General features: G+C 38.1%; 1 protein-coding gene across 1 annotated transcript; it reads left to right on the forward strand.

Moving 5' to 3' along the window:
• Positions 1-68,584: 68,584 nt before the first annotated feature.
• RNF17 (ring finger protein 17) lies at positions 68,585-121,562 on the forward strand. Its single transcript, XM_085309115.1, has 36 exons — positions 68,585-68,664; positions 69,389-69,480; positions 70,236-70,300; positions 71,439-71,494; positions 72,967-73,066; positions 75,422-75,502; positions 77,077-77,177; positions 78,016-78,187; positions 79,969-80,045; positions 81,854-81,928; positions 83,435-83,727; positions 86,849-86,926; positions 89,695-89,856; positions 91,095-91,284; positions 91,691-91,862; positions 93,153-93,343; positions 94,445-94,583; positions 94,990-95,143; positions 96,461-96,576; positions 97,964-98,084; positions 98,813-98,930; positions 100,616-100,837; positions 101,744-101,894; positions 106,010-106,128; positions 106,883-106,973; positions 107,821-107,936; positions 108,259-108,569; positions 109,746-109,909; positions 110,794-110,913; positions 112,011-112,091; positions 112,907-113,032; positions 117,632-117,742; positions 119,485-119,641; positions 120,042-120,177; positions 120,892-121,081; positions 121,464-121,562. Exons 1-36 carry the CDS (start codon positions 68,585-68,587, stop codon positions 121,560-121,562), a joined length of 4,827 nt encoding a protein of 1,608 aa, XP_085165241.1.
• The last annotated feature ends 334 nt before the right edge of the window (positions 121,563-121,896 follow it).

Below are 121,896 nucleotides of genomic sequence, written 5' to 3' on the forward strand. Positions count from 1 at the left end.
CAGTGTTTCTGAATTATCTGTGAAAGAAACACAGCAATAATGAAAACAGTCATACCTTAAAATGGTGCACAGCCCTTCCCCTTTTTTCTCATCCAGAGCATGACACTGTTTCATTACAACATCAGCAGGAAACCGTTCCATTTATAGGCAAAAATCAGATGCTTCAAAATAATATAAAATTAATTTAATATTTTATATTATATACAGTAAGATATGTTTAGATTTTCCAGAGTTCAAATTCAGAACAAAGACAAATACCRAAGTGACAAAATGTCTTGGAGTAGGGAATAGGCTGTATTTTGACCAGCTCTATTTATGGCATTGAAGTTTTTTTGTAAGCTTGGGCTGTAGTTCATACAGCTAGGATCATCACCACACAAACACGGAAAGAAAAATGGAGGCTGAATAGCAAATATTAATTATTTGGAATCATAATTACACTGGAACAGCATGCCAAGGCAACTTATGGAAGATCTTTCTCTTGAAACACTGAAAATGGTTGGAGAATGCACTTACAAAACTCTGCTGCAGACAAGAAGATGATCTGATAGATTAATTCATCACAGCTGAACATTTCCATCTCTCCTATCCATCCTTCTCAGCGGAAATCAGATGCTGAGAATTATCGGGAAGACTGAATTTGATCTAAGTGCTGCAGAGCCTTCTGGAGCGATACAATTTTAACTTTCAAAACTGCTTAACCCAATTCAAGAAATTTYCCAAACCTGAACGTTGCCTTTCATCTTTCAGAGGAAACGATTTTGAGCACAGTATGAGCAATATTTTCAGCTCTGAGGTTTGAACTTACTGCAGTAATTGGAAATGTGAAGCTTTTTAAAGTGAGTTGAAGCGTGCTGCTTGACACCGTGCTCTCTGCAGCGTGTTTCCACATATGCTCTTCCAGACACACAAAGCCCRTGCCAAACCCTCCAGTCCCGCCGTGCACTGCAAATGTAGCACGTGCACTGAAAGGAAAGACATAGCTGCTGTTCTGGATTTGTGGTTTACACCAACATTCTCTTAAGCAGTTGTTTACCTCCATCCAAGTAGCAAAGTTATTTGATACATGTAAARTATTTTCACAATGGAATATAAGGATGATTGTTCATTTTTTGGTTCCATCCAGGTTGTATTTTTCCAGTTTCCATGGAGAAAACCATGTGATTTCAATAGAAAATTTCTTGCTAAAGTTAAAATATATTCCACCCTGATTTTCCAGTAATTCAGTATGGTTGTATTGTGTTGCAAAAAAATTAAAACTTGATTCTCTGAAAATAGGAAAGCATTAGAGATGCCAAATCACTTAGTTGTTTGTGGTTGGCTAGAGCCAACCCTTTCCTGCAAGTTAGGTTCTGGCCACTGGTTTCCACAACTTTGTTACCTCCTTGCTGGATTACRATATAATTGTGGTAAAATTAACAATATTGTTAATAAATTATGTTAAATAAACAATAATTTGGATGTGAAACTTTCAGGACTTGGAAGACTTCACTTAGTACAAGCAGTTTCTTGTCTGAGGTACCTTCATGCACGCTAACTCCTACAAACAAATCCAACTGTCCTCACYCTACCACCCTGCCCTTCCAAGGCTCCCCTCCAACAGTAAACGTGAATTCAAGATCCCAGGCCAATTTCTAAAGCACATTGCAACCTACAACTACTTCAGAATGAAGTCTCTGGCTGACACCTCATTTCCATGGCACAACGAACATTACTATAGCAATAATTTAAAATTCTCTGTACAGGAAAGAGAATTTTCTTGAAAGATGGCACTAAACTCTGAAATGCATTTGCATTGGAGCTAAGGGCATCCCGAGCCTCACTGCCTGCTGCTCCAAAGCCAGAGCACATTCCGCTGATCCTGTCTCCTCTAATACAAGGAAAAAGCACAACATATGCATATTTACATTATCTTCTTAAATATTCAAAATTAAATCATCAAAGAAAAAAACAAAATTGAAAGGAGAGCAAAAGCATATTACGCACTATTCATGTGGAAGAATTCACTGCTAGGATGTAAAAGCTGGCAAGAACTTCAGAACAGAAGGAAACAGAAAAGCTGATATTGTCTGGGGAATTTCAATATTAAATCACTGTAGTTCTCCAACTCAGATTGTCCCTACGGATACCTACAATGTCCTTATTTTCACTTTCTACCATAAATTGTGGGGTACTAGTTACAACAGGAACACTCTGTCTCAAAAGTAAACTTATTAAAGAAACAAATAATTGTTTTTCTTACTATGCCTTGCCAGTCTCCGTGACAATGGGATGAGCTTTAATGTTACTTTTACAAAACACCTACATTTTTGAAATCCGAGTGCTTTTAAAATACAAATGCACCTGCATTAAGAATAGGTTCTTTATTTATGTAGAGGAAGGTTTTCAGTCTAGCTGCCTGGTAAACCCTGGATTTTAGAAGAGGGAAGGCTTGCAGATGCGGTTCCTACCTATGCTACATGTCCTTTCATACAGAGCAGGTAAGATGCATACCAGCTGAGATATTTGCTTACACAACTATACCYCCAAAGAAATCACACGACTGAAAATTTTTCTCAGTGGGGGCTACTGTAAGAAGCCTGTGATCGTGGACAGCTCAGTGGTGTTCCTGACATTTTTCACTAGCAGCTAAGAATAGGACATCTAAAGGCATTTCCCTCAGTTCCTCGTTTGGGAAAGCAGGGAGGTGATGACAGTGATCTAGAAAGCTCCAAGAAGTTGCTTTCAGCTCTCTTTCAGTTGGACTCAGACACAGCGTGGGCTATAGTAAAGGAAAGGTAGTGAAAAGCCCAGTATTTACAGCAGAGGATAAGAAAATATAAAATGATCTGCTAAGATTGCCAAATAAATAAACAAACTGGACTGCAAAGCAGAGCGATGCAAATGGGACCCTGGACAGAGACTCCGGAGATGTGAATTTCTCTCTGGGACAATTTGAGGACTTTACAAGTGTCACTTCACTTCCTTGTGTATTGGACCTCTTCTGTGTAAATGGATATATGTGACCGCTGCTGTAACACAAAATGATATAACTAGACATTAGTAGATTTTTACTCGTGCACAGCAAACGTGATTTAATCTTTACTGCTTTCTTAAGACAGTACTGGTGGTTGCTGCAGGACTAACCATGAAAGCAAGTAAAAGTAATTTTGAAATTCATTGAAATTCAGAATTCTAAATTCTGACCTGTCTACTGAAATTTCTAAAATTTCAAAATAGCTAAGTGGCCGTGTAATGTCCTACTCTCACAAAGTGGCTCTCCTCACTTTGTCATCCACCACTTTTTCTTCTCCTGGTACAAGATGAGACAGATATCTGACTGGCTCTTGCAGGAAGAGCTCCAGCAGGAAAATGTGAGCTATGGGGCAAGAAGGAGTCAGAAAAACAGGGAAAGAAATAAGGAAGCAACTACAGAGGCATGATATGAGGAACATGGTTCAGGGAAGTCAAATTATGAGAAGCCAACTGAAAACGGAAACTAGGAGTACAGCAGGGGAATATTGAGAAATTCAGTCTGGAGGAGGCAGTCCTTCAAAGATTCAAAGCCACCATAGTCTACCAAAGAAAACAAACTTTCCTCCAATAAGCAGCCCTACTGATTTCAATGGGATTAGGAAAGCAGGTATAGCTATAGGCCCTGAGCTCTCCTTGAATTATTTATTATCGCAAATACTCTGTGAGGAACAAACTGTGCCATCTCATAGTGCTGCTCCATAAAGATCAAAGTCTTTAGAAAGAATCCACCTACARGACTGCGGATTTCGGAAAGTCTAACCCAATTACCACTCCACGTGCTACATCAAAGCCTGCTTTGTCAAACTGGGTGAAAAGAACAGGCAGGATTTTTTTGTCTGGCAACAGCCAATATGGGAAGCTGAAATATGAAGACTAACTATAACTTTTTTTTTAACAATTACCAGCACGTTTTTTTCACCAACTTGTGTGTTTTGAAGAGTGGACACCAGGGAACATATTGAAACCATGCAATATACTGGAAAGTACCATACACATAAGGATTAGGAGCAGAAAATACCCTTTGAGCAAAGATAAAGCTGAAGCAGTTCAGGAGGTAAAATCACAGCCTTATACCTTGAGATAGCCAAGCCAAGCAGAAGGAAAGTAGTAACAGTAATGGGTATGAAAACAAGCACAATTTTTAACTATACCAAATGAAGTATGGTGTGTGCAGGCTTGGAAAACTTACTCATGTACAGATAAGAGAGTCTCATTCAAAACCTCTTAATAACAGGAAGTCTAGCTTCAGATCTTGAGGCCCTTCTAAAGTGCTTATCAGTTGTTGACTATAAAGCCCATGGAAATCACTGGTCACCTATCTATTGATCTGAACGGAGTCTATATCAGTAATAAAGTATACTCACACTTGCCTCCACAATGCTGTTTTTCCTGATGTCAATGACATCTGCCTTTTGCTAGCAACACGTCCCACCCAGACCTATGCTCTGCAAACTAGCCGTACACCTAGACCTTCTCTTAATGAAGCAATTGCCTTTACTATGGAAATTAATTAGGAGAGGCTAATTCTGAAGCTCTCTGACTTGACGAGCCAACAAAAACTGCAAACTGACTTCTCTCCACAGGAGTTTCAGAGAGAGTTAATTAATCAATTCTAATTTTAAAAAGTCCTTTTTCTCAGAAAGAAGGGTAGGGGCTGAGAATTTACTTTTTTGATCATAGACTGGCTTTGTTAGTTAACATCTCAGGCAAAATCTCATCTTGCATAGCAGTGAAGACACAGTCTCGAACTCTAGYAAAGGCCAGACTGTGCTGATGTAGCTAGTCACAGTGTTGGGAGAAGCCCAATTTTATCATGTGCCAAAGTACAACCTGTCACTTCTTCAGTGCATGCACAGAAATTACTATGCTTCAAATATCTTGGTAGAGTTAAAGCAGCAAAACTCCCTCCTAGTACAAGTCAGTGACATCAGTGTAATTTCCATGTCAGGCACCTGCACTATAAACAAAACCAAAAAAATAGATACAATTAGGTGGGAAGGATTAAGCCCTCCAAAAAGACAAGGGGCACTCTGGATGAGATTTATCTCTGCAAAGACAAATCTCCTTCTGCAGAGGAGTAACATCCACCTGAGCCAGTAGGTCCTTCGGTGGCCAAGGGCCCAAACAAGGCACTTTTAAGATTTGATTCCTCTAATCCATTTCAGATTTAAGGTGGAAAAGACTTTGGCCTGAATATACCTATTTTCTCTGTTGACTACAAATGGAGACAAGATAACTAGAGCAGACCCAAGCATCTACAGAGGAATATTGTGTCTGGTCAGATAAAATCCACCATTTGTGTCAAAAAGCAGCACTACCTGTCTCTATAGATCTGATGGATCAGAAGCAAATAATCTTCATTTAGAAACTCATATTCTAATATATAAAGCATATATGAAGGGTCAGTAGCTGTTATCTGCAACACACCAGCTCTGTAAAAGCCTATTATAATTCACATAGGAGGAATAAAACTGTTCTGATAGTGCCTTTGGTTTGAGCGACATGTGCTCAATCTTTTTTGTTGTCAGTGTGAAGTGATACTTAAGATTTCTAAAAATATATCTGTCAGGTTCCTAATTCATGGAAAAACGTGGAGGAATTCTATATTAGACTCCATCTTGACACAGAAAAGAAAGCTGGTTATACGAGAGAATGCTCCAATCTGAGCAGCTGCTTCAGAAAAAAAAGTGCTTGTGGATTCATTACGGTTGCTACAGCAAATGTCTTGACCACTAAACTTGGCGCGTTGAAAGGGCTAGATTCACAAAGCCAAAAATTGTTACCAGCTACATCAGTTATGGAAAAGAATTTAAGCAGAAACACACGAACGATCGTTGAGAGGTGTTTAGGGCAATTTATTCGGTGCCCAGCAGGCCACAGTGCTGTAATTAACAGTAAGGCACAGCCGGTCAGCCCTCAGCCTGGCTCCGAGAAAGCGAAAGCAGGGATGACGGTAGCAATGCAAGTAAGTGTATCCAAATTTGAAGCTGGAAGTTTTAGAAAACAGAAACAAGAAAGTAAAGCCACAAAGACCACTCCATGAACTTCCGACTTATGAATAATCTGCTGGGGTTTAAGTATCTCAGGAATAACACAAACTTTAACAATAAACAAAATTCCTGTGCTATATATAAACATAAATCTTGGGCAATTATGAAGAATAAGCAAAGGTGTTCAATAAAATTTCTACTCTTCTCTGGGAAAAATATGAAAGAATGAATTTATATCGAATGATGGCAAAATACATTCATTTCAAGAACAACGAGGGATAATGTCAGTCAGTAGTTATTAAATTTAATCATTTATTTAAGCATATCTGCTCCACTCAGAAGTTTGAAGGATCAAGCCCAGGAATTTTCTGGATCATTCATGTGCAGTTTTTTGATTCAGTCTTCAAAAAAAATGTGGTCATCAAATGGCCTAGGGTCATTTAAAAGGTCTTGACATTCAGAGAAGTAGTGTTGTACTAATATGACCAGTATACTTACAAGCTTGTCAGTTTGATATTCATCCCCAGAAAAATAAAAAAGCATGTGACCTATAAGCAGTTAATATAGAATGACAGAAGTTAATGAAGTCTGTGAAATTTAATGTAGATTACTAGAAATCAGATTTGGTGAAACAGTTGAATGAAATTTTTTCATAGGATTATATATTTAAATGATAAAAAGAATAATGTTGATGCAATAACAGAAGATCTCTGTAAGCAAGTTGACTTAGAACCACATGACATTTTAAAGAAAATATAATCACACAAAATCAACATAGCATGTATCACGTGGACTAAAACTAGCCAAACTGGTAGGAGTATAATCTCTCAATTTACCAAGGAAGACATTTCAGATAGATTTGATCATAATCATTACACTCTAGGTGACCCTGCTGAGCAGGGAGGTTGGACTAGATGATCTCCAGAGGTCCCTTCCAACCTTACTGATTCTATGATTCTATAATTTTTAAAATTCTCCAGAAATTTCTTATTGAGTTTCTTTGACAGTTTCTTCTTTTTTTTTCATTATGCTGAAAAAAATACATATGTAATGAGATCCAGTGGCTGGAAGTTGAAGCTAAATGCATGGCCAGTTAAATATCAGAACAGTTCCCTGGGGGCTACAGTGGAGTCGTCATCTATACGTATTTTAAAATTGAGATTGATTGTTTCTCTAAAAATTGTGCTCTAGGTCAGACATAACTAAGTCAGCAAAATCCTGACTTGTGTTACGGAAAAGTCAGACTAGAGAATGTCCCCTTCTGTTTCTTAAATATACAGAAATACAGGTAAGGGAAGAATCATCAAAATCAAAATGAATTTTGGTTTTGGCTTGTATGGGGACAAGATCAAGCAACTGACAGTGTATCTGCCCTGACCTCCAAGTTTGCAGCAAGTCGAGACACATATATGCATTTTCATACAAATAGAGAATTAAAGAGGTACAAATTAAGGTAGTGTCAGTAGGGCACATCCTCACTTATGAGGCACGTAAAAGAGAGCAACCCTGAAAAGTCTCATAAATGCATGAAGAGAAGTAAGTCACTTCTACAGACTTGTGCAGAAAGGTTTCAAGCTGACAAGGCTGAACTGGAGGACGAGACTGTGCCCTACATAAAAGCTACTCATTCTTTAAGTTTAGCCTAAGTGAGCTCTTTGAAATGTGCAAGTTTAGCACTAAACAGAAGTCCATTAAATTCTCATTTTATTAAAAAAAYCTCAAAAATGTTTCATATTACAATGGGCTGCATTTTATTGTGCAAGTGAGTAGACACGCCATATCCTGAATGCACCTTGGACTAAATTTTGTGTGACTGATGACAGCCTCCTTCACTGCCGTCAGAGTTGTGCATATGGAACAAAGCATAGGGTTTTGGTCGTTGATGAGGAATGAAATAGTTCTTTAAGTTAATAGAGAAACAATTTTGTGAGCACTGCTTGAAGTTCAGGAAGGGGGTCTATCTTTCCTTTCAGRTAGATAGTATAAAGTAAGACTGAATTTCTATTAGTTGTGGAATTACTCCGGTGTAAGACAGTGGAAGAGAACTGAGACCAAATGTGAGGAGACAGAACTAGTCTATTTTAGTGAAGCAATTATGTAAAAAGCAAATGAAATCTAAGAAAAAATTTATAATAATTATTATTTGCAAGGCACTGTGCTAACACTAACATCAGTTCTTATAGTTAGAGATTATCTTTAATGGCATTCTCCTCTAGTAAGGGAATCCTAACCATAATGGAATTTTTATCTKCTTCACAGCCTTTACGTGAGCAGAGAATATTAACTACAAACAAATAACTAGGCTGCATTTCTTCTGCATGTCCATTTTATGTCATTATTGAACCTTACTTAGCCTGGAGAAAATGCTTCAAATAAAAATCTCTTTCCATTTTTGAAAGGTATTTTGTTAAGGACGTTACTATAGCAAAAACATAGTTGGGAAAGACTTTAGGGTTCTTATTTATGTTTAAATTTAGGAAGAACACGCAGAGGTGAACATAGTAACCATATAGTAATGCATAAATACTGATTTTCCACTGTATTTATAGAGTAGATAATAATCACAGAATAGCAGAATAGTTGACTTTAGAGGAGACCTCTGAAGATTGCCTAGTCCAACTCCCCATGCAAAGCAAGCTAAACCACAGCACATTGCTCAGGGCCACATCCAAGGTGAGTTTTGAATATCTCCAGGGATAGAGACTCCATAGCCTCTCTGAGGAGTCAAATTTCTACGAAAGTAGAAATTGAATCCAAATATTCTAAAATCCAATCCATCCACAGCATTAAAGCTACACGTAAAAAAGCTCGGTTTGAACAACTTTTCTTCAGAATTTATCAGTGGAAAATTTATCATTTCCAAGCATGGAAATGAAAACATCCCCAGAGATGGCTAGATTTGAGTCCTGTTTCAGTGGGAACCAGCTAGAAATCTCTTTACTTTTTCACCAGCTCACCCTTCTTGCTTCGAGAGCAGTCTCTGATTTAGGAACCTAGGAAGCTGGGGCCCATGGCTCCACTGCAGCCTACTATAAGCAGCGTTTTGAAGCAGAAGCTCTCCTGAATCAATCCAGCTGATACATCTGTCATTATCTTTTGTGGAAAACTAAAGAAAAAATAATTCCAGTTAAAATCAGAGACCTRTCTTACAACGGGATGGTTCACCTTATGATGGTGCCCATCTGTCCCCACTGAGAACAGAGAAAAGCTTGATAACTAGCTTACACTATGTCATAACTCTCAGATGGCTAGATGACAGCTGGGATGAACCCAACAGTATATGTGAAATACAGGACTGTATTCTCCTCATAATGGATGCAAGCAATTTATATAATTATGACCTGGAATTTCATGCACATATCAGTTGGGAAACAGCCTACAAAATCCTTAAAATGACAGATTAAAAATATAAAGAGAGGAGGAATAGACTTCATTGTTTCCTCATGTCCATTTAAAGCAATTAAAAGGAATGTTTTGATCTCTTCTCTTTTGATTAACCATTCTGCAATTTGGGAGAGAATATTTCCCAGATCAAGGATGATACAGGAAAACTACCTTGAATGAATGCAGCATAAGCTTCATAGAAGCAGTTAAAGCATAATTTTTCATTAAAGTTTAATAAGTTACTGTAATTAAAGATGATAGGTTTTTCCATAGCATTTTGCTCATATATGGTATGGAAGTCTCATCTTGAGGAAAGAAATTAAATATCAGTTCCCCAAAGCTCCACTTCTAACTGCTGCTCTCCATCTCATACAACAAGCTTGTCTTGTCCTAGTCTCTGGATATTGTCAGCAGAAACCAAACCTGTCACTACAAGATCGTGATAAATTCCTGTCTATCGTACCATGGCTTTGGGAATTATCACTGAATATAGGAGATATTAACGTGTGTGCTTTGAACAACAGAGTGCTAGTGATAATTTTACAGTAGCTATGAATTAAAACTCTTTAATACCTCCTTCAACTGACCAGTATTATTGTTTTCCATGGCAATTTGGCTATGGGATTTCAATGCTCCTCTTCACATTTGTTGAAAGGAGTTCTTKCTCAGGCTCTGCCATCAGTCTACTCTTAAAATAAAAATATGGGTAACCACAAAGCAAAAATGGCCAACAGCAAGAGATCTGTCACCTCACGTTCAGTTATTGTCAYGATGTGCACAATTTTCAAGAGTATCTAACCGTTAAATGTCAAATCCTAGGCCTTTATAAACCTTTCAGGAAAAATTAGCTAATATGTTCATAAATCACTTTTGAAAACCTGAGCTTTTGATTTGTTTTTTTTTTTAACCTGCTATAATACTAATTTTTATGGGGAAAAAAAAACATTGGTATGGTCCCATGGGTTTCAAGTAATGAGTCTGAGGCAACAGAAGCAGCGAGGATGCACAGAAGGATTTGTCAATTCACAAGATCGTATTGTGTCCAGTCAGCAGTTATAGGGTTTGTGTAATACAAGGGTTGTCCAGGACCGGGAGTAACACCGGTCCTCTAAAATCGAACTAATACACTCTGAGAGGTAAAGCCTCTGGGAATAAGTGTATTCCCAGCTACAGTGTTTACCCTGATAGGGTACCCTGATAGCAGCTGAGAGGAGCTCTGCATCTCCTCCTCATCTGAATGAGATAGCTCAGCTTTCAGCCCAAGGAATACCTAAAGTGAAAGAAAAATTAATTATGAATGTCCTCAGAAACCAGCGTAGCTGAAGCCAGAATTTTTCACTGCCRTAAATGGAACTAAAATAACAACGTCCTTGCCAGCAGGCATGCAAAAAAGTGTCAGCTGGGATCTGGGTAGGAGAACGGTTAGGATGTGGAGAGCAGTAYGGTGCGTGGATGGGAAAAGCATATTGAAAGATGTACAGGATCCGACAGCCTAGCCTGAGCCGAGCCTCTGTGCACCCTACCCAGGGTTGTGTGGGTGTCAAAAGCCACTAACAGGAATAAGAAACAAACTGTAATTCTGCCTTGCTGAGATGCAGCAGAAAGGAAGGTCCAGAGGAGCAGGGAAGAACCGAATCCAGGTTCCCCAGAGCTGCCATAGTGCCCGGTCTCCAGCCACATCCCCAAGACACAGCGTGTGCTGCAGACTGAACCTGCGCAAGGTAACAAAGCATCAGCAAGGAGAAATTCCTGGGAAGTGCTGGATGTTGTTTAGGACTGTATTCAAACAGAGAGTCATAGGGYACCTAGAAGAGACTAAAAGATGAAAATACTTCATTTTAAACACTCAGGCTAATTTTTAAATGTGTAGGTTGCTATGTGTGCTATTTGTCTGTCCTGTGAACATAGACTGACATAGTGGAGTGAATTAGTCCAATTTAATTCATTATCTGACACTTCAGAGAAAACTGAATGATAAAATACTCTTCCATGCRCATAAAGGAGCAGTCTTCCTACACTCTGTGATGGGTCTATGCTTTGAAGTAAAAAGATTACTAACAATTTGTTTAAAATTATTCTATCTAACTTGTTTGTGGATGTCCTTATTTTCCATATTATTCTTGCCTGAGTAATTTCTTGGCTCTAAAAAACATTTACAGAAATAAACAAAACATATTTTATTTTAAACTGTAATCTATATTTTCSCTTTAACTTTGATTGAAAGCCAGCATGTTTGCCCTCCCTGGTGACAAAGAAAACTCACTGAAAGGAAATTAAAATATGAATGAGGGCTACTCAGGTTTTCTTCTGGGAATCAGAAATAACTGCTTTGTTCTTCTAACAGTTGCAGTTTACGCTCTGGAAAAATCTACTGTTAATCTTCTAATAATATATAAAATGCTATCAAACTGTGTAGCATCTCATCAGCATGTTTTTCTAGTTTGTTTTAAGTGACTAGTGGTTTGAATGCCCCATTTTGAAGGTATCTTGCTTAAGGTCTCTTAAAGATATGTCCTTTCCAGAAAGTGATGAACCCTCTCTTTGCAAATTCAGTCCTGTATTTGCCAGCCACCGACAACAGAGACCCAAAATCACCAACAACTCATAAAAACTAAGTAAAAGTTACAGCTACAGGTCCAATGAGACAAAGCAAGAAAGTCCGTGGAAGTCCAGGGAATTGTTTGCAGTCCGGCTTGCAGCAGCGGAGGAGCACCTCTGAAGGCCTTGAAGTGATCCATGTAAAAATCAGTTTCTGACGCTGTACCCCAATAAATTACACGTGACCTTTACTTGCCATCAAACCCAGATCTGAAAAGTAATCTTTAAAATGAGAACCGTTCAGCCCAATCCGGCACCCAGGGTTGGGTGGAAAGGAGCAGTTGATGCACTGTGCTCGCCAGGAATGCCTGCGCAGAGCCAGGCTCTTCTGAACCAGCTTCAGAAGAAGGCTGAAGGCTTGATTCATACCTTATTTAAATAAATAGTAATTCCACTTATGCCTTCAGGTTCTATCTCAGGATATTTAGCAAACGGCTTTTAGCTATTAGCTGGACTTCTAGCTAAATCATTTACCTAACAGAGTTTCTGCATGCTGAACCCTCCTGCAACCCGAGCTCCATTTTGCAGACACTGGTCTTGCTGGGTATCATCTACATATAATAGAAATGGAAATAATTTTCAGACTGTTTTGAATAAACTGGCCTGCCACTAGAAATACAGCATCCCGTTTGCCCTTGTCAGACCTCTTTATCCCATATTAATAGATCAGCTGTTGATACCATCGACAGCTTTATTATTACTAAGTGACAGCATGGATCAGAAAATCAAGAGAAAGTGCAGCAAGAATATGAAAAGGTTGAAAGCAACAGAGGCAACATCAGTGTTGCCATGGTAAAAACCAGCATCGAGTGAGGCCGGCAGGACCGTGGTTGCGACAGACGGTGCTCAGGCGGTTTCTTTGTCCCTGATAATTGTAATAACGCCTCGGGAAGAGGCAGAGAAGACCCAGTGGAGCGTTGTCACTGCAAGTTCAAGCAAGTACCACACCAGCAGCTTATCTGGAAAAGTCAAAGCTGATGAGGAAGAAACGCTCGAACCCTCCCTGAGCAGCACGGACAGCCACTTAGCAATTTTTCTCGAGGGCTGCCTTGCATTGATGGTCACACATTTTGGCAGTGGCTCTGATAATCCCCTGAAGAACCTTTTAGCACTAGTCAATTCGTGACCCATTCATGGAGCACATTCGTGGAGAGTGTGCCGTTAATCACATCAAAAAGAAGCACTCCTGGAGTTCACGAGGCTGTGCCGCGTTCCTCCAAAGGTAACTCCTCCTGCGGCTGTGCCTCGTGTACGGCCTCCCCGTGTCTGCTCAGCTGCTGCTGCGTCGCAGGTAGCCACATTGAGAAAAGAAAGCAAGTCAAAAGCAACTTGTTTTCCAGCTTTCCAGGCCTCTTAATTTTAATTACTTCTGAAAGTGTTTCCTGCTTCAGAAAACAGATATGTTGGAAAGTAAAAGAAATAGCTGGTTTAATATAGGTGGGAAATTATACTYAGATAAAAATTCATACCATTTTTCATTCCATATAATTATTTATATCTTTTATTTTCAACTTTTGTCTATTTTTGGTTTCCTTCTCTACGAGGTGTTTCTTTTTGTTGAAGGCCATAGCGTAGTCATCCATCTGCAATGACCTCAATAGCTAAACAAGGGGGAAGGATTATAAAAGCAGATAAATCTTCTTATGCTTGTGGCTGAGTCTCTCTGTACCCAGCAGTGTGGCAGAACAACAACCTTCGTGTGACCAAAGCCACAGTCAAAGTGTCTCTCTTTGAAGAATTGAGTRTAACAGTCCAGTGAAAGTACTTGGCTCTAACACAATAACATAATCTTTAAATGAACTCCTTTGGGATAAATATGTATCAGTATTTTATGTATTCTAATTATAAYTTTTAAAAGATGGAACTTTTACCAGAACAACTGTATCAGCTCACCAGCAGAAACTGCATTACCAGCTGTCCATTACGCTGAGAAGTCAMAGAGGCAAACCCGGCCAAGCCGGCGGTACGTTCACAGCAACGTGCTAGTTTAAATCCACTGCAAGGCACCATCCGGACTGCAATACTAGAGGGTTACTGTGCTTGTTTTTCCTAACTTTAGTCTTCAATGCCTTTTTCCTGCTAKTATGGTCACCTTGGTGTGTCCTGAGAAACCACGATGCTGCCTTTTTCCACCAGGTGCTCCAAGTTGCACATCCATCCCATGCCAGACACGGGGAGAGAGGCACCAGCACAGAAAGCTCTGGTCTAGCACGCACTGTGAGGCTTCCTGACCTGTCTCCTTTTGCCCTGGTTCTCTGTTTGCTGAACTCTAGCACTTGATTTCACCCAACACTTCATGTGATCACTTAAAAATAAATAAAAAAAGAAGTAGCTAGATGTCTTGTTCTAATAGAAAGCTCAATATTCTGTATTGCTCCAGCAATCAAGATGGTTGTGACAACAGAAAATGTATTTAATCCATTTCAGGCACAGATGAGTATACATTTACCTAAAGCACATGCTATACAACATTTGTCACTTTCCCTTGTGCTATGATTTCCATCTCTATCAGATGTCCCCTAAAGCCACATTATATTTGTCATGCAACAAACATGATGGACATTTTCCAGATTGTTTCACTTAAGGTACAAAATGTCTGAGTCTGAGAAAACCAGTATGCTGGGCTATTTGTGCTCTGTCCAATTTTAGAAGAATTTTAGAGACCAGTTACAGAGCYATCCTGTTCAAGGGATGGTCTTCCGAGAGACCTGCTGATTTTTTTCAAATATTTTTCAAGTTTTCATTTCTAAAACAAATACCATTTCTTTAGAAAGGATGATCTGAGCTGTAACAAGCATCCTGGGGAAACACARCAATATCAAAAATAGCAGAATCAGGACACAACAGTATTTTCAAAACATAACTGCTGCAAATTAAATTTTCATTATTTTTATTATTTGCTGGTTTTAACAATTAAATGTGATCTAACACTGCTGGTTTGGTCACAACTGAAAAAGAAAGTAAAAGAAGTCATATACAATGAAAATCCATGGAAAAACATGATTTCTAAATCCACTCCTGTGAATGATGAAAAACCCATGGCTGATTCTGCAGCCTTTTAGGTTCACCTGTACTGCACTTGGTAACAATCTCACTTACAATCCCAGAAGAAGGGCCATGTCTGGCCACAGTGACATTGCAGGAAGCTCAAGGCCACTGCAGTGCCCGTCTGTCCTGCTCCTTTTGCCCATTGGCAGGCTCTCTCTCCTGTCTATCCCACCCCGTTCCCACTGCCTGCCTCGCTYCGCGTGAAGGCTACCACAGCCTCCATCCCCTGCTTCCCAGGGCTATGAAGTGCAGCTGACAAGTCCTGAGACCAAGAAATTCTCCATAGAGTCTGCCCAGACTCCCAGGGTGGGACAAGGTGGCATGGATATTTTTAGCTTGAAGAGGCATTTGGATTTGCAACACTGGGGGAAGCATGGTAAAATAGCCTCTTACACCTGAACGTCATGGAGCAGAATGGGCCACAGCTCAACCTCTTCCATCAGCCAGCAATTTCATAACAGGCAGATGGGATAGTGATAGGAGCTTTTTCCTAGGGCTGGCAGTCACTGGCTGTGAYGGAAGAAAGCTACCTGCAGTGCTCCTGGAGAGGATCTTATTCCCTCCCACAACAACAGCTCATCTTCTCAGCCATCCCTATATCCACAAGGATGGCCATGCCCTCTGGATCTCAGTAACCCCGTGTCCTCCAGGTTGAATGGGAGACACTTGGAGAACGCACATTACCCCTGACCCTGCAAGCCGCTGTCAGCGGCCAGGAATGGTCCGTGAATGCTGTGACTGGTGTTTCATTAACTCTGCCCTCTTCAAGTAGGGACACAGCTGGCAGCATTTCCCTCTGACGGARAGTGTTGGTGTACTCATTGGCACCATGGCCTACAGATCTTGCAGGGATTACGTAGTCACTTAACCCTCAGCAAACACCACTGGCTTATGGGAAATGCCTTTGCTGAGCTGAGCAATGTGTAGCAGGACCCCAGGAGAGGGCCAAACATGCACCAGCGTCCACATCATCATCTCAACAGCATAGCACAGAAACTTGTATAGTCTGTACAAGGTCTCAGTAGAGCCCCCCAAAGAAAGTAGAAACAGCAGGGCATGATCTTCTGTGTGCAGCACCACAGATGATAGATCTGGTATCTGGGATGGAATAGCAATCCCGTACAACCTCTCCACTGGTAAATTAAGCATATGTTGGGCTACCTTCTGGCACTAAAGCCAGAACTAAGCTAAGCTAAGCTAAGCTAATTAATCCAGAACTAAGCCAGAACTAAGATAAGAACTAAGCCTGAACACTTCAAAATGGGCTGGATGTATCCAAACTATTTGACAGACATGATCCCTCATTTGTGTTGGCTCCTGAATGGGGGKGAACAAGTGCACCAGGGATTGCTCCAACCACTTAGCTTTATAAACAATTAAGTTCCAGCACCCAGAAATGTTCCCTATCCTATTTCATTTACAACTACCTTGAATAAGAGATCCAGGTGTGCTCCCACAGTGGAGAACTGACATCCCTTCAACTGCTTACTGTGAAGATTACTTAATATATGTGTTCTTTCCTCCTTCTGACCCTAGCTAGTTAAACAGTGTCATGGAGAAGTAAATATTGCAGAGTATGGTCTCCAGTAAACTGGCTTTGTGCAGTCTGGCTGAAAGGCGTGGGATCAAAGTTCAGAGCTATCCTGGATCAACTGGATCATAAGGGCTGTTATCTAACACACATGCAGACATTCACCTTTAAGCACCTGAAGCTGAAGCTTCACCTAACCCCAGGGGTCACATAAATTAGGCACTTGACTAGAAGTCTATCCCATAGCAGACTGCTGGCTGTAAAGCTGTTTAGCTATGACATCAAATTTTCCTCACAGAGTTTGGTGGCAGGTACATTGCTGCAAGAGATACACATCTTGTCCTCTGCTCCAAAGCTCTGCTCTTCAGCTTTTCTGTGTCTGTGACTGGCTTAGGTCCTGAAGGAGGAGATTTTGGTCATGGTGGCCATGAACGTGTTTTGTCCCACAGAAAGTATGAACAGCTTCAGGACTGCTCTAATTCATAATTTGCTTCCTTTGCCTGGCACAGAGCCTACGAGAAAATATGTTAGGATAGAGATTTTAAGCCTATTTTTGGCTTCCATTTCAGAATACATAGCTATAGGTACATTTCCATCTTTTACTTCTTTCCTCCAGTGCTAGACCCAAGTTCTTAAGAGTATAGATGTTCAACTAGTACTACACTTAGATTACAACAGTTTGTTGTAATTCATTCTCAYTATTACTCTTTTCTTAATACTACAAATATCAGACCAAAATATGTTCTGTCTTAAGGCAATGCTTCTTCATTGGTGCTAAATGAAATTACATGTAGGAAAATGAGGCAGACATTCATTGGTCAGCTGTCTCTATAACCTGTCCTCATATGAAAGTTTCTACCTATCTACARTATTTTTGGAGGGTGTAGTTCAGTAAATTTCCCATAAGAGTCCCATGTAATGTGTATCTATAACAACTCAGAACAGGTCCTAAAGTGCACATCCRTCACACCTTCTTTGTAAATCCAATTCCAGTTCTGCAAGGCTATCAGGCACTTAAATGAGGCACTTTATATATATACTATTGCATAGTCATTAATCTATGTAGGGACCACAAAGAGTTCTGAACCTTAGAAAGAAAGAAGTAAACTTTTACATCAGTAGAAATTTCACGTCCTCACTTGCAATGACATTTATAGGAGCATCACATGAAAATGCACTTACAGTAGTACAAATAAGTAGCTCAGTGCATTTCCTCCAGATTCTTTTTTGCATTCCTTGTATGTTTTGCATCCTAATGAATGAGGATCTTATTTTTATTATGTTCATAGCTTGATTCCATGGAGGAAGATCTGGCTTTTGGATGCCACAACAAACCTTGAGAGTTATTTGGATTCAAATCCTTTCCCTCACAAGTATTTCTTAATCTTAGATGCTAGAAAGACTTTTCACCTGCTTGCTACCATGTTGCTATCAGAACTTCCCAGCTTTGAAAATACCCCTTGGGGTTAGGTGGTTGGAGGCATCACATACTGAACACTTAACAGAATCAGCTAAATATAACTCCAGTATTTGATGAAGTATTAGCAAATCACAAACCCACAGAGGGATAAAATGTTMTTTTCTATCTGAAATGCAGAGAAAACCTATCATTGCAAAGCCATTTCAAACAGTGGACCTTATATTCCTAACAACCATGAATATTAGCAATAACATTTTACAGAAACTTAGAATTATGATGAATACAGTACAGGCTGGAGGGTGAACTGCTGGAAAGTAGCTCTGCAGAGAAGGACCTAGGMGTCCTGGTGGACAACAAGTTGACCATGAGCCAGCAACGTGCCCTTGTGCCCAGGAAGGCCAATGGTATCCTGGGGTGCATTAGGACTGTTGCTAGCAGATCGAGGAAGGTGATCCTGCCCCTCTACTCAGCCCTGGTGACACCTCATCTGGAGTGCTATATCCAGTGCTGGGCTCCACAGCACAAGAGCTACTAAAATGAGTCCAGTGAAGGGCTACTAAGATCATTAAGCGACTGGAGCATCTCTCGTACAAGGGAAGGCTGAGAGAACTGGGCCTGCTCAGCCTGGAGAAGAGAAGAGTGAGGGGGGATAGTGTATAATTATCTGAAGGGAGGGTGTAAAGAGGATGGGGCCAGACTCTTCTCATTGGTGCCCAGTGGTAGGACGAGAGGCAACGAGCACAAACTGAAACACMAGAGGCTCCATTTGAACATAAGGGAAAAGTTCTTTACTGTGAGGGTGAMAGAGCGGGTTGCCCAGAGAGGTTGTGGAGTCTCCATTCTTGGAGATACTCAAAAGCCATCTGGACACAATCCTGGGCAACATGCTCTAGGTAACTCTGCTTGATCAGGGGTGTTGGACAAGGTGATCCCCAGAGGGCTCTTCCAGCAGCAGTCATTCTGTGATTCTGTGAATATATGGGATCATACTGGATCTACACTGAGACTAGACAAAAGACAAAACACATTGGGCTGAGACAGGTTTAGGCTGTTCAACCATAAATTTTGATTTAAGGGTTGCTGTAAAAACATAAGGTGCTCTTAATCCCAYGGAAAACCAAAGCAGGATCTTCTCAATTACATCCTCAAGAAATTCCCAGCTTTCCGAAAAAAATACTSCTGGGCCCATCAATGAAAAAACAGGCTGAGAAAAAGCACATACATRAGCTGAAGAGGAAAGGCTTCTGCTGCTGTATTTTGGAGGAGGGAAAGTCTGGCTTCCTACCCCTCCCTCAGGGGCAGCACCCAAATCTGAGTGTTGTGCAAGCACCACTATATYGTTTCTGCTAGAAAGCCAGCTTGCAAAGTCTAGTGTCCTTAGTCAAAATGAAGGGGGTTTACTCAGCTCCTAACTAATGCTAGGACACAGGAAAATTATCTCAATAAGCTAGTAATGTCACAGCTTTTTTGGTTATCACATAGGATTTGAAAAAAGAATAATCAACACCAAATTGTCCATTTAAAGAAAGGGTTTGATTACCTAAATATTTTATTGTCCCTTTTTCTGAAACCCTGTTGTGTGCTAATTTTTGCAAAAGCACTTGTTACTGAACTGGTTCAACTATTACATTAAGCTCCCTCTACCAGAACAAGTGAAAAATAATATGAAGGTCAGTATAATTATGTTCATTTATCTTATTTCCATCACAATGCAACAAGCATTGTGGATAGGGARGAAACAACTGATATCTTTATCTCATGACTTTCAGAAAGCCTCTTCCAGTCTGTCATGGCTTTCCCATAAGCAACCAAGGCTCTACATGAAATTTGCTGCATAAAGATTACCAGGGAGCAGTTAYGTACATTTCGTTTTCAACACTGAGAACATTTGAAGTGAAGTTGCACATGAATCCCTCAGTGTCTAGTTCTTTTTGGTATTTCAATAATGATTTGGATATTCTGGAAGAGAATGTGCCTATTAAATCTACAGGGTCATGCAGAACTAGGAGGCATTACTCATGTTTGAGAACAGGATTAGGATTCAAAATGACAGTGACAAGCTGGCAGAAAAGCTGGAAAATGAGAATTCAGGTCAAGATAGACGAGTTCAGGGTACTATACTTGAATCAGAATAATCAACCACACAAATATAGGAGGAGAAGCAGCTACCTGAACGGCAGTTAAATCTGAGGTCAAGGTGCAGGTCAGTGAAAAAAAATCATGCTTCTGTGGAAAAGATAAAAATCTTACTAGCAAGTCTAAGAAAGGGGTGTATCTTGAAAATCATGATAACTGTACCTTCAGCATTTCGGCTGAAGTAGGACTAATTCAGGCTATGCTGCCGCTGGACATCACTTGCTTCCAGCTTCCTTTGTGGTTGTGGTCAAGTGGAGACACAAATGCCAGTTCACAGCTTAATTTCTTTTTCTTTCAGCAAATAAAAGCCATTCTTCTTTTCTCCCTTAACTCTCTATTTACCCCCTCTGTATTAGACATGCCGCTACCACATCATCTGGTTCCTATATTGGAGGATTATGAGACTGCTGGAAGCAGGAGACAGCTAGAGGCAACCGACTGGCCGAGCAGCACACAGATGTCAAGCCACTAAGGAAGAAGAGTTGTTGGAAACGTCAGAGATTTCTCTACCCTGGGACAGACGAAAGACTAGGTTCCTAGAAGCTAGTCTCTCAGAAACCCTCTCAAGCTCTGACCCAAAAATTCACAATGTTCAAGAGAAAGCAAGCCAGCAACTTGTACAAGCCAGTTGTCAGACTGAGTAATGACTCAATTCAAAATAATTAGTGCCAAACACATAYAGCAGAAGCTCATCCTGGAGAAAAGCAAAGGCCCGTAAACCTAGGAAAAAAGAATTCCAGACAGTTTTTGTAATGACATGTACTCACCAATATCAGAAGGGAGGGAAAGCAGGCCTTACTCAGGACATTGCTTCTTTTAGTGTTTAACAGGCTAATTCAAAATAGGTGGATTTTCTTTGCACTCTTTGACCACTGATCTCACAGATTTCAAAACTTTAACACTTCCACACAGGCGCCTTATCGTTGGCTAGGACTCCTTCCTTAGCCTCCTGTTCAGTCCATGGGGGACACCGGCCAGCTCCCTCTCATTCTTTCTGTATGGCGTGAGCAACAACTCCATTCCTCCCAGGGTGCTGATGGTGCTAATCCTCAACTCCTACAGAGCATTTTCTTCTTGACAAAGACTCCTTATAGCCATAACTAACAGGGGCAGAAGATTGTATCCAGCATCTTAAGCTACCCACCTTATAAACTTTTTRTATGACAAAATGGTAGCTCTGATTTTAACCTTCCCCTTCTGAAACAGTACCTGATCACCCTGAATGTAGTCTCTTTACCTGYTCCCATGCCAGTATCTATTAAGAAAATTATCTGCCTAATGATAAAAAGGTGCTATAAAGCCATAACAATTCAGGCTTAGCTCCTGGGTGTGACTCCAAAGTGTGTCTAAAGGATTTTACTGACTCTGTCCTGGGTGAATTTTCCTCACATACTTTCCAGCAAACTGAAGCCCCTTTTCTGGGTAGTACTGGTCTGGATTAGTGTCTTGTTACAAAAGCAATCATTAGCACATCCGGGCTGCTATTTACACTTGCAATACACTCACAACATATTTTCGTGAGTAGAAGTCCAGGAACTTCCTTCTGCAGAAGCCTCAGCTAAGGTACCACTACCTATTATCCAGAAATGTCACCCCTTAAAAAGTTAGTAGTCTGTCTCCTTCAAGACTGTGCTTCACTCAGTCCAGAAAGACCCAAATCTGGAGCAGTCTGCAAGAGCCCARTGTAGATGTGCTGACCTACCTGTAAGCAGCCAAAGGGCATACAGCCGTATCTCTTCCCTGATCACAAAAGTGTGTACATGGTGGGACCATAAGACAGATATCCCATAACAAATGCCAGGTGCACATCCAGTGAAAAACGACAGTCCACCCTTCACATTGTTAGATTTGCATCTGGACCCACTATACGGCAGGTCACGGCTCCGTTTTGGATGTCCCGTGAATATACTTCCAGGTATAGAGAGGATGCRGCTGAAGGACACCTGGGAAACCAGTAGAAGGCTGCAGCCCACCAGCCATGAGGATAATTCCTCTGGCACGCTGAATGCGGACTGCCCAGGGGCCTCTGCTCGCCTCTTCCCTCCCCTCTCTCACTCTCACCTCCCCTCTCCTTCTCTTTACCTTCCTTCTCCTCTCCTTGATTAACCGACTATACAGTCAATTTCCAAACTGGAAGAATAGCAAATATGGGAATTAGAATCAAAACCAAAAAAAAAATGCTGAAAATGTCAGAAGCAGGTAAATTGCCACAAAAAAATMCTAGTATTTTAATAGAAAAATCTGAAATTAAACTATTCTCTCAAGCTAGACCTTCTCCATATTTCTATCCTAGGTATTTCCAACAGAACTGAACTGAGGGAAACTTATGATACTATTAAACCATGCTTGGGTAACAGGAGATATAATAAATAGCAGACATGGTAGCAGAACCAATAATATTTTTATACTACAGTCTGGAAAAGCTTAATAGTATTTTTTCCATTTTGCAATTTTCCCCATAGCAGCATTAAAGAATGACACACACTCTACCTGTAGGGTTTATGAGAAAGGCACCACATGTTTTCTACATGAGAAGATATTCTCAGTCTTTGCACCATTAAACCAGCACTTTCCTAATGCTATATAGCTTGTTTACCCAGCAAATACGTGTTCTGGACATGGTACTTGCCAAATGCTGGTCACTGGGCTGTTAGTGCCCATTGTTTCCTGCCAAACAAAACTGAAGCATGTGGGTTTTTTAATGGCATTGCACAGGAAGACATGTTACAGCTTTCTATTAAAAAATGTGGAGACCGTATGTGGAATCACAGCTCTTTATTCATGCAGTATCACAATCAACTTGATAACGTTTCAATTTTTCTATTATTACCAGCTGTGGATGCAAAGTAAGCCCAAACGTTATACAATAGCCTTATTTTGTCTAACATTTTCTATGTAAACTGTATCCAAAAAGTTTTACAGAAGTAAATACACAGTTCCAGGGGAAAACAGCAGAGTCTGAGAGGAGTGAAAAAGACCAGCAGAGACTTGGAGCCTAAGGAGGTAAAGAGATGCAGGCGTCCTTGGAGGCAGGCACTAAGAGGATGGCAGTGACAGTGACAAGGGCTGGGGAAGATCCGCTGCCTACAAGTGAGGGAGAAGGTTCACGTAAGCTTAGTAGTAGCATTGAACCTAYGATCCTCCCTTCTATCATGCCAAGTATTTCTTGAAAAGTATTTCACTGGGAAGGAGGATTGCCCTGAAGCTCTCGGCAGATCAAGCTGACTGGACATATTTGAGAATGAGTCTTCAAAAGAAGCAGAGTAAAATAAAAAGGAAACACCCTTTCAAATAATCCATCTAACATAAACTAGTAAAGGCAGATGAACCATAAAGGCATTTTGCAGCAATAAATGAAATTAATTATGCAGCTCTGAACCCAGACTGCATTTTGGAGTCTGCTCCTAACAGCAGGTTCTGTTCTTTGCCGTATGCTTAAACAAATTAGATGAGATAGTAACAGAACAAAGCAGTCTAGATCTACTACGACTGTCATCTTAGAAATGCAKGACAAACTGCTAGTAAATAGGTATTTCAAAAAAGCAGAGCAACACTGAGTTAGACTTATTCAGCTATTATGCAATGTCATGTTACATATCATTTAAGCATAAAAGGAACATTCCTTAGMTAATCTTTATGGTTTTCATAGATGTTGGTACATTAGGCAAAGTACTGATTATCATTAACTCTTACACATTTATATAGAAATTGTTCGTGAAAATCTGTCTTCCTTTTCACACACAAGAAATTAGAGACATCTACAATGGATGTTTCAAYATACCTTGTTTCTGAAATTTAAAAAAAACAAAAGGAAAATTCCTAATTTAGAAGAAGGGATTGATTCAAGCTATTTGTACAYCGAATATAAACCTACTTTCACTGCAGAGCAAATACTCTACAAAGAATCTGCTCATATCTAGTCCAAACAATATGATGTGCTTTGCAGCACTAACATAGATGCTGTAGGGCTTTACCCTTACATAAATTTAGATTTCTGAAACTGAAAATGAATACCTTCTGAGTAATCATATTGTAATTGCTTAAAGCAGATTACTTGATTGGAATGGCATGTTAATATAAGAATCTTGTCATTTAGATTTTGCTCTTAACTATCTTCCCTTTTTCTCTGGATAATCATCATTACAGTAATGACGGTGATAAAGGCCCATATGTTTCTTTGTCTTGCATGCTGCTGATTGAGGGAGCRTGGTGCAAGTTAATGTAAAACGAGCTTCAAAACACACTGTGCCAGATAAAGATGCCTACACAGAATTGTGCTAGTGCAACCGCCACCCCAAAAAGCAGGACACCAGGAGGCTGGAAGGCTGCCAGCTGAAAGGGGGTACGGTTTGTCAGGGATCGCAGAATCAGCAGGGGGGACGGGCTTGGCCATGTTATTCCTTCATCATAACCAGATATTTACATTTATTAAGATGAAAGAGGCTAATGCTGTCTGATGGGGCATTAACGCGCAATGTGCAGRAAGCACACGCTGCAGATGTCCCGACCAGCACGGAACTTGGGTTTTGAAAGCTGGCGGTTCCATGAATGGAGGTCACTCGAGTCTGTAACTCACCTCTTGTCTGAAGGCTTATCTGCCCTAGSTTCGTAACCACAGCTGTAACTGTGTCACTGCGACTCCCTCCGGTAAGCAYGGTCCACACAAGTGCAGAATGACTTGTATAGCAACACTGCAAGTTGCTTTCTTCACAAAGACTTTGCATTAAGACAGTCATCCCAGTGCCTGAACTCTGGATGCAGATGAGTTCCCAGAGTATGAATAATTAGCATACAGTATTGGTGCACAGCTGTGCCTCCTGCAGTGCTCAACATTAATTTCTCATTACCGCAGCAAAGAGCATGGATCGAGAGTTAGGATTACGTGAAGAACGCGTGTCTTATAGCAGGAAGCTTTTGCACTGGTCTTTGCTACCCAAAAAGATAAAGGATGGTTTTGGGCTGTTTTATAGCACTTCTACAGCCACTTTAACAAACAGATATCTTTTTGSTTTTGTTGTCTACCCACAGACAACAGCGTGACCTGTCACACTGCACCACAAGCTGTTCTCCCAGCCTTTTATACATGTATCTATTTATTCTAAATGTTTTTTGTAGGACAGGAGAACACCTACATCCACCTTCCTGCTCTGCTCCTTGTAATGTGAGAAAAMATAAGGTGCTTGACTTTCTCCTTCAACAGCCAATCTTCATGTATAGCCTTGAATGCTGGCTGTTACTTGCATTGTATATAATACTTTTTCCTTTAACAACAGAAATCTAATCTCTGCTGTTCAGTAGAAAAATCCTGTACAGGGTCAGCATTTGTAATATGAGTATATACATGCTTTATGCTAGCTTGTATGTTTAAATWACTACAGGTATTATGTATCTTACTCAGTATGTATGCCCCGCTAACATGGACAAAGTTACCTCGAAAGTAGAAAGACCTTCATTGGATTACCCTCATGTTTATATTTTCCTCACAGAGAAAAATTAAAAATTATGCCCATGGGGGRGAGAGAGAGAAAACAAAGGCAAGGAGAAAGAACCAGCTAACTTCCTAGACTAGCTAAATTTCTTCTGGCATTCCAAATACTTTATTAGGTTCAGCCTGGACATGAGAAAATCACCGATGTACACATTTTCAGAGTAACCACTAGTTTTCATGAACTTCATTCACTTAGAGAGGTACTCAGTTTAAAATAACTTGGCCTTGGTTTCTTCAGTGTGGTGAGTATTCTTATTTCACATCGACCTGAATTTTATGATATGAATGCTTTACCCTTTTAAAACCAGTCTCAGACTGACCACACATCTCCATTTGCAACTGAATGTGTTTTCCTTGATGTGCAGCACATAATCAGATTTTTTTTCCCCAATGTTCAATGAAAGAAAGGTAAGGAACRTTACTGGAGTTCAGAGTACTCGTGGATTTGATTCAGCTCTCAGTTGTTGATCTAAAAGAGATTCTCTCTACCAGAGAGAAATCATGTCATTAATGTGGACATTAATCCTTGACAGCAGAAGGGAAGGACCTTAATTTAAAGCAGGTCCATTGATTGCATTCATAAACAAGAAGGAAGAGGTGAGATTTCTGCACAACCTTTATCCTCCCTCTTCATTTCAGAAAGGAAAATAAAACAATTCTGTTGATCTCAGCTGTACAAGGTTTGTGGGTTGAAGTGCTACACTGTAACCACCCAGCCCATCTCCCTGCCTGAAAAATCTCTATTAATTAGTCATGGTCATGACAGATTTACTTTGATTTTCTCTTTTTCAGTGAAACTGTATATGCCGCCTTGGAAAGGGTCCAACAGCATGCTGAACTGTGCAAGGAATAGCTTTTGGGTGGAGGCTGTACTTCTTGCCAACACCAATTGCCTGTGGAAAGCTTTCTGGCTTACAAAGGCCTGAATGCTCCAAAACTCAAATCAGCTCTTGCTCTTGTCTTAACAGTTGCTTAGTCTACATTTGGACAGGTATGTTAAATGGGATAGGAGATATTATTGGAGGATGGGAGAAGGTCTGCTTATCAAAGCAACCTGAAAGCCTTTTTCAAAGTGTCCTTTCTGAAGGTTACAGATGATAAACCTCTCTTTCTAGCATGACAGGGAAGGCAAGTCCAGCTTCAGCAGAGTTTGCTGTTTTACATCACAGCTGACCTCTCTCCACAGCATACACTCAAAGCACATTTGTTGTTTCTGGAAGAATTATGTCTGACAGGAGAAAAGAGCTGTCTCTTGAAAATTCAGGGTAGCTATTCATCAGAATAGATGTCAGAAGCTTTAATCATGACCACTCAGCCAAAGCCTTCTTTCTGACAAGAAGCATTTTATTTAATGATGCAAATAAAGATGACAGACTTGACTGAAAGTTGTTGTTCAGCTATATACTGTTAATATTTACCTTCATGCACAAATCTAGCCTGCATTTTCAGCACTTTGTGATTCCTATATAATTAAACTTGCAGTGATCTGTATATGAAGGATGTTTTCAATATCAGTTTATTTGAAGGGGTATAAAACCGTATTGGTATTTTGGAGTGATTTGGTGAAAAGCAAAAGTGATTTGGGGAAAAATCCCAAACCCTGGGAGCGGAGAACCCTAGGCTCTCCACTCTTATCCTGTAGTGGGAACAGAAAACTTAGCTTGAGGCAGCATGCCCTTACTCAGCACCGGTACCCCATTCCCATTTCGCTTTATAGAGGAGGTTCCACAAGGCAGGAAATATTCTTCCCATTTCTCACTTAAATTTATTCTTGCAGTAGGATAGAGGAAAGGTACGTAGCTGAAGCAAGCGGGAAGGATCCACAGATCCTTGATAGTGAGATGGGCTGGGGTTTTCCTTTCCCCTGGAGGGAGAGTAAAAAATTCCTCATCTACATGCAAAGGCTACCACAACGCAGAGAGACTGATGTCTCCATCACCTCACCTACATCCAAGATACCCCCTCAAACTACAGTTAACCCTTCTAGTCCCCTGGCTTAACCTCCTGGATTAAATTCCTCCTAGGAAGACACTGGCCTGTTTTCTTCTCTCTGACCCTTTGTAGATCTGACATCTCCCTTATGGCCTCCTGGTGTTTGCCCTTTTCTGCTCCATTCCTGTGGAACCCACTCTGCCATCACTGCAAAACCAAATTACAGCCTCAAGGATCCTCTCTGAGGCCAAAAAAATGGTGCCAGCGTGGCTGAGAGCTTTCAAGACAACTCTAGATCTTGTGCCCAAATTGTCCACATCATTTAAACAGTTCTATTTCTTGTCTAGCATTTACATAACCCTTTCATTTCCTGCCTTCTCACCCTTTCTGCCACCTTCGGTTGAAAGTATAGAGAGTAACAATGCCTGCTTTCTAACGTCAGCTCACTAGGAGGAGAAATGAAACTCTTCTAACCTTTGCTCAGATGAGTTCCCCTCCAGTCCCTCCATCGTACTAACACCCCTTGCCTGTGTCCCTTCCACTCTGACTGACTCTCTGAGCATTCAGGGCCCAAACAGAGCACAGCATCCCAGAGGAGCTCTTGATGATGACATTATATCCATTTGATACATCTTCCCTTGTTCATCATAGACACATATTGGTGTATTTCATGGCCAAAACGTAGTTGTTGCTCATAGCAATCCCATTATCACTACTAATTTCATCCAGTGTTAAATTACGGGTTTTCTTCCTCATCTGGTCTTTGTTAGTGACGAATTCCTATGTTACTGTAGAAGATTTTTTCTATTATTTTCTAATTACATGGCCCTGCACCTTCAACTATTACAGTTTATTTCATGTCTATTACTGCAATTTTGAAGATTACCCTATTCTTGCACTATGATATGTCAAGCTCCCTTTGACTTCAGTGCCTCCCAGCTTACCTTTTCATGAACTCCAGGCTCTCCGGCAGGCCACCCCTGGAGATCCTGCAGATCACGGAGCTCCACATTTTGCACACTGAGGCTATTGCAAATTTGGAGGTGAGAGAAGTTAACAGACCTCTCTCTAGCACTTTTTTATATGGCATTTTCCTATTCTACTTTTAACTTCTATCATCTGTTCCCTTCTATGTTAAGCAACAAAGGTGATATTGCATCGACATGGGCCGTCTGTGTGCTTTAAGGTGTAAGAATAAAAGATGTTCTACTGCTGTCATAGACAATAGTCCARGAGAGTTGTGCTTTATGTATCAGAGCCAAATCATCTTTYGACAGAAATGCATTTAAAGTTTCTGCTACTTCACAGAAGTCTCCTTCAGTTTTGCCCRTTAATATTGTGCAACAACATTTTTAAAAAGCCTTTGGGATAACAGGTCTATTTATTTCAGTCATAATAATAAACACAATAAAAATGTTTTTGCATAGCTTACAGAGATCTCTTTTCTGAAATTACTGAAAGTCCCTTGCTGACATCAGCTCTGAGGAATTCCTGATGCTGGTTAGTTAAATTTACATCATTCACTGTTTAAAGTAGGGGAATTTAKCTAGAATTACACTAATGCAATGGATCAGAAACTTGTTGGATAATTATTTGCAAGCTCAGTACCATATATTTAATCCTAAGAATTGGCATTTGCTAAATCTGTATTTATTTGAATTCTGATTTAACCCTTTATACTTACTTAGAGACATTATTTTTGTAAAGATCAATGAAAAGAAACAATGATATTAGCAATGTTTTACTTTAATGATCTGGAAAGCTTATTTTAAGAGAGATGATTGGGAAGATGRCTGCAGAAGCAGAATGACATCTAAAGTCAGACACAGATGAAAAGTGTTGGAAAGATAGGAGGAAATATTGTAAGAAATTAAATGGAAAACAAGGACTGAATGAGGTATAAAGAATATGAGACAGAGAGAAATTGGAGAAACAGGAGAGAACAGGGCAGTTTCTGTACATCTACTTCAGACACCTCTCTTCAGTGTTACAAAAGCCCAAGGAGTCTCACTCCCTGCAACAGACGTCTAAGCCAGCACCACTGGCACTGAGAGATAGCTGGATGGGACCAGTAACAGTATCTACAGTACCTCTTATTAAAAAGGGGCTTATTTCATAACACATCTATGCAAAGCTTCTTTGCATGAAGGAAAATGAACACGCTGGGGGGAACATTTTGTATAACCCAAAGGCTGCTTCTGTGTGACACGTCAGGGCCGAGCTTCACTTGCACCTGACTTCAGAAGCAAGCTGGYTGACTATCTCAACACACGTGATTTTATTATTTAAGTTCTAGAAATGTGAAGTGATTAATGCAGTCAAAAATGCTTAAAATAYGTTAAAAAGCGTGGAATGCCATATACATGCACTGTGACCCTTATTAAGTTCTTTGGTTTCRTAATGGTGGGGCCTAGATGCAAAAAAGTAAAACCAAATGCTGGCAGAGGTTTTCATAAATGATAGAGAATCAGCATGGAGTGACTGAATGAAAGAGCAAACCAGTATTAAAAAGAAAAGATTTTGCAGAACATTTACTATTAAATGCCATTTTGAAAGGCATCAAACAAAATTGTTTTTCAAAGTGGAAGAATGAAGAATTCTCATTATCTGAATAGAATGTTTAGGAAATAACCTGCTTAACTAATGTAATGTGATGTTACAGTACTTTGGGAGAAAGGATGAGTTTATTTTTTAAATCAGCTTTTAATTCTCTCCAAAGTTCCCAATCCATTTTAACTGAATGCCAGGCGAAATGGGCTAAAAACAACCTTGCTATTTAATAAACTCTCAAGTGCAATGTTCTGTTCCTCAGTATGGAAAGCTGCTACCCAAAAAGGATCCCATAAAAGAAACAATGTCGTCCTCTGCTATGTCATTCTTTGCTGATCTGGTAACAAAAGTATTGAACGCGTCAAAATATGCAGCAGGAATACAGCTAAAAAAGAATGAACTCACTCARTCATGGTATCACAAATCTACTGAAAGATTTAGATGAAAGCTTCCTGAGACAACATCGGCAATAACAGTTAAATATCCATATCCATTCAGGACCTTAGTTCCAGGAACACCAAAATCAAAGTTGTTCATGAAATTAATGTCTGAAATAATTGATTTTGTTACATCAAGAACCATACATTCTCAACAAATGGTGAACTAAATCTAGCTGAGGTACTTGCAGACTTTTCCCCTTTTGAAAAAGTAACTGTCATTTCACTGCCACACATGAAGCAATTCACACAAAACAAAGCACTCAACCAAAACCMGTCAATGAAAACTATTCTTAAAAGTCCTTGTTTTGCAAGCACTGAAAAATCACTAGTTCAAGGTGCTTATGAAAAAAGGGTGTTCATAGTATTCAGAAATGTTGGTGAATAAAAGTGTGGGACAACTTAGTCACAAGCAAATGTGTCAGTACTTTATTCAGAATTTGAGGAGGTAGCATTATTGATAGTCTCCAAAAGCCAGAATTATAAGTAATTGCATTATCAACAGTGGCTCACAGAACTAATATATTTTGCTATTTTTAACCTTCATCTCAAAACATTAAATTCTCTATTTCAAGGTCATGGAAAAAATGTGCAAAGTATGCTTGATTTATAAATGAGCTTAAAGATAAACTATTTTCAAACAAGGTTTAGACTTAAAAAATTAAAATATTTCTTGTTTTTGAAGTCACATTTGAAAAGAGAAGAGTATTTCCATGACACTTGACAGAAATTATGCAACATGGAGATATTAAATAGATTTTACAACCAGTTATTTCATAAGAAGTTTAATCAAGTGGTTTTATTTGAAAAACTAGAAAAAACAATTAAAAAGTTAGAATGATCCAGTTCATCACAAATCCAGCCACAGCTAAATTTAAAGTAATATAAATGCAGAATTTCATTCATATAGCCATAAACATTGTGAAGAAGCAGAAGGTTAATTATTAGTTGTATTCAGTTTGTAAAAATGAGGTTCACTGATGTAAGAGAATAACTAAAAACTCCTCAATGTGAAACAGTAAGTGTAAATATAAGAAAGGAAATCCTAAGAGCTTAGAAATTCTTGAACGGTTATTTCAATGCAATAAAATATTTATCACTGAATAAGTGATTTTTTCTCCAGAAAGTTGTTCTCATTTAAGAATTACATACAATCACAAAACTTACCAAATAAATGAGCGTGATATGTGCAACTCTCAAAGCAGTTGCATTCAAGTCCAGGATTAGGCAGATCTGCAACATCAGATATTGCRTAAGCACCAACATTACCAGCTACTCACACAAGTGTCTCTGCTCATACTTAAGTTTATTTTCTAATAAGATTGTCTTCAGATCCCCCMAAAGTTGCTGTTGCTTGGTAAGGCTTCCTATACAGTAAATGGAGAGGTCAAGGCATATGCAAAGAGGGATTATGAGCAGGTAAAAGTGAGGCATTTACTTTTTGCCATTGATTATATAAGAAGCACAGGCACCTCTCTCCRTAATTTGGCCTTACCAAACAAAGAATGAGATGAGGGCAGAAGTCAGTCATCTGAAATGCTCAAGGCCTTTTAAAATCAGGCCAGAAAATACTCCATGGTGGAGACACTCCCCATCCCTGGTCATACTATAAAGAGTGGAAGTCTTAATCAGCAAGAAGGTGCTTCCTCGCAAGAGGAGAACCTGTGGCTCCTCTGCGTATTGAATGTATGGAATGAAACACGGAGTCCTAAAGAAAATAATATGGATGTACCACATCTTTTGACTAAATACAATGAGCTTGCTTTTGCAAGCATTTTAGTACTTATCTTACTTCCTAAGAAGAYACAGACTAATTCTGAACCATCAAATATCTCTATAAGGCCTCAAGGAAAACTTGAACTTGAATCTTCAGTACAAGCACAATCAGACAAGGCAGGGATTCAAGAGCTACCAAACGTAGATGGGCYTTGTTATTGCAGAAGTTTGGAAGCACTGCTGATAGAACTGCTTGAATATAAAATGTGATATGGGTTTTCTACCTCCCACATCCCCACTCAGGATTATCAGGACTGGCCTGGCCTCTACAAAATGCCTTCTGTTGCAGTAGCCATTGCAAGGGCAGCCTTTCCGTATTCAGGTTTTAGTACTTTCTCAGAGAAACAAGAGGACAATTTGCTCATACTTATATACATGATAAAAGAAAAGGCACATCTCAGAACTAATGAGTTTTGCTACGTCTACTACRAAAGTACATCACAAATAGTGCTGGTGGTAGAACTTCTTCCTTAAAAGGTCACTCTCTCATTCTAGACTTCTGGAATAAAACTGATATAACAGAGTGGAATAGTTGTCCCTCATAAGTTAATATAAACATGAAAAATATTTTTSTTGATGTATCTGAAGCTATTTCATTACTACTGAAGAAAATAAAGGCATTATGTTTTTATTGGACTAATTTCTAGTGGTTTTAAAATTCATGATTTCTCCAAACTAGACATCGYATCCTACAAAGCAAAATATAATTATTTCATAATAACCCATAGCAACCTTAAAGGTAGTTTATTTTTTTAACAGAATTCATAGATGCCACTTTAATTGTAACTTAATGAGCTTAAAGTAAGCACAGTGTAGATATAATCAATATTCCTTGGAGTCGCTCAGAGTCAGTGTTTGGAGAAGACTTTATTTCAGTAGTCATAGCTAAGCAAYACAAACTGTTTCCTATTGAGTGGCAAAACATAAGTAGGGATTCACAATTACAGTCACCATCTCATAACCATGGATACCACAAAGCGTGTCTCTCTTTAAAAGGGAGATCTCTCTCCCCATGAAAGGGAGAGAGCAGAAAAAAAAAGAGCAAACCCTACAGTTGTTTGGCACTCARTGGTGAACCACATAGCATCAGAAGGGTCAATTACTCCAGCAACAGTAAGTGTTTCTGAGAAGCCTTATCTACTACCCATGAAGCTCCCTGTAAAGCCCCAATGGAACTACATATTAATTTTCAGTTCTTCATTTTTCATGGTACAAAGTTCTTCTGACGGTCTGAATTTTGGGGTTGTTATGTTTCCTGAAAGGTACTCTCTAATTGTCTCAAAACAAACTCTTAAACAGCTTAAGACTGAGAAATTCCTGCTATATCTAGTCTTGAATCATTCTACAGTCCCACTTTGGATTTTAAAACAATTCTTTTCTTCCTTTGCTAAAGAAAAGKGTTAAGGAGATGCCAGACTACATGAGGGAAATACAAAACAACAAGATGCAGAAGTGCCCATATTGGAATCTTGGAGGAAGCYTATACCTCTGAATCCAAGAATCAAGTAAGAAAGCTCTACTCTCTACCACTGCCAAAACTTCCTAGTTGGATGTGTCAGACCCCAAGTCCTCTTGGCACCTGCATCTGTGTACATGCTCAAAGCAGCACAGTCTGAGAGCTCAGCATCTTCCTAAAATTCTTTGCAGTCCAGACGTTAGACCCCTCATGCTGCCATTTCCACTTCAGCTTAAACTGAAGCAGATGGCGTTGCAATCAGTGGGCTGATCAGCTGGAGAGCTGCTCTGCAGAGAAGGACCTGGAAGTCCAGGTGGACGACAAGTCAACCGTGAGCCAGCAATGTGCCCTTGTGGCCAAAAAGGCCAATGGTATTCTGGGTGCATTAGGAGGAGTGTTGCTGGCAAGTCAAGGGAGGCGATCCTCCCCCTCTACTCTCTACTCAGCCCTGGGTGCAGCCACACTTGGAGTGCCCGATCCAGTTCAAGGCTTCCAGATACAACACAGACATGGAGGTACTGGAGTGAGTCCAGCAGAGGGCTGCTAAAATGATTAAGGGACTGAGCATCTCTCACATGAAAAAAGGCTGAGAGAGCTGGGACTCTTTAGCCTGGAGAAGAGAAGGCCCAGAGGGGATCTTATCAATATGTATAATTATTTGAAGAGAGGGTGTAAAGAGTGTAGTGAGAACACCTGCAGAAGATCTGGCAAGGAGTCAGTGACTGGCAGAGTAGGTGCAGTAGCAGGGCCAGCATGTGAAAGTACACACTGACCAAATTCCCATCACGGCCAGGCATGCAAATTCTGTTTCATCAACAATGTCTAGCTGCTTCCTGACCAATAGTTTCTCAAAGTTAGCACACCTGAGATAAGGCAATAGTTCTGGTAGATTTAAGGGACAACAAGTAGAGCCCTGCCGCAGCATCCAGTCCATGCATCCAACCCGTGCCTCCAGCAGCCTCCCATTGGTGACCCCTCAGCATGGTTTCCGGGGCTCCCCATGCAGCTTGGAGTGTATATCCCTTATTACATCTATCTTGTTTAACTCCTTATGAATTTTGAGTGCCTCTCTCCCTCCATATCTGACCCTCTCTTGCCCACCTTGCAGTCACACGAGGATAGGGCCGGACCCTTTTCAGTGGTGCCTTAGTGACAGGACAAGAAGCAATAGGCACAAAATGAAACATGGGAAGCTCTGTCTGAACATAAGAAAAGACTTCTTTACTCTGAGGGTGACTGAGCACTGGAGCAGGCTGTCCAGAGAGGTTGTGGAGTCTCCTTCCTTGGAGATATTCAAAGGTCATCTGGACACAATCCTGAGCAACCTGCTCTAGGTGAGCCTGCCTGAGCAGGGTGTTGGACTAGATGATCTCCAGAGGTCCCTTCCAACCTCAACCATTCTGTGATTCTGTGAACTTTGACTTAGGCATGCCAGACCCTGAAAGTGAGGTAACTCTTTCCCCAAGATCTAAGCAAGTCAGGTTCCCTGTCAGTCACTCAAGTTAGGCAAAGTTTTTTATGTACATGTGAAAATGGCAAAGGACCTAGTTTGAACTAGAGCTAGAAAATGTCCATTGCAAAACCCTGTAAAGCCAGTGGAAAGTCACTCAGTGATTTCAATGATATTTGGATCAGATTTTAATTGCAATGCTTACAGCTCTGGAATCCACAGGTGTAAAGAAGCCTTGCACACAAATCCTTAAAAAGGGAAACAGAAAGAGTACACCCTGTGATTTCTCATTCTAGTTACAAATTTTGAAGTTAAGGCAAATAGTCAAAATAAATGTGTGTTTTCACAGCTGTTCATAATGGCTTATAATATATAAAGCTTTACTTATAAGTGATTTTTCTGTTTTAGAACAGCATCATAACTACCACCCCCATGTGCATTTGCTCAGAGAGCCTGCTAAAATAACTTGCCAGGAATGGGAGTGTGATTCCATCTGCTAACAGTAGAATAAAACTGGAACTAGCTTTACCCATTAAAAAAAAAAAAAAAAAAAAAAAAAAAAAAAAAAAAAAAAAAAAAAAAAAAAAAAAAAAAAAAAAAAAAAAAAAAGTCCTCATATTGCCAGCAATTTCTCCTCATCTTCTGTCTTGACGTGACCTATTTTCAGCTTCTGAACTAATTCTTAGGTCATGAATAACAAGATGAGTAATGACTTAGGCAAGAATCATTGAAGTGAGAGAGGAAGGACTAACTGTGCAACCAGGTCTGCCTCCTTATAGCTAGAAGATTGTATTTACATTTTCTTGTTTATATTTTCAGTACATTTTTGTAGCATCTAGGCAAAGAATTGCAAATGTTGCAAGTCTCCATGTTCCTCCTGCTTCCTTTCAGAAGCAATTCCATAACATAACAGTTCTTATTCCATCAAAGCTTTTCTTGATACCATGTAAACATTTAGGATGACCATTCTCATATATATCGCAGCTATTACCTCAAGCAGTTTCATCTATTCTATATTATAGTTCTCTTTCAGAGGAAGGAAAACTCTGGTCCATCTCTCCTTGCTAAAGTCAGTAAGACACTGTGGGTCTGCAGTCACTTCTGCATTTCTAAACAAGATTCCACTGTGGATATACACCATTAGCAAGACCTTTTGTTTTCATAGCTGGAACCTACTAACCTACCGTGAACATCAATGCAACTGTTCTGAGCAGTTCTGATTTAAAAGGGTCTTCTGATTAGTAGAAAATGTAATGGGACTTCTGCTGCATAACGAGAAGACTCAAACAAACTGTACAGCCCAAGGTCACAATCAGATTCCTTGAGAGAAGATATTCCTGTACTTATGATCTAAATAAAGGAAATAAGAAAGGTTTCATTTATGTTTTGGTGAGAGAGAGACTGAGAAGTAAGTGGAAACAAAGCCAGACTCCTGGGAGATGTGGGGAACTATGAACAAGTAACTTTGACATCTATACTGGGGAAATTGGTAACAACTATTCTAAGGAATAGAATTTGCAGGCACATAGATAACAGTGATGTAGTGGGGAAGATTAACACAGCCTTCATGGAGAGGTTGAGTCTTACAAATCTACTGGAACTCAAGAATGGCTCAAAGGTATAGAACAACTTGTACATAAGGAACAGCTAAATTGATAGAAAATTGATAGAAATTTGTTTTTCCTATTCTTGTAACATAATACTTCAAATACAGTAAGCAGCACAACAGGAAYTCTTCCAGTACCAGTAACTCATGAGATATTGATTCTCAGATTTATCACAATTCCTTTTAATCTAGCAAAGTTTTTGTGTACACACAAGCTTGAACAAACAAAATAGTGAAACTTAGGAAGGAAGATGTATGATGGTATTCATCTTTTTGCCCATTCAGGATTGCTCCTGACAGTACATTTTCTCACTGTTTTTCTCTACTGCCTAATTCCCATAAGATGTTTTTCTATGGTTAATATATCTCATGTCATCTCCCAGAGGTTGTGTCACTGCAATTCCCAAACCCTGTGCATGGTAAAGACATCTGCAAGAGATAATAAACAACCACCCTGAAACTAAAATCTTAACTTGGTCATAATTCCCTTTTGAGCAAATGGGAATGGCCCTTCTTGAAAAACAGCCAAAGGCCTATAGCTGCAAGTAGAGGAAAAACTCAAATTGCTTTACAAATAATGAAGCAAAAGCAAGTGTTTTTCAGCATGATGTGTACTAGGCCTAGACTGCAATCTGACCATTAGATCCAAACTATTCCTTTGTAACAGAGAATATTATGTTTTTTCAAGAATAGTCAGGTCATCGCATCACAGACAGCATGATTTCTCCTAAACATAGTTGGACTGTTTCATAATGAACTGTATGATTTTTCTCTCTCTGATCTGTAAAGCAAGTAGTATCATAATTTGACAGGTAGGGATGCTACAAGGAAAGCTTAACCAAAAGATTCAAGAATAGGGCGTGACTAAATACATCTCCCCTTTCCCATCAAATGACTACACGAAAATAAACTCATAAAGATGCATTGTACAGGCTGCCAGGACCCTGCCTATACAAGCAGATGCTCCCATACTGTGTCCTGATGTTTCAGAGAAGCATAAGGAGAGATATAAGCATTGCAAGATGAGCTGCAGAGGTCAGTGCTTTCAGGTGAAGTTAACAGCAATGGACTTTCTCCAGTGAGAAGAGAGTCTGTTGGTAAAGCTGAGTTAAGAAAGCCTTCCAGATTGTATTTTTCCTAAATACTTTATGAAAGGGATTAGTTTGCATGTAAGAAGCACTGAAGAATGAGTGGGTGCTCCACATTTATTAGAGGACATCTGTGAGATGTGGGCTGAAAGTTGCACTGGCAGGAGAACTGGTTTAAATTGTGAAAAACCTGCTAGGGAGAATTTTATTGCTTTTAATGACAGAAAAGCCATGTAGATGCCAGCTGTGAATAATCATCAACTGTTTTTCTTGATTTTATGGTCTTCTCCTGAACGTCTGTGAGGTTGTTAGCTCCCTCACAAGGGCTATCTCGCTGATGGAAGGCTGCACCACTGTCTGAGGCCCCTCAGGATCCTGTAATGAAGACTTCATAGTCAGTCAAAAGCAGACAGAGCACTGCCTGCCAAGCTCTGGGCAGAGGACCATCTACTCAGACAACTCAGCTGATTGAGACAGAGTAACACAAACCAGCACTCTGTAGAGCCAAAACTTCAACTTAAAACAGCAACTCCAAGTCTTCCCTGAGTACTTGGGGTCTGTTCCTGGCTTCTGCCATTGCCCAGCGATTCCTTGTAAGATGCAAGTTGTTAAGCTCTGTCAGCACGGGACCTATGGGTAGCTGACTTTGGAGACAGAAATTCTTTGGGGGGTTGGGGTGTTTTTTCCTCAGATATGCATGTGCACTAGGCACCCCGAGATATCTTCTTAGCTTCCTTCCTCTCAAGAACTCCACAGTACAAGTAATGTGAGTTTCTAAGTGGATGATCTGAAGAATACTTGGACAGGGTAGGGCTTTTTCTCTCCCTTCCTTATGGAAACTCAAGTGTAAATGTAAATGGATCCACAATAGGGCACCTGATGTTTACAGTTGTTAGCAGAGACTGCAGAACATAGACTGACAGTTTTTAAGAAAGTACAAGACAGGGAAAGGGGAAGACAAGAAAGGCTGTGACAAGACCAGATTCCTACATGGTTAAAGTTCAGCTGTGGCTTCTCTGTCTTTTTAGCCCTTTCAGTCAGTGATGAGAATGCCTGCAAGGAGTCTGGCATACCATGCAAGCAACAGAGCGATTTTATCTCCAGCTCTGTTAAGGCAGAATTTATCCACAGAGCCTAAGAAAGTTTCCAGAAAAGTTAGGGTTAAGAAACTATGCAAGCGTTTTGCAGATATCCTATAGGTACACACAAGCTGAAGGGTCGGGATGAGCCTATGTTTTTTCAGATCCAAGTTCAAACATCTCATGATGTTTTCAAGTATACTCGGAGAGCAAGGCAGTATGGATGGTAGTGTCCCATTAGTACAGCCTGGCTCTGCTTCCATGGTCTCATTCTCCAAGCACCCACACTGCCTTGCTTTTTATTTTTCAATAGTTTTATTTCCAAACAAAACAGATGTTCAGCAATCTTACTTCTATCACTATARCCACCTAAAACACAAATCTAAACTAGAGAAATTCAGAGCAGATTCTACACCTGAAATCTCTTGCATAGTTCTTGTGTTCTTTACTTTGGACCTTTTTCCCTATTATAAACTGAATGTCAGCCTTTAGGAGGTTGACAGGTAATACATATTTTTAGTGTGTGCCCATGGCAACATTTATTTCAATAAAACATAATATGTATGCCATACTGCCAACAAATTGGCAGTATCTTCACTAATTCCAAAAACAATAATTATGGCTTTCTACATTGTCAACATAGAGATCACTACCAACATCCCCAGCCTCAGAAAATTACTTAATTCACTCCTGAACTTAACTTCTTTCCAAAAGGAAGTTCTTTCAGGAAACATCTGAGTGACTGTGTAAGCCTTATACTGCTAAGAAGTCACTAAAAAAATCTAGTAAAATAAGAAGTGAAGTGACTATGAGAACAGAGAATTCTCTACCAAGAATCTCAGATTTACATTTCAGGAACAGCATGAAATGTCTTTTAACAAAAGTAGTGTGGCAGAGTTCAGCTTTCTCACACATTTATAGTTGGAAGAAATGATCCATTCAGAGCTTTGCAGATTAATAGTTACAGGCTATTTCAACGATACCATGTGTGATTGTTCACTCAACTCCTTCTCAGGGTTTAAGCCTAACACACGGCTCATGCTAACGCCTGATGTAGCTCCATTAGGCTAAAGCGAGAGCAACATGTACCGCAGATACCGAAAGACAAAAAAAAATGAGATCTGCGATCCTTGTAGTTATCTAAGTAGTTGCTTGTTAACACATGATAAGACTGAAACTCTTTGGAGTTAAGCAAATCTTTGCCCAGTGACAGAAATGCCCAATAGGGTTGGTAGAGACCAAACATCTGAGCTGGAAGATACAAATATGGTGGCTCACCCGAAGAGCCTTTGAAGCAGATCCACCAGTTGCCGGGCTGCTGAGGTTCTCGTGCTTCCCAGTGCAGTTCAGGGGACATCAGCAGCATCGTAATGGAGGAGGAAGGATAAACACTCTCACTGTCAGTTATGTAACTATTTTGCTCGTAAGTGTGCAAATTAACAAGTTATCAAGTTAATGAATCAGTGAACTTGCAAATAAGTATCTAGAGAATTAACAATTTAGCCTAGTCTACAGAGAAGGGATTAAACCCTTGTTTGCCTTCTTGAGTTTTTTTCCTGTGAGCTTGTAAAAGTAAAGTTTGTTTCACACATTACACTGTCCTGTAAACTTGAGAGATCACAACAAATTGTGACATACCAGTGGGATTTCTGATGCCTCTAGTGATGGCTTCGTTTTTATCTAAATGAAGCATAACTGAGTTTGATGATGGCAGGATGCACTTCCTTCATTTGCTGCCTTATTTTTTGGATCCTTCTCAAACCTTGCAAAGCCCAATGCTCCCCTCAAGGTAAATGCTGTCTGAGGAAGATTCTGTTATATACATTACATACAGCACTACCGCTAATGCTTCTAAGTCCAGCCTAAATACATGCTATCTCTCACCTTCCTACAGCAAATCCCACAGTTTACCTTTTCCTGGTAAGCACACCAGCACTGTTCCCCACAGCAGAATGGCTAGCTTGCCATTCTACAGACTGAGTAGATATTCTGCTTCTTGTTGGGAAGATTCAGTACAAATTAGCAAATCATGAGATTTCAGCAAACTTCCATGAAAATTAATTAATTCATGTCCTGTTCTAAGTGGACTTTTTTGCTAGCGAGCTTCAAAAGTGGACCAAACTCTTCAAAATATTCTGTAAGGCATAATCCCTCATCCTCACAGAAAACTGGATGTCCTGCTAAGTATTTCCTAACTGTGCTAGACTTCAGCACTTGTGGTCTCTCAGATGTTAGGTCAGGTAGAAAGGTGTCTAACATCATCTTGAGAAGCCTATTAAGCTCTACTTGGATATTAATGAGGTTGTAGAGGTCTGATGTATAATTCCAGTCCAYGCTTCAAAGATAAATGCGTATGAAGCAGTTCGGTCATCTAGAAGTGATGATTAAAGATATTGACTAATGATATCTTCCTCACATTCATCGTACCAGCCCCATTCCCTGTGCTTTATTAATGAGTGTACCATTGGAAAATCCACTTATTATGCAAAGGTCACAGACTGCATTAGCATTTGCAATAGAGCAGTTTTTCTAGAGGTTGTACAAGTCAGTCACTTGCCAGACAAGTTACCATATAAAGAACCCATAATCTTTCCTGCATTCACTCCTGTCTAGGCTCAGAATGTAGTCTATCAGAAGTAAAGAATTTCGTGAGCATGAAGAGCACTGTGCAATTATCTGTATTGCTCATACCTCTTCCAAAACACCCATTTTCTGTGAAATAGCTTCCTAAAGAGATCTTCTGAAAAGCAGCACTGTTGAGAGTATCTAGCTGCCAGCATTTCTCAGAAAGTTCCTGTATCTTTGTTTTCAGAATACGGTTTCGTGCCTGCCACTAAGTTCTCAAATAAATGTCAGTGCTGTTCCCAAAACAGCAGAAACTCTGCTCTGAAGACAAATGGGGAAGGAAAACACAAGAGCTTTTTCTATAGTTACCCATCTTTACAGTACTCTGAGGTCAAAGGATGCTGACATTCAGATCTTGATAATGAACACGACATTTTCACAGTTACATTATCATCTCCAAATGTCAGAATGGAGTACTCCAGTCACAACACATTACAGCAAAACAATCAGGGCACTCAGAGGGGGTCTGATCTTCCATTCTACCATACCAGTTTTATACCAGTTTGATTTCACTTACCTTAATGGAGTTGTGGRAATCTAAAACAAAAGTAATAAAGCAGAAATTGGCTCCAACAATGATTTCTGAATTACCGTGGGGAACATTTTCTTAAGTAAGATATTTTGCATATTTAACAAACGTAAAAATTAATATATTTTAAGAAGAAATCAACTTACCCTTCTCTAATAGTTCAGACAATAGAATGTCTTGGGCTTTTCTCAGATCTATAGCAAAACTGACACTTTCCCTGGCGTTCAGCACCTCTGTAAATGTCTCTGAAAATTTGAACTAGGCTTACAGAAAGACATTTCCAAAATAGTAAGCAGAAAATGAAAAGAGCAAGAAGAAAAGAAGTTAAACATAAAAATATTGTTTCATGCTCTGCAGCACAATCACTCCAAAAACTCCAATCTTTTTGCTCAAAATACTTGGGAGAAAATATGAAGAAGTTCTGAGAGCACAGACAATTAGGAAAGTTCTACTGGTAAGGTTTTCCTCACAGATGGTCTGTCACAGCACTTTTCTCTTCCCCTTCAAAACATCTTAATGAAGCTGAAACAGTATCTGGAACCTTTCTCTCTTTGTTTGTCTTTGATGCATCAAATTACTAGATTCAGAAATTTGCAGAAGGAATAATAAGCATTTAATTTTTAAATCTCTACTTGAGATTCTCTACCTCAGAAAGCAAAGAAAATAACATGGGTATGGTAGGGTAACCAGCTCAGTATGAACTGGGAGTGATTTAATCCTAGCTGAGAGCAAAAACACAATCTTACAGTACATTAACTGACACTGTGTAGTAGAAGTGATGAAGTGGTAATCATTCTGTACACAGCATTTTGTCAGTTCTCATGTCACATAGTCAGAGGTTCAGAAAACAATTATAAAAATGGCTGAATACCCAGAAAGAGCTCTGTTATTGTCGAATAAAAACCTTGGTCTATGCAGTCTATCTGATGGAAGGTGAACATAGAGTTTGACCAGTCTTTATATACCTACACAGCAGAGAAAGTTCTGTAAGTAGATGGATCATTAAACTAGCAGAGGAAATACATGAGATTCAACAGCTAAAAACTAAAACTGGGGAGTCTGGCTTAAAAATAAGGTAGAAATAGTTAACTGTATTTTAAAACTTGCTTATATATGTGACAGATTTCTGTAATTTACAGTCTTTAAAAGAAGATTAGATGCAGTCCTAAAGGCTCTTAACACTGGCAATTAACAGCTAACACTGCAGCAAGACCACTGATCCAGTTTAGTTTTTGAACACTGCAAAGTCACTAGAGATCTTGCTAACAAGGCGACATGTCACTACTAAGCTTTGCCTGCTTGTACGTATTCAATATAGCTTACCTGTTAAACTGTATTCTTCTTAAATGCTGCCACTCAACCAATCCTTTACCTCTTTAATCTCATGATAATGCATTTTGTTCTAAATTCTCAGTGTATAAGGAATACTTTTAAAATATTAAATATTAAGATTGCAAGAGTAGTGAGAATATAGACAGCAGTCCACTAAGAAAGCTAATACAAGGTATCAAAATATGCACATGAATCTGCTGGTCTTATGGATATAAAATATATGTTAAACTGCTGAAGACAAATTATCTTCTCACTTACTAACTGTAATTTTACATCAATAGCACAGGTGCAGAAAGAATCTGCCTCTAGTGGATCAGGGTTCTGTACAGTCTTGCTCTAGCAGTATTTTGTGAATCTTTGCGCATTGTTTCCTTTTCAAAGAGCAGTTCTTACCTCCAGAATGGCTGAAATAATAGCCTCTGGCACACCCAATGTTTCAAAAACTTCTTCATCTTCATATAGTAAAAAATAAGCTATTCCATTTGGATTTCATTTCTTTATGCTGCTGTGGTTACTACTTAATGTTCCATACTTGACATTGCAAGGATTTATACTAAATCTTCTACTTACTTATTTCTGTTGCTGAACCTTCCTCTTTCTCCCTATATTCATTTTTACCAGGAATTAAAGTTTCACATGAGTTATGTAAGACGGCAAAAGATATTATAAAGAATAAAATACAGGAAATCTCTTGTTAGAACAAGCAAAGTTAATCTAAAATCTTTTGGCAATAATAGTGTTACTCTCTTCATCCAGTACATCCTTGCATGCTTGATATTGTCACAGTATAAAACAATATTTTTCTTTTTCCAGTTTTTTAAATGGAGTATCAATGTTAAATATTATATTTTTTTTAATTTATTTTATGTTTGATTTGATGTACAAGTGAGGGAATATATTTTTTAAAAGTATAAAAACTATCCTTCAGTGACAGTTACCTCCCCTGTAAGGAGCTGTGAATGCTCTAAGCACTGTACCACAGCACACGATGACACAACAGAACTTAAGCCAGATCACAGAGGAAAGGCTGTCAAAGAGGCGATCGTTCAAAAGCCTCTGACTTCTGTTTCTCCAGAGACTTAGCAGGATGCCTTATTTTCACAAGTTTAAAAAAACAATGCTTTTAACAAAAAAAAAAAAGGTGGGTTAATTATCACTGCCGACCCYTCCTACTTTACCCCCCAGTCAGCCTAAAAAGTCTTGTGTTCACTAGGGTCTTGTGCACGTTAGTTTTCTCCACGTATGCAGCACACCCTCCTGAACTGCCAGAACGTAGCGAGCACCTCCTGCGCGAGTTTTAGCAACTCGGATGGCGAGTGCTCACATTTGTCTGACCTGTGCATGCTCTCACCTTCTCCTTCCAGCAGAGCAAGCCAGCTCAGCCCAAGCAGTTCTGCATCTCCCATGCAGAAGGCTGTCACAGTGCAGATGGAGAGGGATGATTTCTGACCTTCTCCATGCAGACACGGTAGAATAGTTACTCCAGTCCTTCTATGTCTCTTCTGCTGGGAAAGATCCATCTGCTTGAACTCCATGACACACAGGAAAGCTGGGCTCCCTGCATACTCTTCACCTTGCTAATTTACAGCTCAGCAGACTCACGAAGGGACGAAGGAAACAGAGAGAAGAGAGGAGGCAATGGTCTGTGGCACTGCAAGGGGCTAGCACCTCTGTGTCTGGTTTTGACTGCTGCGTGTGTACCTCCCTTCCTTGTCAATGCAATGCAGGGGAAGCTTTTGTCAGGAAACATTCCTGATCACAGTTCCTCTGATTTTGCACCTTGTGCTAGCTAAGCCTCTTTCTCCAAAGCTGCCTCTATGGACATTCCAATTTTGTGAGTGAACCGTATCAACATTTAAGCACAGTGTTTGAAAATCACGCTCAGTTTTATTCAGGAATTCCTTTCCCATGTAGACAAGCTCTTCTTCCTCTTTTTTTACCTTTGGCCTCAAAGTGAGTACAATGAACAGATTTAATTGTAATGAGAAGGGAGGAGAAGCAGGTCTGGTGTCCACCTGCAGCCCAACCCACGGCACCAAAAACAGCCAGCTGAGACAATAATGCAGGGAGAGAGAGGGAAACTTATAGTTTCTTATCAAACAAAAGCATCTGAATCGCACAGGACCAGGGAAGCTGAGGTTAAAACTCTGTGACCAAGCCAAACACCAAATGGGTGGATTTAAATTCCACAGCCAGCCATGCACCTTCCACATTATGAAYTGCACTTATCTAGAACCCGAACTTGCTAACTAGACATTACTCTGCCTTGCTCTATTTCATATCTTATTTCTGCTTTTCTAAGTAATTCAAAATTATCTGAAAACCTAATTCACTGAATTAAAAAAAWAAATAAATAAAACAGTACCCAGGAAATATTTGCCTCAAAATGGCTTTTGATAAATGAGATCAGATTTGTATATTTTAAGTAGTCTATTGCTATATTGTTCTGCATTAGGTTAAGAAAAAAGCAAAAAATTAAGTTCATAATAGTAATTCATTTTTAAAAACAATGTGGATGGCATCCAACATAATTCAAGTTAATCTTCAACCAGATTTTTTTCTTTCACACAAAAACAATCTTTACTTCTACTGGATCAGGGCCAGTTACAAAGCTTTGTTATTTTTGGTAGTGACAGCAGTAATCATAGTAGTAAAAAAACAGCTTTAGTAACTTAAATGGCATCTCAGGCATTTTTAAAAGTACAATTTATTTTTTACATTATTGAAAATCACTTATTCATCTTGTATGGTTTAAGGAAAATTTGAATAGTAGCTTTCTGAAATCATAGCTCAAAACACGGCTTATAAAGTCAAAGTATAAAACTCTTTAATATTAGTCTTTGCTTTCTACTGTTTCAAATCACATGGCTATACAGGAAAGCTCTCAAAAGTGCAAGGTTGTATGGTACACTTACGTAGTCATAGATATATACAAAGCTTTCTAGATCTTTTTTTAAGCATTTAGCCTCTCATTGTTGCAGAGAGTCTTACAAACGTGGTGAGTTTATCCAATAGTATCTACCCAAGTACACCAATTCCCTCCTTGCTGGAATATCTGCTTTAAAGCCCCTAAAAGTCATTCTGGAATCAAAACTATCTAATCAAGAACAAATCATATTACTGGCTTCAATGGGGTAGGCATTGGAGTGAAAATAGCTATGTTAGAAGCAGGGAATTGCACCATGGAGCGAAATGTTATAAAAATAAGAGAGAAGACTTTCAAAGTCAGGAAAGGAGCATAAAAATAAGAGAACAAAATACGATAGTGACTTACAGTGGAACAGATTTTCTCCATAAATTATACATGCAACTGGGCATATAACAACCTTGGTGTTTAGTTACATCAGAAAGTCACATTCCCTGTCTGATACCTGTGCAACTGATATGAGTGGAGCTTATAAGAGCTTTGTGTTTGGGGAAAATCACTGCCCTGCTTTTATAGTCCTGGTCCCATGAACTATGTCATACCTAACCAAATTGCACAATTCATTACCGCAAGATGTCAGAGAGATCACATGCATAAATAGGTTCCAAAATGATTAAACAGATGTATGGAGAAAAGATCTACTAATGAAGATCTACTATTAAATAGGACTAATATCTTACCTATTGAGTCCCAGAAGCTATGAGAACAAACCAGGGAAGGAACAATATTTACCTATACTCCTTCTCTATGCATCCATTGTTTACTACTGATTCATAAAATCACAGATTCTTTGAGGTTAGATGGGACCTTTGAAGACTGTCTAGTTCAATCCCCCTACTCAAAGCAGGGTCAAAAACACAACAAGTTGCTCAGGGCCAAGTTTTTGCTCAGAGTTWTGAATATCCCCRAGGATGGAGACTCCACGACATCTCTGAGCAACCTGTTCCAGTGTTTGTTTCCCTTCACAGGAAGAAGTTTTTTCTTATCTTGAAATTGAATTGCTTGTATTCCGATTTGTGGCCACTGCCTCTCGACCTGTCACTGAGCACCACCGAGAACAGTCTGGCTCCATCTTCATTACTCTTTCCCATCAGGTATTTATAAACAGTGATAAAATCCCCCCGAGCCTTCTCTTCACTAGCCTGGACAGCTCTCTGAGTTTCTTCCCTTATGTCAGATGTCAGATTGAATCCCTTAATCACCTCTCTGGCTAGACTTACTACAATATTTCCACGCTTCTCTTGTACTGGGAAGCCCCAAACCAGCCCCAGCACTCCAGATGTGACCTCACCAGGGCTGAATAGTGGGGAAAGATCACCTCCTTCCTCCCAACACTGCCCAGGATGCCATGGGCTACTTGTGCAGCAGAGACACACTGAGGCTCAGGTTCAACTTGTTGTCCATCAGGACCCCCCAGGCCTTTCTCTGCAAAGCTGATTTCCAAATGGTAAGCCCTCAGGCYGTACTGGTGCATGAGGCTATTCCTCCCCAGGCGCAGAACTTGGAATTTCCCTTTGTTGAACTTAATGAGATTCTCCTCTGCCCATTTCTTGAGACATTTGGATTTCCTTTGAATGGCAACACAGCCACCTGGCATATCAACCACTCCTGCCACTTTTGTGTTCCTCCTCAGGGTGCACTTTGCCCCATTGTCAAGGTCATTACTGAAGATGTTAAGCAGCGTGGGCCCCTTGTAAATCCACACTGACTTCTGCCAATCACCTTCTTGTCCTTCACATATTTGGAAATGATTTCTGAGATTATTTACCCCTAATCAGGATGACCTTTCAAAGATCATCGAGAGTGTCCTCACAATGACACCGGTCAATTCCCTCAGCACTCATGGGTGAATCCTATCAGGTCCCATGGACTTGCTATGTCCAGTCTGTTTAAGTGTTTCTTAACTTCATCCTCCTCTAATGAGGAGAAGTATTCCTTGCTGCAGACTTTCCCATGTGTCTGCGGGACCTAGGATTCCTGAAGACAAATTTTGCTAGTAAAGACCAAGGTAAAGAAGGCATTGAGTATTTCAGCCTTTTCCATGTCATACATCAGCAGGTTCCCTGCCCCATTTAGCAACAGGTCCGCATTCTTCCTAGTCTTCCTTTTGCAGCACATACTTCTAGAAGTCCTTTCTTGGTGCCTTTCACTTCCCTCCCCAGATTCAACTTCAAGTGAGTTCCGACTTTTCTAACTTCATCTTTGAATGCTCTAATAGTGTCTCTGTATTCCTCCTGGGTCGCCTCTCCCTGCTTCCATGTCTTTTATGCTTCCTTTTTATATTTCAGTTTAATTAGGAGTTCCTTGTTCATCCATGCAGGCCTCCTGCCACCTTTGCTTGATTTACTGCGCACGGGGATGGATCGTTCTTGACCGTGAAGGAGACAGGGTTTAAGAAATAGCAAACAGGTCTGTCTCCTGGACTATCCGGACCCTATCCGCTGTGGTTCTTCCAAGTACATTCCTAAATAGGCCAAAGTCTGCTATTCTGAAGCTGTAATCCTGCTTTTCACCTTGCTTGCTTCTCTCAGGATCCTGAACCCCAGCACCTCACGCTCCCTGCAGCCAAGGCTGCCTCCAGCCTTCACATCCCTGAGCAGTTCCTCCTYGTTTGTAAGTACAATGCCCAGCAAAGCACATCTCCTCAGTCACTTGTGCCATGCAGTTATCATCAAAGGACTCCATATACATCTAGGATTGCATGTGCCCTTCCAGCAGAAAACAGAATGGTTAAAGTCCCCCATGAGGACTACGACCTGTGAACATGAGAGATCATAGCCCTGCAACTGCACACAGACCTGTAATTCCTCCTGTTTGCTCCCCATGCTGCATGCACTAGCATACAGGCACTTCAGTAAGGTACTCAGTAGTGCTGATTTAGTGGTTTAATTCAATTTTTGGTCTGATCCTGTAAGGCTATTCTTATAAATGTCTGTTTCTGTGAATTTCTGTTAAGATTCGAGATAGTGTAAGTAATTATCATGAAATCATATACAATAGGTAAAGAAGGAACATTATATGGTCATCTTGTCCATCCCCTTATCCTAAGCCAGAATCAAATAGTATTCCTGAGAGATGCTTGTCTAATTTACTCATAAAAGGCCCAGTAGTTTTTAAGTATCAATAGCCTCCCTGCATGCCTATTTATCCTAAAGCTTAGAACACTTTTTCATAGTATTTAACACACATATTCTTTAAGCTAAAGCCCATTACTTTTTTTCCTGCTTCAGTGAACATGGACAGCAGTCTATGCTTGTCTTCTTCCTTTTTGATATCTTTTATACTTCAAGACATTACATCTTACCTGTTATTTATACCTCTGAACAACTCCRCTTCCTTCATTCTTCTTTTCATTGGCCATGTTTTCCTGTACCCTGATCAGTCTGGCTGCTTTCCTTGGGACCTTCTCTAACCAGTCCAACTTTTTCCTGAGACGCTTACCTAAAATTTGCATAATTGAGAGGTGGGGCCTGCCCAACAGAGAAAGCACACCAAGCATCTTTCAGATGACACTTGCCTTGTTCAAAATAACCCATTATTATGGACTCGTATTTAGTTTGTGACTTCTAAAGTGAGTATGTAACTTCTAAATCCTTTCATAGGACATGTACAAGCCCATTTATACCATATCTGTATTGACAGATAGATGAATGTATGCTGGCTTTGACAGTTACACATCCTTCTGGARGACATCCATGAAACAATGTCTACTGGGAGATCGTGCGAGAAACAATCTTGGGATAAAATCTTCCCTCTTGACAGCATTTGAAAAAGCCTGCCACTACACAGAACAGGTGGGATAGCAGTCACAGAGGAGACATGGCAAAGGCAGGGAAGGCTGTGTTACTTCTATAAAGCAAAAGCCTTTCGCAGAAGCTAATAGCACAACTCAGTGTCCCCAGCAAGGCTTCTTGCCTTTCTCCGTAATGAACTGAAATGTATTATCTTGCATCCTCATAGTGTATGATATCTGTAGGCTTCTTCGTTATTGTTGAAAACAAGGCCTATGAGAGCCAAARAATTTCTCATTATGAATTACCTAGATTCACACCTGTATATAAACTCCTATCAATGAGGCAGTTTCTGTTTCTTTCAAAGACAAAATATGTTTCTGCTCATGTTCAATCTCGTTCTATTTCCACTCTCCCAGACTAACTCAGGCTAAGATCAATGCAGATCACAGTCCTTGCATCACATGTTCTATGGTATGCAGCAATCACATAGTTTCCTAAATGGGAGAAGCCAAGGGAACTCTATTGCTATAAAAGGAAGTTCGGACCAGAAGATGCAATGGATGTGGCACTCTTCATTTCAAGGATTTCAAGCACAAGAACTGACAGAAACCAAGTATGYAGCAACGTCTCTTGAACTTTGTTTAAAAAGGTCTTGTGTTGCTTTGTTCGTTGAGTAGATCCAGCTTATGAGATCAGAGGGCAAGAGAAATATTTAAATGTATAAAAGGAGTAAACTGTGGTATTATCTATCAAAAGTTTCCATTACCACATATGTATGTGCATAGGTACTTGTTTATGAAAGTGCTAATGACACTGTTTTCTACTAGTCTTGTGGAAGCATAACATTTCTGAAAATCAAACATGTCTAAGCCATTTTTAGTGCAGTAAACTAGTAGTGCAGACATTAAATGAAGCCACCTTGTAATCTAATGTGCATTTTCAGTTTCTCCTTCCTAGGCCTTTGGACTGTAGCTTCTTCCTTTGATACAGCGCTAAATCTCAACCTTTCTTCCTGGGCAGAAGTTCACGTTAGTATATCCTTTTAGTTAGAGCAAGGACAAAAATAATAAATAAAGAGGTAATAACAGCTGAATTTGAATTCTGAAGGGAATTGTGAATATTAAGAAGACAACATATTAGTCACACCTGGAACCTGAAATTGAGTAGCACTGTTCTTCTTAATGCTTAGGTAATTGAGGCAAAATATTTAAAAATCCAGGTGATCTTGGAGGGAAATCTTATGAAATTAAATCCTCTATTTCCTCTGGTTTACTCTTTCCAGTAACAGCTATTACAGATTGCCAAAGTCTTATTATTTATTGTCAACCACCTGCAGATTTCTCTGTTGTGGACAAAAAACCAAGAAATTAATTTTAAAATATCACAGCTGATACTTTATCCTACGGAAAGAACAGACAGCAATATCCAACAGTCTTTAAATCCCTTTGTTTACTGTACCACTAGACTTTATGTAATGCTGTTTTTCTTCCTGAAATACATCTGCCAGTGATACGAAATGATCACAATGTAATATCCTAAATGTTTTCATCATGTGTAATTATTTATTATCATGCCATTCTGAAATCCTAGGCAGATTGCCTACTTGATGATCATGTTTTCCCCCACAAAATATTTAGTAGACAAGAGACAAAAGCCTTAAAAGGATCAGAAATAGAAATGTTTACATAACCTGCCACTTGAATCATCAGAAAGCGAATGCTATATTTTATCAGAAAAACACAAACAAGTTTTTCTTGTCAATGACTTTTTTATTGTTTCCTTTAACATTTTATATTAAAGTAAAAATTACAAACAGAAAACAAAAGAAAGAAACAAAATAAGTAAAAGACAAGCTGATTGAACTAATTTGTATCAAACCTGGCAAAAGGCTGACATGTAATTTTAGCTAATTTTAGCTTAGGCCCTAATTGTTAAACTGGATCAAGAGAAACTAGTAATAGCATTACCAGACTCTTTTATTCGTGGGGAAAAAAGTAAGATTTTACATAGTTCTTTCCAAAGATGGTATTCAGTGAATTTGGATACAAGACTGATGGTTCTGAAGCCTGTAATTGGAGGAATAAAAAGCATATGACTTCAGGAGCATAGGGATGCTCTCTTTAATGCAGCTGCATGAAAAATGCACTTTTAGCTGCTCTGCCAGAGGAAAGGTATCCTAACAATAAACGTGCTCCCTGTAGTCAGTGTGGTTTTTTACCATTTTAGTTGAATTATTTCTATTTTGAAAAGTTAGTTGCTGGAAAAGCGTAGATCTGCTTTTTCCTAGGGATTGAGATTTAAGGCACACTGGGCACTTCTGTATACATCTTCAGAGCTTCACTTGTAACGAACAATTACACTTTGGGCTGCYCTCAGTCATATTTGAAAACATTAGTAAATCCCAAATCTAGTATATGGCTAGTGTGCATAGACAGAATGCAAAAGTACTTATGCATGTTGGAGAGAAAACTCTTCTAGATACATCATTAGATAGGAGAATCAATTGGATAGGATTCATCTCAGCTAAATTTAGACAGCTGTAATGCAGTGTCTCTATCTCAGCTAGTCTCTCTAAGTTCTCTTTATAGTCAATGGAGAAAAATAGACACTTTTAGGTGTGATTCATCTGTTTTGCTTTAAACATCTAGTTTAGAGCGCAGAGATTGGTATTCTAAAACTGCCTGTTCCTCTTTGCTAATTATAAAAGGATGGTCAGATGATTTATGAATCCATGTACATATAAACTGATCCTTGAGGTGACATGGCAAATGCGTGCTGTGGTTGCAAACATGGTAGTTCTTTATCACAAGCAGCAGAGCACTCTGTTTTTTGGCTCCCATGACATTCTTTCAACTTATTCACACGAAAGGGAGATGAAATGGGACTGTTACTCATGAAGTGTTTGCAGAGAATAAGCCCCATTTGGAAAACATTGCTCCTGCTTGGTCCTTTCTGTTCAGAATTCTTCTGGTCCTGACTGTCTTTGGAAGGCATCAACTCAAGACAAGAGGAAGAAGAAGTCAGCCAGACACAACATGTAATAGTTTTCAAATCTTTTTCTTGTGATGTTTTTGGGAATCCTCCAGGAAAAGTCCAGTGCAACTATTTTTTTTTTTTTTTTTTTTTGCCTTCTTCATTTCTTCCCAACCTTACTGAGGTAACTGTTATAAAAAAGAGCACACAGTTTAACAAGATTCTGTATTAAAGTTGGTACTCCTTTTGATGCTGTACCTTTTAAAATTACTAAAGCAAACCTGGCAAATCTAACGTTCCTATCAGCCTGACTATATATCAAAACTTAACAGGTCTCATCAGTCCTAAGAAGGGCTTCTATTGGTACATCAGCAGAAAACAGTAAGCAAGGAAAACCTGGGCCCCTGAAGAACAGGGCAGGCGATTTAGTGCCAGCGGACATAGACAAGGCTAAAGTGCCCAAAATCTTCTCTGCCTCAGTCTTCAGCAACAAAGTCTCTCATGGCCCTTGTGCCTAGAGCCAGGCTCAAGGAGAACTGCCAGCAGCGAATAGCATTGAATCAGGGATATCTTGTGAAATCTTGACCCATTTATCTCCCTGGGACCTGGGGAGATGTCCCTGAGGATGCTGACAGAGCTGGCTCAGCACATTGCATGACACTGTTTCTCTATCATCTGTGAAATGTCACGGGGATTGGGATGGGAGGATCCCTGATGACTAGAGGAAGGCAAAAGTTGCACCTATCTTCAAAAAGGAGGACAGTGTAGAGCACTCATCCTCACATCAGCCCCTAGGCAGATGATGGAATAAGTCCTTTTGCAAGCCATTTCCAGTAACATAAAGGAGAAAAGGGTGATAGCATAGAGCCAGGATGGAATTATAAAAGGTAAACAAGTGTTTGACCAACCTGATTGTCTTCTGACATTAAATGACTACATCTGTAGATGAGAGGAAAGCATTGGATGTCATCTACCTTGACTTCAGCAAGGCTTTCCACACATTCTCCCATAGCACCCTTGTATCCAAGGTGGGACATCACAGTTTAGATGGATAAACTACTAGATATGTGAAAAAATGGTTAGATCATCATCAAAGAACAGCAGTTAATAGCTCGGCCTCTATGTAGAGGTCAGTTACAAGTGCTGTTCCCCTACCCCGCCATACCCTGAACCCTATTCTATTCAATATTATTAACAAAGACTTGGAAGAGAGGATGGAGTGCTGGCTCTCAAGTCTGCGGGTAACACCAGGCCGAGGGCTGCAACCAATATGCCTGAGAGCAGGACTGACATTTGCACGGAACTGATAGGATAGAAGAATGGGCTGGCAGGAACCTCCTGACATCGAAAAAGGACAAAGTCCTGCAGCGGGGATAGACTAACCTGATGTACAATTTGTATTGGTGGGGTTGCCTGGTCAGGAAGCAGCTCTGCTAAAAAGAATGTAGGGGTCCTGTATGCATGTGGACATGTATACAAGTCAGCAAAGTTTCCTGGCAACAACGAACAATAACAACATCCTAGGCTATATTCATAAGCATGTAGCTGTTGGATCAAGAGAAGTGAATCCCTCTACTCAGCACTTCTAAGACTGTATCTGGAATACTGTGTCCAGTTTTGGACCCACAGAACAGGAAGGATGTTCACAAACTCATGTGAGTCCAGAGGATGGCCATCAAGATGGTCGGACGCTAGAGCACACACACCCTGGGAAGAGAGGCTGAGGGAGTGGGCGTTCAGCTTACAGAAGAGATGGCCCTGAGGCCATAAAAGCAACTTTGCAGTGCCTATGAGATTACAGAGAAGAYTGAACCAAGTTCTTTACATGGAGGGACAACAAGAAACAATGGTCATAAATTGAAAGAAAGGAGGTTCTGACTGGATATAAGGAAAAAACCTTCACTATGAAGATAAYTGAGCACCAGAATAGATTGCTCAGAGAGACTATGGAATCTCTGTTCTTGGAGGTTTTCAAGACCTGACTGAACAAAGCCCTGAGCAACCTAGCTGACTGTTTTGAGCAGGAGGTTGGACTAGAGGCCCCTTCCAACCTGAATGAGTCTATGATTTAAATATATTTTAAAAGCAGAGGGAGCAATGAATAGCCGTGCAAGAACCATGAAGATATCTTTATTCCACCTAGGGAATTCTCTGTGATAATACCTACCATTTAGCAAAATCTTGTTCATAAAAAATGGTAGATATTTCAGCAGCGTATTTTGGGCAGGGCTGAATACATTTTTTTATCAAGCTTTCTCTCCTAAGTTCTTTCTTCCCACCTATACCTTCACAAACACCATAGTTTTTTTTTTTTGTTTTACATGCTCAGTAATCTCACTTCAGTTCACATTCAGAGGTATCTACTAACCTCCCATATTAASGACATGCCCAAAACTGCAAACTCCATTCAGAATCCCATATGAGATAGATGTTTTTCAGAAGTGAAATAATTACCACTTAAAAAAAAATTGTATCTTTTCAACCAATAGTAGGCTATTTCCTGACTCCACTAGCAACAACTAGAGGATACAAGCAATTTAATTTAGGGGTTCAAAATATGTGGCCAGTACTCTTGGTGACCTGTTTGGAAAGACTTAAAAAAAATGCGTGTTTGAATTGATCAGCTTTGCCTGAAATACGATTGAGTTCCTCTTTGTAAATATGTGGAAATACACTCAGGAAATTTTATAGTATTTCTGATACTATCCTAGCATTTTCTGTGATTTTAATTGAAGTCTGCTTGAAAATTTTCAGAGTGTTTTTTTCCTTGCTTCAGCCACTGCTCTGCTGCTGTATTCTGACTGTGTATGTTGTTCAGTTTAGAAGAACAGGATTCATATTTTCCACTTAGGACTCCAGTGATTCTTGGAATGTATGTGATTTAGAGGAAAGAGCTTCCACTCATTATTTCAATCTGACAAGTGTGACTGAAGAAATGGGAGAGAGTGACMAGGAGAGAGAAACTCCAGCAAAGCCCTTCCTTCACGGATGACAAACAGACACTGGAAAATGTTTGAGTTCTTCTTCATTGTCCTTTGATTAATGTATGTCACAAATTTTCATTAAATATTCTCTGAAATGGTACAAWTTTGAGACACATTATAAGTATTCACAAACAAATTCTTGCCTGAATTTAGTAAGGTGACAGAAAGCTCTTAAGATTCCCYACCAGATTTCATCAGCAGACTTTCAACCAATATTGTAACAATTATATTTTCATGTCAAAGAATGTTTTTCCCAATTTCAAATCAGAGTCATCTTTGCTAAAGTTAACAGATCAGCCAAAATGTCAATTGAGATATTGTTCCAATCAGAGGATACACTAAGACTCAAATGTATTTTACTGATACTATCCAACAGATTATGGGTCCAGTCATTGGTATCATAAACTGGATTTAAATTGTGGATAAGAAACTAATCACACCCCTGAAATAAATGTATGTGCACAAATTTTACTTGTATATATAYTGAATTGTCTTGTGCTAAGGCTGAATTTGGTTGTCCTAAAAGAGGAGCACTGTACCACATTATTACTCTACAATGTTAACTTTGCATTAGACTTTTGTTGTATTCTTATATGCTACTAGTGTGGAAATAAAAGCAAAAAATACCAGTTCATACCAAAAGATTATTTGAGAAGAGTGGCCTTGCTGTGGCTAAAAGTGGATATTTAGAGAAAATATACAAAAATAAGTAAGTGTAGAATGGTTTTTCCCTCATTATACTCTCTACCCATCAGCATTTAGAGGCCAACAAAGCTAGAGATCATGTCTGCATTACCCTATTTAATAGTTTGTCTGATCTAATTTATTAACCATAAAACTGACTTATTGTATTTTAATACATTTATACTTCTGTAGGAATTAATTTGTATTACCAAGTTGATGGATTGTTTCCAAAAGCATTTCCACATATTTAATTTAAATCTGTCATTTGATCATTTCATCAGATGCTTCTGGTTCTTCTGCTATTTAAAAGGAATGAACAATCATGCCTGACTACATTCTCATAGAAAACTTTATCATTCTTGTGAATCCATCCTAAGCTGCTGAGTATAGCCCATTTAAGCCTTTTCCTATGAAAATCTCTACATATATCTAACCATTCATGCTGATCTTTGTATCTACTTTCAAAGGCAAAGAACAAATAACCTGTAAGTGGTTTAGAGTAATTTTTCCTTATACGTGCCATATTRCAATTATCAACCTCAATTTTATGCTTAGCACCATATGAATGTATTAAATAACAGCTTTTGCATCAACAAAAGTTATTAACCATGTACTTAAATTACTATTCATGAAAAAAACAGAAAGACAGATAAGTATGTAAAAAGGGAAGCAGACAGCTATACCAGCCAAGCTAAATATAAAGACTTGCTGTTGCTGATATTTTATTCTGAAAGGAACCAAAAACTACAGTTTTCTGTCTGAAAACTACACAAGACATTTATGAAAACAGTAGGTATAAGAGGCACACAATTGCAGCTTTCTTTGGGACAACAAACATAGCAYTTCTTGGATTTTTAATGTTACACCTTCTGTAGAGATTTAAAATTAAAATGCTGTCAATCTGGAGAACATGCCCTCCTTGCTTAGCAGTTCCTTTAAATTCAAATTCCCCATTTGTCATTGATTTAATCACTCTTGTCTATTTTCTTTACACATGACTAACACCAAAACCTAAAAACATACAGTACCTTCTAGTAAAACACTTAGATGTCTTTCCTAGTGTGAGCAGAATTAATTTGATAGTAAATGCAATGCCAGGGATTGGAATGGCTGTGCCACAGGGTTGTAATGCTGTTCCTTTCAAACAGGTGCTATCTCTCATGGATATTACAACCCATAACAATTGTGCATCTTGTTTGTCTAAGGTTTTAGACAAAAGCACCACAAAACAACAGAAATAGATGAGAGGAACTGACAACAGAGTAATTGACCAGCTCAAGGTCATACAAGGATTCAGAGGAGGATTAAGGTACTAACCTCTTAGTTCCTTAGTTTCAATATCCAAGCTCATAACCATTAGACACAGCCTTTTAACCATTGGAACAGTCCATACTTTGCCTTCCTCGGTCTCAATTCTTAATGCATTAGGAAGAATCCTAACTAGTAAATCCTCTAAATGCCTTATTAAGAAACCAACTACGCATTGCTCATAAATGACAAAGAAGCTAGTGATCTTGCCTATCTACTACACAGATATCCATCACGGGAGACTAAAGCTGAGGAGCCCAGTGAGATAGCTCAGAAGCTTATAAGGACACACTTGGTAAACCGTATTTTGAGCAACCTGCTGTGAAAGGAAACTTGTTTCGTATTTGCGTCTTGAACTGTTGGAACTTGATTTATGGACAGACACTCGAAGAATATTGCTGATGCTTTCATTTTCATCTCACATAGGTGCAATTCCTAGAAAGCAGAGGGTTTAGAGAAGCTTATTAGTTCTTTGAAAGAAAATTAAATCTTATAGTAAATTTGGTTCTTTATCAAAGCAGTCACACTTGAATAAAGACAAAATTATATATATTGAAGAAAATAAGAAGTAAGAAATTAAGAATTGCAAGGGCATTTGGCCAAAAGAATCCTGAATTCAGAAACTGGAAAATACAGAAGGGTTTTAATTCCAAACCCTTCTCAACATCTGGTTATTTCAAGAGATTAAATTATTTATCATTAAATTTGTTCAGATTGTTCTTAGAGATGTCCCTGATACTAAGGAAAGACTTCTTTTATACCCTATGAGCACACTGATTTTATAATGATCAATCTTCCAAAATCAAAAAAAAAAGAAAATTTAAGACAATTTCTGTTTGAAAAACAGGTATGTAAGATGCTGTATAGCACTAGCTCTAGCACTATTGGTTTTTGAGATAGGAACTACTAAAATTTAGCCAAAAGTGAAATAAGAGAAGAAGACGTATTTAGATGCAACAAGCAGTATCTGATGATTCTCACCTATGGTGGATGGAGATATGTGCACTGAGACTGATGGAATTTTGACTYTCCCGTGGTATATGAATTATTTTCCCATTCCCACTCCAGATCTTTTAACTGGCAGCTCCTCTGATGTACCTGCACTCAACTTTTACAACACAAAAATAGAAATGGGAAATTGGCCAGAAAGTGATTAGAAACAAAAGTAAAATTCACAAGTTTATAATCACAGTTTAAGATCAGGAATGTGCCTTTTTAAACAGCCAAGTCAGTGAAATGAAAATCAGACAGCTCACATTCTTCCTGTTTTAACAAAAGAAATTAGTATTATTATTCCAGTCATGAAAATATGTTTGTTGGGAGTTCTTTTAATCAAAGGAATAGATCCCTGTATTTATCTTAACATCCATTCCAGGACACAGTGCACAGCTGTTGACTCAGAAGGACCTTGAAGTAGAGCAGAAAGAAGAAACATCTTCTCTGTGCATTTCAGATAGATCAGCATTCTGGCTACCCATAGCCTTTTTATAGAAAGCTGTGGTACAGGCCCTGAGCCAAATCTCCTTCTCTCTGTTTTTCCATATGTAATCTTACAGATACAAGAAGACACCAGCGCCTGCTTTCCAGAGTGGTTACGCTTTTCCTAAGCCTTTGCCTCTACAACCTCTGATTTTACCTGGCAATAGTTTCCATCTTTGTCTCTGAATAATAACTACAGTACAGTGAGAGATGTGGTTGCAAAATGCACGTAACTACATCGCACTCAGGTCTGGACAGTAATATATGAAGAGATGACAATGCAATCTTCATTGTGGACTGTAAAGCTTACCAGAGACTCTGGTTTCCCAGGTTACCATGTCTTCACTATCTTGCAAACAAGCTCCATAAAACATAGCTAAGAGTTTGTTCTTCCATGCATAAGCAGAAACCTAGCAGTAAAAACTGCATGCATTTTGCAGTATGGTGCGTTGTACTATTTTCTGCATTATGTTCTGTAGGTTATGGAATCACTGTTAAAAATGTCTATCATCTCATTTGGTTTTTGAAAGCAGTTTCACAYAGAGCAAATATTTGCCATGCTTTAGTTTTTTCTTGGAGAGTATATAGTCATTCCGAAATATATAAGCATGTACTTAGCTGAAAATCTTGTTTTCAAAGTGTTGCTTAGCATTTCTCAGTGTTGAGTTCACATGTATTCAAATATTGCTACTCCTTAGGTTCAAGTAAAGCTTCCTAAAGGTTCCATGTCCCTTTAGCATTTTTAGCGCTATATTTAAAAATCACCTAAACAATAAAGGATTAATTTAAAGTTATATTGTATGATACCACAAAAACAAATGAGAAGATCACTAACCAGCCTGTTCCTCTCACCTGTTTTCAGATCCTAACAACCTACAAAAAAATTTTCTTTTGTACTAACTAAACAATAACTTATGCCCCAAGGATTTGGACTAAAAGGATTATTTCATGTTGAAGAATCTCAGATGGGATTTTTATTGTGAAACAAATTTTCTTAAATATTTTAAAGACAAAAGAGAGTGCCTGGTTTACCCAGAAGCAGAATTTCATTTTCAGTGAGCCTAACTGTGGCTGAGCTACAACATGAATTTTARAAAGGTGTCAGCATCTTTCATTACAGAATCACAGAATGCGTAGGGTTGGAAGGGACCTCTGGAGATCATCCAGTCAAACCTCCCTGCTCARGCAGGGTCACCTAGAGCATGTTAGACAGAACTGCATCTAGATGGGTTTTGAATATCTCCAGAGAAGGAGATTCCATAACCTCGTCAGGCAACCTGTTCCAGTGCTCCGGCACTCTCACAGTGAAGAAATTCCTCCTTATATTAAGGTGGAATTTCCTGTGGTTCAGTTTGTGTCTGTTGCCTCTCGTCCTGATGCATGGCACTACTGAAAAGAGATCAGCTCCATCCCCTTGACACTCTCCCTTCAGATACTTACATACATTGATAAGATCCCCCCTCAGTCTTCTCTTTTCCAGGCTAAACAGGTCCAACTCTTGCAGCCGTTCCTCATAGGGCAGGTGCTCCAGCCCTCTGATCGTCTTTGTAGCCCTATGTTGGACTCTCTCCAGTAGCTCCATGTCTCTCTTGACATGAGACATTCATATATCTACATACATATAAACATAACTGAAAGACCTCCAAGATACAAATCCAGCAGATGATAGAATGATAGATGATAGAAACTTAATTGCCTATACAGAAGCTTCAGTAAAACCCCACAGAACACAGCAGTGTCTGTCTTTGATATTCATTTCTGCATTAGGACCCAAATCTGTGTCAATATTAAATGACCGTCGTTAGTAAAGACACATTAAATCTCAGAGATTGAAAGATGAAGTCAGAAAAGGGTTTTCTGCTGGTTTAAGGAGTCTTACAGTACCGAGTATCTTCTTATTATTCATAATACCTGGTCAAAGTGCATCTTAGTCTTTTCAATAGTGGACTAAAATTGGGTATACATGCTCAGCCTCACTACAGGCTGGGCCTGGGGGACATGGAGCTGTGGCAGTGTTGCCTTTATCAGGCTCCCAGATTCAGCATCCAAATACAATGGACAAAGCTAACTCTTGTTCCAACCTTGGGCTCCTATTTCCCTACAAGGAAAAAATGCTATTGTTTAAATAAAAAGTACTGTATTATGTTCACAGTAAAAAGTTTAAAATAGGAATTTTAAAGGATGAAAGCCTGATTCAAGTGTTAAAGGTGTCTTGTAAAAAATATAACAATATTTTAAATAACAATCATTTCAATGCATGAATTTTCATGTCCTATTTTTACTACTAATATACCTAAAAACATACCGAGCAAATTTCTTGCAATGTCCTTAAAGAGAAAGATTCTTTAATGAAAACAGCATGAATGCAGCATAGTTGCCACAAAAGTATCTAGAACCAAACTGTGTCCACCATTATATTTACATGTGGTTTGTTCGCTTTAATGCAGTTGCTGAGTGTGTAAGAAGAAAGTATCTGACATATCCTAAAGTAATTTCATTACAAGATTAGATAAATATTAGCTACTGAATAAAAACACTCAATAAGCCAAGGCTTACCAGTTACTTAGTCAGATTAACTTATATACAGGGAAATACCATATAGTAAGTATTGGTTATATGCAATCATGGTGACATCTTCTGGAAGACAATTTTTGAGAGTGTAGCATAATTTTCCTGACACTTAACAGCCTTCCATTTAAAGACAGGCAGCAATTCTATAGACCTTTTTCTTGAGGTGAAAGTCATTCTCACTCTCCTCCCTCCCCCAGCGATTCATTTCTGCTCCCCACTGCTTCCTCAGCTGTGGTAGTTTAGTGGTTTGTGGGGAATGCATGGTGGACTGCAATAAATAACAGAATTCATTATTTTAACGTGGTTAAGTTTTCTGGCCCAGAACGTTATATGCCTTCATGAACAGTCAGATGTTCCAGTACAATAGAGGAGACAGAATGCAGCAGCGCCTGAAGCAGAGATGCAGAAGAACTTCAGCTGACACCTCTACTATGAAAAAATGCACGTCTAAGAGCAATTACTGATTGTGCATGGAAGGATATAAGGTCCTCTCTGTAAGCGATGAGAGATCTAAATGGTTACGTAACAGCACTATATTGATCTAGTTCCAGAAAAAATTGTGATAACACAAGAGAAAAGTCACATACTTGTGACTGGGAAAAGAGCAGGACACTCCAATTTCAGCAGCAGCACAGATTTCGATCAACTTACACTGGCCATGAAAAGTCATTTTAGATACTGTGATGAAAGCAATGTTTTATAAGCAAGTCACTAAGTATTTTTACATGAATGGTTGCAGGCAGCTAGCATAACTGTAAAAGTTAACTACTTCATAATGATAGAAACTTCACTGAAAAGCATACCAACTGAAACGTTAGACCTGAAACTACGGATATTGGGTAATTTTAGAAATCATTAATATGTACTTGGCTTTAAAAAACTGATGACCTTGAAAACTTTGATCTCCTTTTCASTATATTTGAACTAGTCTGGGGCATTTCAGAAAAATATTATGAGCAAGAAACTGTGAGTAGTTAATTACAACAGTAACCCCAGAAATCAGCATCTTTTTGTTAGACCACCACACCATGCTGAGATTGCTTGCCTAACTTGTGTAAACTTCAGAAATGAGAGAGTTCAATTGTACATGCTTTGCAATCATTGATCAAATTATACTTTCAATAAAGCTGTATGTACATCCCGTCTACAAACTTTTCCGAGTCATTGCATTCATTGCATTTGGCCTTTCCTTCAGTAACACTAGAGGCCTATTTCCTTCTCTAAACRCATGTGCAATCCCTGCCATAATAATCAGAGGAAAATTATTCTACTTAACATCTATCACATGGCCACACTACAGAAAAAATCCAATAGCAATTACGTACCAGAAAACCAAGACATCTATTTGTAGAATCTACAATCTAAACATTGGCCCACTGGACAGTTTTAGTTCATTAAGCCACTAAACCATGAAAACAGAAATTCTTGCTGAGAGAGGGAAAAATACAGAGAATGAGAAAAAAGGACACATTTGAAGAAATAGTAATTGTTACATGTTCCTGGCTGGAAAGATAGGCCACCTACAGTTAATCCATGCTGCCATCTTGTGGTTCCTAATTGTAAAGATTCTGATCACTTTTGACATTGCATTTTAAATACTGTCATGTAAAATCAAGAAACAATGGAAATGTTCTCTAAATAGCTAATGGCACAGGTAGAAGATTTTCATTCTTTTCTGGGCAATCTGTGTTGCCTTTCTTGAAATTGTAAGCCAGGTTGCCATTTTTCTTTTCAGTGATATGAACACAAAGCTGAATGGCCGTGGTGTGTATTTGTTTACTTATTATTTATGTTTGCACTGAATAGAAACAAAAATATCATATGTAGGATTCACAGTATAACATATATGCCTATCTTCTATAATCCTTTGTAATTTGTGGGACAGGCATAGAGAATAAAATGTGCAGCTGTAGAAATTTTTGTAAAGTTTAAGCAGAGAATGACAACTAAAATGAGCATTTGTTGTTATTGTTCATTCATTTATTAAATGCAGCTAAAGCGTAAGGAAAAGAAAGGATGAGCTATCTTCTCACAAAAGCGCTGTTATGGAAAATTAGGATTGTCAGCCACCATAATAGGGTCTAACACTAGGTTCCACTGAGACAGAAGTTCAAAGCCAAATCAAAGTGAAGTAAGTTTCAATGACACACATGCAGTAATTACAGCTCACTCTGGGTACCTCAAGAGGGATCACAAAAAAAGAAATTCCTGGGCAATTACATCCTTGAAATCTAAAACCTCCCCCCTCCACATGACAGTTTAGGACCAATAGTAATATTAGAGTTCCAGGTCTTCTAGCTTCCAGTTGGTCCTTTCTGTAGTTTCCTAGTGTGTTCTTTACTTCTTATCTCACTTTTGCAAAGTTGTTGATGGCTCTTTTACCCCCTTACCTTGTCTCTCAGAACTAGTCTTTGTGGTTACTTCTTTCCTGCATAGTTGTTTGGCTTTTGTACTCCTTTTTTTTTGCCCTCCAGAATCAGTCTGTGGTTCCTCTGTCTCTTTCTTCCATGTCCTAGATTGAAGTCCATCTCCTTGCTGGTGCTCATTAATGCTAGACTGCTTACTTCTCTCTACAGTCCCTTATCTTTCCATCTCGAACCAGCTCTAGGGCCTTCTTTTTCTTAAGAAAACTTACAGCTTAGGCCTAAGGCTTCAGCAAATTTAGCTACAAATGCTAAACAAGTTATGCTAAGCGACTAACTCTAGAGTGCTTCAGTCCAATATTCTTTAAGACGAGCTAATTAGGCTTCTCATCAAAGTGTTCACTAAGCTACCTTCTAAAGAGTCCCATACACTGTTGGTTTAAAACTGGATTATGATCTTTAACCATAATCCCTCTGATCACTCCCCTTTCTCTGCTATACCTGATAGAGGTCTCCTATCAACTACTCTACATCCTAACCCTCAGTCATTATTCACTATCAGCATGTTTTTAAGTAATGCTTATAGGAAGAACTTCTAATTTTCAATTAGAAATCAATATAAAATATGGAAGAAACAGACAAAATTCTGGGAGCACAAGCCTTTCCTCAGTTCTAAAATATAGGCAGAAATTTTCAAAGTTAAACAGAAGTTGAGAAAACTCATGAGACTTTAACTTCATTGTGATAACTGGTTAGACAATCTGAGAGAAAAGACAACCAATACTGGTAGAGCAAAAGAGAAGGGGTTAGCTCTTAGGGGACAGAGAGGCGGCTAATTTATCATGTGCGGAACACAAGTTAGCTGAAGAAGGGGAAAATGATAATGTATCTAAACTGAGTCTATGCTTTTAATGTCAAGGAGAAATATAAATTCCAGTTCTGAGGGCTGTCTTCTGAAAATATTTTGTAGTTATCCTTTGAAAAAACAAGTTACTAGTAATTGGAAGTTATATGTGCAAGTTCAGTCTGGTATGTAGTGATTTTTAGTCTCACTAACAGGTTTCCTCAAGGGCATCCTGGGGATAAAATGACACTGAGTATTTTTGGTGAGGCACATATGCGGGGTCTAGAATTGTTACTGATTCTGCTATAGTACGACATTTATGGCAGCAGCTGTGGAAATCCACTGGCAATTGTCACACTTGTTGTTCAGTCCTGGGGTTATTACCATCAAATATGTTAATTCCACTGAAGCCTTTATTCCAATAATAAATCTATGTAGACTGGAGGGCACTTTGAGGTCAGTGATGGAGGCCATGGGGGAATTTCCAAATATACTCTTTTCCCACCATTGGTTATTAATGAATTTTGTAGTATTATCTTGGATGGAATAGGTAACCAGGGGTTACAATCAGCAGGAGTGAGTCTTTTTGTATCAAAGTAAGTCAGCAGCTTGTCTGCTCTAAGCTATGGTCTACATTCTGAAAGCAGTCACCTCACAGGACAAAGGTTTTCTTTAGATCACCAAGATGGAATACAACAGTATTCTCCTCAAAACAAATCTGACAGACTCTAAGAGCCTGTTTGTGCATCACTGGCTTTCCGATGTGCTGTGGGTGGTTTCTGGTTTTGCCTACATAGGTGTGTTCTGGATTGTATTTGTATTTTGTAAGATATGTGTGTGTGTAGAAACAGCTTGATGAATAGGTGATGGCTACTGAATCACAGAAATCAATAAGGGAGTCCAAATTTGTAGCCTAGATGTTAAAGATGTCATCTGTGTATTAGAGATGCAGGGTTGGTAATGCTAGGACAGATGTAGGTTCCCTTGCCAGTGGATCGTAGAAAGGATGCAAAAAGTCTTGGGGTAGAATGAGGCAGCGGCTTGTTTTTGGTATCATTCCTTGCGCAGGAAGGGATGATACTTTGAAATCTTAACTTGAAAGTCAAATAGCCTCTTTTTTGATGTCCTTAGAGTAGATGAAAGCAGATAGAGTTGCCTGTTAGTCTCACTGCATTTCAGGATTACTATAGTTTTAAACTGCTGGTTCAGTCACCATTTGGAGGATCTACATTCAAAGACCTTTTTCACAGAAATCATTCCCAAYGTCCTAGCAACCCTCAGCCTCACTAAATTAACTAAAAGAAGCAAACTTTGTGTAGGCCAAACCACACCAAAGCAAGACAGACTGTGCATGAGGCACAGCTGTAAAATTTGACACTAGACCTCCACAAGCGTCTTACAGAGACGACTATAATCAGGTCCTAGCTAATGAAAAGGGCTTTGGGGGAAAACCATTTATAAGCAGAATCACTTTTAGGATAACTTTGATCCAAGGAAAAAGTTGGCATTTTTGCCCTTAACAACCAAATCATGTTACAAAACATATTCAAGCACAGATAATTAAATCATGTTTGCCTCATTTGGGTTTTTTACGGAATTAGTTGAGGACTTTCCACAGAATTGGCCAATTTTGAACCTTACTGCTCCTTTCTTCATGCTTTCTTCCACATTATTCCTCCTGAAGTTCTTCCTCTGTCCTTTGAGCATATAGAACTGTTGTCTTCTTCTTCAGTTCTTTTCTCAACACAYTTAACGTCATTTGCATTGACCACACCAGTCTGCAATCGCTTTGTGGTTAAGAAAGCCTAGAGTTCATGTCAACTTTTGAACTTTGCCTCATTAGCTGAGTCAAAATCCCAGTCCCACAAATAATGTATTTAAAATGAAGGTTTAAGACCCCATTTTCTTTCAAGATTGCACATTTTGGGTAGAAACTAGTTTTACCGTGAATAGCGCAAAAAATATGAATAATCTACATTTTGTTAGGAAACTTATCCCTTTGCAAAGGTGGCCTATTTCATGGTTTTGCAAAGAAGGTGTCTTAACAGCTGGAAGGTAAAATCAGTGGGTCTAACTGAATTTAGCTGCAGGTGATTTATATAGAAAGGTGGAGGATGCCATGCTAAACTCATCATACCCAAAACAGGAGTGGTGAAACACACCCGAAAACTACTCTCCTACTCTTATTTGTTCTGCAAATCTTGAGAGTCTCTGTGGAACACAGTAACCCCAAATCCTGACCTACCGAGCGCTAGCCAAGAAAACACCTGCCCCTTTAAACGCATTCCTGCCCTCCCAGCAGATGACTGGGGCTCAGCTCGGGCTGTGCCGCGCCTCCGCGGCCGTTGGCGCCTCGCCGCGTCTCGCCTCAGCGCGCCCGCGTGGCGGCGACTGCAGCGCGCAGGCCCGGCGGACCCCAGCAACAGCCGCCGGCCACGCCTCGCCCTGATTGGCTGCGACGGGAGCCAGGGCTGAGGAGGCGCTCGCTGATTGGCGGCGGGGGGAGGGGGAGCGCGTGGCGGCGGTTGTGGCGCGTGGCGGCTCGGCGAGGCTGCCGGCGGCGGGGCTGTTGTGCCGCGCGCTGAGGGGCGGTTGTGCGCTCTGCTCCCTTCGCCCGGTCTTATTGGTATGTCCTTGCTTGCGGCCTCTTTACTGGCTTCTTTGTGGGACGGTGGGCGCCTGAAGCTTCCCCATGGGCACCGCCCTGGTAAGGATGCTCTAGGTGCCTGTTGCCAGGGTAGAGCAGGGCTTCCATCGAGTAGCGGGGTCGGGGGGAAAGGAGGAAAACAAGTTGTTGCGCAGGCAGAAACATAGAAGGGAGCACAAGTGGCCCAATAGTAGGCCTTCAGAAAGGGAACCGGGGTCAGTATTCCTGGTGGGTCACAAGCTGAGCACGAGTCTATGCTGCTGTGATACTGCAGAAAAGGCAGATAATCATATTGGGGAGCTATAAGCAGGAATGTGATTCGAAGGTATGTGGAGGTACTGGTTGGCATGTCTGGTAGTCGTAAGGTTAAGGGATGGAGAAGCATATCTAGCAGGGTAGCTGGATAGTGTAAAGAAGGTAGTTCTTTATATTGCAATTTTCAAAATACTTCTCAGAGCCAATACAGGTATATGTTTTATATGTATTGTTCTTTTTTCTCTTTAATCTTTGTAAGTGGTGTAAACTGCAATATTTGCTCAAGTGAAGAAATGTGCATGTTAAAGTGAATTTTTTATCTCATTTTTTAAAGTCTGATACCACCATGAGTAAAAAGAAAGGGTTCTCCTCAGTGGATGACAGTAATGGAGAAGAAATTAATAGAAGAAAAGCAAAAGATAAAAAGTACGTGAATTTTGAGGTTAATCTAGTGATTTGAATTCGTAAGTTTTGACTTTGTAACGAGGAATATAGTACTAAGTAAATGAAGAAAATAATGTTTATATTCTGCAGTGTTGTGGATCAGTCTGTTTTTATTTACTGTGTATGTGTGTAATGTTTATATATGTAGTAATATGTATATATATGTAGTAATATATATGTGTGAAGATTTAGCATTTTGGGTAGGTTCAGGTGAAAGACATTTTAAATGCATCTTGGGATGTCATCAAATGCTGTGTTATTAAGTTACCAACATTTCAGATTGATCCAAATGTATATTTTATAAGTAAATAAAAAAATTAATTAACTTATTAATTTACTCAGTTCATTATTAGTTAAATAACTATAGAATAGATGTGGCATGAATTGTTATATAGTAATTTTTCTAATGCTTGTTCTAGTTACCTGAAAACTATAGTCGCCTAAAAGCTTTGTATTAACTAACACCTTCATGGCTGCCAAATTCAGTATCATAAAGGTAACTTCCTTTGTTTTTGCTTTCAGTAGAAGAAGTTAGAAGTGTGATTTATGTGTGAGCATGTGCCTGATGTACATTTCATTAACTGCACATTCCATAATACATAATGTCATTTCATAAAAAGTGGGCAAGCTTTGTTTCATGAGAGCTGGAAATGAGTAGAATTCATTCTTGGTTAATATCTTTTAAAATTTTCTTTCACTTCTGAAGGCAACGTCTTAAGATACTAGAAAAGGATTTTATAGGACCAAATCACAGAAAGAGTGAGTCCTGTCATATGTCAAGAGCTATGAGTATGAAAGGTAAGACTTTTGGCTTTTATTTCTACAAATTCTGTGATGTGCAGTTTTTTTTTTTTTGTTTGTTTGTTTGTGTTTTTAGTTTTTGGGGGTTTTTTGGTTTTTGGTTTTTGGTTTTTTTAGTTTATCTCCCCAAAACAGTAGCTAAGCTATCGGATTTGACTGATGCATTGCTTGCTTACTGCGTCCCTAGCAGTTGCCAAAACAGCCAAGACCATTCTTTCTCCTCTTCTAGATTTTTTTTCTTTGGAAGGTAATGAAATTTTTCTTTTCTTCTCAAAGAAACTTCATTTATTTGGTGTTTTGTTTGCTTGAATATTTTTCTAACGATCTTAAATTTTTCTATTAAGTAGTATTTATTCATATATTACAAAAGAATGGAAGCTTTTTCGTAGGTATGATACCTGTGTATTTTGAAAGTGTGCTTTCTTCTGCTTTTTTGTTTTCCTTTTTGTGTATTTATTCTATCCTGAATGTAGTAGCAATATCATACAGCTAATCTTTGCAGATGATAACATAGTTACTAAACAGATAGGAAAATTTTCTGAGAGTTAAGAAAAATTTATGTTTAGCTGTACTTYTTTTTTCTTAGCTTTTAAATTTTGTCATGGTAAAAGTCAGTGTCCAAATTTTTGACTTCATTAAGACTGGATAGAAGACTAATCTAGTGATCATGAATTGCTGCTTTTTGTCTCATTGGTTAAGATGCCCTCCAATTACAACTTTCAGTCAAGTATTTGGTATACTTGCTTTTACAGAGTCACAAGAGGAGCCTCCTGAAAAGGATGAAGACGCTGASTTTTTCGATTTGTCTACTCTTCAGGTAAATCAATCTTAAACTTTCTGTTCAGTATTCATTGTGATGATCTGAAATAATACTGCAGAATCTTCTACATTCTCTGTGAAAGTGATTGAAGCAAGCTCAGTTCCCATTTTTTTTCTCTACCTCATATATTGCAGGTGGACAAATTTGAAATTACTATTTTTCGGGAAATGGTCTGTTGGAGATAAGCGTCGGCTCTTTAGAGCCTCCTGCTTCCCAGCTACTCTTCGTTAGTGTTTCTGGCAGTGCAATATGATTATGTATTGCCCATCTGATGTCCAAAGTCTAGTTTTAGAAATTCTATTTTTATTCTACTTAATGCCTGTTTTTGTCAGCTCCGTTCCACACTCTCTTCTGCGCATACACAGGCAAAAAATCGCATGTATGTTTAAAAAAAAAAGAAAAAAAAAAAAAAAGAAAATTTCCCCTTTCAACTTCCTAATAAAAAGATTGAAAACAACAGTTTTCCTATTGCACAGTTATGTATATCTTATGAGTGTAGTTTTCTCTGTTTCTGTGTTTTAAAAAAACTGCACTATTTGTGAATCCTTTCTGCATTGTGGCTTGCTGATGCCATTTGTTCAAAGGAACAGTTATTCTGGACAAACGTTACCTGTATTTTTTTCATTAATATTTTTAAATGTATGCAGAAGATAAGGTGTGACCACTCTGGCATTTCCATTATGAAGTTCAAGTTTGGCGTTTATCATAAAATATATTAAAAAAAAAAAGGGGGGGGTGAAATTTTCTAGAGAATTAAGCCATGTCACTAAACTCTATAGAAAAGTTATAATGGAGTTCGTTAGTACAATAATGGTAGAAGCGTGCATTGTTTTTACATTTTAGTGTGAAAACCACTAAAAGCAAACATAGGAAATAAGTGTTGCTTTTACTAGGAACATTTTCATTTACTAGAAGGATGTTCTAATGGATACAGAATTTGACCTGAAAACTGTTTTCTTAAAACGTCTGGTTGCTCAAATCAACACTAATTGCTTTGAAGTTTGGCCTCATTGAAAACTGGGGAGGAATTGAAGGTGAAAACAGGCTTGTATGAAGACTTTATTTATTTTTTTTTCCTGAGACTAGAATTTCATCCTGTAGTTGAACTTGCTTTGTTTTTTTCCTCTGGATTTAGACCAAGGTTGATTTTAAACTTGGACTGCGCAGTAGAAACTCKCCAAGGCTGGCAAGGTAAACCTTTATTAACCCAGCTATTTTCTATRTGTTTCAGTGTATTTTGATATCACAGTGCAGGGACATGAGCAAGCATGTTTCCAGCTATTTTGACTTATGCTGGTTCTTAATCAATTTCTTCATGTGATTTGAACTTACTGATATTAATATGTTCTCAGCATGGCTCTCCGGTGCAGCCAGACCACAGCTTGCTTGAGGACATCAGACAAGTACTCAAGGCATCCTGGTTTTCTAACACTTGAGACCAAGAATTCATTGGAAGGCAAAAAGGAGTAGATATGGTTTGGCTTGAAAATATTTGAACTGAAGGTTTTAAACTCTGTCTGTGGAAACTGCCTGGGCAGAGGCAGAGGCAGGATAGAGAATTGATGAAATACCAGGCAATGGGGGTAAAGACTATCACTGAAGTCCCCCTGCCCCACCCCAACGTTCCCAATACTTTCCACTCAGATAACCAAGCATGAGTATAAGGATTTCATGGCAGCAAAGTTCTGGTAAGGTGAAAAGGTCATACCTGAATTATTTACTGCTTACTCTCACTTGTCTAGCTGACATGAATTTGATGAAGGATAGTCTTAAAGTGGGTGTCTTTGTCTGCCCATGTCACTGCCCTTGCCATAGAGGTTCATGTTGATATAAATGCGAATAAGCCCAAGTAATTCTTACAGATCTGTTACAACTATGTGTGGAAGGTATAGAGAATATCTCTTCTGAGATAGGTKTGTAAAGTCACACATTACTAAACTAGTTCAAAGTAAAATAAAAACTTGGGTTTTCATGTGTGCCTGTGAACATCTGCAGTACTACTCTCTAAATCATCTCACAGTCCATCAGAAACAACAAACTTGAGTATGGGAAGAACAATAGTGCTTCCTTCCTATAATTCTTGATTTGTGGAGACTTGTGAAAGTCTTGACAGCTCTTTAGGTCTGTGTGCTATGTAGACTAGCAGGGAAGGTGACAATAGAGAATTTAAGAGCCTTCCTAACTGATTGCAAGTTCGTAACATTTTTTTGTACAACAATTACATTTTACAGCATTATTGTGGCATAATCTGTCATATATTCTAAAATTAACAGCCTTATCAGTACGTGATGGAGTATCTAGGCAAATATGAACTGCTTAGAAGGCAAATACAAAGTTAATCCTGAAGTATTAACATTTATGCATTTTGCTCTCAACAAGGGTAAAAATCACAGCTACCTCCCAAAATTTTGTTCTGACTTGCCAGAATTGCCAGGTATAGAGCTGTTGGTTAAAGGTAAATTTTAAGATGAGGCTAATAAAAATTTTTGAAAAATGAGACATCTCTAGTGTTATCCTTAAAGTCCAAGTGTTTTAGAAGTAGGTGTGTTTGTGTGTTTACAGACTGATTATGGAAATACTCAAATTGTATGTAAAGCAGCTTTCAGAAGCTTGCTACTTAATTTAAAGTGTGTAGGGTTTTGTCTTACAGTTTAATTTTGCAGGCCCTTCAGTCACGATACCAAAGAGAAAAATATTCAGCGTCCGATTTCTTCAGATGGTGGGCTGAAGTACGAACCAATTCTAGCTGCACCAGTAGACGCGGTGTGTTAATGTTGAGTTTCATTATATTCTCATTTATTATTTCTGTATATGCGTAGTTATTGCTCCATTTGYTAAGACACAGAGACAGAACGCTGAAGCTTTACTATGATGTGCATCTTGGAATAGATGTGCAAGCATTTACAGCATTAATAGGAAAACTGACAAAATGAACAGAGACCAAACCAGATCATAGCCACAGAGGGCTAATGTGTTTAGGTGGCTGTGAAACTACATATTCTGAAATTAGGTTTTTTAAAAAAGACAACTGAGGCTATACAATATTAGGATTTCTTTCTTAATTCAAGACAAAGAATTTCAAGGCTTACCCAACACGTGTCCTTAACATAGTCAGACAGTGTTCCAGTGTGACGATGTCCCTACACTTGGCTATTGGACAAGTGGATATCTCTTAAAAAAATAGTTAAGAATTTTTTAACCTGGTCTTTCTGAATGAATGTGAAGTTCTAGGCCAGGTGAACTAGTTTTGCTGACACCTGGTATGTCCTAAAATGACAGAATAAAACTGGATTGAATGATATATTCCCTACCAATCCTATTTTCTTGCTTGAAGATTGTTCTATGCAGTTACCTTGAAAGATGCATAATTTGTAGATGTCTRTATTAGTTTCTAATGCAGTTTTGTTGCAGTTTCCATAAAAATGCTTGTCTTTTCTGAACATTCTTGAAAAAAATATTTGAAATGAGGCCATATAACGTGTTACCTTAAACTATAGTGTATTGCCATTGACAAAGTTTTAAACAAACTAATCTGGGGTCATCTTTTTAAGTGTATTGATGGTCTTAAGTAATCTTTTGATGGTAGTCACCCCTTCTGTTGACAAAATTCTATTTTCCAGAGAAAGCTGTTGAGACGTGTATTTTCCCCTCTTTCGAACGCATCCTTTGAAAAATCACATTTATTGAGATGATACTGATTCTAACTTGATAAGCTGACACTTCCTCTTGTTTCATTCATCTTTTTCAGTCTCTTTCATTCTTCAACTAGTGACCACTAGATTCTTGGCAGTATCATTTTATCTATCATTGAGTGAATATATATCCACATGCTTTGAATTCTGAGTTCATTTATTATTGTGCTGCTGATCATAGAACAATGGAACAGGGAGGGAGCTGTTATTCCCAGACTTTTTCTTCTTTTTTTTTTAATCTATTGTGTCTCTTTGTATCTGCTCAAAATAGAGTGGGAATGGTTGACATAGGGAGATACTGCTAACACAGTTAGCATCATAAAAGCAGGAGGATTTTCTTTTTCCTTTTTTTTTCTTTTTTTTTTTTCTTTTGCTTCTGAGGAGACATAGTTTGTCTGAGATGTTTAGATACATTAATCAGAAAATTGTCTTGGAGATGAAGGTGACAACAAACCACTTAATTAAACTCTATGATCTCTAAAATAATGCTTGTGACTAATTCAGCTCTCCAAGAAAAACGCCTAATTGTGGTGTGAAAGCAGCAGTAGTTGAAGAGTCTGCTACCTACTTTCACTTATACCAGTGCTTGGTCAGAGGCAAAACTGTTTCCAAGTCAAACCTTAACTTCTCTCCTGTGTCATTATTCTGCTAAACTATGAAGAACTCTTAAGTACTTGAAGAAATTTGGGTATTAGTTAAGTTGCCTTTTGGCAAGCTAAACTGATTGCCTGATAGTTGACAGGCTTAAGCAGCTCCAGCCCTAACCTCCACATGTTGCCCTCTAATGACTTTTGGGGACATCCCCAACTAGTGATCTTTTTTCTTTATTTGTTTTTAGTAGAATAGTGACACTATTTAGTGATGCTAATGACAGTATAAGTCACTTCCATTTGTACATTTACTTCTATGCTGATTATAAACCAAAATATCACTATCTTTCCCTTCATCAGCATAAAGCTAGGAGCTTCTTAGATATTTATGTGTTACTGCTGTTTGTTGTTGTTTCCTAAATGCAGTTCCTAAATACTTCATTTACTACTTCTCTTGGGTACAATGTTTCAATTTTTTAAATCTGACTTGCTTTCTTTGCTCAGTATTTGCTGTGTTTATGACCTTGCATTCTTTTCATTTAGTCAGATTTTTTTTTAATTAGTGTATATAAATGTATGCATTTAATGGAAAAACAATTTAGAATCCTCCTTTCAGAGATACTATAATGAAAATAGTCTCTGTTTAAAAATGTAATTTATATTARACAATGTTCGGGGCCTCTTTCCTGCTGTAGAGCTACTCAGAGCCTTATGGAAATGATGAAGAGTCACTCACTTCAGGTGCTTCTGTTAATTAGAAATGGCAAATTATTACAGTCCATCCTGTCTTCTAATCATACAAGTGACTGACTTTTCTCTGGCAAACTTTTTGACAGGACAACAAAACTATGGAAGATATTGATGAAGCTTTGTGGATAGCTATTTGTAATCTCAGCCACTTAAAAGATGCAGACGAGGTGAGTGAAAATAAATTGAACAAATCTATTAAGTCTTGTTCTTGACTAAAGCTTCTTGTTACAAGTAGTCACACAAAAACATGTTCATGCTCTTACTGCCTTTGCAGTGTTTACTTCTATGTCTGTCTGTCCTTTAACTGTTAGCATTATTTCTTGTGGAGTGTGCAGCATTAAGCTCCAGACTGTACAAAGTACATGAGCCTGTACTTAAATACATATACATACATATACATATACATATATATACATATATATATATATATATATATATATATACACACACACACACATATATATATATGGATGGACCCAATAAGCAGCAGAACTGCATATAAACCAGCCTGTAAGTACTAGCTTGTGTTTCCTTGCATCAAGGTGAAGTGCAACATTCTTTTTTGCTCTAACAGCTAAGCTAACTSTCTAGTTTTCTTGTGCCTCTTTTGGGATCTGAAGACGGAAAAGAAATTATCTGTGGGCAACAGGAGTAATAGTTCTCTTAAAAAACAAAACAAAACAAAAAAAACACGGATGATGTAAATTCAGACATCTTTTGTGTGCAGAAAATGTTTTAATAGATATACTATGAACTTATTTAAATTGATTATTTGTTTCAACTTTAGTTCTTATTTATATTAACGTGCTAAGGAAAAGCTTGGACCCTTGCCATTTATTGACATTTTTACATAGTTTTAAGTTACCAAGCACAAAATGTTTTCTGATCCAAAAACCTAAAGAAAATTCATTCTAGTACATGTTGAGTGAAGCACCCTTAAACACTTCTTCATTCCCTCTCCAGTTTGTCTTGYTGCAGTGGCTGATCTGTTATCTTGTAAAAAGCCTTAAACTTTGGCAATTTTTATAGCTAATGCACATAACTGTGGTCTTCAACAGCTTTTCAGCAAAGGTTGAGTATTGCTAGTACAATATTGTATTACTGAGAGCTTTTTTTTWAAAAAAAAAATCTCTTTATCAAATGTAACTATAGCAACAGAGAACTGATGCTTAATAAGAGGAAAAACCTTTTGTTTCCTTAGTGCTAACAATGAGTTTAAAAAACAGTAGGAATAGTAGCTTGATAATTACCTGCACACACTGCTATATTAGGATGTCAAGTAAGGAAAGTGAGGCCGTGAGTCCAAAACAGGAAAATACCTCTTGCCTATTAGACCTAAATAAAGACTTTGGTTGGCATGATGCAGTCAGTGTGAGTTGATTTTGAGCTTAGAGGAAACAAAAGAAGGGGTAAACTATGATTTTTTTCCCCATTATATCTTTATAATTACCCTTTATTGCTATAATTCAGTCCATGGTGAGGGCTTGTTGTTCTAAGAATACTAGTTCTACTGAAAGTTACAGTGCTGAAAATTGAAGGTTAAAACCGGGCATTGTGGGTCTTTTTGTTTGGGGGCACTTTTTTGCTTTCAGTCAAGAGCAACCACACTGGGCTTAACTGTCTCTACTTCTACTGGAGTGTTTGTTTCCATTGATTCATTTGTTCTGTTCTGAATAAAACCAGAAATATTAATGTGAGAACAATAAGTGAATGAATATTTATTCACTATTGAACGTGATAGATGCTGAAGTACTTGGAATTGAAAGTGAAACAGGAAGGAGACAAGGTGGCAGAAATTGCAGATAGAATGTTTGATGAACTTACTGTTTCTCTCCAGTCCAGGTAATGTTCTGGTTTGTTGGGCTGGGGGTGGAAGGGAGACTGAATTATTCTGACTAATAAATTCTTTCCAATTCAGCTAAAATGCATAATTATGAGTAAAATTTCAGTTTTCCTTATAACAATATTTCATAATACCTGTGTTAATCTTTGTACAACTTTTTTGCCCGTTCATAATGGTATCTTAGTTTTTGGAGCTATTCTGTATGACTGGAAGAAACTAGGATATGTAGTCTCTGTTGTTTAAAAAAAAGCCCTTAAATAGTGTTGTTTGTGTCTGTTCTCTGAATTAGCTTGATTCTGAACATGCTGTTGATAATACTGTTAACAGATGATCAGTGTGAGAACAAGAATAGCTTACAAAACCAACTTTTCTGAAAATTTTCAGGTTTATAAAAGCCCAAGAACTTTACTAGTTCTTCATTTCCAATAATATTTGTATCTTCGGATTTATGWATGTATRTATGTATGGCAAAGCTTAGTATCCCAGAAGAGCCTGTAGAAGGGGAATCTAGTATCTTAAGACTGAATCACAGAATTCAGTGTTTTAGTCTGTGGTTGAATGTGTATGGAAATATCTGGAGGCTTGACTGGAGAGGGTTTTTTTTTTTCTTAACATTTAATAAAAATATGAAATACTAAATTTTTTGGTTCACCTGATTTTTATTTCAAACTTCCATGTGTCCATTTATATCACTGTATCGGAAAAACAATACTTAAGTTTGGGATGCATCCACTTTATGTTGTGGTAGAACTGTGGCAATTGTGTTCTGCAGTTCAAGTTTGAATCTGCACTGCAGTATTTATTACATTCTGAAAAGTAATGTTGTTTTTAATACAGGAAAAGGAAACTATATGCAGAATTATTGATGAATATTGACAGTTACAGTGCAGAAGTTGCAAAGGCTAAACAGTACATTGAAGAGAAGAAAAATTGTTTGATTGGTGCCGTTAGGATTGCAAAGGAATTAAAAATTACGCCTTCTGTAAGAACCTACTGTGATCTGGCTCAGGTAGTAAAATTCTTGCACTGCAAAGTAATTTCTGTAACTACTACCTTCAAATATTTGTTGAAAGTTATGATTATCCATCTTTCTTTATGATATTTCTGCGGTAAAGTAGTCTAYACTTCCCACCTCCCTCACCTTCCCCCTCTAAGTTTGGTTTTGGTCATGAATTAGGGCATGATGACTGACTGGTAGCAGAAAGRTGGTGCTTGCCCCTAAAGAGCTTGCTATCCAAAACAACAAATGGAAAGGGAGGACAGGAAAACAGTGACACAGTGGAACAGTGAGCAGTGAAACAGCAGTGATTTCAGGACTTCAGAAGTTTCTCAAGTCTTTCCCATTCCAGAGTTCTCTAATCTTACCAAGCTTCTCCAGATTTAAGTCACATTCTCCTGAGCCTCCTAGTCSCAGTCTTTCACTGCTTCTGTTCCTCCCCATCATACCTGCTGCTTGTAGAAACACATACCTATTGTACTGTATTAAACCAAAGGTCCATCTAGTGAAGTCTCCCGTCTCTGACAGCAGACAGGGAAGGATGGTTGGAGGACAAAACTGAGAATGTGAGGAGTTAGGAGTTAGTGTAGGAAATTGCAGGTTAGGGATTTTGTGATTTGAGGTTATGTCAGGACCACTATATTGAGTAGCAGTTGACTCGCTCTGTCATCAACTGGTGTAACATGTSCTTGGCTCCTTTATACTGCTGGTGGTGCTTGAGGAGTGTGTGTTGTGTCTGTGTGTACACATACCACAGAGGTGGCAAGTTCCACAGGTTAGTATATGAGGAGTTTATAGAGAATAGCCTCTTCTATTCTTTCTAAACCTGCTACCTGATTATTTCATTAGGAGCCTTTGTAGTTGTGTTATGAAATAAAATGAGTAACAAGTCCTTAGCCATTCTTCCGTGCAACTCAGTGTTAAACTGTCATGTTCCCTGCATCCAGTTGTCACTTTCAGTGTGAAGAAACTTAGTCTCTCTCATCTGATCATGGATGGAAGTCTGATTTTATTTATTTATTTATGGCGCTTCCTCCCTTATCCAGTGTGATCTTTAGCAGCTGATACCTACCCACCCTATGCTCCCATAGGCTGCTTCAGGTTCAGTCTACCTTCTTGTGTTGAAGTTGTCCTCTCAGTGGCTGTTACACAAAAGCAAAATCCTGTTCCTACTTCTAATTCACAGAATTGCAGATTGGTTGAGGTAGGAAGGGGGACCTCTGGAGATCATCTAGTCTAACCCCTCCTGCTCAAGCAGGGTCACCTAGAGCAGGTTGCCCAGGACCGTATCTGGATGGCTTTTGAATATCTCCAAGGAAGGAGACTCTATAATCTTTCTGAGCAACCTGTTCTAGTGCTCTGTTATCCTCAACAGTAAGGAAGTTTTTTCCCTATATTCAGACAAAACTTCTTGTTGTTCTGTTTGTGCCCGTTACCGCTTGTCCTATTCCTGGGCACCCCTGAAAAATAGTCTGGCCCCCATCTACCTTAGATTCTCCCTTCAGATACTTACACACATCGCTGAGATCTCCAAGTTGAACAGTTCCTGCTTCTAGTTAGTGCTATGGTTAGGAAAAAACACAAGTTTTAGGTCTTAAGTGGTGTAAGAAGACATGTTTTGAAGGAATGGACTTACTGTGACCTTAATTATGATCAGCTATAAATGAGTAGATTTTTATTTTTCTGTATAATTCAAAATGTCATATTCTGATTATGTCATGTTGTAGATAATASATGTGTGCATAATCTGCTTTTTGTGTAATAGAAGCTAAGACTGCACTTCTTAATTTCAGATTATTCGTAATCTAAAATTGACAATTGAGGATGAACTCTCAAGAGTGAATAGTCTGAAGGAGAAAACATCTCTAAGGTAAATGACTGGAGCAGGGGGTAGGAGGAAGGCAAATGAATGCATTGTTTATCTCAGTGACAGAAGCTGTCCATTTACAGATCAAACAGTACAAGTCAAGCTGCTTCACCTTCAGTATGTTAAAAAACTTTTACTAGTCCAGGTGTATACAAATATATTGTTAAAAATACGCAGTATCTTTTATCTGAAACATCAGGGAGAAAAAACATTATGGTGTACTTAATTTATTAATACGTAAAAGAGGAAATACACCTGCATCTGAAAAATATGTGGCAGGCTTCTAACGTTTTAGACATTCTCCCTTCCCTTACAAGTAGAAATAAACTGAAGAATTAGCAGCTTAAGTATGTAGAAGTTGCGAACATATAATTTCTATACCTGAGTGTTAGGAAAAGAGCAGGAAAGAAATGTATCACAGCTGTGATTCAGCTGACCCTTTGCAGTTGGTAGAAAGGCTTGTCAGAGAACTACAATGCTCGGAAGTGATAAAAAAAGGGAAAGAATAAGGATGCTGCTGGGTTAAAGGTTTGTTGCTGATGTACTAATAATGGTTGTTACTTGCTTGAATGTCTGCTGCCAGAGGTTATTGGAACATGTTTGGGAATCCATTTTGTTTAAGGACATGGAGCCACTTTCGGTGAGAAGGAAGTGTGTTACGTTGAATTCTGACTGACAAAGAGGAATGAAGCTGAAAGATAACTACTTACAGTCAAAGTATGAAACATTAAGGAATCAACTAACATGTGAAAGGAAGAGTTACAGAATATGAGTTAAAGAATTTTTAAAAGCACCCTATAGTAAAGTTGATGAATTGGTGGATAAGGCCTCATTTAAAGATAATGTGAGTAGTGAAGAAGGAGAATTTCAGAGATGCTCCCAACCTAGAGGAAAGCCAAAAACCAAAACATTAAGTCAGTTGTTTTGTAGGGGAAGACCTGTTAAGGATCTGAAAACGACAAATAGATTGTTAGAAGAGAAATAAAGGAGACTTGATAAAGGATGAGTATAAAGGCCTTGCATGCTGGTGCCTTTCAGCACCTGTCAGCAAAATAACACTGAAGATGAAAATGTAAAAACTGATAAGGTACAAAAAACTTGAGATTGATTCCGTAACTGTAAAATACCAAAGAAGAAAGGATAGGTGCATTCCTGAATAGAGGAAAAAGAGAAGAAATGCTTCAGAGAAGATCGCATGTTCAATAGTACATACGCTTCAGTTTTTCACAAATTGTTAATGATGACTAGACAGTTAGCAAAGCTGACAATTTGATTGGATAAAGTTGTGTTTCCAGTTCTGCTAGCCTAATTATTGTGAAAGTACTTACAAAATGTTACGAGCTTTTGTTTGGGAAGGGAATTAGAGCTGCTCGTTAGTGTAATGATAAACAGAACAAGTAAAGAATATATATGTTTTGGACTTCAATTAATGGGTTTTTTTTCTTCATATTGTTGGAGAGGGTTTTTTTCCTCTGTGAAGAAAAGTTGGTGGAATTTAACTTGTTATTGATGAGTACTCCATAAATAAATACTGGAGTACTGTGTGTGAGAGAGAGAAGAAGCTAGGAGAATTTTTAAGTATAAATGTGAGGATAAGGGAGCAACCAAATCTGTTGTTAATAGGCTGTTAACATGCCAATTTTCACTGTTCTTTTTGTCCACAAGTGAAGGAATTAAATAGGTAATTAACCTCTTTTTTGCCTCTAAATGTACTACAGGAATTCTATTCTAAAAATGATTTATATCTCTTAAAGTGTCAGAGTGATTCAGATCATTGTGACTCTCCTAATGTTTCTATTCTTTTTTTCCAGTTTCTTCATAAATACTGATGAAATTACATCTTTGTTAAAAAATATGGGGAAGATTGAATGGGGAAAAACAGCAAAGTAAGCATTTTTTTTAATAGGATGGATACAGTAATGTACCTAGTCTTCTAATGGTTAAATATTTATTAGAGATTGAATTCAGAAAAAAGTCTGTGTATGCTTCAAAGAGTATGATGACAAATCAAAGAAAAACTTCAGATGCTGTTATTTTGGCTGGCATTCCAGTTAAACCAGTTAGTGTTTGTGGTGACRTTTCAGTTTTGTGTTTCACTCAAATATTTTCACTGTATCATTTAAGTTATTTACTGAAAACGTATTTTTTAATGGTGGATGTTATTCCAGCTTTGGCATTTAATGATATACTGAAAATGTAAACATCTCTATTACATGAAAATTGTTTCATGCAAGTGCTGGAAAATCTGCAGCAAATACTGAAATTTGTAGTATTTCTGCTTCACAGTCTAACTGCTGATTGTGGCAAATGTCAAAATAATTGACTTAAGGGTTTTTCTTTGGTTCAAGTTAATCTGATTTAATTAGATTCCTTTACTTTTCCTCCAGTCTTTGACATGGAATTGCTGTTAAAATGTAATGGAGGCCTATTGTCATCCCTGGTAATCTGAGAAAAGGGTTGTCACATMCTGTAATAATACTTGGAAATCCTGCAGATTACAGTATGGAGTAACTGTCAGTAGAACGGCATCTAACATGCTTTTGTTTTTAACATAAACTCTCTCCCATTACTAATGTTTTCCAAATAGTTATTTTTTTTAATTTATGGGCACTGTTTGGTCATTTAATCAGGGGCAGCTCATGTTTGTGCTGACGCTGTGCCCAAGGACAGAAGGAGGAGTCTTTCTAAAGAGAGATGATGAACTAAATTCTGCATATTGTTTTGTAGCAGTTTGTGGACTGCTCTTGGAATCTCTTGCTTAGATTGAGGAATAGTTTCTCAAAGAATGAGTGACCCTCTCTTTATCTGAGATTTATTGTTACATTGGCAAAAGTGTTAAAATGCATTGAGGAAAATCTGTTTATATACAATGGCCTGAATAACCTATGCTGCTCTCTTGTGTGTTTATGGTGTCAGGAATCTCCCATGGTGTCATATATTACAGTTTGGAATAATCCAGATTTGACGATCTTGAAAGCATACTGTAAAAAAATCTTTCTTTCAGTATGTAGTATAGTGCAAAGTACTGTAGTGCATAGTCTGTAGTATAAACCTTAAACCTTAAAAAAGGTTAAAAAGAGAACAATGTTAAATTAGGAAGGGACAAAATCTAGGCCACTGCTAGAACTGATCTTTTTAGGGTTCAGGAATAGTTTTACTGTTCTATTGTGTTGGTCTTCAAAAACATTATGCAATTTTTTGAGAGATACCAATCTTTTGATTAAAAGTTTCAATAAATATTATAATAATAAAAATTATTTCTGCTGTTTCAGCCAGTTTTACGAGTTATTTTCATAGCATTGTGATCTGTTTTTAAAAGGAAAAAGAAAAACTTTTACTTGAATGCTTCTCTGGAAACAAACCCAATTCTTTTAATTCCTGTCTCCAAATAGATGTTTTCCTAAATACAATGAAGACAACGGACAGCACACTCTCAGGCCTGATGACAAAGAAGACATGCCACCAGGCCATAATACTCATTTTTCTGTAGACAATACCTTTCCTGCACTTACCAGAGAAAGGAAAATAAAAGCTCTTGCAAAACCTGGTGTTCATGAAGAAGTGAAAAATACACGAGTACAAGAGTTACTTACCATGATACATCGTCAGACTATTCCTGTTCTGCCCAAGACTCTGTCCAGCCCTGATGTCATAATAGAAGAAATAATTGAAGATGATGAGGAAGGTGAGTTGCTTAACAGCTGATGCTTTCAATATTCAGTTATCAGTCGTAATGTCATTTATTAATAGCATGTTTGTAGTCAAACTCAGCACTCCTACAGACTCTTTCCTGACTCCTGCATTTCACTTTCTCTTGCTTTGAACTTCTGTGGTTGCTTTTTTTTCTCCCTTTAGTTTATCTCAGTGAGAACTTCCCTACRACTTTTCTCAAGTGGCTGTTATTGTAAGTTTGTGTCTTCCTGGATAAATTTCTTTGACTGTTTTAGTTGTTACAATGCTTCCTGGAATATCTGGCATTGTCCTACCTTAACTAGCAACAACAGTAAGTTCTTCAGTTTGTCAGTTCTTCTCTGGACAGATTGTAACTCCTGAGCATAGCTAGCAAGTCCAAGGAAGTTATCTTAGGCTCTGTGAGACTGCATTGTAGTGCTGTGTCCAGTTTTGGACCCTTCAGTGCTGAAAGTCACTGGCTTACTGGAGCAAGCTTCAGCAGAGTCAGTCAAGCTGGCTAGGGTCTGGAACACATGAAGTATGAGAACAGGATGAAAGAACTGAGCCTCTTTACCTCAGAGCCCTCGAATATTGAACTTCATGGCTGTCTACAGCTACCTGGTTTGGTATATATAGAGAAGTTGGAGCTAGACTTTCCTAGGCGGTACACTGATAGAACAAGAAGCTACAGACACAAGTTGGAATATGGAAAATTGTAATTAGATACTAGGGAAAGCATGTTACCCTGAGGGTGATCTATTACCCCACTATTGGGGGCAGGTTTAGCTCAGTTGGTTAGAGCGTGGTACTGCTAATGCCAAGGTTGCGGGTTCAGTCCTCATATGGGCTACGCTGAGGGTTGGACTAGAGGATCTCCAGAGGTCCCTTCCAACCTTACCATTCTATGATTCTATTTAGCCCAAGTCTAAGGCTCTCTTCTTATTTTCAGATTGTCTTTTAGGAAATTAATCAGGTTTCCCAACCAATACCATGCTTCTGTTTTTTGAAAAACCTTTGAGTATTAGGGAGGCATGTATCATAATCATTGCTGTGCAACTGACCTTAACATCCTACGGTTTTTAATTTTTTTTGTGTGTGTGTGTGTGCTCATGCTGCCTGCAGATGTCTTGCTTACAATGCTTTCTGCTGACTCCACTATTTCAGCTTTTTGACCAAGASTAGACAAGTAATTGTTAACCATTACCATTTGTTATTCATACAATTTATTGTTGACAAGCCACGTTTCTACGAGTGCTTTTAGATATGTATGTTCCATTCTGAGTGCATACATATATATCACATGCTCAAGTTTGGAGACTTTGCCTTGACAGTGCCTGTACAGCAGATAATCTGTTTTTCCTTTTAGTCTGCATCAAGGGCATAATAGACAAAACATAGTTCCTTTCATTTGCCGTTGGTAAATGACGAAGTTCTGCTAGTAGATCATAGCTTTGACTTTATAACCACTTTTGAGACCTGATTTTCTTTACTGATCAATCTTATTGGTGGTTCAAGTTCCAATTTGTCTCCTTTGCTGCATGTTTAGATTGTACTATATTACTTGCCTGGCCAAATAAGCCTTAATTTCTGTTTCTGTTCAGGCGTGATAGCATGTCTTCTTTCTGACCACTTTGCTTGATTTTGTCAAGCTCTTCTCAATAGTCAGGAGGAACATGGCAGTATGTATGTTGGTTTTGTAAAAAGTTTGAACTTCAGGTCTCTGAAATTAGCCTAACTATTGGAGTGGCACAGACCTGGCAGGCCAAGACATCTAACCCTTGAGAAAAGGAACTAGGCTTTTAATTACAGGGACTCTACTAGATAGAGGAACAGCGCATCACCAAATACGTGCTGAGTGCAGTTCTTTCACATTCTGTGCTAGAGAAAACAGAAAAAGGCTTACTTTACATGCAAGATAAATCTGTTGGGTCAGTCTTGAATTCTAGAGCATAAGACTGTCAGGTGTAAGCTCACTGAGGATAAAAGATTCATATTCAGAAAAACAGATGCTGATGACCAAGATGACATTCTTTAAACCTAGAACTGGAAAGAGAAATTCAAGGAGAAAATGCCCTCTTTGTCATTTTTTTTTTTTGAGGCTTACCTTTCTCAACCATCCCCTTCTGAAATACACAGAAACACACTCCTCCGCAGCAGAACAGCAGTGATATGTTCAACTTATCAAACTCTGCAGAGGTTCCAGAAATACAAACATAAACTTTGTTATCTATGCACTCTGAGAAGAGTACAAGTACAATAGCAGATTTGCATGTTGACTGTCAGTTCCCTTTATCAGCTTTACTATGCCAAAGCAGGAGTGATAAAGACTCCCTGCATCGGTGTTGATACAATGCCTGTGCTCAGTTCCATTTCTGTGCATCCTTTTCTTTCTTGGGAATCTTCTCGGGATACTGTGCACCAGCAAATCTTCTTGCTTTTAATCTCAAAAGATATGTTTGTATCACTGAAGTGAACACCCACGGAAGTATTTTCCTTAAAGTGTTGTTCTTAATAAAATTAATGTCCTTGCACCTATGAGTTAAAATGGTAATACAAATAGTCAAAATTCCAGGTTGCCCAGAGAGGTTGTCAAGTCTCCTTCTCAGAAAATACTCAAAGCGTGCCTGGACGTGATCCTGTCTAATGTGCTCTGCGTGACCCTGCTTGAATGAGGACGTTGGACTAGATGATCTCCAGAGGTCCCTTCCAAGCTCAACCATTGTGTGATTCTGTGAAACTTCTCCCTTTGGAACTAGAGTATTGGTTATGTGATGTGAATTTCAGAGCTTGAGTACAGCTGTCTAAAATTATTTCAAAGCTTATTTCAAAGTCCTAGTGGACTTAATAAAACACTTTATCAGAACAAAATTTCTTCAAACTGGAGTTTAATAAAAGTTTTGCATTTGCTGAATCTTTCATTTTTTATGGTAGTTTGATAATCTTGGAATTAGCACATAGGCTGGCCATGTGTATATTTCACTGAGTGGGCATCTGTTTCAGTTGCATCAAATAAGAAAATCTTTTTCTCCTCAGTACCTTTACAAAATCCTTAATTTCTCTTCAATGTATTTGCCTAGATGTATACATACATTAACCTAACTCATTAAACTTCTTTTAAAACAATAAACAAACAGAACTTCCCACAGAGTGTCCTCAAGACGAACAGAGGAAGAAACTCTTCAAGAAGAAAGCACCTTTTGAACACAAAGCTGGTTAGTGGTTTTCCTATCTGATATAAATGATCTGGTTTGTTGTAGTAGTTGCTTGTTGCAGTTTTTGTACTTAACTAAGTCTGACTAAGATCTGATGTTGAAGAGAGCCAAGAAGCTTTTTCTTTTCTAAGAAACTGTTAAGGAAGACACTGAAATTAGTTGAGAGAGGTGGACACATACATTAGGGTTCTAGTTGGGATCAGGAATGCATTATGAAGCAGATAGCATGCTTTTGCTCACCTGTAAGAGCAATTTTGGGACATGTGAACTGAGTTCCTTCTAGGTAAAATGAGTCTGGGAGGTGCTTATAGTGTGGATGTCATTCTTGATACCAGCTCTGTTGCTCTGTAAATCCACTCGCTGTTGTACGCTCCTTGCTAACATAGGCACAGTCTTTAAGATTTGCCACAATACCACTTAGTTTGAAGCTGCAATACAGAAGTCCCAAGCAACTTCACAAAGCTTGACATTTGTAGTGTTTCTCAGCAGCTGGTAAATATTTGACCTAATAATATTAGTGCTGTCTCTGACCAGTGCAACTCATTTTATAGGTCAGTAATTTATATACTGAATTTTGAAGTGCTGTATTGTTCTCCGTCCCTCCCTGTTTGAGATCCTGAATTACAAGTAAAGAGACATGTATGAAAAAGAGAGCATGATTTGAGGAAGTAAGTTATTTCCTCCACAGATTCCATAGGCACAATTTGTGCAGTGCTTTGAACAGCTATTCATTGGTAAGTGTGGTAATAGTAATAAAAGTTGAAAAGCAGAAATTGCAGTATTTTGGAAAAAAGAAACTGACCTAAGAAGCTGAGAGAGGAAGAAGTAGATACAGAAAATACTGCTGCAAAAATGTGCCTTACTGTAGGAAGCAATATTAGCAGAGAAGAGAGATCAAGGAAATCACATTTCTCTGTTTTATTGCCTCAACATAATACAAATGCGCTCTCCCTTCTCCCCTGTCAATTTCCTCTCCTGTAACTTGAGAATGTATTGGTCATTCTTAATGAATATTTGATAGGAATGAATACTTGATAAGAGTATTAAGGGATTCAAACACTTCATGTTTGTAGTGAGTTCTYTGGAAATAAGCAGCAGAGAATTTCTCTTAACACCTACACTGAAGTGAAGCCTTAGTGTGCACTCGCTTGTTATTAGACATCAGAGAATTCACACAGAGAGGTCTCATAAATAACAAAGCTTTGTGTTGTCTGAGCCTGTCTGGGCAGTTAAGTAAGTCTCCCTCATATATACATTAAGAAAATAAGATCTTAGAGGTTAAATGATCATAGAGTGGTCATGATTCATAGAATGATCATGCTATGAATATGTTTTAGCATACTGCTGAAGAACACATTTTATTGAATATTAGATCTTTTTGGATTATGGAAACTGTAATTCGAAGTATGATAGAACAAGTCTTTCATTCACTCCCCCTAGCAGGGTTAGTTATCAAACAAATACACTTTTTGATAAATCTTCCAAATCCTTTTCAGGCATTTGTGGTTTGTTGTGGGGGAGGCGCTGGAAGGGTGGAGGTTACTTGAAGGAACATACTTGTACTGCCTAAATGTGWACAATCGACTGCAGCCGTTTCTCCTGGATCCCTGCGGTTCTAGTGATTCAGAACTGCCACAGCTCCTGTCACTGTCTCTTGTGCTGGAAATACCAGACTCCACTGATCTACTGAAGAAGCTGTTAATATATGCTTATCTTAGTTTACTTAAGACAGACTAGCTGAATCAGCAGATCATTGGAGATGGTGACCTCCAGCAGGGGTGAGCAAGAAGAGTTTGTGTACCTGGAGCTTAAATCTTACAAGTAATTCAGACTTACTCAGACCATGTCTTAACCACTGGAGATGCCTAAGAATAATTTTAATCTCTGTTTTGGGTACTGAATTTCCTAAGCTTCCAAGCACAGTCCTGTGTATATACTCAGAACATCCTGAATGCAAAATTCTTACGCCATCTCTTACCTGTGATCAGTGATAGTTTAGAGACAGACACAGAGAGGATTAAGCTGTAGGATGCTGCGGATCTGTCTGTTAGCTGTGCCCAGATCAGTCATTTACATGACAGGGGTTCTAGTACAGATTGCAGCTGCTTTGCAGTGGTGATGCTGTCCATTCTTTGCAGAAAGTTTCGTGGTTTAAAATACTCTTGTAGGAATTGACACACTGGGCTTCTGAATCCTGGCCCATCCACCACCTTTGGTGACTAGCTTCAAAAGAGGACCCCCACATTTTGGATCCCTAATCAAGGGAGGTACCTATAGTATAAATAATACGGATGGTTAGTCAAAAATATATTTTTATCAAGGGTTGTCTGTTGGCTAGCTTTTGAATGTTCATTGATCTTCATGCAGTAGTACTGAATAACTATACAAAACTGCTTTTGATTCCTACTCTTGAAGGTAGATGTCCTTCTTAGGCTCTCTAATTCACTTAATTGCTTCTCTGCTGAAGTAGAATATAAGGATTGAATTGCTTACCTTAGTTCAGGAGCCTACTTTGTAGGCAGTGAACTTTTTTTTTGTAAGGTGGCTAAAGGGGGGTAGATCTTGCTCTTTCCTCAAAAGAGAGGACTTGGAGAAGTGAACATAATTAGTTTGAAATAAGCATGAGCAGGCTGCTGTGAGATGATTGTATTTGATAAAGAGAAATGTCATCATGACTGATGCAACACAAACCTAATCATATATGTATATAAAAATAGTATCTATTGGTGTCATTTATACTGTGTTTAACATATGTTTATCTTGTTCAGGCTCGACAGAACTCGTGTTTGTAAGCCATGTTGTAAATCCATGTCACTTCTATATTCGGAGATATTCACAGAAGAAAATAGCAGTTTTTTTGGAGAAGAAACTGAAAAACTTTTGTCGTAGTATGAGTTCTTACCTTTCGCCTTCAGATGTTCTGGAATTAGGTAAGTTAGTCGTTTCTAAAGAATTACATCCGCTTAAAATACTATCTTGCAGTATTTCTTCCTTGGTACTTRCTTCTAGAAGGTTTTTAGAAAACTCATTAAAAATAATGTAATAGTCTGAATAGACAGTAAAGTTCAATATTACTTTGGAATGTGTCAGTAGATTTATTCTAGTAATACATTTTTTGTAAAGTTTGAAGACTAAGTTTGAGCTAGGGTGTGTTATACAGAAGTGGGGAACTTGTGGAATATTTAGCTCTAAATGTGTTGATGTTGGGGTGGTTTTGTACCAGGTAGGTGCTGGTTCTTTCTGGATCCTAGTAAGAGATAATACCCACTCAAATCTTTACACATAATACGATGCTTAATCAGAATTCAGAGACGGGAGTGGAATACAAGATGAGCAACTAAAATCTTGTGTTTTTTCTGATTGTGGGAACCTCTAGATGATGCAGAATTGGATAGACCTCTCAATCAGGACATCGTGAGCTGTGTAGATTCTGTCTTTGATGAGTTTCACCAGCATTTTGGGCTTTAGAGTTCTTACAGGTTTTTCTTAGAGTAAAACAACTGTATTCATTCATACTGTCAAGGAAAATGATGTTCACAAGAGAACATGGTGCTTCACTTTTAGATGAAGATTAGGATGCAGGTGGTATAATCACCAGTGCCAAGTAGGAGCTGCCTGCAGGTTCCACTGTTACAGTTAGTTGGCCAACTGGCCAACTTTGTCCTGCAGCCAAGGGATATGTGCAACACAGTGCAGGCCTGTGCCTGCTCAAGTCAGCTTTTCTGTGAATTGCTAAATCTTCAGTGTACAATAGTTTTCCCAGTTAGGACCACTGCAGAGATCTTAAGACTTTTTTTCATAAAGGATTTCTTTTTTTTTTTATGTGAACTTGACTGAACTATTTGCAAATAAAATAGGCTTTCATGGTCATGAGTTTGGGTGTTCCAGTAATAGATATAAGAAGTTTATCAGAAATAATTCTTCGTGCAAGCCAACCACCTCCTAGGTATATAGACATTGTGTAAATTAGTGTGGGAAGAAAACTTATATTGGCTATCAAGACAAGATTTTTAATGTCTTTGTATGTTTATTTTAGAGGTAGCATTCTTCTACCTCTGCAAAGGAGTGGAAGCAGTAGACCATTACATAGAACTGTAATAGCAATACATACAATGCAGGATATCTATAAATTCTGCATTTAGTCCATTTTTCATTTGCTTTTCTATAGGTGCTAGAACTTTCATTAAGAGTAAAGAAACTGGAATGTGGTGCCGTGGAACTATCACTGAACTAGTTCCCCTAAAAAGTAAAAATGTGAGGAAGCCTTATGGTCCAGTAAGATACAAAGTTTGTGATATTGCAGTGATGGAAGTATTCCTGATAGATTTTGGGAGTTCTGAAGTTCTGATTTTTTCAAGGTACGTTTACAGAGAGTGTTGTTTGTCTGCAGTTGTTGTCCTTTGACTGTAGTTTCTCAAGAGGATCTCTCTTAACAAACAGATCCTTAATCAGTAAATAAGCTTCATGCAAGCTGATAACAGATATCCAAATGAAACTAGTAATCTTTGCATAACATGTCTCAGAAAAAGTGGAGCTCATGTAAATACACAAAAGAACTGATCTTTATATGTTAAAATGTTAAACTTGTGTTGCAGAAAGAGAATGTGCAAGTCCTGAGTGTTTAAGAACAAAAAGTATGTTTTACTCAGGCACTGAACGTTTAGATCTGTTTTAATCTCATAGCATTATGCCAACTTATTTTTGGTTTGGTTTGCTCTTCTTTCAAAATAATACTGTTTTTTTTTTTTTTTTAATTCCCACTAGCAATAGATACGTTCCTGTTGAAAGGCATGAAACAGCTACTTTGCAAATTATTGACACAGATGACGTTTGTTTGTTTGTAAGAAAGCCTGATCAGTATATTGAGGCACAACTTGCAACTATTCCTCCTTTAGCAGTACTGTGTTCATTAAAAGATATTGTTCCCAAAAATGCAGTAAGTAAAAGCTGTTCTTGCTATTTCTTGAGGTTTTTCTGCTGAGAATGTATGTTAGAGAATTTAAATGATCTTCTCATATAAACAGAAAAGCCCCAAGAGGAATAAAGAGTGTATACAAATATATTAAGTATTTATATTAAACATAACTATAAAGCAAACAAGCTTACAGACATCTGTCTTTTAAAAAGCCTCTGTGTCTGTAGTGATACGTTGCAGCTTTAAATCTCATTACTTATTTGTAGAGATATCCTTTTGTCAAGTTTAAAAATAAATGAATAGAACTGAAATTCTTATTTTATAGCTGTCTGATAGCTTCATGCAAATAGTAACTCTCAAAAATAATCCACATGGAGAAGTACGGGCTTTAGTTATTCAGGGAGCCTGTTGGGGTTGTCCTTTATTGCTTAAAATCTTCTGCATTATAAAGTGTCATTTGTTTTCTTCTGGTATAAAACCAAATTAGAAACTTTCAGCTTTCATTCCCCTAGGAAAGAACATAAATTGCAGCTTTTTTCTTCAGTGTTCGCTCTTATTTATTGGGTTATTTTTATTTTTGCAGCATTCACAAGGGAATGTGTATGTCCAACACAGCTGTGTATTTCTGACAATATAACTGCTGGTGTCTTTTACCAGGCTGAGATTATCTGAAATAGTTTTAAATAGGACAGATCTGGAACAAGCTTCACAAATGTGGATAAAATGTATTGCCTTGTGGGCTTGGATCTTCAAACCTAAAAGACACAGATTTGAAGTACCAAATGAGAAATGCGTTCATTTGATTCAAGAGAATTAAGTTTAGACAAACTATTTCAAGGTAGATAAAATGGCACAAAGGATGTTGTGGAGAGGGGGAATGTGTAAGTCAAGTGAACAGCTATAGCATGTTGTACATTTGTTGCAAGATACAAAAAGAAAAGAATGAGCTCTCATACAGCTTAGGAAAGCAAAAATGTAAGTAGTGAGTTAAAACTGCGTGTGACAGCTCTAGTCTGTCTATCAGGAAAATCAGAAATGTTGAGTTGAATGAATGGTACAAATTACAGCCCTTTGCTCTGTCTCAGTTTTATGCAGTTAAAAACACTTACAAATTCATCACAAAGAATAATGTCTTGTGCTGTCAAGGCTATAGACTAGGCAGTCTTACTACATCTCATAAATGGGTTCAGAATTTCGTCTGTACAGGTGCATATGTACTCACCTCCTTGATCCCCTCCACTCGTCCCTGATTTAGAAGTCCCAGACATCTTGAATAACTTTTTTTTTTTTTTTTTTGCCTACTTAAAACAGAGTGAAGGTTGGAGACAGGAAGCAAAGACAGAATTTTTAAAAATGGTAAATAATAAAGTTGTTTTAATGAGCATATTTAGAGAAGAGGATGGGGTGCTCATTGTGGATCTAAAAAAACCTCCATTTAACAAAATAAGCAACAACATGCCAGTGTCTCTCAAGGATGCATTAGTTTTTTTAGACTTGGCAAGGTATGTGTTTTCCTTCAGTTCATGCTCTTACACCATCAATGATAATTGCATAATACTTCTAAAATGAAGATGTTTACCAAACAAATTATTTTTGCAGTGGTTGAGGTTAATAAATCTTCAGCAGTATCTGAACCTAACTTCTTACACCTTTGCTAATGAACATTGTTGCATATTCATTTTCACTACTAAGGGCTTTATTTGGATAATGGATCTTAACTCATYTTAGAAAATGACAAAAATTAAGTTCCTGTATAGATTTGGTGAGATTAATGGCAAGGGGATGAAAGGAGAAACTATTAGTGCCCCTCACTGACAGAAAAGCATTGCAAAAATCAACCTTTATCTTTTTGATTTGGCTGGTGACAGCCTGGCTAGTCAGCACGTGTGGCTTTCATCTAGCCACACAATATAATGCATGTAGCTCAACAAATAGCTAAAGATAGGGCATAAGGGGAGCTAGCTTGTTGTTGCCATCATGACAGGAGAGAGCTGCTCTGTAGGGGCCAGTAGAGGTCTGTAGGCAGGAGATAGAGAGGAACATGAGTGTTAGATTTGGTATTTGGATGCGGTGGTCTGGTACAYAAATATCTAGGAAATTGGAATACATTCTGCTGTACGAAGAATAACTTACTTGTTCATATTTGTGAATATTTACTCATCTTGAAGAGATCAGTGACAAGTAATTAATTTTTTATTCTTACCTACATTCTTCTAGTAATTGCTTTTATTTTCTCATAAGTGAAGGAAGGGAAATCTCAAAATAGTTTTGTCAATGAATATGTTCTTCTGCTTGAATTTTTTTAAAAAATTTAAATGTACAATACTGCTTTCCAAATGACAAAATCTGTTTTAAGGCCAGCTGCTGTATTACATTTGTGGAGGAAGAAGCACTAAGGTAGAGAAAAAAGGCTGCACAGACTGCAAGAAGAGAAGTTCAAACTATTCATACAAATATGGATGATATTTTTCATAGACCATTCTGTATTTTTCATAGACCATTCTGTATTTTTAATGGGAGATTTCTCAATCTGGATATAAAAGGCTTCTTGCTTAGTTAATTTTGAACAGAATTTATTCAAAATCCCTTTTTGTTTGCTTTAGATTTAGATCGCAGCTTCCCAGTGAATTAGAAGATAATGTAGTCTTGCAATATAGTCCGCCTAAAATACCACAAGAAACAGAAGAAGTCTCCATTGTAGTTTGTCATATTAATAGTCCTAGTGATTTCTATCTCCAATTGGTAAGTTTAGAAATAAGTTTCATTTAAAATATTTGTACAGAGTTTATTTAAATATTGGAACTATTTAGAATCCACCTTAAATGACCTCAAATTTCCATTAATTCTACCAAAATTCTAAAAAGTTAACTTTCTGGTCACTCTTCTGTTACATGTTTAATGGCTATATGCGTACAGAAAGTCTTACTGTTTAGTGTGATGACTGAACAGGACAATATTAAAAAATTCTTCAGTTCTTTAATTTACTTCGCATTTTCATAACCACCGTTTAATTTGGGAGGATGACGAGGAAATGCACTAGTAGATAAAACATCCATTAAAAAAAAAATCTGAATTTTCATTTTTTATAATGATGTTCTTAGCCTAATGCATGTATGTATTACAGGAGGTTTTGTTTTTCTTATTTTAGATGGATAGCCTAGACTTTTTAGCTCTTCCGAAGAAAATAGAGGAGATATACAAACATGAGGATAGGGAAAATTTGGAGATTGACTGCCCAGTTGAAGGGCAAGCCTGTATTGCAAAATACAAAGATGGAATTTGGTGCAGAGCACAGATTATAGGTGAAGTATTTGGGTTTTTGTTTTTCTCCCCACTGTAAAATACTGGGTTTTCTTTTCCACTGTAATGCTAAATTTCAAAATTAGAAATGACTCTGTATCAGAGTCACACAATGGATATGAATAATAACAAATTGTGATTATTTCTATAGGGAACTTCTATACCAACAAGTGGCTTGATAAATTTCATTGTGCTGGTGCATGTTACATACTCTTCCTTTGCTATTTATGGAGTGTTTTATATATACTTTTTAAGAATTAAGGAGTTGCAGTACATGTCACTTTTTTATATTCCATTATGTAATTACTGTTAACAGTATTATTTCATGGAATCATAGAATCAGTAAGGTTGGAAGGGACCTCTGGAGATCACCTAGTCCAACATCCCTGCTCAGCAGGATCTCCTAGAGCATGTTAGACAGGGTTGCATCCAGGTGGGCCTTGAAGATCTCCAGAGAAGGAGACTCCACCACCTCTCTGGGCAACCTGKKCCAGTGCTCCGTCACTCTCACAGGGAAGAAATTCCCCCTCACGGTCAGGTGGAACTTCCTGTGCTTCAATTTCTGCCCATTGCCTCTTGTMCTGTCACACGGGACAACTGAGAAGAGTTTGTCCYCRTCCCCTTGACACCCTCCCTTCAGGTACTTGTACACATTGATCAGATCCCCCCTCAGTCTTCTCTTCCCCAGGCTGAAGAGGCCCAGCTCTCGCAGCCGTTCCTCATAGGGCAGATGCTCCAGCCCTCTGGTCATCCTCGTAGCCAAAGCACCCACGACCCGTCCCTGGGGGGGCTTGAACCACTGACCTCTCGGTTAACAGCCGAACACGCTTTCACTTACTACAAYTTCAGTGTTCAAATCTGATCCTCTTCTACACAGTTTACGCTTAGAGATTGAATATAGAAGACAAACAAAACGCCCACAGCACTAAAGTTCTGGGGACAGTTTTTTTTAAAACACCATTAGAGCTTTAATTAAGTTGTCATTATGAGTAGTGTGGTGTATTTAACAAGCCTATATATATACTTGACATGTATTTAACATACCAGTGTGTGTCTCATAAAATTAAAAGATGGTAGTGGACCAAAATGTTAACTCTATCATTTCAGGAATCTTACAGRTCTGGCTTTTAAAGACTATAGTTTTAAACTGAGATACAAAATATTTCAAAATGTGACATTTCATGCTTATAGGATGTAGATGTGGATTTTGCTTTGAAACTGACAGTTTTATCCAATTTTTGTATTTGTATCCAATATTTATTTTCTGTTTTAGTAACTTAAAAGTTTATCTAATGTTATGGTTTATGTCTGTCTTGAAGGGCTGCCGAGTCATCGGGAAGTTATAGTAAAATATGTTGACTTTGGCAATGTTGCTAAGATAAGTCTTAAAGACATATGCAAAGTAAAAAAGGAATTTCTGAGCTTTCCGGAAAAGGTGAGTTAATGCTTTCCCATAATAAATAGACTTTCAAAAGAGGGAAGGGGAAAGAGGATTGTGCACATTCTGAAGTAAATAAAAAGCTAAGCAAGTAAAAGGTTATTACAATTTCTTTTCAAATGAGTTTATGATGAGACATCTGAAATGTGTTACGGGTRCAAGCTGAAAACGTCTTCATGAGGTTGCTTGGCTTTGAATGAAACCTAGAGTTTACCTTGGGTTTTAGTGTGTTTTTTTTAATACCTTTTCCTACTCCGTAGATAGCCCAACTAATTTTTACATTCTTTAGCTTTCATACAGTGATCGAATAATGCTCTTGGAGTCTCTTTTTTTTTGTTTTGTTTTTTGTGGAGTTTAAGGGATTTAGGATGTGGGGTTTTCTTAACATTACATCTTGTAGAAGTGTTTTTGACAAGGGGCAAATCTGAATGGGAAAGGAAAAGGYAAAATATTTTTTTTCATCGAATAAAAATGCACCTAAGCAGAAAAAGAATTTTTCTTCAGCTGTTCAGTAGATGATTCTAGTTGCCAACTATAATTACACTAAACTGAAAAACTTCGTGTGTCAATTTTTTTTAAGCCTATAGACACCAAGAACAGTGATTATTTGAACTACGGTTAACCAATGCCAGTTACTGGGAAAAGAATTCAGTTGCTTACATTTTGAACAAATTTTGCTGGGGAAAGTTTCAGCCAAAATCATTCAGCTGTTTTTGACAGCATGGGAGAGGAAACGCTCCAATATGGTAGAGTTCTTGCAGTTGCACTGTTTTGATGATTCCTATCAGAGTGTTTAATAAAGAAGGGTATTGACTTAGTATGCATTATCTCATTGTTCCAGTTGGTTGCGTATTATTGGTCAAACACATATCCTCAGAAAAATCTATTAGGAGTTTGTCAGCCATGGTCAGCAATTCATTTAAAACAAGAACTTTCTTTTTTAATCTTCGTTTCAAAGTGCTTAATTTTGTCTGATTTCCTGTGTGTTGTTTTTCCATGTATCCTAATAAATGAATACCTTTCCAAACTTTCTGAAGGAATTTTCTGATAGAGTTAACTGTAGAACTGAGGTATCTGCATGTAGTCCTTCAGACCTGCACAGTGGTATAACTGTGCTAACTTTAGATGATTTGAGGAAAATATACAGGCTCAATATATAGTTCTTTCTATTTTAGCAAGAACGTAATATGAATTTGAGGTTCATGTCCTGCTGCAGGCTGTGAAGGGATCGTGTGGAGAACATCTTAAAAACGACTAATAACGTGGAAACAGAGGCAAAGGTCATGCTGTCTTGCTGTCCTGCACACAACAAAGGCTGTAATTTGGCTGTTAAGGGATGTTCTTGATATGTGAAAGTTGATACATAATTTGAATTATTCTTCAGGCAATCAGGAGCAAGCTGGCTTACATTGAACCTTACAAAGGAGCTAGTGAGTGGACCAGAGCAGCCAAGGAAAGGTTTGAAGAAATGACTGAAGATAAATTCATGCTGTGTTCAGTTGTTAGTAAGTTATCAAGAGTGTATCAGTCTTTATTTAAATATTCTTAAATTAATTCAGAAATAAAAATATGCACTTTCATATCTTAATGCATTTATTTGAAATTCTTACATTAATTCTTGTGACAGCCTGGAACGAGAGTATCCAAACACAAAGTAACCAGAGGAGACATAATAGATACAGCCTCTGGAAAAAAGAAACTGCATCTTCTGTTATGGGCCACACCAGTATTAATTGGTTTATTAAAACTGACTTGTTTCTAAGGGTGCTGATTGTCCTTAACTCTCTCTGACCTCATTGGGAGCTATGAATGTGACCACTGCTCTTAGAACATACCCAGAAAATGAAGTTCAGTAACACCCATGAGCCTTAGTAGGTTTTTTTCTCAATACCACTTAATGTGTAGGTGGATGTTCTTCTACAGTTGTGGAATGATGACCCATCTGATAAACAAAATTACATACAGTAGTTGGGTTTTTTTGTGCATATTTATTTATAGCATATAAACAAGATGTTCATATCATACTTACTCATGTCTTTTAAGTTAATGTTAAGGGTATGTGCAAAGTTAAGCCTCTAGATTATTGATATTCAGGATCAAATTATTTTACAAATAAGATGCAGTTTTAAAAAGTTCACCCTCTTCCTAACTGTTTACCTTGTCTCCAGAATCATTAACAGTCTTTTTACTAGCATTGCTTGGTGCTAATTATGTTTATATTCTTCATTCACAGAAATTTTGGAAAATAACTTTTTATCTGTTGAGCTATTTGACTCCTCTGCTGTTCCTGGAAGATGCCCTAGTATTAACTGTCAACTAGTTAAGGAAGACCTGGCATCCTTCATACCTGGGTAAATACGCTGTGCATTTTGTGTGAGTGTGTGTGTGTGTGAGTGTGTGTGTGTGTGTATGTATGTATGTATGTGTATATATACAGAGAGAGAATATATATATATAGAGAGAGAGAGAGAATACATATATATATATATATATATATATATATATATATATATATACACACATATATATATATATAATGTATTGTATTAAAGTACCAGAGAGACCAGGAGCTGTACTCATGAGCTAGGACACAGCTGAGCTGTGTGCTATACAGATACATCATTATAAGGACATCATTTAATGTACTAAAGCTTATTTTGTTGTGAGACAAATGAGTTAATGGCATGTAGAGCTGAAACTGTGAAGTATCTGGCACCGGAAGCAGACACGCTGCAACATGCTATGTTGGTATGGACTCTCCAGTACAAGAGAGACATGGAACTACTGGACAGAGTCCAGCTTAGGGCTACAAAGATGATAAGGAGACTGAGCATCTCTCATGTAAGGAAATGCTGCGAGAGCTGGGCCTTTTTAGCCTGGAGAAGGGAAGACTGAGGGAGAATCTCACCAATGTGTGTAAGTATCCAAAGGGAGGGTGTCGAGAGGATGGGGCCAGAGTCTTTTCAGGGGTGCCCAGCAACAGGACAAGAGGCAACAGGCACAAACTGAAACACAAGAAGTTCCATCTGAATATGAGGAAAAACCTCCGTGCTCTATCACTGAGGGTGATAGAGCACTGGAACAGGTTGCCCAGAGAGATTATGGAGATCTTCCTTCCTTTGAGATATTCAGATATCCTTCCTTTGAGAGATTCCAGAGCTGTCTGGTCAGGGTCCTGGGCAACACTGTCTAGGTGATCTTGCTTAAGCAGAAGAGTTGGACTAGGTGATCTCCAGAGGTCCTTCCTAACATCAGCTGTTCCGTGATTTTGTGAAATGGCCAGCAGTTAAACACACGCAAGCTGTCAGATTCAGTCTTGATCTACAGGAAACACCGATAGATTATTTTCAAGCTGTATATCCTCATATCTCTGGTTAGCCCAGTTCTTGATACTTGGTAGAATGGATTGATAGGTATTGGCCAACTCTTGATTGCTGCTGTGCTTTATTCTACCCAGTTCACACAATTTAAGCAAGTTCACATTAAAGTATTACTGTTACACTTCATTTTGTACTTTAACTAGGAAAGAAGTAGTTCTGGGATGTTGCATTGTATTTGTACCCATAACTTCAGGGAATGCTAGAAGGATAAATTGTCCACTGAATTAATGGTTGCTTCTGAAAGGAATATTAACATTATCTTGGAAGTAGAGTATTGCAGATTTCACTCAGAGGCAATACAGCTTTCCAGAAACTTGACACTAGTAATTTGATGGCTTCTAAGCTAGATAAGCAGTCATATTCGTATCAGTATCACTCTTTTGGCAGCCTGTATTACCTAATACTCTCATTTGACAGTAGAATATGCAAGGGTAGCTACTGGAGAAGAATAAAAATAAGTGACTATCACGAGCGCTTCAGATGCAGCATTTAAAAATGTTTTTGGCTTTTGATGGAGGGTTTTCTGCTTTTCTAAGTTCTTATTCTTCACTTTTTCCTTCTTCTATCATTCATTTTGGAATTGCAATCACAGAACTTTTTTTCACTTCAATTACATGTGTAAACTTTCAATCCTAATTGTTTGACACACCTTACAGATATATTGAAAGTACTGCTGTGGGGCCCAGTGAAATATGGGATACTCCTTTAGAAGAAGTTCCTGAAACACCAGAAAATTTAAATCCTGTAAACATGGAGCCCCTCGAGGAAGTGGATTTCAGATCGCTTTCTAAGAAAGAGCTACAAGTGAGAATTAGTCATGTTGTATCCCCTAGCAAAATTTTTATACAATGGCTGTCATCAGAAGGTTTACTGAAAAGGTACTTAACTTTAGAGAAGTTATTTGAATTTAAGGCACACTAACTACAAGTTGATGAAGAAATATGGTTAGAACAAACTATTCCAGGTGGCATTTGGCAGTGGGGCACTCTTGAATGCTGTTGAATTACATTGCTTTGAGGGAAGTATAGGAACAAAAGACAGGTTTGTACTAAGTTATGTTTAATCAAATATCTGTGATTCAGAATGAACTGTATGATCTAACTCCTGTTTCAAATAATTGTGATGTAATAAGGGAGCCTGGCAAATGCAATATTGTCTAGAAAGACTAAATCTTTCTGCTCGTTACTCTGTCCTCTCTATTCCTTTGTTTGGAATCTGACTGAATAATACCAGTATTTTAAGTCATAGAATTTCAGTCAATTTATTTMTTTTTCCATGATTCTAATATGCTGTTAGGAAAGCTTGAAAGCAACTTTTGAACATAATGTCAACCTTCCTTTGGTACTTGAAAGACAAACTTTAAGTAATACTGCCTACTGCTTGGAGACAAGTACCACTTTAGTGCAAGTTACTTGTTTTCTACCTGTTAATTCTCCCGTGGTACTTTGCATATACTGACCTGGAATGTGCTTAAATTAGTCATGGCACTAAATGAGGGTCACATTCTTCTCAAGTTGTGAAGAGAAAATAATCAAGAGTATATTGCTATACAGAAGGGTCAGAATTCTCAGATTAATTCAGCAATTCTGATTGGATTGCATCTGTTTTTAAGCTCCATTTCATGTGTTTCTAATGTGCCATAAGGAGAGGCTACAGTACTAGGTGTTTGTTAAACAGTTATTTAAAATTTTACTGTATGCTAGTTAAGCAGTAATTGATTAAAAAAACCTCTTTACTCATTGGGTAAGATCTTACTGTTGGAAAAGTGTATTTGTTGATGTTAGTTTACAGGAGAAGATGGCTACTATCTATGAAGAATCCCAGCCAGAGTCTGTGGAGTGGGAAACCAGTATGCATTGTGCTGTTTATGTACGTGATTGGAAACAGTGGCAAAGAGGTCAAATAAGCAGAATTGTCTCTGAAACAACTGCAGAGGTAAACATCATCATAAGAAGATTCATACTTATATTTCTAAAGTTTTTGAGGATTCATTGATAAATAATTGATAAATAATCTCACATCTTGAGTTCTTGTTTTTGTGTTACTGTTTTCTCAGACAGCCTTTTGCTTTTGTCTAGAGTTTATTTCCAGTTACGTTATACACTGCTGTAAGGAAGATACTTCCTGAGTTTCGATGAGACAGTAATTTAGCAGGGCACTTGATAGTTGAGGAAGGTTCATGAGATTGACTTCATGTGTGATTACAGTACACGGAGCAACATGGCACAGATTCCCAAGATACAGTTTGGCTCAGATTCCGGAAGCAATATGATCTTCAAGATGGCAGTTAGCCAAACCTAGTAATCCTTGATAAGAGATAGAGTTGGTTGAAGTAATTCCACCACCACATGAACATCTCTAAGTACGCTGTTCCTTGAACCGTAAACTGATACTGATGCACTGTGCCAAATACATGTAACACTCCATCCAGTGACTTTTCTCACAGTGCTGCTTTAAGCGTACWTTTTGTTGCACCCATTTAAAAAGAAAAAAAAGAAAAAAGCATCAGGAACATGCATTTTATGAGTAGATAACTACTTAACTCAAAAGTAAGAGTGGCTTTGTAGTCATATAGATAATCCAGGTCTTGATTACAATTAGTTCCCTCCAGCATCATCAGATTATGTCGCTGGATCTTACTAACTGAAAGCAAAAGAGAGACTTCCTGACATTTAGGTTTTGTAAAATCTTTGCCTTCCAAAACTAGGAGTTTTCAAACAACTGTTTTTCCACTTAAGTTGGAAAGGCTGGAATTACTTAAAATTACTGTATTATATATAACCTACAGTTCGTATTATAACAATCATTACATTATTAGTATATGAAATGCTGGAAAGGTGAGAAGAAGGAGTTGCCCTTTATGTGAGAGAGCAGCTGGAATGCACGGAGTGCTGTCTGGAGATGACCCAGCTGAGAGCATATCCATTATGATTGGAGGGCAGACCAGTGTGGGCAATGTTGTGGCAAGTGTCTGCAACAGGCTGCCTGATCAGGAAGAAGAGAAGCAGTAGATGAGGCCTTTTTGAGGCAACTAGAAGAAGCCTCATGTTCACAGACCCTAGTCCTCGTGGGGGATTTAAGCCATTTTGTTATCTGCTGGAAGGGCACATGCAATCCTAGAGGTTTATGGAGTCCATCGAGGATAACTTCATGACACAAGTGACTGAGGAGCCAATAAGAGATGTGCTTTGCTGGGCATTGTACTTACAAACAAGGAGGAACTGCTCAGGGATGTGAAGGCTGGAGGCAGCCTTGGCTGCAGGGAGCATGAGGTGCTGGAGCTCAGAATCCTGAGAGAAGCAGGAAAGGTGAAAAGCAAGATTGCAGCCATCAGCAGAGTCTGCAGGACAGCAGACTTTGGCCTATTTAGGAATGTACTTGGAAGAACCACAGGCGATAGAGTCCTGGAGGGAAGAGTAGTCCAGGAGACCTGCCTGATTTCTTAAGCATTACCTTCTTCAAGGTCAAGAACAGTCCATCCCCGTGTGCAGTAAATCAAGCAAAGGTGGCAGGAGGCCTGCAGGGATGAGAGAGTGCATGCTTAGCAAGTTTGCAGACAGTACAACACTTGGAGTGATTGATAGACCAGATRGGAGTGTTGCCATTCAGAGGGACCTTGACAAGCTGGAGAAAAGGGCTAACAGGAACATCATGAAGTTTAGCCCTGGGAAGTGCAAAGTCCTGCCCCTGGACCGGAATGATCTCATGCACCATTACAGGCTGGGGGGTGACTGGCTGCACAGCAGCTTCGCAGAAATGGACCTGGGGATTTTGGGGGTGAGCCAGCAATTTGTCTTGTAGCAAAGGAGGCCAACGTTAGGAGGAGTACTGCCAGCAGGGCAAGGGATGATTGTCCTCTACTCAGCCCTAGGTGAGACCACATCTGGAGCACTATGCCCAGTTTGGGGTTCACCAGCACGAGAGAGAACAGACATACACCGGAGCAAGTCCAGCAAAGGGCCATGAAGGTGATTAAGGGACGGGAGCACCTGTCGTAGCAAGAGAGGCTTAGAGCTGGGACTGTTTAGCCAGGAGAAGAGAAGGATCGGGGTGCATCTTGTCACTGTATAAATACCTGATGGGAAGGAGCAAAGAAAACAGAGTCAGACTGGTGCCTAGTGACAGGAGAATAGACAAAGGGGCACAAACTGAAATGCAAGAATCTGCATTTCAAGATTAAAAAAAAAAAAAAAAAAAAAAAAGCTTTGTTCCTGTAAAGTTGACTTAATGCTGGTAGTGAGTTGCTTAGTTGTAGACTTAACATTGTTGCCAATACTCAAAACCTGACTGAACACAACCCCGAGCAACTCTTACTGTAGCTGACCCTGTTTTTAGCAGGGAAGTTGGACTAGATACTCACCATCGTAGTTCTTCACAACCTCAGTGATTCTGTTCCTGTTTGACTGTGCTTAGATTTCTTTCCAGTCTTAAAGATTTGAAAGAGATTTTGTTGTTATTGATTGTATAGTTCAGAAAAGATCTAGTATAGTAATAGCAGTAATTCAGGCTAGGATATCTGTTACTGTTTAGGAAGTGGGAAACAAGCTATTCCAGCATTTCTGGGCTTGCAAATTTATTTGTACTAAGGTAACCAAAGGAGGAGAAAAGAAGTTTTCTTTTTCCAGGTAACAGTCTAGATACCTGCACACTCTTTGTAGGAGTGTGTATGCATCACCAAGAATTGCAGAAGATAGCGTTATTATTAAATCCAAATGCACACTCTGTAAATGGACATCAGCTCTTGTGCAGTCAGTTGTACATGTTGTCTGCTTGTCTGCTTGCTTTCTACATCCAGCTTCCCTTAGCATTTCCTTGTCTGTTGGACATAACCTTAGGAATTTTGTCATTTTGCTACCATCTGATTTCTTAGCGAAGCTTCATTATTTCCTTTGGGGTTTTTTTGTGTTTTTTTTTTTTAACTTTGTGCATAGTAAGCTAAGTCTTTACTGCGTTTCTTGCTATATTTTTGGTGGCCTGCCTTTTGAAACATTTCCCTGAGGATTTTACTTGAATTTATTTTTCCTTTTTTTCCCCCTTTTTTTAAAAAAAATTTATTCTTTCTGTGGGCAGCTTTTTGGGCAGGTACAGTTATTTTGCAGGCACTGGCATGTGTGTGGAGTGGAAGAGGAATTGTTCCCTAATTTGTAGTACCACCACCAGTAAAAATGTCTACTGAAGGATTTAGTGGGTTTTGGTATTGTTTTTTTCTTTTTTTTCCCTTTCCTAAGATTGTCATTATCTAGAAGTTAGAAGTCCAGATGCTTCTAACAGGGCTTTTGAGATCCCAAACATACTCGTCTTAATTATGTCTTTGTTTCAGTGAACAGTGGGCCCACGTTATTACCATTTCAGCTGCTCGCATCCTTGAGAAAAAGTAATGTTTGTAGATAACTTCAGTGTCATGATTGGGAGCAATATAAACATCAGTGCTAATCTTACCTGACTGAGAAGGGCTTGGATTCAGCTTTTCAGGCCAGCAGTTTTGCTGGTTCATTCTTCCTGTTGCACAAGAACCTACTCTACTGGATCAGACAAAAATCCATTAATCCCAGTATTCTCTTTTCAGTAGCATCTATCATAGATGCTTATGGGAGGTTTATAATAAATAAGGCAGATAAAGAGCAACTCTTCGGATGTACTTCCCCAGTTTCTAGCAATGAGAGTTGTGGGATTTCTCAGTTGAAGGCACAACAGTACTGTCATGTTTGGTAACCTGGCAGGCTTACTCTCTTTGACTGTTCAACCCCCTTTGAACACATTTGTGGGTTTCAGCCTCTCTGTATTGTGTTATCATCATTTGTGTTGTGTGAAGTACTTCAGTGCAGAGGTCAGTGGTAATCTGTGTGGCATTCCCTGATAATTTCACTTCATTGTGAATGCTGCTAATGTTTTTGTGTGTGTGTGTGTGTGTGTATATATATATATATATATGAGTGTATGTATATACACAGTATATATGTATATAAAATACATATGCATTGAATTAGCATTTATTGCAAATGATGTTAAGAGATTTTTTTCTGTTTCATTGTGTTTCTTCTCTGTAACAGGTTATGTTATATGATTCCGGAGCTGTAAAAACAGTGGATATCAGCTGTCTAAGAAAACTTGAGGAAAATATGAAGATAATGAGGACGTTAGCAATAGAATGTTGCTTGGTAGATATAAGGTAGCCTTTCCCTTACACTGAAATAGTAGTATCAGAAACCTAGTAATGACAAAACTTAATATTGTCTTGGTTTTAGCACTGATGACCTGGGATCTGGATATCGTTTGCTTTTTATATAAAGAAAAAACTGTGTGGCAGCTGTTGTTTGTTGTAAAGGCTTTTACCTAGGGTTATGCTACATACTAGTAAAGCACAAAATCTGATGCAGAAAGAAAAAAACTTGCATAGGATGAATTAAAACACTGGACAGATAGCATAGGATTTCCTGATTTCCCTGAATGCTTTTTTCTTTAGCACAGAATTTAAGATGAGTTAGATCTCATTAAAGTGTACAGGTTTCTCTTTTCCAAACTACAGAAACAAGAAGCAAACTGTTCTATTTGTGTGCTGTCCATACTGGAAAGAAAACAATCATGAATGAATACAGAATACCCAATTTGCAGATGAACTGTGGTTTTCCCAGGTTCTTTTAAAACTTGCTTCTGATTCTCTCAGATTGTGAAAGTTTGTTTTCTTATTTTTGAGTTCTTCTGTCATACCAATCCAAAGCCAAATAACCATTTCTTTTTACTGTTAACTGTAATACAAATTGTCTTTTTTTTTGTATTTTTTGCAATACAAGCACTTTCAAAACATTGGAGGCTTGGTAGAAGGCTCTACCTTCTACCTTGGAAGAAGGGTAGAATGCTTAGAAGATGGTCATTAAAGCAAACTTCTCTTCTATTAAAGGAAATTTTAATCTGTTTCCTGCCAGACCAACAGGTGGAAGCATGCAGTGGACAGCAACTGTATGTGAATGTGTATCCTATTACCTAACTGGGGCACAAGCGAAAATAATTATACAGGTTTGTAATTCAAAGCAGCAGTATTCATGAAATTTGTATTAAATTGTTTATTCATTAATTTAATTTTGCAAAACACTTTTACTCTTAATATGAATGGAACTTTAGATTGCTGTTCACTATAAAGGAAAAGATGCTTTTTTTTTCCTGTGTAATTGTTGTTACTAGAGCATTAGAGCAATTTGGCTGCACAGTGTAAAAAGAAAATCTTACATATACTTAGTTACTGAGGTATAATTTTAAAATATTTGGGTTCATTGGGCACTGATATCTCTTACGGACAGATAAGTTTTTCAGCAAAATGCCGATGTTCTTGATGAGAATAACTTCAGCAGCTGCTGTTGTAGTTTTCAAGCCTCAGAAACTGAAATACCAGGTCACTTTTAGGTCCAATACTGTATGAACGTCATTTATGTTAGACTTCTTCCATCAGTAAAAAAAAAATAATTATTATTTGTTCAGTGTTTGTTTGTAGCTGCCACTGAGGTTTTTACAGTGTATCTGGAAATAAAAGCACTGAGCAAGGTTATCTATGGGTAGATTTAATGTTCCTGGTAGAGAAAAACAAGTATTTGGCAGTTTGTTCAAGAAAATAGCTGAGGGAAGAAGCAAGGTTCTGCTCTGCTTTTTGAGTGGTGGTGGTTTTTTTTTCTTCGTATATCTAACCGACTGTTCTAAATATGATAGAAGCTATAATACAAATAAAGTTTACATTTCCTGTTCTGGCATCAGTTGCTTGACAGAGTCTGATCTATAGTCAGTACAAATTAAATGTATAATACATCTGTAGCTTTTAGAAAATGCATATTGCAAGATGTTGTATGACACTTTTTTTTTTTTTTCAAACCAGGAAAGTGATGTGGCTTGTCCGTTGCCTGTGAAAATTCTTTGCAAAGATGAAGCAGGACAATTTATTGATATTTCAGAACACCTTATTAAAAAGGGTTTGGCTTTTAGAAACAGAAGGTTCGGACACTTTTATGTTCTTTCAGACTCGGGTTCAAATTGTGGTAAGCTAATAAGTACAATGAAAACTTGAGTTGTCCTCTACAACGTAAATAGAAACAAAACACCATTTTAAGTGGACTTAGGTGAGGAAAATACTGTTAACTGTATCCATTGCATATTTCAGTTATTTAAGTCAGTGGATGAGATTCTGACAATATTTTTAACAAGCGTTTGCTATCTCTGTGGTTTGTTGGGGTTTTTTTTGTTATTACTTTATTCTTTTCACTTTTCAAGTTGTTCATCTTTTGATATGTTGATGTGATTTGATTGAATCTACTAGAACTGATAAAGCCGATGCAGCTGGCTCAATCTCCAAGGAACATCTTGAAGTACATTTAGAACAAGAGAACTCACAATTAGATGGTTGTAATTCAGAAACTACATGTGCAGTAAACAGTGCTGCTGCTCCAGAGAAAGACATCACTCTTTCTGAGAGAGAACATAAATCAAATCAGACAGAGGAGCCACTGCTTCAGTCAGGAGTGGATGAAGTGTATAAACCTCCTGTTATACCTGAAACAAAAATTTTTCAAGCTGTAGTAAGCTGTGTTGGACACGATGGGACTATTTATGTGATACCAGTATCATTAGGTAAGATTACATAGAAGGAAATGTATCTGTGTTTATGAATCCAACAGCTGCGGTAATGTCAGAACGTTTTTCTGCCAGTTTCCTGTTTGGAATTGCTGTTCTTTAGATACGATGAGTACTCATGCGTGTGTGTATGCATGTGCATACATTTTATCTACTTACTTCTGTCTAACTATGTAGAAATTCAACAACTTTGGGGGAAAAAAAATCCAAATCCCTGTAAGGCAGTGCCTTGCATTTAAAAAGATCAGAATAAACTGTTCTGTCCATCCATCCCCAACAATAAATTAGAAAATGCAAAACACTCAGACAAGCAAGTTACTTACCTTGTTTCTCTAGGCAATATTGTGTAAAGCAGCAAGTGCTTTATTTTGTAATGTTGAGATTGTGATACATTTTACTTCTAATAATCATACATCTTACGCGTTGTTGAAAACTCAGTTGATTCTCAAGTATCACTGTTTTTTTAAGTGTCTTCAGTGTAAGCTCAATGCCCAGTTTTCTTCTTTAGTGTAATAGATTTTGTATCTTGGCATATTTTCTATTTCAAAATGCTTGAAAGTAGTACAGTTTTACCTAACAGATGCTGTATCTTCTGAACCCTGTTAGTACATTGTGCTGCAGAAAAATATATTGGTATGAAAACAATCTTTTTTTCACTCTACTGTACAAATACATCTAACTACTAAGTTGTGTCATAAAGATTTGGAAAAAAAGTACAGTAATTCCTCCCACTGAAGACTATGTTGTTCTTGTAGTAGTTGCTGTAAACTAAAATTAGAAGAGAGTCTTTTGGAGACCTGTCTTGTATGTCTCATGGCCTCCTGCTGCTGCTTTGGGGAATCTGTTGTCTTGTTGATGGCTGCTGCTATCATTACTACTGTCAAAGTAGCAACTGCAAAACTTAGAATCTTGTTTTCTGAGATTTCAAATCCAGAATTACTGATGGCTTTACTATTGCAAATACACTTAAATCTTGTTTAAGTAGTAAGTTACCTACTAGTCTTAGAAGTTGAACAAACCTTATGTATCAGTGTTGAGAAACATTTTTGGAGTGGCACAGGTAGTTTATAGTGTCTTCATCTGAATCTGCTATTCTCCAGTTGATTAAAATAAGTTGCACTAACGCATTTTAGACCATTTTGAAATTAGCATTTGGAAAACTTTTTCTTTCAGTAAATGAACTAAACAAATTGATGAGTGAAATACAGTGTAACTTCAAATGCCTTGGTCTTCTGGAACCCTACTGTTGGAAAAAGGGAGAGGCTTGTGTTATCAGAGGGTCAGATACCATGTGGTATCGAGGTAAAGTTACAGAACTTGGTGGTGGTACTCTCCAGGTAAGTTTGATTATGTATCTCTCATATGTGTGTGTGTGAGAGAGTGTGCATGCATGCGTGTACCTGTACATGTTTTTTTGATGATGTTTGGTTTTGTTTTAAACCTATGATTGCTCCTTTTTTCATTTGGGTGACTTGGCTGTCCAGATACTTAATCTGCTTAAAGTTGTAATCATTTTCCATTCTGATTTTTCCATTTATTTTAAAGGTGAATTGTCTGCCTATTTCATTTGTCACAATTTTGCTATAATTACTCTGGATGACAAAGGATCCTAAATAAAAAAGAAAACATCCTTGGTCATCTCTAAGTAATCCCTTCCCTTTAAAAGAAAAAAGAAAGAAAAAAAAGACTAAATACTTTGATTGTGATCATATGCAGAATACCTTGAAAGCATTTTTGTTTAGCTTTCCCCACCACCACCACCCCCAAGTAGTCATTATCTGTTTAAGATCTTCCTGCTGCTCAGATACACAACAACTTTTTCTTATTAGCAGTTAGTCTTACCTAGTTTCTTGAAGTCTAGTTATGCTCTTTGAATATAAGTTTCTAAGTCTGATACTTCCCTTGTTCATAAAATTAGTATATCTTTCAGATATCAGTATTAAACTACTGTAGCTTATTGCACGTAAGGTAGGATCAAATTTAGAGACTGGCCTTCTAAGCCTTCTAATCCATATCAATTCTTTAATTCCTTCCTTATTTCTGCTTTGTCACATCTTATATATATCAGCAAGCTGTTTTATTTCTCCAGAAATTCATTTCTGTAAGTGAACCATTCCTGTGATAAACTTGGTTAAATATATATATGTGTGTGTGTGTGTGTGTGTGTGTGTGTGTGTGTGTATATATTGGAATTATTTCGAGAAACATCTTTTTCATATAGGTGCAGTACGTAGACTGTGGTTCCATTGAGAAGATCCCCCAGTGTCATCTGTATCCAACTGCCTTATATACTGATATTCCTCCATTTTGTATACCATGTCAGCTCTACAACACTGTGCCAGTGAGTAATGCGAAACTTAGACTTGGACTTTCTAGCAGTATTCAGATTGATACATTGTTTAATCATATAAAGGTTGAGAGTTATTTGTGGGTGTTTCTGGTATTTTTGCTTGTGTTAGCAGATGAATCTGTGAGAACTCAGACAATAGCTGGCCAGGATCATTTCAGCCAGACAGTCTTTAGGCAGAAGGGGCCAGAGTGCTTTATGAAGTGACTGTGTTTCAAAAACTGCTGTCATTGGGAAGGACTCCTTGGGAATTAAATCTTTGTGAGGAGAACACAGCACTATCTGGCCAGACGGTATTCTGAAGTGACTGTTCACTTTACAGTAGCAGCAGCAGCAGGTGTGGCCTGTGTTTCTTAATACAGAATGGCCAGAAAATGTAAACCTTGATGTCCTGCAGAAGTATGTGTATCATTCAGAACTCCAGCTATGCAAGAAACAATCTGTTGTGCTAAAGTAATAACACATGAATTGTTTTAGAGTATGTTGCTAGTCTAAGTAAGTAGTTGATACCTAAGTAGCATTTTCACATTTTATCACATCTTACCTTTAAAAAATGACAGTTCAAATTTGAGTAATTTAACAAAACAACTGGATTAGTTTAAGGAAAACGTTTTTGTTGCTATAAACAATTAAATTGATACGTTAAGAAAGATAGGATTCTGGGCCTACAGATTGGGAGACAAATATTGATTGCAAGGTAAATTTTAAGCATTGTGTGTTTTCTGTTATCTGTTATCTTCAAGCATAATTCTGTATGTTTGGGCTATGTTTAATGTAATTGTACATAGTTTAATGATTATGTATATAGTAGTGGTTAGACTCAGTAAGCAGCACCTCTTAATGATTTCAAGATTTAAAAATTGCTGGTCAGCTTTGTCAAACAGTAAAATCCAGTGTGGTCAGCTTTGTCAAACAGTAAAATCCAGTGTACCAACATGTTTGTTGTAGAAAATCAAATTAATGATGTGTTTTCATTGTTAAATTTTTCAGTGATAAACACACATTTTCATCTTACTGTTTTAGGAATAATAGAATATTCCTTGTTAGCATCTTACTGTTTTGGGGATTTGTCTTTTCCTTTCACTGAACAGATTGGAAATTTTTGGCAGCAGGATGCAATTGATCTCCTTCAAGAACTACTTACAGATGAAAAGGTTGAAGTACATGTTCAGGTAGCTTCATTCATTCATAGATGAGGATTGAGGCTTACTGTTTTACCTTTTTTTATATTTTTTTAACTTACATTATAAATACTAGATCAAGTAGCATAACAATAAATACATGTCTTGGACAAAAATAATTTGGTCCTCAATCTTTATACTGTCTTTGAGGGGGAAGGGTAATAAAAGGCTAAAGTTTTTTCTCCCATGATTTTACCTTTGTAAAAATACCAGGCCTTAGATGTCTTCTTTAAACATATTAAAGCTTTTTGCTTTGTTTGTATTCCATGCCACTGAATTGGCCAGTTTGCATTCTACAAACCATGTAACCTACCAACATTAGAAATTCTTCTGAATCCAAYTGTAACTGAACAAAATTGGATGAAAATAAGTATGGACATGCTTAAATGAGATATTTTATGTTTTCCTATAGCATTATATGTTATCTCCTGAAAAACTTACGATTTCAGGTAATGTAGTTTGTAATGATAAATTGTGAAAGAAGAGGGTTTATCTTTGAGCAAGCGTGAGAGAATGTTTCAGTGTTAGACTGGGTAGTCAGTGTGGCTATTCCAGCAATACATGCAGTCATACTCTGTTTCTGTCATACTCTTAATAGCCATTCTTACTGATTTTGTGTCCTTGATGGTACTTATAAGTATCTACAGTTAATGATACCTGTGGGTACTGTTTACACTAAACAATGTAGTACTATATCTATAGTTCTGGTGCTGATAGGAACCACAGGTTTGAACTTTGTGGCCGCTGTTTTTAAAGCCTCAGTCACACTTTTATGTTATAATCTTTTTTTTGTCTTGTGTAAGTAGGAACTACCAGAAAATCCATGGGGCAAATTGTCCATCAGCCTGTATATTGATGGAATGTCACTTTCTTCCCTCATGGCATGCCAAAAGTACTGCCTTGTTGAAGTTTGTCAGGACATGTCAAAGCTGGTGAGTGTTTTTTTTTTCCTTTTGCTATTGTAATTATTTTGAAATTAAAAAGCATACTCAATTGCTTGTTGTGACTCTTGTTTTTTCTTTTTGTAATAGTTTTTTTTATTATTATTATTTCTATACAGTTTCGCAACATAAATAGCAGTAAGACTAAATAATACAGCTCTCTAGCATAAAAAGTATACAAACAACATGTTGCTAAAACTGTATGGAATGGTGAGTTGCCAAGAGTTTGTTTTCGAACTCCTTTCTGAAAGCAGATTTTTGTCTGCACTTCTGCTTAAAGTGTAATTAGTTCTTGTGCTCATCTGAATCTTACTTTAAAAAGGATATTAATATGGTAGTATTTTTATCATTTTGAACAGATTAGCAGTTAATGTCAGAAGAGCATTTAAACACAAATTATTGGAAAGCCTGTTTTTCTCGTCTTTAGTAGGGTGTTACTATTTCTTTCAGACCTAGCTCATTCAGATCAAGTACCCTTCTTAAATTTCATCTGGATAATACCTCTCTGGGCTCAGTTGTAGAGGCTAAACAGTAAGCCTTATAATCTAGCCGTTATTCTACGTTGACTAAAGGAGGTGGTTGTTACAAAAAGCATAGTCACTAAATATTTTACTATTTTAGAGTTCTGTGGCGTTATTTCATTACTTCAGATCTGTGGTTTTATGTAAATGACTCGGTAAGTGCTGTTGTTCCATCCTTTTAGGTGTTGTAGTTCTGTTAATAGGGACACTAAGCTCCTTGTACAGATCCGCTACGCTGTTGCCTTGCTGCGAATATGTTCCTCTCTTTGACATACCCTTCTGTTGAACTGCATAGGTCAGTTTAGGAGCTAGTAACACTACAATCTTCAGTCTTTGCTATGGTATGTTAATCCTAGCTCCATCACCATGCAAAAAGCTCCTTAATAGGCAGCAGGATATTGGAGAACCCTGAACCTCAAGGGTTCTGGATGAGCCTACAACAGTGGATATGTGTTCTCAGAACACACATATTTACACAAGATCATCACACTCTGGGTTTTTTTGTTTGAATTGTTTTGAGGGGATGGAGATTTTGCCAGGGCTGGGGTGGTGGGGGGAAGATGTTCTTATGCAATTTTGAGTCAGAACCAGGTAGCCCTAGGCTTTCTTGTGCTCACATATTAAGGCATAGGGGACCTGCTTCGTTTGACAGGTAAAGGCTTGATTTGCTTGTTCTTAGCTCAGGCTTAACTAACAAAAGATTTTTCTCACAGATACTTAAAAGTACCTTTCCTATAGCAGTTGACTGCAAGCTGTTTCCGTCAACCCATCTGAACCAAAATCGATTCAAAATTCCTTATGTAGACTGCTACTGTCTTTAACTGAATTCCAGATAAACCCCTTTACTGTGAGATACTTAAACTTACAGAGTTTAAGCTTTGTTCTTTCTTAAGTTAATTAATCTAAATAAATGTTGAACATCGTTGCTGTATCTTTGAATAAATGGCCAGACTTTTCTCAGTTCACCCTTGAGATGACAGGGATCTTTTTTCTGTTGTTGTTGTTTTGAGTTTTTTTTTGGGGGGGGGGGGGGGAGGGAAGGTTTCGACTAGTCAGTCAGGTATATAAGCCAACTACATTCAGCCATCATCTGTCTGCCTTCTAAATGAATTACACCAAAGACAGTGCTGAGAAGACTTTGATATTACTGATTTGTCAATCTGAATGCTTCCAGCATCACCAGGAGCTGTTCCATGTTGTCATAAATTACAAGGAGAGATCAGTGTTACTTCAGGCAGAGAGAAAAATCTTTTAGTCCAGTGTTGAGAATCAGGCAGAAGCAGCAGCAGCATAAAAAGGGTAGATTTCTCAGGCACTGATACTGTAACGATTTGTGTGGATTTCCATCCTAAATGAGTGAGCATATAGTGCTGTTGATAATGCTCTACAACATGCATCATTACAAATTCCAGCACTGAGATTTCTATAAAGTTTGACACTTAAACTGCATGAAGGCTGACTTTTCTTGTCCCTGTTCTCTGTTTTTCAGGAGGTAATTAATTTCCTCTAAAAACAATGATCTGTTGATCTAACTAAAAGACCTGCCAGATACCATAAGATGTTTTCTGTCAGGAATGCAACAAGACAGGTCTGAAAGGAATTGAAAAGTCAAGTGATTGTGAACAGATGTTAAAGGCCAGCTGTGCAGGTCTTAAGTCCCACCATCTCTGGCATCAAGAAGGCATGCTGTGTCACTGATGTTTGCAGCAAGACTAGTGGAAAAGCCTTCTGCAAACTCCTAAAAGGCATTTATGCTTTTGTTTTGGTAATATGAGAGTAAAGTCTAGATACCCTGCCCTTTTCAGGGAAATAGAGTATTTGAGATTTGCCAGATTATCACTTCAGACTACATGATTTTAAAGATGCTGTTAAATGCCTCACATTGCTGGGTAAGGTCAAGCAGGCTGTTCATAACCAAAGTTTTTTTTATGTGGTATAGAATACAACATAACACACTTGCAGTGAAGCCTACCATTTACTTTGAATTCAATTTTTATTGCTGCAAGGCAAGAGTGTTAAATCTCCTGAGTTGCCTTACTAGATATATGGAATTTTGCAGTGTGTAAATTGCTGCATGATTTCTGCTGTGCCTTTCCAAACATAAGAGCAATTCATATAAGCCATTTTTATATTTTTAAATACTATATACAAAGGCAGAAAGAATGAAGGACAGCGGTTTGAAATAGGGGACTCTTAAACATGTCTTGGTGGACATCCTTACAGTATTGCTGTCTGAAATTGGACTGTCTATGCTGAAGTGTGGTAGATCTAACAGTAACTAATCATCTACTCGCAATAAGAAAAGGTTCCTAATGATAGCAGCAAAAATACTAATGCAGTTCGTTCTTTCAAAAACATGCAGAAGAGCTCATGGAGATAGATATCCACCTGCACTACCTGCAGTGCGCAGTTAGAACGAAGCTGAAATTTCAGTTGATTGTTTGCAGCCGGTTGTAATAGGATTGTCTGTCACAGTTTCTCTGGCTGTTTTGCAGAATTCTGCTGTTTAGTTTCCTGTATGTATCTACAATACAACCAAGCAAGGGGCTCTTCAGACATCCTTCCTTTACTAGTACGTCATTTAGCAAGACTTTCTTTCTCTCTTACGAGAAAATACTTTTGCTGGAAAAAATAGTTTTCCTGTTAAGACTGAAATACCTAAAAGTTCTTGTATTCTGTTCTGTGTCAGCTGCTACAGAAAATACAAGTCGGGCTTTGTTGCTTTGTTTTGCAGTTATGTTTCTGATTGCTTCCATGTTTGTTCTGGATCAAGTTTTTGATGTAGTGAAGTCTGTTCATTAAATAGATACATAAAGACATATTTATTTTAGAGAAATTGGTACCTTTTATTATGTATTGTATTAAGGTACCAGAGAGACTCAGAGCTGTACTCATGAGCTAGGACCTGGCTGAGCTCTGTGCTCTAAAGACACATCATTATAAGGACATTATTTAATGCACTAAAACTTACTTTGTTGTGAACCAAATGGGTTAATGGCATGTAGAACTGAAACTGAAGTATCTGGCACTAGAGGCAGACACACTGCAGTGTGCCATGTTGGTATGGGCTCCTACGTACAAGAGAGACATGGAACTACTRGAGAGTCCAGCGTAGGACTATGAAAATGATAAGGAGACTGAGCATCTCTCATGTAAGGAGATGCTGCGAGAGCTGGGCCTTTTTAGCCTGGAGAAGACTGAGAGGGGATTTTATCAATGTATACAAATACCTTAAGAGAGAGCGTCAAGAGGATGGGGCCAGTCTTTTCAGGGGTGCCCAGCAGCAGGACAAGAGGGAACAGGCACAAACTGAAACACAAGAAGTTCCACCTGCATATGAGGAAGAACTTTTTTACTTATGAGGGTAATAGAGCACTGGCACAGGTTGCCCATAGAGGTTGTGGAGTCTCCTTCCTTGGAAATATTCAAGGCCCACCTGGATGCAACCCTGTCTAACATGCTGTAGGTGACCCTGCTTGTGCAGGTGGTTGGACTAGATGATCTCCAGAGGTCCCTTCCAACCTCAGCCATTCTGTGATTTTTGTGGTTGGTGAAGCAATACCTATCTGTACTTCGCAAAATCTACTACATTTTAAAAGGAGTGATAATTCTTCTGGCAAAGGAGTTAAATTACTCTGTCTTTCACCAAAGAGAGAACTTTTTCTCTGGCAAGCTGCAGGAACATGGAGCATTTGGGTTAATCTGTGCCATTTAATTGCTTTTGCTTCCGTTTTTCTTTCTAAGTATTCTAAGCTTTCTTTCCAAGTATCTCTTTAAAGGGAATAAATACTTCAGCCATTTTTGGCAAACAAGTTATCACGTCAGCACATTAGGACCATTTCTGAAATTATCTTCATTAAATTTTAGAAATGTGTATTAAATAGTTCTATTCCTTTTATCTAAAACTTTTTTTTGAAAAACAATCCAAAGATAAATTGATAAATACATTTTTCTGTTGAGGACACGTTGTTTACATTATTAGATAATTCCTCTCATCAGAAGTCATTAAAAGGACAGTTTGTAGTTTATTACTAAATGTGAACATTGACTAAAGTCTGTCGTGGTCTAGGAATTACTTAAAGGAGATGTTCCTGTTTTGCCTCCATACACGTTGCCATCTCTACCTGTTCCAGGAGATACCTTTCCTGTCAGAGTTACCCATCTTGTGTCCCCTAAAGAGGTATGTTTCATAAATGTCTCATAGATACTGTAGACAAGCATGTTGCAGTCTCATCAGGCTAATGAACAAGAAATTATGGTTAATGATTGTAGACATACAAAGAAGTATCACTGAGGTTGCACGATGCTATTTATTTATTGATACTGATTTTTGTGTAGTACAGCTGTTCCTTAAACTGTTATTTGAAATACTCTCATTTGTATTACTTTCCTGAAAGCAGAGAAATTAATACTGCACATTTCTCTAAAAATTGAATTCTTGGAATCACGTCTAATTTTTCAGACGTATTTATTCATCTTGTGTGATTAGACAATAGGTCACTGGATTTTTACTTGAGGGAATAGCGATGTTTTTCTCTTCTGTATCCTCCAAAAACTAAATTACCTGAATATACATAAAATATTAACATTTTCTGGCTGTTATAATTGAGTTATTTGTCTTTGGTCAGGGATTCAGCATTGATTTTGTGCAAACCCAAATAGCTGCCCTCTAGTTGCCTCCTAGACAAAAGGCTGAATGTAATACTGATTGATTAGTAAGATTCTTATGCAGACTTTGGTTGTTGAATCAAATCTGAAAGCAGAAAGCAGTAAGAAGCTGATAGTGTCACAAAAAGATCTTAGATTTAAGTGGTTTGACTTACATTGAACTACTTGATAGTGTTCCCCCTCCCCCCGGTAAAAGCATTAACCACGTAATTGGTTTTATGGTACTCAAATTAATGTTAGACCACAACACTGAATTTAAAACAATCACTTAACCGCACTTACTTCCTTAAAGAAATACATATATCTCCAAAAACAATGTGCACTGAACATACTCATCTGTTTTGATGAAGTACAAGACAAAGTGTGTGTTCGCCTTAGTTAAGGACTTTTCTTTGATTGCCTGTTCTGTTTCCTTTCTTACTGGGAAAGTGTTATAGTCCAACATTTTGACTTCATTTTATGTAAGAGATCAGAACTGTTTTGCTTTTGATCAGGATAAATGCTGTGAAATGTTAGATCTTGCTTTTGATTCCTGTAGATTTAAGTAGCATTTGCATGATGGAATTGTGGCTTGATAAATACTATATAAATTAGAAAATTAATCTTATTTACTGCTGGTGAATCATGATTGTAATTTAAAAAAGAATCTACTCAGTAATTTTTTGGCCTGTTAATAGAATATCATATATATTCTGAAATGGCTCTGTAAAAAACACAAAGACTTCAGTTAGAAAATCTCTTCAGGTAGGTAAGTTAAAAATCTGCGTATTTTTATATATGTTGCTTAAACTTTCATTTTCTTGACTTACTACATTATACTGAGGACCAAGTCATGAACTTGGTGAATGGAACATCAATAAGTTTTGTTTCTTCTGTGATTAATTTTAAAATTAATCTTTGGGTTTGCCATTATGAAGCATGAATATTTACCAGGTAGTGTGAGGGAGGAATCCTGATTAGACACAACTCTATATCCTATATGGATATGCTCTCTAATATGTATGTTTCTTGCATTTTTACTTTTTAACTTTAGGAGATGTGGTATTCTAGTGACCTCCTCCTATTTTGGAAAGAATTTTGTTGTAAATACGAAGTTATTCAGAATAGGTTAAGGAAAGAAGAAATAAGGGAGAGAGGCCATGCTGAATCTTTCCAAGATGGGAACAAGTATCCTTCTAATAATCTTTGATCACTGAAATTTGAAAATAACGAGTCTGTAAAAATTTTTAATATGAGAACTTTTTCTCTGAATAGGTATATATTTGCCTTGATCCTTCCGAGAGCCTTAAAATGCAGCCCAACACAGAGGGAGATACCAACGGCAACTCTGCATTGGAGAGCCTTGATGAAGCCCTGAAGTGGTGCAATAAAAATGTGGCTTCTCTTCCTCCTTTAACAAACTTCAGAACAGGTATATTAGTGTTTTTATTTTCCCTGTTGTTTCATGTGGCTGTACAAAAGGCTGAAATTATTTCTGAGGAATAGAAATAATTACGTTTCTATACACCTTTAAATAAATCTCACTTGGAGAGTAAGAAATAATCCCACTATTCTTATATGTTCTTACTTTTTGTGAAATGGAGACTTCTGTCCATTCATGGTTGCCGTATGAAGTGTAAAAGCTTGACTTAAATTGCATAGTGATGATTGTGAATTGGAGCGCAGAGAGAATTGGGAGGATGTGTAGGAAAAAAATAACAATATGAAGTAGAGAAAGAGGAAAAAGTTGAAAATACCAGTCATGCAATAGAAATGATTCTAAAGTTCAGTTAGTTTGCACTTCATTTTGAGGGTTTTTTTTCTTTTTACAGAAATGCCTTGCCTTGTTGAATATAATGATGGTTTATGGTACAGAGCAAAGCTCCTTACTGTTAAAGAATTTGACCCTGTTAAGGTCCTGATTCAGTTTGTTGACTATGGTAATTTTTCAGTTGTCCCTGCCAGCAGGTAAATATATGAATATTTTATGATTTTTTTTCTGTTGCAGCTCTTTGACTTTGTATGAATACTACTTAATTGTATAAACTTGCTGTAGAGATCATTGAAGTATCTACAGGTCCTTGCTTAACATGAGGCAAAATGGGGATTTGAACTGACTACTTGCTTCCCAAACTACTAGGGTTCTGGAAAGAGGCTTTGTTTTTTTTCAGGATTGCACTTCCTGCTCTACTTCTGCCTCTTGCTTCTTGGATGGARAGAGTGTTAAGTGGGAGATAATATAAAACTAATACCTATTTTCAGTAACTTGACTAGAACACTTAGAGGAATGAACACTTCTGATTGCAAAGGTCCCTGTCATTTTCCAGACAGGCCAGTTTTGGAGCCTGCATTGTGTCCCCTTGTTATCTTGTGTGACTTGCTTTTTGCATTCCTTGCTCAAATCTAGCAGTCRCTGTAATAGGGAGCTGGTGTGCCTGACAATCTGAGGATTCTCTCTGATTCTTGTCTGCCTCTTGAGTGTTACTATGCTGAATTCCTCTGGAAAGCCTAGTCCTGACTGAATTATTCAGTATGATACCAGCAAGTTTTTGCAGAGCAGTTACTCTGATTGCAGTTTCTAGACCTTTACTTAACTGCATTAATCATTAAGCTATCTTTCTGTCCTTAAAAACCATTCAGCTTGACAAATAGTTACAGGTAAATGTTTTCATTCTGTTTTAGATTGCGTCAGATACCTTCTCATCTGCTGCATTATCCTGTTCAGGCAGTACGAGCTCTGCTGGCTGGCTTTAGACCTCCTGTGTATGATAAAAACAAGAAGAGAATTCCTTACTGCCCAGAATGGAGCATGGAAGCATTGTGGGCTATGATGGAGTGCGTTGAAGGAAAACAACTCTCTGCTTCCATACTTGTGAGAAACTTTTCTTCTTTCCTTTAGCTCTTACTTGGCTTAAAATTCTTATTAGCAGTCTTAGTATAATTTCTGTGTATTTGTTTTACTGTGAATTCTATTAATTTAAAGAAAAAAAAGTGAACCTTTTACAGTGAAGGTACCACTGATGAAGAGAGGAAATTATGTGGCTGCTTTCTTAATCCACGATTGGAAACTTTGTGAGCATTCCTGTTATTCAAAGACTATTTCTCTTTGTAGTAAAAGGAACTGGTTTTATGTTCACAGTTCCATTTGGGCTGAGAATATAGCTGGTAGAGTGAATGTTATTAATAATCAGCTTTTGAGATTTGAACCTGGTTTTGTCATGCTACTTAAAACTCTGTCAACTCCTGGTTTTCAGGCTGTTTCACCAGAGGTCACTATTTCTTTGTATGAAGATGACCACAACCTAGTTCATATGAAACTGATAGAAATGGGATTTGCAGATTTGGATGAGTAATGTGTAAGTACAGTGAGTAAGAACTACAAATTCATAGCATTATGAAGGGTATTATTTCAGAAGTTTTAAGGAAAGGACTAAATTGTCACTATGATACAAATTTACCACAAATAGAAGTGTTTACTGATGCAGGTTTTTCTGTTTTGTTTAGATTTAGGTAAGCTTCCAGCTTTTAAAATGAGTTTAAATATTGAGATGGGAAAAAAAAAACACTAAAGGATAAATATTAAAATAGTAGATTTTTTTAACCATGATCCTTGCTCTGTACACTTCCTCATTCCAAAAAGCTGTTACTCTCTGCAGAGTGTTTTTTTTTTGTTTTTTTTTTATTGCA

The sequence above is a fragment of the Rhea americana genome, unplaced genomic scaffold (assembly GCF_003343005.1).
Source record: "Rhea americana isolate MKP2758 unplaced genomic scaffold, rheAme1 scaffold_29, whole genome shotgun sequence".
Classification (NCBI taxonomy): Eukaryota; Metazoa; Chordata; class Aves; order Rheiformes; family Rheidae; genus Rhea; species Rhea americana.